The following is a 144,179-nucleotide window of genomic DNA, read 5'->3' on the forward strand; positions in this document are numbered from 1 at the left end:
TGACATCTCCTACCTACCACAGCATCAGGCCAATTAGGCCTTCATAACGCTGCGGGATTAAATTTTGCACTTCTTGTATTTACATTGCACCTTTAAAATGTAGAAAAACATCCCTAGGTTTAATTGGGGGAATTTTGACTGAGTCTACTGAAGTCAGTGGAAACAATAATCTGAGAAATGTATAATGAATAGCTCAATTGATCTTGTGTATTTTACACTATTACCAAAGTCAAAATTGTCACCAATCAGACAAAAATGAATGCCTAGCTTAAAATGAGACAAGATGAACAAAAGTTTGATCAAGATGGTGGGCTTAATGGAGAGTCATGAAGGAAGAGAGGAAGATGGAGAAGCAGAGAATTTCAGAGTATGTGCCCTAGATAACTGAAGAAACAACCCACCAATGAGGCGAGGGAGATGGGATGAACTAGGCAAAAATAGGAACAATAGAGATGACTGGGGGAAGAGTAATGGTTGTAAGGCAAGTGTTATTATTCTTTCAGGGGATGTGGGTGTCGCTGGCTGGGTCAGCATTTATTGTCCATCCCTAATTGCCCTTGAGAAGGTGGTGGTGATGTGCCTTCTTGAACCACTGCAGTCCATGTAGTGTAGGGACACCCACAGTACTGTTAGGGAGGGAGTTCCAGGATTTTGACCCAAGAATAGTGAAGAAACGGATAATTCCAAGTCAGGATGGTGTGTAATTTAGGGGGTAACTTGCAGGTGGTGGTGTTACAGAAATAGCAGGGGGTCCCTGAAGAGGTTTAAGCATAAGGACAAATAAGCCTTTAATTTAAGGCTTCGGGCACAGTGAGACAATTCAGATCAACAAGGACAGGAGTTATAGCTACAAAGTAGGATATGGACAGCAGAATTTTGGAGAGGATGGAGGTTGGGATGCTCACTCGGATTGCATTAGCATAGACAAACTTGAGGAGGTGACAAAGGCAAGCATGAGAGTTTCAGTAGTGTGCAGGCTAAAGTGGGGGTGAATGTGCACAATGCTATAAAAGGTGTAAGTAGGCAGTATTAATGATGGAGAGGATATGGGGGTCAGTAGCTCAGCTCGGTATTTAACAGACTGGTTAAAATTGTGACTGATCCAAGACTGGATGTCAGACATCCAGTGGAGGTGTCAAGAAAATGTTGAAGAGATAAAACTAGGTGCTGATAACACAGCTGTGGAAACTGGCCCCAAGTCTTCAGATGACATTATGGATAAGCAGCAAGTAAATAAGAAAGAGAAGCTTTCCAAAGGCTGCTTAAGGGACTCCAGATGTGACAGTAGAGGGTGGCAAGAGAAGCCATTGTTGTAGATGTTCTGCTCACAATTAGATTGGTAAAAGTAGAACCAAGAATTGCAATCTTACTGAGCTGGACAATGAACATAAGGTGTTAGAAAAGGATTAAGTTTGCCAATACTGGTTGGATGTCTTCCAGTCTCTGGATGGTCATATTCTGGAAGATGCTCTGGGGGACCCCTCAGAAGTCCTAACTCAAGGATTCTGTGGGAATTGCCCGGAAGTTTCAACTTCCAATGGGCAATTCATCTGGAACCCTCTGAAAAAGTCTGCAACTTGGAGCCTTCAAATGTTTCTGACTCACTGCCTTGGATAGTTACCCAGGAAATATTTGGTAAGGAAAAAAAACATGTCTAACTCCTGGGTACCTATACAACAGCCCCTTCTGATCATCCCCTGCCTTCTCCCCAGCCCTCCAAATCCAACCCCTCCCCCAACTTGGCTTGATCCGACCTCACCACCTTACCCTTATTGCCACTTATCACCCTACCCACCCTGGCACCCTACCCAGCTGGCACCTACCACCCTATCATCCTACCCACTTGCCTCACTCATTCACTAACACTGTAAAAAGCAACTTAAATGTCAAAAAGCATTTCACTGCCTTAGTGGATGAAGACTTAACAAAATACGGCAGCTAGTGCCACAGTGGCTTGGTGTTCCCTGATGATCCTGAAGAAGGACTCCGAGAACAGTCACTTTCCGCATTTCTGAAGAGGCCCAGTTCAGAAGCTTGGGCGTGAAATGCAGAGCTCCAGCGCTGTGTAAACAAAATAGGAGCTGAGTAGCAATCGGACAGTGATTGCCACTGCTCGGAAGTTTTGGCCCATTTCAGATTCCCAGTATCTACAGTATTTTGCTTTAGTATTGCCTCTTGTAATTTCCTTGATACACTTGATCAAGACACGGTCACGTACTAAACCTATCAATCCTGACTCTAAACAACTAGTACTAGAAGGCTGGTTTATATAGTCTTCCATTAAATCATTTCCTTGTTCCCATATGCGCTTTCAATGTCATTATAGAGTTATCCTCCTTCTTACACTGATCTGATTGATGATCTATAACATTTCCAGAGTATTCATTTGAATTTTTTGTATTAATAATGTCTTACCAGTGTATTTTCAGCTTTCTACCTCTTATCAAGTCAATTCCATTTACCTGTCAGGTGTCCTTTACATATCAAAAACAGAATTACCTGGAAAAACTCAGCAGGTCTGGCAGCATCGGCGGAGAAGAAGAGTTGACGTTTCGAGTACTCATGAACCTTCGACAGAACTTGAGTTCGAGTCCAAGAAAGATTTGAAATATAAGCTGGTTTAAGGTGTGTGGGGGAGGCGGAGAGAGAGAGAGTGGAGGGGGTTGGTGTGGTTGTAGGGACAAACAAGCAGTGATAGAAGCAGATCATCAAAAGATGTCACCAACAATAGAACAAAAGAACACATAGGTGTTAAAGTTGGTGATATTATCTAAACGAATGTGCTAATTAAGAATGGATGGTAGGGCACTCAAGGTATAGCTCTAGTGGGGGTGGGGAGAACATAAAAGATTTAAAAATATTTAAAAATAATGGAAATAGGTGGGAAAAGAAAAATCTATATAATTTATTGGAAAAAAACAAAAGGAAGGGGGAAACAGAAAGGGGGAGGGGATGGAGGACGGAGCTCAAGACCTAAAGTTGTTGAATTCAATATTCAGTCCGGAAGGCTGTAAAGTGCCTAGTCGGACGATGAGGTGTTGTTCCTCCAGTTTGCGTTGGGCTTCAGTGGAACAATGCAGCAAGCCAAGGACAGACATGTGGGCAAGAGAGCAAGGTGGAGTGTTAAAATGGCAAGCGACAGGGAGGTTTGAGTCATTCTTGCGGACAGACCGCAGGTGTTCTGCAAAGTGGTCGCCCAGTTTACGTTTGGTCTCTCCAATGTAGAGCAGACCACATTGGGAGCAACGAATGCAGTAGACTAAGTTGGGGGAAATGCAAGTGAAATGCTGCTTCACTTGAAAGGAGTGTTTGGGCCCTTGGACGGTGAGGAGAGAGGAAGTGAAGGGGCAGGTGTTGCATCTTTTGCGTGGGCATGGGGTGGTGCCATAGGAGGGGGTTGAGGAGTAGGGGGTGATGGAGGAGTGGACCAGGGTGTCCCGGAGGGTGCGATCCCTACGGAATGCCGATAGGATGGGTGAAGGGAAGATGTGTTTGGTGGTGGCATCATGCTGGAGTTGGCGGAAATGGCGGAGGATGATCCTTTGAATGCGGAGGCTGGTGGGGTGATAAGTGAGGACAAGGGGGACCCTATCATGTTTCTGGGAGGGAGGAGAAGGCGTGAGGGCGGATGCGCGGGAGATGGGCCGGACACGGTTGAGGGCCCTGTCAACGACCGTGGGTGGAAAACCTCGGTTAAGGAAGAATGAGGACATGTCAGAGGAACTGTTTTTGAAGGTAGCATCATTAGAACAGATGCGACGGAGGCGAAGGAACTGAGAGAATGGGATGGAGTCCTTACAGGAAGCGGGGTGTAGTCGAGGTAGCTGTGGGAGTCGGTAGGTTTGTAATGGATATTGGTGGACAGTCTATCAACAGAGATTGAGACAGAGAGGTCAAGGAAGGGAAGGGAAGTGTCAGAGATGGACCACGTGAAAATGATGGAGGGGTGGAGATTGGAAGCAAAATTAATAAATTTTTCCAAGTCCCGACGAGAGCATGAAGCAGCACCGAAGTAATCATCGATGTACCGGAGAAAGAGTTGTGGAAGGGGGCCAGAGTAGGACTGGAACAAGGAATGTTCCACATACCCCATAAAGAGACAGGCATAGCTGGGGCCCATGCGGGTACCCATAGCCACACCTTTTATTTGGAGGAAGTGAGAGGAGTTGAAGGAGAAATTGTTCAGTGTGAGAACAAGTTCAGCCAGACGGAGGAGAGTAGTGGTGGATGGGGATTGTTCGGGCCTCTGTTCGAGGAAGAAGCTAAGGGCCCTCAGACTATCCTGGTGAGGGATGGAGGTGTAGAGGGATTGGACATCCATTGTGAAGAGGAAGCGGTTGGGGCCAGGGAACTGGAAATTGTTGATGTGACGTAAGGTGTCAGAGGAATCACGGATGTAGGTGGGAAGGAACTGGACAAGGGGAGAGAGAAGGGAGTCAAGATAACGAGAAATGAGTTCTGTGGGGCAGGAGCAAGCTGAGATGATCGGTCTACCGGGGCAGTTCTGTTTGTGGATTTTGGGTAGGAGATAGAAGCGGGCCGTCCGCGGTTGGGCGACTATCAGGTTGGAAGCTGTGGGAGGAAGATCCCCAGAGGAGATGAGGTCAGTGACAGTCCTGGAAACAATGGCTTGATGTTCAGTGGTGGAGTCATGGTCCAGGGAGAGGTAGGAGGAAGTGTCTGCGAGTTGACGCTCAGCCTCCGTGAGGTAGAGGTCAGTGCACCAGACAACAACAGCACCACCCTTGTCAGCGGGTTTGATGACAATGTCAGTGTTGGACCTGAGAGAATGGAGTGCAGTAAGTTCAGAGAGAGACAGGTTAGAATGAGTGAGAGGAGCAGAGAAATTGAGACGACTAATGTCGCGCCGACAGTTCTCAATGAAAAGATCAAGAGAAGGTAAGAATCCAGAGGGAGGGGTCCAGGTGGAGGGAGAATATTGGAGGTGGGTGAAAGGAACCGTTGAATAGGGAGAGGACTCCTGCCCAAAGAAGTGAGCCCGTAGACGCAGACGGTGGAAGAAGAGTTCAGCTCAATGAAAAGATCAAGAGAAGGTAAGAATCCAGAGGGAGGGGTCCAGGTGGAGGGAGAATATTGGAGGTGGGTGAAAGGATCTGTTGAATGGGGAGATGACTCCTGCCCCAAAGAAATGAGCCCGGAGACGAAGACAATTTCATCAAACTCGCTGACAAGGGTGGTGCTGTTGTTGTCTGGTGCACTGACCTCTACCTCACGGAGGCTGAGCGTCAACTCGCAGACACTTCCTCCTACCTCTCCCTGGACCATGACTCCACCACTGAACATCAAGCCATTGTTTCCAGGACTGTCACTGACCTCATCTCCTCTGGGGATCTTCCTCCCACAGCTTCCAACCTGATAGTCGCCCAACCGCGGACGGCCCGCTTCTATCTCCTACCCAAAATCCACAAACAGAACTGCCCCAGTAGACCGATCATCTCAGCTTGCTCCTGCCCCACAGAACTCATTTCTCGTTATCTTGACTCCCTTCTCTCTCCCCTTGTCCAGTTCCTTCCCACCTACATCCGTGATTCCTCTGACACCTTACGTCACATCAACAATTTCCAGTTCCCTGGCCCCAACCGCTTCCTCTTCACCACGGACGTCCAATCCCTCTACACCTCCATCCCTCACCAGGATAGTCTGAGGGCCCTTAGCTTCTTTCTCGAACAGAGGCCCGAACAATCCCCATCCACCACTACTCTCCTCTGTCTGGCTGAACTTGTTCTCACACTGAACAATTTCTCCTTCAACTCCTCTCACTTCCTCCAAATAAAAGGTGTGGCTATGGGTACCCGCATGGGCCCCAGCTATGCCTGTCTCTTTATGGGGTATGTGGAACATTCCTTGTTCCAGTCCTACTCAGGCCCCCTTCCACAACTCTTTCTCCGGTACATCGATGATTACTTCGGTGCTGCTTCATGCTCTCGTCGGGACTTGGAAAAATTTATTAATTTTGCTTCCAATCTTCACCCTTCCATCATTTTCACGTGGTCCATCTCTGACACTTCCCTTCCCTTCCTTGATCTCTCTGTCTCAATCTCTGGTGATAGACTGTCCACCAATATCCATTACAAACCTACCGACTCCCACAGCTACCTCGACTACAGCTGCTCACCCCCCGCTTCCTGTAAGGACTCCATCCCATTCTCTCAGTTCCTTCGCCTCCGTTGCATCTGTTCCGATGATGCCACCTTCAAAAACAGTTCCTCTGACATGTCCTCATTCTTCCTTAACCGAGGTTTTCCACCCACGGTCGTTGACAAGGCCCTCAACCGTGTCCGGCCCATCTCCCGCGCATCTGCCCTCACGCCTTCTCCTCCCTCCCAGAAACATGATAGGGTCCCCCTTGTCCTCACTTATCACCCCACCAGCCTCCGTATTCAAAGGATCATCCTCCGCCATTTCCGCCAACTCCAGCATGATGCCACCACCAAACACATCTACCCTTCACCCCTCCTATCGGCATTCCATAGGGATCGCTCCCTCCGGGACACCCTGGTCCACTCCTCCATCACCCCCTACTCCTCAACCCCCTCCTATGGCACCACCCCATGCCCACGCAAAAGATGCAACACCTGCCCCTTCACTTCCTCTCTCCTCACCGTCCAAGGGCCCAAACACTCCTTTCAAGTGAAGCAGCATTTCACTTGCATTTCCCCCAACTTAGTCTACTGCATTCGTTGCTCCCAATGTGGTCTGCTCTACATTGGAGAGACCAAACGTAAACTGGGCGACCACTTTGCAGAACACCTGCGGTCTGTCCGCAAGAATGACTCAAACCTCCCTGTCGCTTGCCATTTTAACACTCCACCTTGCTCTCTTGCCCACATGTCTGTCCTTGGCTTGCTGCATTGTTCCACTGAAGCCCAACGCAAACTGGAGGAACAACACCTCATCGTCCGACTAGGCACTTTACAGCCTTCCGGACTGAATATTGAATTCAACAACTTTAGGTCTTGAGCTCCGTCCTCCATCCCCTCCCCCTTTCTGTTTCCCCCTTCCTTTTGTTTTTTTCCAATAAATTATATAGATTTTTCTTTTCCCACCTATTTCCATTATTTTTAAATATTTTTAAATCTTTTATGTTCTCCCCACCCCCACTAGAGCTATACCTTGAGTGCCCTACCATCCATTCTTAATTAGCACATTCGTTTAGATAATATCACCAACTTTAACACCTATGTGTTCTTTTGTTCTACTGTTGGTGACATCTTTTGATGATCTGCTTCTATCACTGCTTGTTTGTCCCTACAACCACACCAACCCCCTCCACTTCTCTCTCTCTCTCTCTCTCCGCCCCCCCCACACACCTTAAACCAGCTTATATTTCAAATCTTTCTTGGACTCGAACTCAAGTTCTGTCGAAGGTTCATGAGTACTCGAAACGTCAACTCTTTTCTTCTCCGCCGATGCTGCCAGACCTGCTGAGTTTTTCCAGGTAATTCTGTTTTTGTTTTGGATTTCCAGCATCCGCAGTTTTTTTGTTTTTACCCCTTTACATATCCATTGGTGTAATTTTCATTTTAGCCACTTGTGTGCTAAATCATTGAGCTGATACCCTGACCATTATAGAAATGGCCCAATTATCCTTTCTATATAAATCAATGTCGGGTTGTCTTATGGCAGGTAGTCAATCTGCCTGCCAATTTACCATCTTAACAATGAAGACAAAAATGACTTCCACTGTGTGGCATTTTCTTTTAGATGTGCCAGGTTTAGATATGATCTGATTGTACAATAGCTATGTGACTATATTCATATTTTTAATTGATTTATGAAGCAAATCTTACTTATGTGGAGGGAGCATTAATTTTAAATTAATGTACCAATTTATGGATGGCCATTGGAGCTATGTTAAAGTGAGTCATCTGTTTCACAGGTAGCTCATTGCACGTTCCCAATATATTGTAAACACCATCACGCAATGTGAGCCTCGAGCCGATTCTGTGGTAATGTCTGGTCTCATCTATTCTTCATGCTATAGTTTTGCATGATTAATGAAAGCAAAAAATTTTGAATTGTAATATAATGCTTTTCATGACCTCCAAACAATTCAAAGCAGTCTGCAGCCACTTTAAAAAAATAATAATTTAATGGATGTAGGCATTGCTTGCTGGGCCGTCATTTATTGCCCATCATTAATTGCCCTTGAGAAAGTGGTAGTGAGCTGCCTTCTTGAACCGCTGCAGTCTCTGTGATGTAGGTACACCCACAATGCTGTTAGGGAGGGAGTTCCAAGGTTTTGGCCCAGTGGCAGTGAGTGAATGGCAATATATTTCCGGGTCAGTGTGGTAAGTGACTTGGAGGGGAACTTCCAGCTGGTGGTGTTCCCATCTATCTGCTGCCCTTGTCCTTCTAGATGGTATTGGTTGTTTGTTTGGAAGGTGGTACCTAAGGATCCTTGGTGAGTTTCTGCAGTGCATCTTGTAGATGGTACACACTGCTGCCACTGTGTGTCAGTGGTGGGGGAGTGAATGTTTGTGGATGTGGTGCCAATCAAGCAGGCTGCTTTGGCCTGGATTGTGTCAACCTTCTTGCGTGTTGTTGAAGTTGCACTCATCCAGGCAAGTGGAGAGTATTTGATCACACTCCTGATTTACGCCTTCAAGATGGTGGACAGGTTTTGGAGAGTCAGGAGGTGAGTTACTCACTGCAGGTTTCCTAGCCACTGACCTGCTCTTGTAGGCACAGTATTTATATGGCTAGTCCAGTTCAGTTTCTGGTCAATGTTGATGGTGGGGGATTCAGTGGTGGTAATGCCATTGAATGTCATGGGGCAATGGTTAGGTACTCTCTTGTTGGAGATAATCATTGCCTGGAACTTGTATGGCATGAATGTTACTTGCCACTTGTCAGCCCAAATATTGTCCAGGTCTTGCTGCATTTGGACATGGACTGCTTCAGTATCTGAGGAATCGCAAATGGTGCTGAACATTTGTGTAATCATCAGTGAACATTCCCACTTCTGACCTTATGATGGAGGGAAGATCATTGATGAAGCAGCTGAAGATGGTTGGGCCGAGGACACTACCCTGAGGAATTCCTGCAGTGATGCCCTGAGCTGAGATGACTGACCTCCGACAACCACAACCATCTTCCTTTGTGTTAAGGTATGACACCAACCAGAGTAGAGTTTTCCCCCTGATTCCCATTGACTCCAACTTTGCTGGGGCTCCTTGACATCACACTTGGTCAAATGCAGCTTTGATATCAAGGGCAGCTACTCTCACCTTATCTCTGGAGTTCAGCTCTTTTGTTCAAGTTTGAGCCAAGGCTGTAATGAGGTCACAGCTGAGTGGCCCTGGCGGAACCCAAACTGGGCATCAGTGAGCAGGTTATTGCTAAGCAAGTGCTGATTGACAGCACTGTTGATGACCCCTTCCGTTACTTTACTGATGGTGGAGAGTAGACTGATGGGGCAGTAATTGGCTGGGTTAGATTTGCCCTGCTTTTTATATACAGGATGTACCTGAGCAATTTTCCACATAGCCGGGTAGATGCCAGTGTTGTAGCTGTACTGGAACAGCTTGGCTAGGGGCGCAGCAAGTTCTAGAACACAATGTTGGAATATTGTCAGGGCCCATAGCCTTTGCATTGTCCAGTGCCTTCAGCCGTTTCTTGATATCATGTGGAATGAATCAAATTGGCTGAGGACTGGCACCTGTAATGCTGGGGACCTCCAGATGCGGCCGAGATGGATCATCCACTCAGCCTTACCTTTTGCACTGATGTGCTGGGCTCCTCCATCATTGAAGATGGGGATATTTGTGGACCCTCCTCCTCCAGTGGGTTCTTTAATTGTCCATCACCAGTTACGATTGGATGTGGAGGATTGCAGAACTTAGATCTGACCCGTTGGTTGTGGGATCACTTAGCCCTGTCCATCACTTGCTGCTTATGCTGCTTGGCACACAAGTAGTTCTGTTTTATAGCTTCACCAGGTTGACACTTCATTTTTAGGTGTGCCTGGTGCTGGTCCTGGCATGCCTCCCTGCACTATTCATTGAACCAGTGTTGATCCCCTGGCTCGATGGTTATGGTAAAGTGAGGTATATACTAGACCATGAGGTTACAGATTCTGTTTGAGTACAATTCTGCTGCTGCTGATGGCCCACAGCGCCTCATGGATGCCCAGTCTTGAGTTGCTAGATCTGTTTGAAATCTATTGCATTTAGCACAGTGGCAGTGCCACACATCACGTCAATGTGAAGCCGGGACTACATCCCCACAACTGTGTGGTGGTCGGTCCTAGTGATACTGTCATGGACAGATGCATCTGCAACAGGTAGGTTGGTGAGGATGAGGTCAAGTATGTTTTTCCTCTCACCACCTGCTGCAGACCCAGTCTAGTAGCTCTGTCCTTTAGGGCTCAGTCAGTAGTGGTGCTACCAAGCCACTCGGTGGTGGACATTTAAGTCGCCCACCCAGAGTACATTCTGCACCCTTGCCATCCTCAGTGCTTCCTCCTAGTGGTGTTCAACGTGGAGGAGCACTGATTCATCAGCTGAGGGAGGGCAGTACACGGTAAGGAGATTTCCTTGTCCATGTTTGACCTGATGCCATGAGATTTCATGGGCTCCAGAGTCAATGTTGAGGACTCCTTCTCACTGGGCCATCAGCTCTGCTGGGTCTGTCCTGCAGCTGGGACAGGACATAATGCATTGTGATGGTGGCATCTGGGACATTATCTGTCAGGTCTGATTCCATGAGGATGATTCCTTTTTTGTGACTTTGTAACAACTGAGTGGCTTGCTAGACCACTTCAGAGGGCATTTAAGAGTCAACCATATTGCAGTAGGACTGGAGATTTTATTTCATCCCTAAAGGGCAGCACTGAACCAGATGTATTTTTTTACAACAATTGACAATGGTTTCTTGGTCACCATTAGGCTTTTAATTCCATTTTTATTGGACTTAAATTCCACCATCTGCTGTGACGGGATTTGAACCCAGGTCCCGGGAACATTACCCTGGGTCTCTGGATCACTAGTCCAGTGGCAATACCAGTGCACCATTGCCTCCCCTGGCAATGTCTAGACACTGGGGACAATTCCCCTGGTTTTCTTTGAATAACGCCATTGGATCTTTTACATCTACATGAGAGGGCAGGTGGGAGATTGGTTAAATGTCACATCTGAAGAATGGCACCTCTGACAGTGCAGCCTGCCCTCAGCACTCCACTGGCGTGTCAGCTTAGCCTATGGCAGTGGAGCAGAAGCAGCACCAAGGAGATTCCTAGCCCATGTTTTACAGAATGATTTTGGTGTTTGTTCTCCTTGAGGGGACAGGAAATCACATCCTGACATAATAATGACATTTGTGTGTATAATTTCCATTCTATTGTTTATAATGGAACAAAAAAATACATTCAAAAGCTAACAAGTAAAATTGATGGTTCTTCCTCTTTCTCCCACAAAAAGCAATTAATTCACAGAAAAGTTATCTCCTGCTTCTGCTTTAGTTAAGTCAGCATCACAGACTAATATCTGTATTCTGCCATGGGTAGCGCTAGCTAAACCAGACATGACCTGCTGAGATGGTAACCCTGATAATGAAAACTATTAAATGGATAAAAATCTAAAGATGGGTTTTGATGGGTCTGCAAAACATCCAACAGAATCTGTCAAAAAACAATATCTACTTTCCTCATTTTAATGCCTTGGGCACCTCTCAGCTTTCCCAAGAGCTGCCCAAAGTCGCATATCACTAATCCTTTATGAACTACTAAATGAATAACACACTGAGCTGGATCAAGCACTCAGTGGAAGAAGAATCATGGCTTGTTTTCATTTCTTAAAATATTTTTAAATTGTTAAAAAAAAATTAGCTTTCCATTGCACTTGTGGGCCACTGGTCTCTGTTCAAGTGCCACTAGGAAGAAGCTTATATTTGCTCATGTCTCTGATCATGCATCTCAAGATCAGTAAAAGAAGTGGGGTTCCAAAACCATTATCGTTATGGAGCTAGCTTCCTTCTTATCTGATTTTATATTTCACTCTGACCTGTGCCATTGGCTTTGGCTCCTGATTTGTAAGTCTCACAGTCAACACAAGAGTAAACATCTCAAGATTTGCTAAGTACAGCAGCTGAAAAGTCCTGATAAAATGGGTCTTCCAGGCAGCTGGCTCTAGTGATTTCTGACAAGTTTATTTTAAGACTGCTGCCAATGCCACTAGCAAGGGTCTCATGCAGTGTAAAAGCAGCTTAAATTCTTGAGTGCACTCATCAGCTGAAGTATTGTGTACCTATTATCAATGGCAAATGAGCAGCATTGGTACACCTTTAAAAGTAGAAGGGCATTGAAGGATGCAATGTGTAGGATCAGAATCCTCTCCAACTAGGAAATTTATGGAATGTAATTTCAAACCCGCAGACATGTTTTGACCTTGTGGTTGGAACTATAAATTTCAAAAAGATAAGCTGCAGTCAGCAGTACAGGGCTAGGTAGCAGGGGGTTAATTCAGACATTTAGTGGCTCATCAAAAGGGTTTGAACATTGACTAACCCGATCAAAAAGTCTGATTACCCAATACAATGGCACCAAGGGCATATCGTTAATACAATATACTCAAAGAATTATTCAACCACCACAGCAATAGTGCTGGAATAGAGTCATTCAAATCCTCATTAACTTTGGAGCCATGTGCTGTTACTGTGCTGCCTCAAACAGCAGGAGAATTGTCATACAATGAGAACTGATAATATTTGTCTGGATACAGCTTCCATGGAAAACCCTGTATCGTTTCAACCAGCAGGAGCCGATGACGTTTGTCTAGAATTTGTGTGGAATCAACTAAATGGACATTGGAGCAACAGGAAATATGGTTTAACATGTCTGAGTTAAATTATTATAAAAGAAGAGCAGATCTGAGGTTTTGTGCTACAGTAATAAAAAGGGTCGAGTTTGGTCACCTTGACTCAGGCCTAGAGTTATAACCAACAGACCAGTCGTGTTGGGGATTGTAAGTTTCAGACAAATTGTAGTGATATTGGTCTGAGGGTTTTGTGAAGGTTTGGAGTGAAAAATTATTGTTTTTTTTGCTGGCATCTTGTAACGTGTTTCACTCATACCTTGGTGATATTGGTCTGAGGGTTTTTTTTCTTTAAGGTTTCAGGGCAGGACGTGTTTTTTAAGTTTTAACCGAGTTGTGGTGACTTTGTGTTGGGTACTGGGATTAGATTGTTTTAAATTTTGACTTTTGTACTGTGGGTTAGTGGGTGATTCAATAAAGCAATTGTGAATTATTAGAAGAAACTTGTCTTGCTGGTCATTCTGTTCAAGCCATACACTTGTGAATCTGCTTTCACGAACTTGACTGTGGGGAGGGTCTCCAAGGGAAAAGGGGAATCCCTACAAAGGTTAAGTCCATAAAATAAGTGATGGATACAAGCTCATTACTTTTATCTTCCTTTTATTTCTCTTGACCACTATCAGACTTTCACTCTGGTCTCCTCCTATTTCACCTTTCATTTTGGGAAGTTTTGCCCTTTCGTTCCTACTCCAATACCGCCCCCCCACCCCTTCACCTCACATAATTACTTCTCAGTCTTATATTCTCCTGACACCATCCCAAACTACATCGCTCTTAGATAAGCCTACAGCTACCACAATAAAGCGCCTCAGTTGTCTTTCTCCCAAGAGCCCATCAAGATATCTGAAGTTGTGTCTTTACAAGCAGCAAATTAAACTGCCTCATTCCTTTGCCCCCAATGAACCTCCCACCCACTGTGCTCACTGGAGGCTATGCTCACCCACCTTCTTTCCATCTCACTCAACCCACTTGCTACTGTCCATTTGAACACTGCTGGTCGATCAATAATCACTGCCCTTCTCCACATTTCTCTCCAGAATGTCCATTCATTTTCAGACAAGGTCCTTGCCATCCAAGTTCCTATTTTGGATGATTGTATTGGCTGAAACAACTGCATATATTTAACCAGGGTGATCTAAAATGGGACATACCAGTTCCATTGTTAAACAAGCTAACAGCCGTCTGTTCATGTTTTGGAAGCTGAATTACCATTCCCTCTCAAATGATGATAGACAACCATTTTTATATCCTTTATTCGGCCTGCGTTGGAACATGCAGCAACTGTGTAGTTGAGCGTCATCACAAAGCAGCAATGTAAAGCCATTGAATGTTTCAGAAAAGGGTCTGCAAAGTCATTTTTGGCCCTACTTACCATAGTTACTCAGGTGCCTTACACGATCGCAGTCTGGAAACATTTTGAGATCAAATGCAATCAACTCTGCCATTCTTTCACGAGATCGCTGCCGATCTCTAAACTTCACTACTTGTTATCTACAGACAGACTCACACTGGCTACCAGCTACAGAACTCAAAACAACTAATTAAATTAAGGTGTAAAATAAGATTTAAGACAACCCAATACCATATCTCATCTACACAATAAACAATAACTGTTAAACTTTGAACCCTGATAATATAAAGACCCTAGTCTAATGACCAGTACATTATTCTACTCTATTCTTCCTATCATTTTTTGTATTCTTATGTTTTACTTGGAATTTAGACAGCACCTTCCAAACCCATAACCACTAACATCCAGAAGGACAAGGACAGCAGATAGATGGGAACACCACCAACTGCAAGTTCCCCTGCAAGCCACTCACCATCCTGACTTGGAAATATATTGCCATTCCTTCACTGTCGTTGGGTCAAAATCCTGGAACCCCCTTTCTAACAGCACTGTAAGTGTACCTACACCACATGGACTGCAGTGGTTCAAGAAGGCAACTCACCACCACCTTCTCAAGGGCTATTAAGGACAGGCAATAAATGCCACATCCCGTAAATGAAAAAAAAAACTTACCTCAATATGGCCCTTGCTCGTGATGGAAGTTGATTTTTAAATAAATAAACCATTGATAATAAACTCAGGAGTGGAGATGCCTTATCATTCCTGAAAAGTCGCTGTCAAGTCTATACTTTCTATCACTTGCCCTGTCCAAATTTCCATTTGGTCTTTATCACCAAATTATACCTTGGTCTCACCTCTACTCTAAGCACATTCTCCTCCTTCAAATACCTCAACTTGTTTAATCCCTCCTCCCTCTCCTTTAAATGCAGGGGCAGAAGGGATATGTGGAAATTGGAAAAATTCTGAATGCACCCATGAATGGTTTTCTGCCACCTCTGGGAGAAGCACCTTCTGATCGCTCTCTGCCCAAGAGTTTCATCATCTCCAAGAAATCAAAAGTTGCCAGTTCTTGTAATCTCAAACAATAGAAGAAAATGCTGGAAACACTCAAGGCAGCACTATACATGAAACATCATTGGCCTGAAATGTTAACCCTGTTTCTGCATAACCTGCTGAGTATTCCCAGCCCATTCTGTTTTAATTCCACAAGGGGCAATGTTTAGCTGAATCCTGTATTTGTGAAAGGCTCAGGAAATGTACAAGATGAGGTAGTGTCAGTAAGCCGCTTTGTATTTGTTCAGTTGGTGGCAATTTCAGTCGCAGTTTTGTATTGAACATATGATCAAGACTGATTGTATGAGGCATTTTGATAGAGGAGCAGCCATTTCCACCAGTATATAATCAGAAGACACAAATTTAGGATTGGTAAATAGGAAGATGAGGAAAAATGTTTTAGTCTGTCAGTTGTTATGCTCTGGAATGAGGTGATTCAGTGATAACATTCAAAAGGAAATTGGATATATATTCCAAAAGCAAAAGAATAAATGCAGGCCGATGGGAAAAGAGCAGGAGCGGGACAAATTGATAGCTCCTCAGAAAGCTGGCACAGGCAAGATAGGCTGAATGGCCTCCTTCTGTGCTGTATGATTCGATGACTTGTTTATAGATTTACTGGTGAGAGTCAGCATTAAGTGAGCTTTGCTATTGATCTTCATCAATCACAAGTGTTTTACTGTTGATTCACCCGTTTTTTAATCAAATGTACTTGTTCCAAATTTTAGGTCTGTGTTACATATTTTCAGCATCATTGGCCTCTCTGACAAAGAAACACTGTGTCCTTTATAATCAGAGGTTTATTAGTCATATTAATCATACAATAGTGTGATCCAAGAAACATAAAAACAATATCCCTTGTGTACTGGATACTATAATCTCACACCCATTTCTCTTCTCTCTGAAAGGCAGACTGGTTAGCCTTTGGGCAAAATGAGATCGATTGCAAGCCAACAACCTGGTTTATTTTACATACAATATATGAAGAAATTCATACAATTTTCAATGGAATTTGAACTATATCATAAAGCGCCTAGCGACATAGAAAATAGCAATATACGTTGCAAGCACTGTTAGCATAATCCCATAAACGCATGGCATTCATTTTTTAGGCTAGCACCTTCCTGAAACTAGGTAGCTGTACTCTTACAATCTGTCTTTCTATCTAACACTCCATGGGTTGGATTTCATAGGAAGAGGGGGGCGTATTGCTCATCCCCACCCCTTTTGCAAGAGTCGGCTGGCAGCCGACACATCTAAAAATGCAAAAGCCCACCCCACAGCTATAAAGCCCTGCCAGCAGGCTGAACAGACTGAGAATGGAACTTCCATTCCTCAGTGGGAGGAAGCCCTGCCCTTGAGAGCTACCAGCCAATCTGATTGGCAGGCAGAAGTCCCAACAGTGTCAGATTGCAATAGTGGACACTACTGGGACTACAAGTAGGCCTACAGAGATTGGAGATGAAGACTGGACCCAAGTAACACCTGCGCTTTTAGGGTGGGACGGAATGGGCAGCCTAGGGATGGCAGGGTGAGGTTGGGGGGGAGGTGAGCGGCAAAGGAAGAAGGGTGGTGGAGGTGGGGGTTGGATTTTGGAGGCCAGGTAGGGAGAAACAAAGGAAGAGGTGACATCTTAGGGGAAGGTTGTACCCCTTCCCCCCTCCCCCCAAAGAACATTACCCCCCCCCTTTCCTTTCCACCTTTTAACCACTTGTGTTTAAAAAACAGCCTTCCCATTCCCATCCACCTGTCCATGCCAGCCATTGCAGGAATGTGGGACTGGATTTTATGGCCTCCCAGCTGAAAACACGCTTGGCTGGGGTGGGAGGGAAATCCAGTCCTATATTTCCAAATACTCAAGCGAACCAGCCAATCAGAAAGCCGAAGACTGGACTTCTGAGTCTTTCCTTGCTCTCTGTCTCCAATGATCGGACAGTCAAAATGGTACCACTGTACTAGCCAAGACCTCCGTCTCAAAGGGATGTTCTAATAGATGAGGTGTGAATCTCAATAGAATTCCTTTATTAACTCCAGTGTCTCAAGTGACAGGTTATGTAAGAAACACCAGCCTGTACAAATGCTTCATCTAAATTCAAACTGCATTCCTAAAAGCTTCTGTGTTGTGAATTCAAACTCTTGTGAACTGATTTTAACTTAATAGAAATATTTTAATATAAATGATTCTAAACTTGCTCTGAGGCCAAATTTCAAAATGCAGAAGAACTTATCACATTAAACAGCATGTACAGAAAATAGAAGAGTCATATTGGACTCTAAATGTTAACTCTGCTTCTCTCTCCACAGATGCTGCCAGACCTGCTGAGTATTTTCAGCACTTTTGCCTCTATCATAATGCCTCATATATTGCAGCAAATATCTCTGCTAATTAGTCTCCCTTCTAAATATCAGCTAAATTTCTAAATTTCCAGACTTTAACTCAGCGCAGAGCAGGACCTGAAGAAGACTATGCACCAGAAAGTCAAGAGTGTCAGGCTGATTTCTAACTGCTGGGCCTTCTTAATCATGTTGCAGTAGGGACTCCAGCTCGAACCCGAAAAATATGGTAGGGAGGCTGGCGAGCAAAGAGCATGACTTCCTGCAGCAGGAGGCTGTTGCTAGGGAGACAAGGAAACAATCCAAGCATCAGATCAATGTATAGGGTGGAGTGAGGGGAAGGGTGGTGGTTTGGAAATGATCACATTCAAAGAGGATGGAGCAGGGATGGACAATTGATCATGCTCAAAGAGGATGGACCCAGAGCAGGGAATGTCCAAGATTCCTAGTAGCACACTCCTGCTCCTCCTCCTCACCCATTAGAAAACTTTCAAAACATCACATCTGTACCTCACAAATAATCATTTCCAACAAGGAAGAGTTTATAATTACCTCCCCTTGACATTCAATGGCATTACCATCATTAAATTCCTCACCATCAGCATCCCGCACATCACTATTGATCAGAAACATAATTGGATCAGCCAGATAAATACTATGGCTACAAGAATTGGTCAGAGGCTGGATATTCAATGGCAAGTGAGTCATCTTCTGACTCCCCAAAGCCTGTCCATCACCTGCAAGGTACAGGTCAGGAGTATAATGGAATACTCCTCACCTACCTGGATGAGTGCAGTTCCAGCAAAAGTTGAAGGTCCACAGTATCCAAGACAAAGCAGCCCACTTGATTGCCACCCCATTAACCACCTTAAACTTTCACTCCCTCCACCAGTGATGCACACTGGCAGCAGTGTGTAACATCTATAAGATGCAGCGCAGCAACTCACCAAGGCTTATTCAATAGTACCTCCCAAACTTCCATTGCCTAGAAGAATGAAGACAGCAGGCACATGGAAACATTGGTACCTGCAAGTCTTTCTCCTTGTTATGCACCATCTTAACTTGAAAATATGTCGCTGTTCCTTCATCACTCGGGTCAAAACCCTGGAACTCCCTTCCTAACAGTGGGTGTACCTACAGCACATGGACTGCAGCAGTTCAAGAAGGCAGCTCAACACCACCTTCTCAAGGACAATAAATGCTGATCTTGCCAGCGACGCTCACATACAATGAACGAGTAAGGAAAAAAACAATGTAAAAATAATCTTAACTTGTGCATCTTCCGATCATAACACAGCTGCCCACCAGGTTTCCCCAGGCGTCACAATTGACAGTTGTGATCACTTCAGGGATACTGATCCCAACATTTGGATATTGTTGAGGCACCTGCCTGACATGGCTTAAGCCTCAGTCGCCTGAAAGACTGAGGAAAATAAAATGACATTGGGCAGGAACAAAGCAAGACTTTGTCAGTTGGTCCATTTGCTCAATTTTAACCCTTCCTATACACACCAACCCCATGAGGTGTTAAAATCCCCCATCTTATAAAGTCTGGTTATGATTCAGCCAATGATTCAAACAAAGAAGCACCAATTTATCAGCATGTAACTACACCAGAAAAGAATAGTCACTTGGGTGACTCACTGTTTGTGTACAAAATCTACTTTTTTCACAGGAAACTAAGGTTCCTTACAGAAGTAAAGTTATAAAATAAAAGGTAGATAATGGCGTAGTTTGAAGGCAAGTTCAATTTGGAGCTGACTCTATTATTTGGCAGCGAGTGGGATCACAATGGCAGTTTCTACTAAACGAATGAAAAACTATTGATGAATTAACATGTCATTTAATAGTTTAATAAAATTAATTTTGTGCCCTTCTCTAACTGTGGAATATGACTGTTGACAGAAATTCCAAACAAACTATTTATTTTCTGAAGACCATGGGATAACATAATTAACTTCTCAGTGCTGAAGTCAGGAATAAAAAATACTGTGCCCAGTAACCAATAGTTTTGCTTGACCATTTGCGCTACATAAATAAAATTAATAGCCTACCAAAAATTTCTTCTAAGGCCAATATGTGTAGAAGCATAAGAAATAAAAGCCTCTAAGGCAGCAAATAGTTATTTGTCCTTAATATCGGCCATATCTATTATTTTCAGACCAGGAAAGCAAATAATGAGTATAATGTTAATAAGGCAATTTCTTAACTAAAAAATCAGAGTCACCAATAATACACAATGCACAATGCCAAAATGACTGGAAAAATCTGACATACTTTATTGTGTGACCATAAGACCATAAGACATAGGAGCAGAAATTAGGCCATTCGGCCCATCGAGTCTGCTCCGCCATTCAATCATGGCTGATAAGTTTCTCAACCCCATTCTCATGCCTTGTCCCCGTAACCTTTGATCTCTTTACCAATCAAGAACCTATCTATCTCGGTCTTAAATTCACTCAATGACCTGGCCTCCACAGCCTTTTTTGGCAATGAATTCCATAGATTCACCACTCTCTGGCTAAAGAAGTTTCTCCTCATCTCTGTTATAAAAGGTCTTCCCTTTACTCTGAGGCTGTGCCCTCGGATCCTAGTCTCTCCAACTAATAGCAACATCTTCCCCACGTCCACTCTATCCAGGCCTTTCAGTATTCTGTAAGTTTCAATCAGATCCCCCCTCATCCTTCTAAACTCCATTGACTATAGTTCTCAAACGTTCCTCATATGTTAAGCCTTTCATTCCTGGGATCGTTCTTGTGAACCTCCTCTGGACCCTCTCCAGGGCCAGCACATCCTTCTTGAGATACGGGGCCCAAAATTGCTCACAATATTCTAAATGTGGTCTGATTACAGCCTTATAAATCCTCAGCAGCACATCCCTGCTTTTATATTCTAGTCTTCTCGAAATAAATGCCAACATTGCATTTGCCTTCCTAACTACCGACTCAACCTACAAGTTAACCTTAAGAGAATCCTGGACTAGGACCTCCAAGTCCCTTTGCATTCCAGATTTCTGAATTATCTCCCCATTTAGAAAATAGTCTATGCCTCTATTCTTCCTACCAAAGTACATGACCTCACATTTCCCCACATTGTATTCCATCTGCCACTTCTTTGCCCATTCTCCTAACCTGAGGTTAGTTAGACTTGTTTTGATATTGTTTATTCTCAGGATGTATTCAACCCTGGCAAAGATGGGTTTATTGCCTCTTTCCAAATGGTGGTGGCCTTCTCATTGATGCATTGCCATCCTTCTGCTAACAATGCTCCTACTATTGGTAATAAATAGGAAATTCCAGGGTTTTGGTCATGTGGAGATGAAGCAATAACATTAATGTCAGGAAGTTATGGGACTGGCAGCTAATGATGTTTCTGTGACATTGCTGCTCTTGTCCTCATCTGGGAAGGCACTGAGCACATCAAGAGACTTCATTGGGAATGTGTAGAGGTGAAGTTGAGACATTGAAGTATCTACTTGGGCACACAACCTTCAAGTAGAATGGTGATCATTGCTGCCTGATAAACCATGACCTAAGTTTCGCGTTTGGGATCCTGGTTCTCAAATACTATTTTCCTCATTCAGCTGAAGGCTGAGCTGACATATTGGAGGAGATAATGAATTTCATCCTTGATGTCCGCCTTTGTTGCAAGGAGACTCCCAAGATTCAGAAAATTATCCACATCTTCCAGGGTCTCCCCGTTGTTCTTAAACCAGGGAGGGAGGTGTTGTGCAGTGGGAACTATTTGGAAGAGGACCTTAGTTTTCCAAGTGTTTAGTAAAAGGCCCATTTTCTCAAATGCTTCAGAAAAGGAGTCAACAGTGACCTGGAGCTCAGTTTCTGAGCGAACACGCATCAAGAATCATCTGCCTACTGAAACTCTATTACTGAGATAAAAAAGAAAATGCTGGAAAAACTCAGCAGGTCTGGCAGCATCTGTGGAGAGAGAAACAGAGTTAATGTTTTGAGTCCATATGACTCTTCTTCAGAGCTAAAGAGAAGTAGAAATGTGATGGATTTTATACTGTTAAAGAGGGGGTGGAGTGGGTGGAGCAAAATAGAAGGTTGGGGATAGGTGGGAGCTAAGGAGAAATTTGACAAAGATGTCGTGGACACAGGACAAAGGGAGTGTTAATGCTAGCATTAAAAATTAAAGAAGGCGCTGATAGTGGCATAAAGGTAAGATAGCAGAATGTATTAATAGCAAAACAAGGGTTAGAAAGCAAAACATAGAAACTAGTAACAAATGGCCCTCTTTGGGGGTTTAGGGAAAAAGGATAATAAATGAACAAACAAACAAACAACTAAATAAATAGAAATTGAATAAATAAATAAAAAATTTAAAAGTATTAGTTTAAAAAATATGTAAAGGTGGAGGAGAGAGTTTGTGGTCTGAACTTGTTGAACTCATTGTTAAGTCCAGAAGGCTGTAAAGTGTCTAATCGGAAGGTGAGGTGCTGTTCCTCCACTTTGCGTTAAGCTTCACTGGAACATTGCAGCAGGCCAAGGATGGACATGTGGGCATGAGAGCAGGATGGTGTGCTGAAATGGCAAGTGACAGGAAGGTCTGGGTCGTGCTTGCAGACTGAGTGAAGGTGTTCCACAAAGCGGTCATCCAGTCTGCGTTTAGTGTCCTCAATGTAGAGGAGACCGTATTGGGAGCAGCGAATACAGTAGACCAAGTTGAAGGAGGTGCAAGTGAAGTGTTGGTTCACCTGAAAGGAGTGTTTGGGGACTTGGACATTGAGGAGGAAGGAGGTAAAGTGGCAGGTGTTGCACCTTCTGTGATTGTATGGGAAGGTGCCATTGGAAGGGGATGAGGAGTTGGGGGTGATGGTGGAGTGGACCTCTATAACTGAGGTTGGAGTGGTTTTGATTTTGGATTGAAAGCAGTGTAGGTTAAAAAGTTTCCCATCTCTTCTGTAGATTATCCACATGTCTGTGGGTAATTTTCTGGAGGCGGGGTGCAGTATTGCAGCAAAGAAAATGGAGAAGCAGTAATGACACAAACCTTTTGACCCCAACCGTCACTGAAATAGGGTTTATGGTGGTTCCACCAGTGAGGATCATTGCTTGAATGTCATCATGGAGTAGACAGGGCAGTTGCTTCAGGAATCTGGTGTCAGGCATGCCAATGACATGCATGGGGGAGGTGATGGCGTAGTGGTATCGCCGCTGGACTAGGAATCCAGAGGTGCAGACTAATTCTCTGGGGACCTGGGTTCGAATACTGCCTTGGCAAATGTCAGAATTTGAATTAATTAAAAGTCTAATGATGACCATGACACTTGTCGGTTGACATTGTTCACTAATGCCTTTTAGGGGAGGAAATCTGCTGTCCTTACTTGGTGACTCCTGACCTGCAGCAATGCAGTTGACTCTTAAATGCCCACTGAATTAGCCTAGCAAGCTACTTAGTTGTATCAAACCACTACAAAGCATCAAATAAGGGATGAAACCAGATGCACCACCAGGCATTGGCCTAGGGCACTGGGAATGACACTGGCAATTGCAGCCCTGTCAATGGTGCAAAGTCCTCCTTACTAACATCTGGGGCTAGTGACAAAGTTGTCTCACAGTTTAGTCAAGCAACAGCCTGACATTGTCATCCTCACAGAATCAAACCTTACAGATAATTATAGCATCCCTGGGTATGTCATGTCCCACCGACAATGTCCATCAGTAGCACCACTGTTGGCCGAGTCCTAAATGACAGAGCTGCTAGACTGGACTTGTGGCAGGTGGTGAGGGAACCAACAAGAGGGAAAAATATACTTGACCTCATCCTCACCAATCTGCCTGCCACAGATGCATCTGTCCACAACAGTATCAGTAGGAGTGCCCACTGCCCAGTCGCTGTTGACAAGCCCCACCTTCACATTGAGAATACCCTCTATCGTGTTGTGTGGCACTAGTACTGTGCTAAACGGGATCGATTTCAAAAAAATCTAGCAGCTCAAAGCTGAGTATTCATGAGGTGCTGTGGGCCATCAGCAGTAGCAGGATTGTACTCAAACACAGTCTGTAGCTTCATGACCCGGCATATCCTCCACTCAACCACTACCATTGAGCCAGAATCAATTCTGGTTCAATGAATAGTGCAGGAGGGCACGCCAGGAGCAGTACCAGGCATAACTAAAAATGAGATGTCAACTTGATGAAGCTATAACACAGGACTACTTGTGTGCCAAACAGCATAAGCAGCATGTGATAGATAGAGCTAAGCGATGCCACAAACAAATGATCAGATCTAAGTTCTGCAGTCTTGCCACATACATTCATGAATGGTGGTGGACAATTAAACAGCTCACTGCAGGAGGAGGCTCCACAAATATCCCTTTCCTCAATGATGGGCAGCCCAGCACAGCAGTGCAAAAGATAAGGCTGAAGCATTTGCTGCAAACATCAGGCAGAAGTGCCAAGTGGATGATCCATCTCGACCTCTGGAGACTCCCCAGCATCACAGATGCCAGTCTCCAGCCAACTCACCACATGATTTCAAGTAATGGCTAAAGGCACTGGATACTGCAAAGGCTGTGGGCCCTGACAATATTCCGGCAATAGTACTGAAGACTTGTGCTCCAGAACTTGCCACGCCCCTAGCCAAGCTGTTCCAGTACAGCTACAGCACTGCCATCTACCTGGCTATGTGGAAAATTGCCCAGGTATGTCCTGTACACAAAAAGCAGGACAAATCCAACCCAGCCAATTTTTGCCTCATCAGTCTGCTCTCGATCATCAGTAAAGCAATGTACAAGGTCAACAACAGTGCTATCAAGCAGCATTTGTTTAGCAATACTCTGCTCACTGACACCCAGTTTGGGTTCTGCCAGGGCCACTCTGCTCCTGACCTCATTACAGTCTTGGTGCAAACTTGGACAAAAGCGCTGAACTCCTGAAGTGAGGTCAAAGTGACTGCCCTTGACATCAAAGCTGCATTTGACTGAGTGTGGCATCAAGGAGCCCTAGCAAAACTGGGGTCAATAGGAATCAGTGGAAAACTCTCCACTGGTTGGAGTCATACCGAGCACAAAGGAAGGTAGTTGTGGTTGTTGGAAGTCAATCATCTCAGCTCCAGGACATCACTGCAGGAGTTCCTCAGGGCAGTGTCCCTGGCCCAACCATCTTCAGCTGCTTCATCAATGACCTTCCTTCCATCATAAAGTTAGAAATGGGGACATTTGCATGATGTTCACCACCATTTGCGACTCCTCAGATACTGAAACAGCCCATGTCCAAATGCAGCAAGAACTGGACAACATCCAGGCTTGGGCTGACAAGTGGCAAGTAACATTTGTGCCACACAAGTGCCAGGCAATGACCACCTCCAATAAGAGAGAATCTAACCATCGCTCCTTGACGTTCAAAGCCATTACATCACTGAATCCCCCACTATCAACATCCTGGAGGTTACCATTGACCAGAAACTGAGCTGTAGCAGCCATATAAATGCTGTGACTACAAAAGCGGGTCAGAGGCTAGGAATCCTGCGACGAGTAACCCACCTTCTGCCTCCCCAAAACCTGTCCACCATCTACAAGGCACAAGTCAGGAGCGTGATGGAATACTTTCCACATGCCTGGATGAGTGCAGCTCCCACAACACTCAAGTAGCTGGACACCATCAAGGACAAAGCAGCCCATTTGATTGGCATCACATCCACAAACGTTCACTCCCTCCACCATTGACGCACAGTAGCAGCAGTGCGCACCACCTACAAGATGCACTGTAGGAACTCATCAAGGTTCCTTAGACAGCACCTTCCAAACCCACGGCCACTACCATCTAGAAGGACAAGGGCAGCAGGCGCACGGGAACACTACCGCCTGGAAGTTTCCCTCCAAGTCACTCACTATCCTGACATGGAAATATATCCCCACTCCTTCAATGTCACTGCGTCAAAATCCTGGAATTCGCTTCTGATCAGCACTGTGGATGTACCAACACCACATGGACTGCAACGGCTCAAGAAGGCAGCTCACCACCACCTTCTCAAGGGCAGTTAGGGCTGGGCAACAAATGCTGGCACAACCAGCAAAGCCCACATCCCTTAATGAATAAAGAAAAAAAGTTGCAACCAGCGGAGCTAGTTTTGAGTGATTAGCCCCTTCAGTCTGTGCATGTGGCTTGGGAGTGGACACTGCCATTGGGTCGCCTTTGTTGACTTGGAGGATCTTTCAAAGGCACCGCTGGTGGTCCTTCTGCAGAAGCAACTGTTCTCCTCAGAACTTGTTTGCAGCAGGGCACTCCCAGGAAGGTAGTGGAAATGCTTTAGAGGTAACCTCAAAGGATCCCCACTGACTCATGGGAGTCCCTGACTTGGGACTGACCCAAAATGGAGAAGGTTTATTCGGAAGACATTAAACATATGCTGACTTCATCTGGAACATACAGAGGCAGAGGCAAAGCCAAGGCATTGGAGAGAGTGCAGGAACCTCCAAACACCTCATCTGCCAAACTCTTGAAGCACCACCTGCCCCATATGTGGCAGAGTCTGCAGATCATGCACTGCATTTACCAGCCATCTCAGAAGCCACTGAACTTCAGTGGAACTAAGTCATCCTCGATTCCGAGGGACTGCCTAAGATGGAGAAAGTAGGGGGTTGGGAGGTGCTGTCAATGAAAGCTTGGTGAGTTGCTGTAGTGCATCCTATAGACAATACTTAGTGCAGTTAAAGCGTGCAGATGGTGGAATGGGTGAGTAGTGAATTCATTAGAAAGGTCCTGGTCAAGTGGACTGCTTTGTCCTCGTTGTTCTTGAGTTTCTTGCATACCCTTGCAGCTGCATCCATCCAAGCAAATGGAGTGTGCTCCATCATACTCCTGATTTGAGCCTTACAGGCAATGGAGAGGCATTAAGGGGTCAGCATACTCAGCCTCTGATCTACTCTTGTTAACCTGCTGCAAATATGGTTAAAGTTGTGTGGTGCAAAGGTTAAGTGCCACTTTCCAGCCCATGTCTGGATGTTGTAGATTAACACGAGCTGCCTTGTTACTGGGGGAGTCCTGAACAGAGCTCAACATCATGAACTTATCAATAAACAGCCCCACACCTGACCTAATGATTGAAAGAAGCACAATGATGAAGTGGCTGAAGATGGTTGAGTTCAGGAAGCATCTCTGAGGGCGATTTCACATCGGCTGGCCAATTAAGGACAGCCTAGCGTGAAACGTGAGCGGCAGCGCTCAGAGCTGCCTGTGCAGGAGAAAGGGAGGAGGCCAATCGGGGCGAGCGTGAACTTTGCACATGTGTGCAAGTGCACATTTGAGAATCTCCCTGAGGCACAGAGCTGCCTCATGGAGATGAAGAGTTTTTTTTTAATTTTAAAAATGTTATAAAACATGTCCTCTAATGGACTCTGTCACATTAACAGGGACATGTTATAAATGGAATTTGAAACATTTTATTTCATTTTTATTTGATGTTGGAAACCTCATCACGCCCTTGGATAAGGCTTCCAAAAAGTGCAAAGGCCGCTTGGCCTTTTCGCCTGCCCAACAACCGCAAGATTGGGCAGGTAGTGAAAAATTTAAGTTAATTGATCCTTTAATGGCTTTAATAGGTCTTTTAATTGTCGGCAGGCAGGCTTCCTACTCCGGCGTGCAACCGTGAATAGAAATATCACGTGACTGCACATTGACGTCGGGATGCTTGCCCTACGTCAACACGTCATTTTACACTTAAGCGGCTCCCATGATTTCAAAGGACGTTAATCTCACCTCTCCTTTGGCATTCAGACCCTGTGTCTGTGTTTAGATCAAGGATGTGACAAGGTCAGAAGCTGAGTGGTTCTGATGGATGTGAATTGAGCAGCAGTGAGCAGGTAATTGGTGAATAGTGTCACATGTTGCCACTATTGATGAATTCTTCCATCAGATTACTGATGATTGATAAGCAATTACTGTTTGGGTTGGATTGGTATCACTTCTTGTGGACAGTCAATTTTTCACATTGTTGGTTATGTGTCACTACCATAGCTATACTGGAGTAGCTTCGGGCTAGTGTGTGTGGTGGGGTTGCTGGTGGGGTGGGGTGCTGGGGTGCAACTACTTATTGTGCACAGTCTTCAGGACTACAGCCAGGATCTTGTCAAAATCTATAGGGATGGGTTTGAGTCAGGTGGAAGATTAAAAAGTTAAAAATCGTGGTTATTGGAGGTCAGTCATCTCAGATCCAGGACATCACTGCAGAAGTTTCTCAGGGTAACATCCTAGGCCCAACCATCTTCAGCTGCTTCATCAATGACCTTCCTTCCATTATAAGGTTAGAAGTGGGCATGTTCGCTTATGATTGCACAATGTTCAGCACCATTTGCGACTCCTCAGATACTGAAGCAGTCCATGTCCAAATGCAACAAGACCTGGACAATGTTTGGGCTGACAAGTGGCAAGTAACTTTTGTACCACACAGGTGTCAGGCAATGACCATGTCCAACAAGAGAGGATCTAACCATCGCCCCTTGACGTTCAATGGCATTACCATCACTGAATCCCCTACTCGGGGGTTACCATCGACCAAAAACTGAACTGAACTAGCCATATAAATACTATGCCTACAAGAGCAGGTCAGAGGCTAGGAATCTTGCATTGAGTAACTCACTTCCTGCCTCCTCAAATCTTGTCTATCATCTACAAGGCATAAGTCAGGAATGTGGTGGAATAATGCCCACTTGCCTGGATGAGTGCAGCTCCTACAATACTCAAGAAGCTGGACACCAGGACAAAGCAGTCTGCTTGATTGGCACCACATCCATAAACATTCACTCCCTCCACCACCAATGCACAGTAGCAGCAGTGTGTACCATCTACAAGATGCGCTGCAGGAATTCACCAAGGCTCCTTAGACAGCACCTTCCAAACCCATGACCACTACCACCTAGAAGGACAAGGGCAGCAGATAAATGTTCCCCTTCAAGTCACTCACCATCCTGACTTGGAAATATATCACCGTTCCTTCACTGTTGCTGGGTCAAAATCATGGAACTCCCTTCCTAACAACACTGTGGGTGTACCTACACCACATGGACTGCTGAAGTTCAAGAAGGCAACTCACCATCACCTTCTCATGGGTAACTAGGGATGGGCAATAAATGCTGGCTCAGCCAGCAAAGCCCACATCCGGTGAATGAATAAAAAAAGACAGAATGATACCTGAGCTAAAAGGGTAAAATTTTGAGGAATGGTTGCCTAGACTTTGCTTGTATTCCCTTAAATAAAGAGGATTAAGGGGTGATGTTTAAAATGAAAGAAAGGATTGATACTGGAGATAAAAACTACTTGTTCTGGAGATGGAGTCCAGAACAAGGGGACATATCTTAAAATTAGTGCTAGGCCATTCAAAAGTGATGTCAGAAAGCCTACACAATGGGTAGTAGAAATCTGGAACTCTCTCCTCAAAAAGCTCTTGAGGTTAACTCAATTGAAAAGTTCAAAACTGAGACTCTTAAATTTTTGTTAGGCAAGGGGATTAAGGGTTACACAATGAAGACAGGTAAATGGAGTTGAGATACAGATCAACTATAATCTAATGAAATGGCAGAACAAGCTTGAATGTTGAGTTTAACATCTCCTTTGAAAGACAGTACCACCGGCAGTGCACATTCCCTCAGTACTGCATTGAGATATATTAGCATAGATTTTGGGTTGGATTATCATCCTTCGGCCAGATAGCGAGAGTTATGAAATCTCCCAGCTTGGCATGCTCATCTAGGGGGAAAGTGCCTGCAAAGGCAGGATTTTTGTTCCAGGGAGGCGGGTGCATACTGGAGTCAGGTCCGCTCCTCTGGAAAGAGTTTGGAGGCAGTCATGGGCTGCCAGATGTGGAGGCAGCCTTTTTAAAAGGCCCACCTTGGTGCTTTGCAACACTGTTCCAGTTATAATAATAACAGGAAGGCCCTCCAGTCCCTCACACTTGGGGAAGTGGTAGAATAGAGGTATTATCACTGACTAGTATTCCAGCGACCCAGCATAAGGCTCTGGGGACTTGAGTTCAAATCCCGCCATAGCAGATGTTGCAATTTGAATCCAAAAAATTTTTGAGTTAAAAAGTCTAATGATGACCACAAAACCACAAAATCAGTTCTGTTGAAGGGTCATGAGGACTCGAAACGTCAACTCTTCTCTTCTCCGCTGATGCTGCCAGACTTGCTGAGCTTTTCCAGGTAATTCTGTTTTTATTTTTACCACAAAACCATTGCTGATTGTTGTAAAAACCAGTCTGGTTCCTGAATGCCCTTTAGGGAAGGAAATCTGCTGGTCTGGCCTACATGTGACTCCAGACCCACAGTTGACTCTTAAATGCCCTCTGAACAAGAACAATTAAGGATGGACAATAAATGCTGGCCTCGCTAGTGATGCCGACATCCCATAAGCAAATAAAATAAACTCCCAATGCCATCTCATGCCATCTGCCCTTCCATGATCCCTCATACTCTCCATGCCAAGCTCTGCACTTCCATGCCTCTTCACCCAGTATATACTCTGTACAGAAAAAATTAACCATACACTGGCAATAGGGTGTTTAAAAAGTTTTAAAAGGACAGTCATTCATAAAAATTGCTTTCACTGCAGCCCAATAAAAGTTCTAAATATCAGAAATTGCAAGCACTTGAAACCTCTTTAACTTGTGTAAATAAACATTGTGGAACTGATGGAAGAGATCAGGAAGCCAGAGCTGTCAACCAAGTAATGGTTTCCCTGGGGTTCAGCTGTTTCAATAGTGTAATGGATGTCTGGGATCTCAGCCAAGCTTGGTTAACCTCATTTTCCCCAAGTGTCAATTTGTACCTTGTTTTCATGTTTTTGCTTTCAGAGAGCTGGCCTTTATTCAGCTATTAACCCTGACTCTGGGCCAATGCCTTGTTTCTTTACTACCATCATTACCACTTCTTTTTCCTTTAGTTCTATGACATCTTTTGCATTTAATTTCCCTGCCCTGTAACCTATCCATGACCTTCCCTTTTGTTCCATCTGACCCCCACCCACTTTCTCAACAGCATAAAACCCACCACATTTCTACCTCTCTTCAGTTTTGAAGAAGAGTCATATTGGACTCAAAACGTTAACTCTGTTTCTCACTCCACAGATGCTGCCAGACTTGTTGGATTTTTACATCACTTTCTGTTTGTATTTCAGATCTCCAGCATTTGCAGTATTTTACTTTTATTTTGCTGGAGGGGCATGGCTTGTTATGGAGGGCATGAGGGTCCATGGTGGGGTGGGTTGAGGGACATAGCTGGAAACGAAAGGTCTGAGGATCAATGGGGAATGGTGGAGGGACATAACTTGACATGGAGGGTATAGGGGGGCTTGGGGGATGGATGGTGGTGCTTGGCTTGCAAATGGGGCGTATATGAAAGACCTAAGAACTTCCCTTTCAAAAGGCTCCTTCAAGCAGACTATGGTTCACAAGACTCTGAGGTGCCTTTCACCTTGTTCAACTTCATTGCTTGCCGTGAACCATGGCTCTTTGCAAAGCTGACTCGACTCCATGAAAATTGTGAAGGACTAGGGCATGCCCTATCCCTGCAATGGGGCAGACCAGTTTGGCAGAGCGAGATGCCCTTAAACAGCCCTGCTGAAAATCAGAAACCCTGGGAATGGGGTCTGGAATCCTGGAATCTGTCCTCAGCCACTATTTTTCAACCCGTCTATGGAGTCTCCCTGACTCCATGAAATCCAGCCCTTTATGTTTTGCCTATTCACACAGACATGACATAGCTATCCAATATATTTCAGAAGTAAAGAAAATCTCTCAAAAGATCCTCATCAAAATTTGAAAAAACTGCACAATCCAGTAGAACACATTGGTCCAGAATTTCCTAGAGAGCCTCCCCCCCATGGTGCTATTTAGTTGTAGGGCCCATTTTATGGTGCAAAAGCACCAGGGAAATAAGTAATTCATGTAATTACTCACACCATGCCTTATGTTCACACCACTCAGCCATCTCTCTTGCTGAAACAGTTAACTAATTAATTATCATAGTCCCACTCCCATTAAAATCGAAAGCAATCATCTGTCTGCTAAAGTAAAGTTACCTTAATTGCTGCTCCCACTTAGACCATTGTAGAGTGACTCTGGGTGAGGGGTGGTGGCAGTAGTGATGTCAATGTTTGATATGATCAGAGAAATCTTATGAACAGATTTTTTTTAAAAGTGGGATTCTTTTTAACATGATCTTTTCCTAGTAAGGATGTTAAGAGTAAATTATATAATTATCATTTGCAAAAGCTATTAATTCGAATTAATGTCTGAACATTATCAGTCTTAGAAAGCAAAACTTATTTGACGATTGCCGTTCTAAAGATTAAATCCTAAAACCACAGCATAATAATGGGAATGTGAGGAAAAACGTTTTTACCCAGAGGGTGGTGATGGTCTGGAATGCGCTGCCTCGAAGGGTAGTGGAGGCGGGTTGCCTCACATCCTTTAAAAAAGTACCTGGATGAGCACTTGGCATGTCATAACATTCAAGGCTATAGGCCAAGTGCTGGTAAATAGGATTAGGTAGATAGGTCATGTGCAGACTCAAGGGGCCGAAGGGCCTCTTCTGCACTGTGATTCTGTGATCCTGAATCAATGCATGTTGTTATTCCTGGACTAATAACATCTTCCTTGTTAAAACCTTTAAAATAAGGTGTAACATAAGTATTGGTATATCTTTTGTAATGTTTCCTTCACTATTTATTCTGATCATCCAAGACCAATTTGATGAAATGAAATATACATTAACCTCATTAGCTGATTTGTTAAATGTTTTTAGCCCTCAACCATATTATATCAAGAAATGTGAATATATTTGTAAGCATTTAAAGTTATCCATTGTGTTAATTTTATTTAATTTTCAGTTTAGCTCATATTATTTGTAATGGATTTATTTTCTGATTGTTGCTAAAGATTTATTTCAGTCCTAATGAAATACTGCAGCATGTGAAGTATCGAATTGGGTTTGAAGTCATAAAGTGGGATCATCCCAGATTTGCAGTAAAGCGTGGTAATGGTCAGGAAAAAGGACATTTTATCCATGATGGCGGGTTTTCGCACCGTAACGTCTCAAACCCCTCTCATCCAGGAAACACGCAGCTTTGCTGGTGGCAGCCTCCAATTCACCTACCACGCTGTCGCCTCACTGTTTCTTCATGCCGGGCGCCATATTTAAAGTGCAGCCTCACACACACCTCTCAGCGCTTCCAGCCCACCACTGCTGCACAGAAGCCATGGCCCCGAAAGAAGACTGCAGCCCCCTGATTCAGTGATGCGACCCTGGAATGTATTTTGGATACGTGGAGGCCTGCCATGATGTCCTCTACTCCTGCTGTTGCCGCAGGAAGGGTAGCAGCATCACCTATCTGGCTTAGGAAGAGGTAGCAGCAGTGATCAGTGCCAATGCTGCCTACAAGAGATCTGCCATGCAGAAAGAGGATGAACGATCTCATCTGTGCCACTAGGGTAAGTTGACCACAGCACACAATCTGTTCCACAGCAAGTGGAGGCAGGGATACCCAAGGTCTCTCGGAGGACTGCTGGACTGCTGGAGGCGAGGGATCTGCTGAGTCTGAATCAGATGATGAACCTCTGGACTCGGTCCTCAATCAGCTGTTGGCCAGATAAGGCAAGTGTAGCTGCAGCAACAATCACGGGAACAGATTGCAAGGCACGATGAAGGAGTCCATTTGCCTTCAGTCTGAGGTGATTGCGCCGGCATGCCAATGCACCGAGGTCAACATTGTTAGGATGGCGGCCGTCATGGAGACCTTGGTTCGAAACATAGCTCCTGCACTGCTGTTTGGGCTGAACTCCATCACTGATGCTATAGGTGGACTCCAACAGTGTCAATGTGAGAGGGGTGCAAGGCAGCTCGATCTCACTCCAGATTCCCCTTCTCCTCAAAGAGTCACCAGGGCCCTTGGGGGCACCCATATGGAGAAGGATCAGCAGGTGCACACCCTAGGGCCATCCACCCAGGTGATTATGGGAGTGTCTGGCCCATCTGAATCCCCTCTTCCTGTGCACCAAACAACTTCAGCTCAACAGGCCGGGGAGGGTGCCACTGCCACACAGCAGGACCCTGAAAGCAGGCTGGGACCTACCAGAGGATGCCCGCCAAGGTCATCACAGACAGGGTGTCACAGTCCGCAGGCTGCCTTCCCCTCTGCTGTGGATGTCGGGGAGCAACAAGACGTAGCAGCAGGATTAGGATGGTTAAGGCAATGTAACTCTTTCAAGTTAAAACAATTAAACTAAATTAACAAAATTAGGATAAATCAAGCACAGCCCCTAATTCAGGTCAGCTGTAAAACTAAGAACAAAGTTTAAAGGAAACTTACAAACTTTAAACCAAAATGTGATTAAAGGGATCAATAAAACACCCCAGTCCCCGCGGTGCCAACCAAGCACGGAAGGCCTCAAGAATGCCGGCAGACACCGCGTGCTCCCTTTCCAAGGACACCCGGCTGCGAACGTAGCCGCGGAAGAGGGACAAACAATCTGGTGGGAGTTAAGGCAATGTAGTCGCACAGCCTGGGCATGGGTGTTAATCTCTTGTATATATTGTTCACTCTTGTCAATAAACTCCCAAGAATGTCTCCCTATCTATGGCTCCCCGTTCTGTTGAGCAATGTTCATGTCATTCAGGTTCATCTTGGTTCCTGCACAAGATAAAGGCAGGTGTGTCAGTCCAGGGCCTCTTCCCTGTGCTTTGTGCAGCCTTCTCTGTGCACACTGATGATGAGCCTTCACTGTCACTGGGCACACCAATCATGTGTGAACTTCGATGGTGCTTATAATTGCTCCCAGAATATCCTGAGCCGGTGGCACAGAGTTCTAGCATTCTCTCTGTGAGCTCTCAGCACCTTTGAGGTGTGGCTGGCTCCACATCTCATCAGTATCTGTGTCTGGTGACAGTGTGATCCTGAAGGGTTCAGCTCACAAAGGATGCCATAGGATCAGGAGAAGTGAAAGTTTCCTCGCTGCGTCTCGATGATATGATCCCTTTTACAGAGCACAAGTGAGGTGCCATCAACCAGGCAGGAGTCAGACATTCACATAAGCTATGTGAGAATCTATGGCGTGTCCCCAATGCATGTCGTCATCATCCACCTGGAATATAGGGATTTTGTCTCCATGATAGGAGCCTTATCACAGAGGATATGTGCGCTGCCGTCAGCCAGACAGGAGTCAAACATTCATAGATCCAATGCGAGGCTATATGGTGTCTCCTTACTGCAGGTCGTCATCATCCTCCATGAATCTAGCAGCTATGAGGACTTCCCCAGCACACTTGCCTTATCTGGCCAGTGCAATGGCCTCATTGCCATCATCTTCACCTTAGGGGACTTCCTCACCCTCATCTCCGTTGACATCTTCCTCATCGGAGGAGACGTGCAGCTCCTCCATCTCCTCCTCAGCCAGCTCCTCTCCCCGTTGCAGTGCTAGGTTGTGAAAGGCAAAGTGGACAACGACGATGTGTGTCACTCTCTGTGGACTGTATTGCAGGGCTCCACCAGACTGGTTCAGGTACCGGAACCTCATTTTCAACATTCCGTTGGTTTGCCCCACCAAAGTGTGAGTTGCCGCATGAGCCTCGTTATATCTTCACTCTGCTGCAGTCTGAGGCTGCCACACAGGCGTCATCAGCCACCTCCTCTGCAGGTTGCCCTTGCAGCTTCTCTGGACCTTTGAAGATGTCAAGAATCTGAGACCTACTGAGAAAGTATGAGTCGTGGACACTCTTTGAGAACCATGCACAGACCTGTAGGATGTGTTTTTGGTGGTCGCACACCAGGTGAACATTCAGCGAGTGGAAACCCTTGTGGTAGACGTAGTTCACTGCTTGTTGCCACGGAGATCTGAGCACCATGTGAGTGCAATCAATGGCACCCTGCACCTCTGGGAAACCTGAGACCTGGGCAAATCCCAGTGCTCTTGCTTCCTTGCTTTCCTGATACCGGGCGAAATACACAAAGTTGTGTGCCTTTGCAAAGGTGGTGGCTGTGACCTCATGGATGCATTTGTGGATGGAGGCTTGTGATATCCACAGAGGTCAACTGTGGAGCCCCAAAAGGAGCCACTGGTGTAAAATTTGAGTATCACTGTCACTTTCATGGCCACTGGCAGTGGATGCCCTCCATGTCCCCATGGCGCAAGGTCCTGTAGCTGGTGGCAGATGTGACCGACCAGTTCCCCAGACACATGTTGTCCATGTACCCTGGATCTAGTTAGATGCCTCGTTGCCACGGTGATGGCTCAATGTGGCTCTTCAGTGAAAAGAGCAGGAGCCCCAGCTGCACCTTCTTCCTGAGAGTTCTGCTTCTCCCTCTGCCCAGCCAGGCACCTCTGTCACTTTCTTACCCTTCATCTCAGCTCCCTGTGAGCCATGAGGCATACAGCTAGGTCACCAGGCTCCGTGCTTCTGATGTATTCCTCCTGCAGGATGAAAGAGAGACGCCTGGCTTAGCATGGGTGTACTAAGAAACTTTCTTGGTTAAGTTTGAAGTCCCCTTAATGAATCCCAGAGAGTGCTGGCCACCACTTGGATAGCCAGAGTTTAGTGCACTGCATGGCTGCCTGAAACCCCACCCACATGCATCCCACTCGACCCGACCGATTGGCGCAACTTCACCCACTGGACTGCATGCTGTGCTCTCAGCTCAGGTGTTCTCCTAAGCAGCATTACAAGGCAGCACTATTAACTTGAACCATGGGGGAGACTAGTCGAAACCGGGATGCTGACATTGCAAGAGGCTGTGAGCCCCTCCACCAGTGACTGATCCATGGGCAGCTTTAGTGAGGAAGTTGTATAACTTGCCCAGTTGCCCAATTGTACTGCAGTCCACTAAAATGCTCATTAGTTGGCAGTCTGTGCCCAAGGGGTGAAAAGCTCTGGAGTACTTGGTGGCACTTTCATACCTCTGTGTTTAAGTGGACAGATAAGCTAGCAGCCCCCCTGACTCCAAGCATGTCAATGTGGCTGCGCCTGAACTGTCTCAGCTGAAGAGGAATGGTCACTTCTACAAGGTGGCTATTGCATGGCTGCTTCCCTCCCCTCACCCCCAGCATGTGCTTGTGCACTACAATCAGACTGGGCTGCCTTACCCCCCCGACAACCTGTCTCAGTTGCAGTGCAACACATGACACCCTCCCAACTCACCTCACAGCATGCTGGCTTGCATCCCCTCCCCCAACAACTCGCCCCAACTGGAGTGCTGCCTTGCCCCAGCACCACACTGTCAGCCAGCTGGGAAAAAGTATCTTGCCTTTGCCCTCACCTGAATGCGCGGTGCCTCAACCTTGAAGTTGAACGGGTGACCCTCATGAGCGCTGTGCAACTTTAACAAGCACTCACCTCCGAGTTCCCCTCAAAGTGCAGCTTGCCAGGTGCACCCCCTATAAATGCTGTTGTGAAACATGGCACGCTGACGTGCCCGGGAGATCCAGCGTGTGAGGGGGAATGATTCCAGTGACCAGAGCTTATAATGATGCGCAGATGTATTAAAATGAAGAAACTGATGTCTGGCAGCGGGAAAGGCAGAGCAGACAATTGCAAACTGGTTTCACAACAGTGTGAAACTGATTTTTAGCCTTCTTGCCATAATTGTCCGCTCATTCCCACAATGATCCCAGACACCAACGGGGATGGAATATATATATTATACCTACATGGAGTATAAGTGCAATAAGTTCAATGAAATATCACTTTCATATCATTTGTATTGTTAATGCTGAAAAACAAATGTGTAATACGGCATTGAGTTCAGATAGTGCCCCACTGTGTACTATCCTGCAGATTTACTGTTGATCTTGTTCTACTCCCCCAGAATGCTGTGGATTCTGAAATGCAGCAATTGAAACTTGCAATGTTGAGGTTGATTGATTTTTGTTAAGTGGAAATATCAATGAATTTGGAATTAAGGTGGGTAAGTGGAGTTGAGTTACAGATTAGCAAGGACCTAATTGGATGGCAGAGCGGGCTTGAGTGCTGAATGGCCTCTCATATCAGCTCCATCATCAATACCATCTACTTTCACCTCCTTAACATCTCCTGATTCCAACTCTGTGTCATCTGCTGCTGTGTCATCACCTTTATCCATACTTTTGTTAATTGTAGACTTAACTATTCCAATGCTCTCCTGGTTGGCTCTCCACCTTGTATCCTCTGTAAACTTGAGCTCATCCAAAACTCCGTTGCCCGTATCCTACCTCGCATAAAATCCCTTTCACTCATCATCTCCATGCTTACTGACCAATATTGGCTCCTGGTCAAGCAACACCTCGATTTTAAAATTCTCATCCTTGTTTTCAAATCTTAACATGACCTTACCCCTACCTATCTCTGCAAACTCCTCCAGCTCCACAACACTCTGAGATAACTGCACTCATCTAATTCTAGCTTGATGCACAGCCCAATTTTAATCACATCACTATTAGCCACTGCACTTTCAGTTGCCTCCCCCCTAAGATCTGGAATTCTCTCCCTAAACCTTTCTGCCTCATCGCCTCCTTTAGCATCTGCCTTAAAATCTCTTTCACCAAACTTTTGATTACCTATGCTAATATTTTCTTGGGAAGTTATACTGAACTGGAGGTGCAATTTAAATTCAAGTTGCCTTTGTTGTTCCTATGAACTTTTATAAGTCAAATCCAACTCAAACAACTACATTTTTTGGTTCCCACAGTGTCAGCTCCATTTATTCATAACTTGGAGACCATCAGTTCTTTGAAATAGGTCCAAATCCCTGACACCAATGTACATGTGTGAGGAGTGCTATTTCCAACTCTTTGTAGATACAATGTGCTGGATGTGCCACTTCTATTTTGCTGCCAAGTTCACTGCAGTGTACCTTAGGCTACTTTCCTGCTTATTTGGCATAAATTAAGCACTGAAGGATTGTGCACACATATGAGTTGCTGATATTGCCTTTGTATCAATGAAGAGCTAATGACGATCAAGTTGGTCTTTGGCAGTAGCTCAAAATGCGCGATAGAAAATTGGCAGCCTGTTTTACGCAATAGAAAATTGGCAGCCTGTTTTATGCAACTCGTGATTTTTTTTATAAAAAGTAAAGCAGGTGTGATATCTGTCACCTTCTCTGTTTTGCACCCCTGTCATAGACCAATTTGACCCCCCATATTGGGATGTTATTTTGGAAGAGAAAATTACATCCGAGTTACACCGTTAGCATTAACAGTACAAATGATATGAAAGTGATACCTTGGGTGGAACTTTCTCTTCCAAAATAACATTCTAATAAGGGGGGGTCAAATTGGCCTATGACAGGAGTGCAAAACAGGGAAGGTGTCAGATATCATGCCCGATTTACTTTTTATAAAGAAAATCAGAAGTTGCGTAAAACAGGATGCCAATTTTTTATCATCCATTTTGAGCTACTGCCAAAGACCAGCTTGATCATCATTAGATCTTCATTGATGCAAAGGCAATATCAACAACTCATATGGATTTTTGACACATCAGAGAACACTGACCGCCCAATTACTGCAATTGAGGAGCTTCAGCATGCACTCCTGAACAAGTTTGTAACTCTTTCAAGTACAAACTCATCTGTTTCAGATGAAGTTACATAGTTTCATAGTTTGCCATTGTGAGATTTGAACTCTTGATCTTGGGGTTATAAACCCAGTACCATAACCACTTGGCTATTTAGGCCAAGCTGAACAAGTTTGTAGGTGGTTTAGAAAATAAGGAGCAAAGCTATGATCGATAATTTGGCTTGAATTTTGTGGTCAGTGGTGAATGAATGGTGCTTGCTGTTCATTAAGCTTACAGCCAATAAAATTGCAGCTGCAGAGTCTAAACCAGGAAATGTACATTGAAATATTTAGTTCAATGTTAAATCAGGAACAAATAATGAAATAAAGATATGGAAAGAAAAATTGGATTAAGAGATAAAAGAGATAAAATAGAAAAAAAATCTCTGGTAATAATTAAAATCTGAAGGAATGATATTTCACACTTATAAAAATAAATTTGCCTGATCAAAGATGTTGTTTGATGGTAATTAAGACTAATCACGCCATTAAAAAAATCACGTACTTGAATGCACAAGCTCCAATTTCATATAGCCAGTTTTGTAGGTATTTAGGGAAATTATGCATGTTTAACTGCTGAGTCTTTAAGCAAGATACCAATGTAGTACAGCTTGTCTAGAAGCAGAACAAATTGCACAGCAAATTTCTGATTTCAATGTTTAATTGTGTATGTTTGGTGCTGGAAGTTGCTGGCTGATTTACTTCTCAATAATAGCAAGCACTGCAAAATCTGAGTCACAACTGCTTTTATTTTTGAGTTGTGTGGCAGATATAGTAACAGCAAAATTGTGCTCAGCAGGGTAAAGGAACATTTAAGCTTGAATTGGCAGTTTTTTTTCATTTTGTAAGTAGCAATGTTATAAATTTATTCAAAAAGATTGAGGAGTTTAAATTGGAGGACATGAATTTGAATTGATTGTGGTCATGGGTGAGGATCACAGGCAAGCAAAATTATTTTACTCTCAAATTAATATTTTTACCGATACTATTATTGTTGTTCTTACAATAAGACACTTTTCAATGGTCTCTGCATTTACTTTATATTCAAAGCTCATGAGGGACTTTGTTATTTGTTAATCTATCAACCTCAAGGGTATAAGAGCTGTTTTTCAGCTGCCCTTATTCCCATCTCAGTCTCTAATTCAGACTGTAACTCACTATTGATGTCAGTAACCATTACCCTATTTATCAATCTTCCCTGTTTTATTTCTGTGTCTCTGTATCCTTTGCCTCTACACCTTTTTTCTTTTATTTATGTTTCTTGCTGTCCATTTGTCTTTGTCTCTACCCCTCAATCCCTCTTAGCTTTCTTCTTCAAAGATCCAATTTGTAAGAAAATTTATTAAGGAGACTGGAGGTCAACTGCACCCCTCTTACAACACCCATTCTATCTCTAATGCAGCCTGCACCTTTCCTTCTGTCATGTTGTGAGATTGAACCAAATACAAAACAAAAGGAAAAGATAATATGTAAGAGGGAAAATATACCATGAATAAAAATAAAATAAAACAAGGAAAGAAAAGGCATGGAAGGTAAAGAAATTATGCATCTTTAGTACTTATAAAATATAGAAAAGTAAAAAGGATGATTTCTCCTTCAACCAACATAATCAGTGAATTACTTTTGAAATCCAGCAACTATTGTTATGTAGACAAGCATGGGGTGCAACAGTATTTTACAAATAGAGTTGAGATAAATGATCAGGGAATTTGTTGTTTGTAGTGAGGAGTAGTTTCCTTGTGCTTCCCTTAAGTGCTTTAGGATACACAGAAGTTGCAAAAGGCACTAGATAAATGCAAGCTCTTTCTTTTTGAATAATGCTTTGAGATCTTTCCCATTCACCTGCATCAACAAATTGGGAAGATATGACCTCAGTTTAATATTGCCTCCGAACAAGTTATCTTTGAAAATGCAGCACTTGCTCAGCACAGCAATGAAGCATCAGTCTAGCCTATGCACCAAGACTGAGTGTCATATTTTGTTTTGTTTGTGACCAATTTGGTAAGAGATCAATTATATTAGATAGTATTGTCATGATGTTGTGTCATGAGGTCTATCTCAGTAGACACATGTTACTGCCAGAACAGGAGCCATAAGAACATAAGAAATAATCATTCCCTGATCCCCCACCAGAACCTCTGGAGAAGTAGTGCAAAAAGGCTGTTTTTGACTGTTTGCACTGTTTCTCTGAGGGTATTTTGTGATCTCACATCAAAGTTACAGTGGATTCAGGACAACTCTCATGGAAATTCAAAGCCTGTATGCTTACTTAACCCTGGAAAATCTATTAACGGTGCAATTTTCTCTGATCCAACCTTACTGTTGGCGGATGGGAGAATCAGCCAGGCGGCCTTTACATTTTTTAGCAAACCTCATTCAAGGGTGGGATGAAATTTCCATTATGAAATAAAATAAAAATAAATATCTGTGGACAGCATTTTTATCATCTATATTTTCAGGTGCCTGATTATGATGCATGGAGATTTTTTGCAGCTTTTTAAACCTTTATTTGGTGATTTTTAGGTCTGCAGCTCCCTGAGGCAGCTGTCTGCCCTCATGGAGCTTTCTCATAGTGCTCACCCACGCCCACTGAAACATCATCGCCTGCCCTCTTCCTGCCCCCATTCCAGCCAGTGTGAAATCGCAGTCGGGGGTCAATCACGGTTGGGGGCCTGTTTCTCGACCGCTCCTGAGCCCACCGATTGCGCACTCCCGTCTAAAGTAAAATTCAGGCCTATGGCAGTCAAGGAGATCCAGTTAGCAGATGGATCTTTGGCCCACTGGTCTTAAGAGTCCAGCTCCCTTACCTTTTATGTGATGCTGGCTCCATGAAACCAACCCTTTCAGGAATTAAAGCTCCAAGCCCAATATAAAAGCAGGATTCCTTCCTTTGGTTTTGATTTTGTTTCGCTTTATATCTGTAATCCACTCTTTCTCTCTCTCTCTCTCTTTGGCACTCACTGTTCATAACATTTTTCTGTTGTGTTGTCTGCATTGCTCTGTTACTATCTGACTTTTCTTCTCATTCATTCATCTTTCCTTTGTTTTTGTCTCGTCTCCAGGTTATTTTACATGGCTCCCTTACAATTTTTAGGTTGCATCCAACTACTGTTTAGTTCAGCTTCACCAATCTGTCCCATAAGCTGTCTCCTTGTCCTGCAGGGATCACAACAATGAAACTCCTTGTTATGTGATCCATGCACTGCAATCTTGCACATGCCGTCATGCATTTCCCCTTTCTTCTGGGAAGGAAGTCAAACTGTTAAACAAAACTGTCATCTGAATCATGAAAGGCTTATTAGAATAAGGACCACATTTAAGAAAACACACTCCCATCAAGGAATCACAGCAACCAAGAAAGTGTGCTGGGAGCTGGGCACACAATCCAGATGAGCAAGCCAACTGCCAGGGCTGTACTCTTATGAAATAAGCCCATGGGCCAGTATTAATTTCAGAAGTTTAAATTCACAGATCCCCTGTGGGCCCAGCAAGAATTATCCAGTTTACAAATATGACAGTTTCTTAGGATATCTACAGTTTGCCCTGCATCAATTTCACTCACTCACTTTCCCAGAAACACTTCACCCAATTCAGCGTCATAGGAAGTCAGAGTCTACTTCGACAGGCAATGGCCACTAGGCAGGGTACACCCAAGACAGGACACCAGTACATCACAGGGCACAGACTCACGCACACACAGACACATACTGGGGGACAATTTACTGTAGCCAATCCACCTAACCAGTACATCTTTGGACGGTGAGGAGGAAACTGGATCACCCAGCTGAAACCCACATAGACACGGGGAGAACGTGCAATCTCCACTCAGACAAATACCCAGGGTCAGGATTGAACCCAGGTCCTTGGAGCTGTGAGGCAGCAGCACTAACCGCTGTACCACCATGTATCAGTTTCAATCTCTCAGAATTTCAATTTTTCAACTTTTCAAGCAAAGGGAAGCAGCTTAATTTGATACATTATACCATATTTCAAGGCAGGTTCCAAAACTTGTCAAGTTTTTTTCCCATATTTTATTCAATTTTATTAGGTTAACCAGTTTCTCTTCTATTTTAGATTTAAACCCCGGTAAGAAATCAAGGCTTGGTCTTAGATCTTAGATGTAGTCTGACTATAGGGGAGGCAGTGGCATAGTGGTATTGTCACTGGACTGGTAATCCAGTAATCTAGGGTAATGCTCTATGGCAGATGATGAAATTTGAATTCAAAAGCTGGAACTAAAAATCTAAAGATCACCATGAAATGATTGTTGTAAAGCCCATCTGGTTCATTGAATTGTGCCCAGCTCCCAATACATGTGATTCCAAACCCACAGCCAATGTGATTGACTCTTAAATGCTCTCTGAACAAGGGCAATTAAGATTGGGCAATAAATGCTGGCCTAGCCATTGATGCCCACATTGCTGCCCATGAACGAATTTTAAAAAAACTTCAACCTGGTTTGTATGTATGCTGCCTTTAACATAGTAAGATATCCCCAAATTCTTCAAAATTTGACACTGTGCCACTAAGGAGAAAAAATGGGACAGATGACCAAAGGAATGGTTGAACAGGTATATTACGGAGGGTTTGAGAGGGAGTAAGGTAAATGGAGGCACTTCTGAACATCCAGCTTTGGCAGATACAGGCTAGGCCACCAATAATGGAAAAGAAGCCTGAATTGAAGGAACCTAAAGACCTCAAAGGACTGCAGGGTTTGACGAAGCAACAGATAGGGATGGGAGCGGCCATGGAGTGATTTGAAACAAGAATGAGAATTTTATAATCAATACTATTAGATACTTCTATCTTGATAGTTCTGTTAAAACTGTTTCAGCACTTATTAACATATTTACTTTAAATGATTAATAGGCACACTAAAATAGCAAGGAGTGCCTTTGTGAACTCATTAACTATTGCACGACCAAAGCAAATTAAATCCTGGTGATTACCTATTGGTAAAAAGAGAATCAGGCCTAATCCTGAAAAGCATGGGAGAAGTTTACCGCTTCAAATCAGTGAAGTATCCTGCATATCAAGGAACAGTTCTGCATCTGACAAACTCTACAGTTAAGTTTCATGTACAAAACAGCTTGGTAACTCCACAATCAAATACCCTCTCACCACATCCCCCCATCTGACCTGGCCCAACTACCCACCTTGAATACCACACATCCCCAACCTGGCCTGACTACCTCCCCGACGCCACCGTCTACTTCCTTGACCACCCGACTGTGACTCGATCTGACTACCTCCCTTGATCAGCTGACTACCCCATGACTACCTGACTACCCCCCCACCCAACTGACCCAACTACACACTCACCCATCTACCCACCTCACCTAACTATCCACCCCATCCACTTACCACCTCAGCCACCTACCCACTTTACCCACCTTACCCACCTTACTTACCTACACACCTAGCCGCCTCACCCACTTGCCCATTGACTCAATCATCCATTCACTAACCCACACTCATTCATTAAAAGACTTGGACCTATTAAAACTCCATAAAACTGCAGCTAGTACCCTGAAAAGGGGGCATGTCCTCCCTTCCCCGACTCTACTGTGCTAACTGGATTTACCCTGGAAGTACTGAGCTTCCTATTTCTCCTTCAGCTGGGATCAGAAGATCCCAGAAGAAATGGGCAATAGCATCAGGTCAGTAAAAACTTTGTGGGTTGCAGCCAAGTCTGGAAGATCCTGGTCGATATTAATTTCCTGGTCTCCATGGGCAATTCATCAGAAGTGTTTCCTCCACTCTAATAACCTCAGTTGTCCATGTGATTAAAACACAAAAGATCACCAATTCCTGCATCTGATTTGGGCCTGTCAGGAGATTACATGGCTGCATAAGGAGGGTCAGGTGAGGCAGGGTGGATTGATGGATCTTCCTTTGTCCATTTTAGATGTATGTTTGTATGTATTTGGGAACTTTACAACTCACTGGAGGAAAAGGCTCCACAAATATTCCTCAATGATGGAGGAGCCCAGCACATCTGTGCGAAAGATAAGGCTGAAGCATTTGCAACCATCTTCAGCCAGGAGTGCCTAGTGGATGATCCATCTCAGCCTCCTCCAGAGGCCCTCATCAGATGCCAGTCTTCAGCCAATTCGATTCACTCCACATGATATCAAGAAATGGCTGAAGGCACTGGACACTGCAAAGAATATGGGCTCTGACAATATTCCGGCAATAGTACTGAAGACCCATGCTCCAGAACTTGCTGCACCCCTAGCCAAGCTATTCCAGTACAAATACAACACTGGCATCTACCTGGCTATGTGGAAACTTGCTCAGGGATGTCCTGTACACAAAAAGTAGGACAGATCCAACCTGGCCAATGAAGTGATGGAAGGGGTCATCAACAGTGCTATCAAGCAGCACTTGCTCAGCAATAACCTGCTCACTGACGCCCAGTTTGGGTTCCGCCAGGGCCACTCAGCTCCTGACCTCATTACAAATATGGACAAAAGAGCTGAACTTCTGAGGTGAGGTGAGTGTGACTGCCCTTGACATCAAGGCAGCATTTGACCGAGTGTGGCATCAAGGAGCCCGAGAAAAACTGGAGTCAGTGGGAATCAGGGAGAAAACTCTCAACTGGTTGGAGTCATACCTAGCACAAAGGAAAAAGGTTGTGGTTGTTGGAGGTCAATCATCTCATTTCCAGGACATCACTGCGGGAGTTTCTCAGGGTAGTGTCCTCGGCACAACCATCTTCAGCTGTTTCATCAATGACCTTCCTTCCATCATAAGGTCAGAAGTGGGGATGTTTGCTGATGGCTGCACAATGTTCAACACCATTCATGACTTCTCAGATACTGAAAAAGTCCATGTCCAAATGCAGCAAGACATAGACAATATCCAGTCTTGGGCTGGCAAATGGCAAATAACATACGTGTCACTCAAGTGCCAGGCAATGACCATTTCCAACCAGCGAGGATCTAACCATCTCCCCTTGACATTCAAGGGCATTACCATCACAGAATCCCCCACTATCAATATCCTGGGGCATACCATTGACCAGAAACTGAACTGGGCTAGCCATATAAATACTGTGGCTACAAGGACAGGTCAGAGATTAGGAACCCTGCAGTGAGTAACTCACTTCTTGACTCCTCAAAGCCTGTCAACCATCCACATGTCACAAGTCAGGAGTATGATGGAATACACTCCATTTGCCTGGATGAGTGCAGCTCCAACAATACTCAAGAAGCTTAACATCATCCAGGCCAATGCAGCCTGCTTGGTTGATACCCCATCCTCAAACATTCATTCCCTCCATCAATGATGCACAGTGGTAGCTGTGTGTACCATCTTCAAGATACATTGCAGGAACTCACCAAGGCTCCTCAGACAGCACCTTCCAAACCCACAACTGCTACCATCTAGAAGGACACATGAGAACACCACTACCTGGAAGCTATCCCCCAAGCCACTCACAATCCTGACTTGAAACTATAGCACCATCTTTTCACTGTTGCTGGGTCAAAAACCTGGAACTCCCAACCTAACAGCACTGTGGGTGCACCTATGCCATATGGACTGCAGCAGTTCAATAAGGCAACTCAACACCACCTTCTCCAGGGCAATTGGGGCTGGACCATAAATGCTGATATAGCCAGTGATGCCCACATCCCATTAACGAATTAAAAAAAACTTACAGGAGTTTATTACCAAATGGGAAAAATCAAATATTAATGTTTTAGTAGCCAAATCATTCCTACCATAAAACTCTAAGGAAATGTCATCCAAGTAACATATGAGGTGAACTAAATTTTGGGAGTTAATTTGAGAACACTGCATCTTTAATAGAGAATTACTCTTCATTAGAGACTTTAGGCAGGTTAAGCTGTGAAAGGAAGTGGAGATCATTATCAAATGATTGCCATTATTATATGTATGGTTGGCTACAAAATGCCACATGCACCTCAGCAGATAAATATTATATCAATTTATAAATTCAATTACTGCCTTGACCTAATTTTCCTGAACATAAATGCTAGAAGTTTTTTGGCTGTGCCCTATTTCTCCTGGAAGGAGGCACTGGACCTGAAAAGAGCAAATGATATTTCAGCAGATAATAGAGTTCTAATCATATTTAAGTGCAGAGAACCAATTTAATAATAAAAACCATTCAGTAAGAACATTCTGCACTTTGCTGCTTTAATATGAATTACAAAAATTCAATTTGTTTATTGCTGTTCTTTGTCATCTGTTGTGAGGTGAAGAAGATTGAAATAATGTTCCTAATCCCCATCCTCAATGATGACAGAGCACAGCACATCAGTACAAAAGCATTTGTAACCATTTTCAGTCAGAAGTGCTAAGTGGATGATCTATCTCAGCTTCCTCCTGAATTCCCCACTATCACAGATGCCTGTTTTCAGACAATTCAATTCACTCCATTTGATATCAAGAAATGAAAACATAGATAAAAACAAAAAACTGCGGAAGCTGGAAATCCAAAACAAAAACAGAATTACCTGGAAAAACTCAGCAGGTCTGGCAGCATCGGTGGAGAAGAAGAGTTGACTTTTTGAGTCTTCATGACCCTTCAACAGAACTGATTGAATATTAGAAGAGGGGTGAAATATAAGCTGGTTTAAGGTGGGGGGGGGGGGGGAAAGAGAGGTTGGGGGGTTTGGGGGGGGAGCTGGTGTGGTTGTAGGGACAAGCAAGCAGTGATCGGAGCAGATAATCAAAAGATGTCACAGACAAAGGAACAAAGAAGTGTTGAAGGTGGTGATATTATCTAAACAAATGTGCTAATTAAGAATGGATGGCAGGGCACTCAAGGTACAGCTCTAGTGGGTGGGGTTGAAAGACTAGCAGGGCATACAAGATTTAAAAATAATGGAAATAGGTGGGAAAAGAAAAATCTATATAAATTATTGGAAAAAACAAAAGGAAGGGGGAAGAAATGGAAAGTGGGTGGGAATGGAGGAGGGAGTTCAAGATCTAAAGTTGTTGAGTTCAATATTCAGTCCGGAAGGCTGTAACGTGCCTAGTCGGAAGATGAGGTGCTGTTCCTCCAGTTTGCGTTGGGCTTCACTGGAACAATGCAGCAAGCCAAGGACAGACATGTGGGCAAGAGAGCAGGGTAGAGGCCCCATGTCCGGCCCATCTCCCGCGCATCCGCCCTCATGACTTCTCCTCCCTCCCAAAAACATGATAGGGTCCCCCTTGTCCTCACTTATCACCCCACCAGCCTCCGCATTCAAAGGATCATCCTCCGCCATTTTCGCCAACTCCGGCATGATGCCATCACCAAACACATCTTCCCTTCACCCCCCCTGGTGGCATTCCATAGGGATCGTTCCCTCCGGGACACCCTGGTCCACTCCTCCATCACCCCCTACTCCTCAACCCCGACCTATGGCACCTCCTCATGCCCACGCAAAAGATGGAACACCTGCCCCTTCACTTCTTCTCTCCTCACCATCCAAGGGCCCAAACACTCCTTTCAAGTGAAGCAGCATTTCACTTGCATTTCCCCCAACTTAGTCTACTACATTCGTTGCTCCCAATGCGGTCTCCTTTAGATCTTGAACTCCCTCCTCCATCCCCACCCACTTTCCGTTTTTTTCCCCTTCCTTTTGTTTTTTCCAATAATTTATATAGATTTTTCTTTTCCCACCTATTTCCATTATTTTTAAATCTTGTATGCCCTGCTAGTCTTTCCACCCCACCCCCACTAGAGCTGTACCTTGAGTGCCCTGCCATCCATTCTTAATTAGCACATTCGTTTAGATAATATCACCACCTTCAACACTTCTTTGTTCCTTTGTCTGTGACATCTTTTGATTATCTGCTCCTATCACTGCTTGCTTGTCCCTACAACCACACCACCCCCCCCACTTCTCTCCCCCCCACCCCCCCCCCCCCCACCCCCACCTTAAACCAGCTTATATTTCACCCCTCTTCTAATATTCAATCAGTTCTGTTGAAGGGTCATGAGGACACGAAACGTCAACTCTTTTCTTCTCCACCAATGCTGCCAGACCTGCTGAGTTTTTCCAGGTAATTCTGTTTTTGTTTTTGATATCAAGAAATGTTTGAGCTTGCTGGATACAAAAAAAAGGCTAGGCATCCTGACAACATTCCATTGTGGTACTGATGACTTGTGGTTCTAGAGTTAGACATCCCCTGAGCCAAGCTGTTCCAGTACAACTAAAACTTTGGCACAATATGGATAAGTGCCCAACAATGCCCATCCACCAAAAGTGGGACAAATTCAATCCGGCCAATTACCGCCCCATCAGCCTACTCTCACTCATCAGCAAAGTGATGGAAGGCTTTGCAGACAGTGCTATCAAGCAGCATTTATTCAGCAACAACCTGATGACCAATGTTCAGCTTGGGTTCCGCAAGGCCACTCTGCTCCAGACCTCATTATATCCTTGGGCAAAACATGGAGAAAAGAGATGAATTTTAGAAGTGGTTGAGTAACTGCCCTTGACATCAGGGTAGTACTTGACTGAGTACGGCATCAAGGTGCATTGCAAAATTGAAGTCAATGGCATTTGGGGGTAAAATCTATATTGGTTCATACCTAACAAAAAGGAAGATGTTTGTGGTTGTTGGAGGCCAACCATCTCAGCCACAGAATATTAGTGCAGGAGTTCCTCAGGGCTGCGTCCTGGGCCCAACCATCTTCACTTGCTTCATCAATGACCTTCCCTCCAACACTAAGTCAGATGTGGGGATTTTGCTGAAGATTGCACAGGGGTCAGTACCATTCGCGACTCCTCAGATAGTGAAGTAGTCTATGTTCATATGCTGCAAGACCTAGAAAACATTCACACTTGGGTTGATAAGTGGCAAATAGCATTCATGCCACACAAGTGCAAAACAATGACCATGTCCAACAATAGAGAATCTAATCATCCCCCCTAGAAGTCTAACAGCATTACTGTCACAGAAGCTCCCACCTCAAACATTTTGGGTTTACCATTGACCAGAAATTTAATTAGCCTAGCCATATAAATACCTTGACTATAATAACAGGCCAGAGACTGGGATTTCAGCAATGAATAAGTCACCTCCTGACTCCCAAAAAACCTGTCCACTCCTGCAGCAATGACTTGCAGCTAAAATGATAGGTCTCCAACAAGCACAACCATTTCCCTCTGTGCTATGTATGGGGCTGGATTGCACAGGAGAACTTATTGTTCAATTCACCCCTGCCCGATTGGAAGAGTCGGCTGGCAGCCAACACACCTGAAAGGAGCCATAACGTGCTGCGGGTGGGCTAAACAAGCTGAGAGTGGAACTTCTGCCCCTCAGTGGGAGGGGGTCCTGCCATGAGATCTGCCAGACAACCTGATTGTTGGCTGGCAGCTCAGGCAGTCCTAACAGCACCAGAACTCAGTGGTGGCACTGCTGGGACTGCAAGGAGGCCTATGGATGAAGACGGTATGGATCCCAGAGAGAGGTAATTTGGGGGTTTTGGATGGGGAGGGATCGGGAAGCCGGGTGTGGGGGTGGGCGCACGGGGTGTGACGGGGGCGGGTGTTGGGTTTTGGAAGCCAGTTGGGGAGGAACAAAGTGGGTGTAGCATCATGGAGGGGGGTGCCCCTAATGCGCACAGGGCATCCCTCAAAGGACGTAGCCCACCTTTCCTTCCCCTTTTTTAATTAGTTTCCTTAAAAAAAAGCCTGCCCATTCCCGCTTGCCTGCCCACACCAGCCATTTTATGACGTGGGCAATATATTATTCCAATCAACTGGCTTGATAGCAAGCTCAATTGATAATCAATAATTTATTTAAATAGACCTGTCGGTTGCCGATTTTAGCACTGACCCAACTACTGTGCTATGGGGACAGCTCAAGGATGGGTGGGAATGTGGTAGGCTTGCCAACCCTTGTATTTTGCATGCCCCCCACTGAAAATATGCCCAGTGGGCAGCCATAAAATCCAGCCAATGATTTCAACCAGTGGAGAGTTTTACCCCTGATTCTCTTTGACATCGATTTAGCCCCTGTCCTTCTAGGTAGTAGAGGTTGCGGGTTTGAAAGGTGCTGTCAAAGGAGCCTTGATGAGTTGCTCAGTGCATCTTGTAGATGGTACACACTGCGTCACCTGATAGGTGATAGGTCACCTGATCGCCTTAAAGGCAAGATGGCTCTTAAAGAAGCACTGGACAAAAGGATTTCTGCATTGTAAATTCTTGCAAAATGAACAACACAGCAGACTGAGGGATCCAGCGTGATAGGTGTGCTGCACCCTGCAGATGCATAGGAAAAGAGACAGCAATGTCCCACGGAAGGCAGCTGGCCCTCAGGAAGGGAGTGGGCGAAGGTGGCCAGGAATTCCCGGAACCTGGGCCAGCAGACTTGGCAGCAGTGCTGTACGAGATCTAATGACTCACATGGGTGTTCAAGGAGTGAGGGAATATGTTTTTCAATTTAATTTATAGTTTTTGATGCAGATTCTAACAATAATAGAAAATGCACTGGAAAAGAAACAGAACAGGTAAACATATAAAGGAAACTGACCCTCCCAGTTTCTAAGGAAACAAAAACAAACTGATGCTTTGAAACCAACAATTCTGGCAATCTGAACTTGTTTAAAAGATACAAAAAGACACAGAGCAGTCCAAGAAGCAGTAGCAGTTGATGAGTCCACTTGTGCAGTACAAGGAAACTGAAGGAGATTGAGGAGGACAGAGGCTAGACTCAGAAGCTGAGAATAGGCAAAGATATAGTTGCTGCAGTTGTTTCGGTTACTTGAAGATAACAGTGGTGGATCTATGCCATCCAGACAGCGTTGAGCAGGTTCTTTTTTTAAATTCATTCACGGGATGTGGGCTTCACTGGCTAGGCCAGTATTTATTGCCCATCCCTCGTTGCCCTTGAGAAGGTGGTGGTAAGCTGCCTTCTTGAACTGCTGCAGTCCATGCGGTGTAGGTACACCCACAGTGCTGTTAGGGAGGGAGTTCCAGGATTTTGACCCAATTTAGGATGGTGAGTGACTTGGGGGGGAACTTCCAGGTGGTGGTGTTCCCATCTATCTATCTGCTACCCTTGTCCTTCTAGATGGAAGTGGTCGTGGGTTTGGAAGGTGCTGTCTAAGGTACCTTGGTGAGTTCCTGCAGTGCATCTTGTCGATGGTACACACTGCTGCTGCCGTGCATCAGTGGTGGAGGGAGTGAATATTTGTGGACGTGGGGCCAATCAAGTGGGCTGCTTTGTCCTGGACAGTGTCAAGCTTCTTGAGTGTTGTGGGAGCTGCACTCATCCAGGCAAGTGGGGAGTATTCTATCACACTCCTGACTTGTGCCTTGTAGATGGTGGACAGGCTTTGGGGAGTCAGGAGGTGAGCCACTCGTTGCACGATCCCTAGCGTTTGACATGCTCTTGTAGCCACAGTATTTATAGGGCTAGTTCAGTACAGTTTCTGGTCAATGGTAACCCCCAGGATGTTGATAATGGGAGATTCAGTGATGGTAATGCCATTGAATGTCAAGGGGCGATGGTTAGGTTCTCCCTTGTTGGAGATGATCATTGCCTGGCACTTGTGTGGCATGAATGTTACTTGCCACTTGTCAGCCCAAGCCTGGATATTGTCCAGGTCTTGCTGCATTTGGACATGGACAGCCTCAGTATCTGAGGAGTCGCGAATGGTGCTGAACATTGTGCAATCATCAGCGAACTTCCCCACTTCTGACCTTAGGATGGAAGGAAGGTCATTGATGAAGCAGCTGAAGATGGTTGGGCTGAGGGCTCTACCCTGAGGAGCTATGCAGTGATGTCCTGGATTTGAGATGATTGACCTCCAAGAACCACAACCATCTTCCTTTGTGCTAGGTATGACTCCAACCAGTGGAGAATTTTTCCCATGATTCACACTGACTCCAACTTAGTTAGGGCTGCTTCATGCCACTCAGTCAAATGGGACCTTGATGTCAAGGGCAGTCACTCTCGCCTCACTTCAGGAGTTCAGCTCTTTTGTCCATGTTTGAACCAAGGCTGTAATGAGGTCAGGAGCTGAGTGGCCCTGGCGGAACCCAAACTGGGCATCAGTGAGCAGGTTATTGCTAAGCAAATGCTTGAAAGCACTGTTGATGACCCCTTCCACTACTTTACTGATAATGGAGAGTAGACTGATGGGGCGGTAATTGGCCAGGATGATCTGTCCTGCTTTTTGTGTACAGGACATCCCCAGGCAATTTTCCACATAGCCTGGTAGATGCCAGAGTTGTAGCTGTACTCAAACTGCTTGGCTAGGGGTGCGGCAAGTTCTGGAGAACAAGTCTTCAATACTATTGCGGGAATATGGTCAGGGCCCATAGTCTTTGCAGTATCCAATGCCTTCAACCATTTCTTGATATCACATGGGGTGAATTGAATTGGCTGAACACTGGCATCTGTGATGCTGGGGGCCTCCAGAGGAGGCCGAGATGGATCATCTGTTTGGCACTTCTGGCTGAAGATTGCAGTGAATGCTTCAGCCTTATCTTTTGCACTGATGTGCTGGGCTCCCCCATCATTGAGGATGGGATAATTGTGGAGCCCCCTCCTCCAGTTGGTTGTTTAATCATCATTCAGGTCTGGATGCGGCAGGACTGCAGATCTGATCCATTGATTGTGGGATTGCTTAGCTCTGTCTATCACTTGCTGCTTATGCTATTTGGCATGCAAGTTATCCTGTGTTATACCTTCACCAGGTTGACACTTCATTTTTAGCTATACCTGGTGCTGCCCCTGACATACCCTCCTGCACTCTTCATTGAACCAGGGTTGACCCCTTGGTGGTATTAGTGGTACTAATTAGTGGGGGATATGGTGGGCAATGAGGGTACAGATTGTGTTCGATTGTGTACAATTCTGCTGCTGCTGATGGCCCACAGCACCTCATGAGTGCCCAGTCTTGAGTTGCTAGATCTGTTCGAAATCTATCCCATTTATCACTGTGGTAGTGCCACACAACACGATGGAGGGTATCCTCAATGTGAAGGCGGAACTTTGTCTCCACGACTGTGTGGTGGTCACTCCTATCAATACTGTCATAGACAGATGCACCTGCGACAGGCAGGTTGGTGAGGATGAGGTCAAGAATGTTTTTCCCTCTTATTAGTTCTCTCACCACCTGCTGCAGACCCTTTCTAGCAGCTATGTCCTTTAGGAGTTGGCCAGCTCGGCCAGTAGTGGTGCTACTGAGCCACTCTTGGTGATGGACGTTGAAGTCCCTAACCCAGAGTACATTCTGTGCCTTTGCCACCCTTAGTGCCTCCTCCAAGTGATGTTTAACATAGAGGAGCACTGATTCATCAGCTGAGGGAGAGCGGTAGGTGGTAATCAGCAGGAGGTTTCCTTACCCATGTTTGACCTTATGCCACGAAACTTCATGGGGTCTGGAGTCAATGTTGAGGTTGTGCTATTTGTGGTGAAGACTATGCCCATGGACTGCGGCTTGGTTGTACGCTGCTGTCAGCTGGTGATCATACTAGCTCCCAGAAGGAGAGGAACTGAAATTCCTCATGAATCATGAGAAGACAGAGTTGAAGGACTTTGTAACTGAACGTGATCACCAATATCTGAGTGAACTGCTAAGCCAATTAATGAGATCTGTCTCAGTTGTGACTGCCAGGTAAAGTACAATTTATGGTTTATGTTCAACCACAATTTGCCTGTTAATTTATGTTTAACTCATTACTTCTGAATGTCAGAGTTTAGGGTAGATAGTATTTAGTGTTTATTTTGTTGAGGCTTGTGTAGTAAAAATTCAGCTGTTTTACACCATGGAATCCTGTGGCTTTATTCTTTTTGTAAATAATTGGGATTTCATATTCCTACTATTTATAAAAATAAATTGCTGGTCTCCACTGAGATCATAACAAAGGTCAGTGAATGCACCTTTGCATGACATTCCCTACGCACTGCACCAATAAACTGTCACACGCTCAATGCACCGCACCCCCGTCACTCACCCAGCAGAACTTCAAATTCAAATCTCAGGCAAAACATCCAGATTCTCTGGCTGAAAATTTACGGCCCTGTTGGCATTGGCTGGGTGTCATGGACAATGTGCCGAGAAGACCAAAAATTGGTTTTATGCTGTCGTGAAACTAGTTTGTGATCGTTCACTCCACCCATCGATGGTGGGCTGTATTTCCTGCTGCCGGACATCAGGAACCTAATTTCAATACTTTATCATCTTATTATAAGTCCTATTTGCTGGAATCATCCCTTCACACTGGATCACCTGGGCATCACGCCGATGTGTTTCACAACTGTACAGAATCAATTTGCACCTGGCGTGCTGCATTTCACTCAGGACTTCGAGGTTTGTTTGCCTACATTGCTTTGGGCAGCAATCTCAGTTATCAGTGCCAGGCTTCACTGACAGCAGCACTGCAGCATTTTAGGGGTACTTGCGGGCAGGGCACCTATCCAACCAGCCATAAGGCTTTTCAATGGTTGCAGGGCTATGGCCTGCTTGGGGAACAGGGAGAAGTGGCCTCATGCAAGGGAAGAGGCTGCAGGGCGAGGGCTGTACTGGGGAAGGTGTGTGTCCTAGGGTATGTATGGGGGCACATGTCGATCTTTGCAAGTGGTCTCAAGATGGTGAGGGCTGAGGAGGTAGTCTGCAGATGAGATAAGGCCAGATGGACATGCAAGGGTATGTGCAAAGAGAGTGAGTGGTGATGTTCCTTGAACTGGCAGTGTGCAAGATGCCAGTGAATGTGTGATTTGCTTGTGAGTGTGTGAGTTTAGGGTGATGAGATGGTTGCCTTACCCTGGTGGCACAGATGAGATCATTCATCCTCTTTTTGCACTGGATGGCCAATATTTCCTGTGCAGCATTGGCACTGATCACCACTGCCACCAGCTCCCAATCCGGAGTGGTGAGAGTGCTGGACTTCCTGCGAACAGATCGGAGGGTGGAGGACATCACAGCGGACCTCCAAAAGACATTCCAGTGATCAGTCACTGAACTCTTCTTGGCTTCAGGGCCATGTCTTCACTGGAGCATTGAGAACAGCGTGCATAGCTGTAGATTAAATATGGCATCCGGAGTGTGGAAACAGTGTGGTAGTGGTGTGGCTGGTGATTCAGAGGCTGTCCACAAGCTAGATGGCATGTTTCCTTTTTTTATTTGCTCATGGGGTGTGGACATCGCTGGCTAGCCAGCATTTATTGCCCATTGTTCAGAGGGCATTTAGAGTCAACCACATTGCTGTGGGTTTGGAGTCACATTAGGCCAGACCAGGTAAGGACAGCAGATTTCCTTCCCTAAAGGACAATAGTGAACCAGATGGGTTTTTACGACAATTGGTAATGATTTCATGAGCCAGAATTATAAGTTGATTGGGCGGGCGGGTACCCACCCCAAACGCACGTGAAATTGCGTGAAATAATGTCGGGTACATTATTGCGCGTGCGAGCAATCTTGAGGTCAGCAGGCACATCGAAGCTGTGCATGCCAACAATTAAAGGGCCAATTAAGGCCATTCAAAACCCTATTGACCACAGTTTTACACAGCCCATGCGATTTTGTGTTCGTTACATGGGCAAACCGGGCAGGCGGGCAGCCCGTTTTTAACGAAACGTCACCCAAGGGAGGGATGAAATGTCTGGGGTGAAATATAATAAAAAAAGATATCTGGGGACTGATGTTTTTGAGTGTTGCTGTCAGGTGCTTGAATGCGCTGCGTAGAAACAGTTTGGTGCATTTTTTTCTTGTCATTTAATCTGCCCAGGTCTGCAGCTCCCTGAAGCAGCTCCGCAGCAGCTGTCTGCCTTCAGGGAGCTCAATAGGAGCGCACACCTGCACCCTCACTTTTGTTGGCACCCACCCTCTTCCCACCTCCCTCAGCAACACTGAGGCTTTCTCAGCACGCGTTTCATGTTGGCTGGCCATTAATTGGCCAGCCAGCCAGCGTGTTGTATTCGGGGGCCAATCACAGGTGGAAGTGCATTTCGCATCTGCTTCCAAGCCCGCTGACTTGGCATGCATGCCAAGCATGAAATTCATGGTTATGGTCATCATCAGACTTTTAATTCCAGATTTTTATTGACTTCAAATTTCACCATCTGCCATGGTGGAATTCAAACCCGGGTCCCCACAGCCTGGGTCTCTGGAATACTAGTCCGGTGACAATGCCTTCCCAGTGGCTGCACAATTAATAAGGCAGAAAGCAGATGATATGGTGCAAAAAGCCGCCATTGCAGCCAGCGGGTAAAATGTCTTTTTTCACACCTGCCACCACAGTTAGTGCAATTCTAGGATGATTCCACCCTCTATCTCACATGTGTTTCCTTTCACATTCCCCTTTGGAGCAAACTGTCAAGACATGGTGGGTAAGGGGTTACATCCTCCATAATTTGCCTTCCAGCAATTTACCTATTGAAGGAACAAGCGTGGCAACTTTTCCAATTCTGATGAAAGTCATTGACCTGAGCCATTAAATCTGCTTCTTTCTCACAGTTGTTGCCTGACCTGCTGAGGGTCCAGAATTGTTTGGTTTTATTTCTGATTTCCAGCATATTTTATTTTTTGTTTTCAGATAATATCATGAGTTGAGTCTACTTATGATAAAGGCAGCCTTCCTCACCACTTTGTCCTCTTTGTTTTCATTACAGTATCATGGAAAAGCATACTCCATCATTTTTTCCTACCCAGATTTGTATCATTTTGAACAAATTTCCGGAGTAGATTATCATTAGTTTTGTTCTGGTGACAGATGTCATGGCCAACATTATTGGCAAGGACACTCCATTCAGTTGACGCACAATGGCACTGTCACTGAATGATTTAATTCATGATAAAATCACTTCAGGATACCAAAACTTAATTTGTAGGGTATTAACAGGAAATAATATTGCTCTGTATATGAGATGTTGAATAGTAGACAGCAAAACAGAATTAATGAGATTTGGTCCTTTGGATTTGGACTTATGTACGCACTCATGTCCATTTGTAACCATGATGTCTCAAAAACAACAGGAGTCTACAGAGCCATTTCTAATTTGTCAGCCAATGTAGGAACTGATAACATTTTCAAAACTTCTCTGAACTGCAGAAGAGTTTTGAAATAGGATATCAGACAGTTTGCTGACAGAGTTATTAGTCTTGACTGTACTTTTCAGTACATTTCAAGTTGAGAAACAAACCAAATTAAGTCCTACTTTCAAGATTAAGTCAGTGATACAGAAGAAACTCGTGCCTCCTGTTTCCCAACAGTTTAAAGGTGGTGTGTACTGGGCAAGGTTGTTTAATCTTGGATCTGAGATGAGGTCTTGTCTTTGTCTAACACAGTGGCACAATGGAGGGGAGCAGGAAAAGCTGGACCGTCTGCTGGTGGCAAAGTGTGGGGGTGGGGGCAAGGACGGTGGTTGGATGAAGGAATGGGCAGGATTACAAGGAACACATCATCAAGACCAAAGACCAAGACAAAACCTAAAGATTGAACCTGGAATAGCCCCTACAAAATCTGGCTACTTCCGGCTAAGTGACGCATGGCTCCAAACTTATCTCGACCATTGTTCTGATACTCTGTTTTTCAGTTCTGTGCCTGAAAAGCTCAGTTCTTAATGTTTTCTACTATTTTGTTAGTGGCTGCCTTAAAACTACCAAGATCTTTACCTACTGGCAGATATTGCACCTCCAGACATTCAAAAAGTTGCCTTAACCAGAGCTGAAGGAAACAGAAAATCTAATGCTCCTCACCATCCATTGTTCCAGCATCATTTTGCTCAGGTAAACTGAAGCTGAGATGCAGCTTCCTTCATTTTATCAACCCTCTCAAGTGCAGTGTGAAGTATTTGAGAATGAAGGCTTGAAGAACACACCCTCAGAATAAGCCACATCATCTGAATATCAAATGTCATGAATATCATCCAGCTGGAGCTTATGAACTGTGGCCAGTCTGGCCATGCCTCAATACACACCAATACTGATCGGTGATATGGAGAATGGGATTGCTATAATAGTAAGTCAGTGATATACGACTGTGGTGATGAGCTGCAGACGATGGACCATCTGCTTCTCTGCCAACTTCTGTCTGAGTTTTGTAATGCTACTGACCTTGCCATACACATTGCTAATGCTAAGGCATGTGTAGGTTTGTGGCAGGGAGCTTAAATCACTGAAAATTTAAGGTAATCCTTGATAATAAATAAGAGGGCTTAGCTTGGTGAAAGAGTGAAAACAGGCACTAGATGAGTGCTGTGCGATTAAGTCATAACTGTCTGAAAGTCTGATTTTAGCACACAGTTTGAAGCCAAATTGCTGATTACTACAATTTGAATTTGGCTGGAGGCTCTAAATCAGACTCCTGCAGGTTTCACACTCAAGTGCTGATTAGATGCGATTTTCGTAGAGTGGTGTGTGTTGGCTCCATCAACATATTCCCACTGAAGGTGTGGAGTGAGCTGATTGATGCATGGAGATCGCAGGGAAGGTGAGCAGCACTGGGTTCCTCCCAAGATCCAGAGTCCAGTGCAGCAAATGGATGAACAACCTTCTCAGATCAGCCAGGGTAAGTGGCAACGTGAGGTTGCATCAAAGGGCCTCTCATGAGGGTATCAAGCCAAAGGACTTTTCAAGTGGGGAAAGAGGTCAAGCTGGGAAATACATGCTCATTATCAGTACTACATGGCAAAACAGGCCAGGCCATGTTACAGTTGTGCATGATAAGGTGATGGTACCAGTTAGATTGTGTGGCCAGTATGTGGCATTGGGATGCATGGAGTCAAAGGAGTTAGGTATCTCTGACATGCCTATAACTCTCCAATTTCTCATGCAGGATAAGAAGATATTCAATGTGAGGGAAAAGGCCAAGGCAAGAGGAGGAGTGGCCAAGCGGAGTGTGATCAAGGCTTTGGAGCAGGAGGCCTTGGAGATTGCTGGAGAATGGAGAGGAAGCTCTGTTGCAGATGGTAAGGCTGGACTAGTGAACCAGTAGACTGAGACATCAGACTAGATACATGCATGAAACTGTGGTTTGCTGATAGACTGACCTGCTCCTTAATGTCTCTTTTGTTTTTCTACAGCTCATTGACACAGACTGAGAAGGCCAGAGCTGATAGTGCTAACAGATTACTTCAGTTCTGATGAAGATGGAGAACAAAAGATGGAGAACACTCCGAGAATGTGCTGTCATCTACATTACCCTCAACGTCCACCAGCACTGTAACACTCTCGCAGCTATCCCAGGTTTGTGTGCAGAATTGAGGGCACATGCTGGTAATCACTTCACAGACACATCAAAGCAACTGAGGGAGGCTGCGTGAGCTGAGGTCCCTGACAATGGGAGGATTGTTGGGGATCAGGCTTATGCTGAGACCTCAGCTGATGATGGGCCTCTGGTCTTGGCCACAATAAGCCTGTCAGAGATGTAGAGATAAGCAGGGAAACATCTGGCAGAGGTACCAGTGTCCATGATGAACCTTGTGTGGACAGCGGACGAGTCCATCCAGGCCTTGACTCTGGCATGTGTCGCGTTGGCTTCCTCCATGGAGAGGATGGCAACTGCCATGGAGAGCCAGATCTATTATATGCAGAAGACCTGCATTCCATCGCTCTGGCCATGGTCTCAGTACAGCAGTGGCTAGGCGACATGAGAATGAGGCATCTGGACCTCCCTCCAGGTGTCCATTCTCCTCAGGGATACAGGGAGGTGCCATTGCACCAGGGGAGAGGAGCAGCATCAGCCAGCCCACCTGGAGATGTCCTCTCAGGGCACTCCCAGGGTAAGCAGCTGCTCCTGATCCCCTCTGCCATTGACTCCAGAGCCTCCAGTAGGTGAAGCCTAGGAGGGTGCCCCTGCACTCATACAGGAGCTCCTAGTAGGCTGGAGCCCTCAAGGTTTTGAACTACCAGAGTGTGTGCGCTAAAGTCCATTGCAAGCAGCAGGGCATCACTCTCAACTGCCTTGTCCCTCATCAATTGTTGATGCCGGGGTTGCAACAAGACATAGAGGTCGTAAAAGAAAAATTAATAAGCATTGAAGGATTGAGAGATCAATGGTGGCACAGTTGTTGAGACACTTATGTTATGTACATGTATATATTATATTGGATGCTGATCGGACTGAGGGACTTCTGTAGGCAACAATGTGACGGTGCATTGGGTGTAAGTCTTTATTGGATGATAATGTGTTTGACATGGTTTGTATTCTCAAAGCAATGTGACATGGCTGAACATGCAGCATCTACTCGCTTTCCCATAAATGACGTGCCAAGGAGATTGGCCAAGGTCACTGACGACGGTGAGAGGTCATGTGCTGCTCGTGCAATTATGGCCTTGACAATGTGGACAAGCAGCAGAGAGATGGTTCATGATAGCTTCATTGACTTGAGTGCCAGTGCAAAGCTGGTATCCTCGGGGGTGCCGTCTCTGTTCATCCAGTGTGAGAACGGATGTGTGTAGTGAGGTAGTTCTGGGTGGAGGATGGCAGAGGTGAGTGCATATTCGAAGCCAGCAAAGGTTTGCAGATGAGGAAATGATGGTCAGGGAGGTGCATCACTCTTGGTCAAAATGATTGAAGATGAGGTTGCCCCTGACAACTCTGGCATATCTCTGCATGTCTTTGGCATCTAGGAGAGCTGCTGCAAGATCTCTGTCCTCTTCCTCACATTCCTCCATGTCATCCTCATCTGAAGAGGTTAGCAACTTCTCCATGTTCTCAATTGGTGCTATCTCTGCCCTTTGTAATGTTACGTTGTTACATAATATTATATAGCAGACAATGACAATCCTGGACACCCTCTGTGGCACATATTGGAAGCTCATTTTGAACAATCCTATAGTCTGTGCTATGATTGTCCTTGTTGAGCCATGTGTAGCATTGTAACCATCCTCTGCAGGCTGTGGTGATGACACACTGGTGCCATGAGCCACGTTCTTGTCATCCAGGATCCAATCGTGCGCATGGGCAGAGGCCTCAAATTGCTGTGGCAGCTGGGAATTCCTTAAAATAGTGAGTCATGAGAGTTCCCTGGGAAATGAGCACACACCTGCATAATTCTTTTCTGGTGGTCACAGACAACTTGAAAGTTATGGAGTTAAACCCCTTCTGATTTACAAATGGAACCGACTGTTCCCAGGGAGTTCTAATAGACACGTGTGCAGTCGATTACACACTGTCCCTGTGAGACCTTTACAATGGCCCTGAGGCCAACTGCTGTAGCAGCCTGGGATCAGCATCTGTTAAGAATCTGATGAATTTGTTGGCTCTTCTGGACAGGACATTGTTCACCTCCCCAGGTGTTGCAGCCTGGGAATTGACACATGTCCCCTGTAGAGCCCTGGAATGCGCTGCTGGTGTAGAAATTTACGGCTGCAGTTACCTTGAGAGCAACTGGTGTGAATTTCCCTAAAAAGCTAAGGGGTTCCAGGTCTGTTGTAGGGCTGCCTCTGGAGAAAGCCTTACCCACCTCTGACATTGCCTCTCACATGTCTGGAGGTAGTTGCTGTGCATTCTGAACATGCGCTGACATGCCAATGCTCTTTGATGATGAAGGCAGCCCTGGTTGGATTCCTCCTGACCTCCCTCCCCCTTGGCTGGTGCCAGCTGAGGCCTTGTGACCTATATTGTTATGCGACCAAGGTCGTTCTCTGGCGAATCTCCTCCTTAACTGTCCAAGGTTGTAAAAAGAGAGGGCGTCTGAGGCTTATTGTGAATCCGTAAAGTGAACTGTTTGAAAAAGGCAGGCATAGATATAAGCACCTCTGTTGACATGCCCTTCATTCCTAGGGCAGCTGCCATTGACCACTGGGAATGCATGACCCTTCCATGGGCCCACACGCAAAACTCCTCCCATCCCAAATCTCTTCTCACAACAACCTGATCTTCTTAGCAGCCACATCAATGATCACGATCCATGTAACCCTGCAACTAGAGCCCATCCACCTCCACCCTCCCTCTGTCAACCTTGAGTTTCCTCCCATCTCTCTTGACCCGTCAAACATTTCTCTGCTCCTTAAACCAATCACCCTTGAACCAGAGCTAGTATCCCTCAACTTACCATCTCTCACACTTGAACCTCCCACCCTCACCCCCGAACTTCCTTTGGTCATCCTGGAGCCTCCCTCCTTCACCTGCTTTCACTTTCCCTCAACCCTCCTTCAGTGACCATTGACTTACCCTTCCTGCAGCTGGACCTGCCCTGCTTCAAACTTAACGTTCCTTCCCTGACTGTTGACCTGCCATGTGTGGTATAGCTATGTACTCCATTAATTTTGTTGCAACAGTAATTTTAAAAGAAATTCTTTTCAGTCTTATTCGCCTCAATAACCTAGGCTCTCCTTCAGTAAGAGGGACAAAGCTCTGGAAAATTCCTCTCCTTCTCCCTCTGACAATCAGTCCAGAAGAAAATTCCTCTCCAACTCCCTCTGACAACCATTCTAGATGTCCCTTGAACACACAGGACAAGACTGCTGCAACAACAGACCCCACCCTATAGGCCTGGCTCCCTTCAGGCACCTCCTCCCTGCACACTCCACCCTATTGTTAATTCATTCTGAATCTAGATGGAATAGTAAGAAACCAGACACTAATTTTTAACTTAATATTAGATTTTTTTACAGAATGCAACATTACAAATGTCTGCCTCCTCCCTACTCACCTTTATCAGCCCATTCGCTGCACCATTTGAAGACCTGACCATCATCTTTTCTCTCCAATCCCCTCCCTCATCTTTGCTGCTACCGGACTGTCCAGCTTTACTTGCTTCCCTATTTTGCTGAGTTAGACAAAGACAAAACCTCACCCCAGATCTTAAGATTGAACAATTTCACCTGTGCACACCACCTTTAAGCTGTCTGGAAACAGGAGGCTTGAGTTTCCCCTGCACTGCTGACTTAATCTTGAAGATAGGGCTTAATTTGGTGCACTTCCCAACTAATGTGTATTCATGATATGCAAATGAATGGTAAATACATTCAAGCCACCTGATGGTGTGTTGGCTGCTCTGCTGCTGACATGCTGCCCAATTTATCTTATAAACTCAACCCCAAGTCAGGAAACCGAGATTCTGGCTAATTAAGTCCACCCCCCACCCCCCCCCCCAATGCACAAACCACTACATTTCCCTTTCTTAAAGGCCCCATTAAATATCGCCTATGTACTCCATGAGTTATGTTAAAAAAGTTCTTTGAATCTTATTCACCTTAAAAACCTAGGTTCTCCTTCAATAAGAGAAACAAAGCTTTGGAATATTCTTCTCCAATTCCTTCTGACAATCATTCCATAAGATCACATGGGCCATGAGTTACCTGTGTAACCTCGGATCTCCTACATGATGCAATCTTTTTCCCAGTCGAGAACCATTCCAGTGCTCACTGGAAGGCAACGGCTGAACACCCACCAGACCAGCAGGCAAAATATTCCAGAGGTTCACTACCCTCTGGGAAAACAAAAACCTCCTAAAGTCCAATCTATCCCTACTCTTGCATAATTGAAAAGCTTGTGCCCTAGTCCTCTTCAAGTCATAAACTAGAAAAGGCACATTAATCAACTCATTATTTTATAACTTCTACCAAGTCACCTCTAAATCTCTGCTGCTCTGAAGTAAATAGACCCTTTTCATTAAACCTATCAAAACAACTCTCATTCTTTTGGTTGACATTCTAAGGTCGGAATCATTCTTGAAGCTCCCTTATGGACAATTTCCATCACTCCCTGTGAGGGAAGATAAAACCGGACACAATGCGGTCTAACCAGCAATCTGTATAATGACAGAATTATACTGAATAGTTTTACTAATACATCCCAATTCACTGTTGGTCTTAGCTATCATTTCTCTACACTAGTCACGTACCTTCAGTGAACTGCGGATAATAATAGGCTGGATTTTACATCCAGTGTGAGGGGTCCTTGGGCAGAAGCTGAAGCAGGTGTAACATCCCCAGTCCCGCTGTGATTTGACATCCATTGGTATGTTAATTACCTTGAGGTGATACCTCTAGCCCATCTGCAGAGGAAGTTCCACTTCCAAGAGCTGCCAGACAATCAGATGGCTGGCAGTTCTTTGGCCCCAACAGTACCACTGGGAGAAATGGACACTCCTAGGATTGTATCCCAGCAATGCTTGTTGCTGCAGCCGGATGCAATGTTAGTTGTGGGCTGGCACAACTGGGATCAGGTTGGCCGGGGTGGAGAGGACAATGGAGTAGGGGAAAAGTGGTGATGTGTACATCTTTGGGTGGCCCCTATTGAAACAGGGGGCCTTTAAAGAAGGGCACCCCACTTTTCTGCCCAAGGACTGACCAGTGTTAAATGCTGTATTTCCCACCCATCACTGGCCTCAGTCCACTGCCTATGAAACAGCAGCAGAGGTGGGAAATAGCCCCTAAGTAGCCATTAATTGCCTAAAAGGCCTCAATTGTCACAAGGATGGGTGGGCCATCTGATACCTCCCCCACTGCTTATAAAGGTGCAGCTGGGCCAGGGGCAGGTGGGTAGAAGTCAGGAAAGGCAACCATGGCATTTATAGCTGCTTCAACACTCACCCCCCCACCCACCCACCTGGTTGGGGGCATAAAATTCTGCCCAACATCTAAATATTTCCCATTCTCAACCTTCCTTATGGGGGAGATGGTAGATGTAGAAGTATTGTCACTGGACTAGTAATCCTGAGGCCTAGGCTAATGCTCTGGGGACATGGGTTCAAATCCCACCACAGCAGCTGATGGAATTTAATTCAATTAATAAAACTGCAATTATAAAGCTGATGAACATGAAATTGTTGTGCAAACTGGAGGAACAGCACCTCATCTTCCGACTAGGCACTTTACAGCCTTCCAGACTGAATATTGAATTCAACAACCTTAGGTCTTGAACTCCCTCCTCCATCCCCACCCCCTTTCTGTTTCTTCCCCCTTCCTTTTGTTTTTTTTTCCAATAATTTATATAGATTTTTCTTTTCCCATCTATTTCCATTATTTTTAAATCTTTTATGACCCCCCACCCCCACTAGAACTATACGTTCAGTGCCCTACCATCCATTCTTAATTAGCACATTCGTTTAGATAATATCACCAACTTCAACACCTCTGTGTTCTTTTGTTCTTTTGTCTGTGACATCTTTTGATGATCTGCTCCTATCACTGCTTGCTTGTCCCTACAACAACAGCCCCCCCTCCACTTCTCTCCACCCCCCCCACCTCACCACCACCCCCCCCAACCCCCCCCCCCCCCCCCCCCCCCACCCACCCACCTTAAACCAGCTTATATTGCACCCCTCTCCTTGTAAAGAAAAATCAGTTCTGTTGAAGGGTCATGAGGACTCGAAACGTCAAGTCTTTTCTTCTCCGCCAAAGCTGCCAGACCTGCTGAGTTTCTCCAGGTTTTTGTTTTGGATTTCCAGCATCCGCAGTTTTTTTGTTTTTATCTCTGTGTTTAATTGACTGCCATTGCTCTTCAAGAAATGCCTACCTTGAAGAAGTTCTGTTCGTCTCTGCGACAAGATTTCCGTATCTCTCTTTTGCCTTGTTCACCTTCATTGCTTTCCATTTCTCTCCTGGTGTTTGACAAGTTGTTTACTAAAACCCACTTTCACAGCCATATCTCCTTTCTCAGTGACTGTCTCCGTCTCTGACTTACCCCACGTGGATTTCAACTGAAATTCCACCCCCCATATTTCGAACTCACCCAGGATTATAGGTATCTCCGGGACATAAAACGTTTCTCGGACCGCTGTTCCCGTCACATTCTCAGTGCCATGCGCCGCCAAATGAACACATCGTCCTCTCCCTCCAGCAGCACCGCCGTACCCTTTTTCAAAGCTGCGCATGCCCCCAGTTTCATTTTATTCTTCGTCTCATCCGACGCCTCAACAAGAAACTTTTTCTCTTTCTTTCGAGTGCTAAGGAACGCAATCTCCAACAACTCATCGACACCAACACACATCAAGGACCCTCCACCCCTGCCTGTCCCTCCGTTCCCACCCCATCTTCCAATCCCAACCCCAGCCGTGTATTCACTATACCCCCTGACCTTCCCCTCTCCGACGCTGAACATTCAGTCTTAGCAAAGGACTTAGTTTCATACCCTTACACCCTCATCTCAATGAATTTCGGGCTCGGCACTATGCTGAACCCTTCTTCCACTGTCTTCGTCTCCGGGCTCACTTCTTTGGAGTCCTCTCCCCATTCAACGGATCCATTTACCCACCTCCAATATTCTCCCTCCACCTGGACCCCTCCCTCTGGATTCTTACCTTCTCTTGATCTTTTCATTGAGAACTGTCGGCACGACATTAGTCATCTCAATTTCTCTGCTCCTCTCACCCATTCTAATCTCTCTCTCTCTGAACTTACTGCACTCTGTTCTCTCAGGTCCGACGCTGACATTGTCATCAAACCCACTGACAAGGGTGGTGCTGTTGTTGTCTGGCGCACTGACCTCTACCTCGCAGAAACTGAGTGTCAACTCACAGACACTTCCTCTTACCTCTCCCTGGACCATGACCCCACCATTGAACATCAAGCCATTGTTTCCAGGACTGTCACTGACCTCATCTCCTCTGGGGATCTTCCTCCCACAGCTTCCAACCTGATAGTCGCCCAACCTCGGACGGCCCGCTTCTACCTCCTACCCAAAATCCACAAACAGAACTGTCCCGGTAGACCGATCGTGTCAGCTTGCTCCTGCCCCACGGAACTCATTTCTCGTTATCTTGACTCCCTTCTCTCTCCCCTTCTCCAGTCCCTTCCCACCTACATCCATGATTCCTCTGACACCTTACGTCACATCAACAATTTCCAGTTCCCTGGCCCCAACCGCTTCCTCTTCACCATGGACATCCAATCCGTCTGCACCTCCATCCCCCACCAGGATGGTCTGAGGGCCTTTAGCTTCTTCCTTGAACAGAGGCCCGAACAATCCCCATCCAACACTACTCTCCTCCGTCTGGCTGAACTTGTTCTCACACTGAACAATTTCTCCTTCAACTCCTCTCACTTCCTCCAAATAAAAGGTGTGGCTATGGGTACCCGCATGGGCCCCAGCTATGCCTGTCTCTTTATGGGGTATGTGGAACGTTCCTTGTTCCAGTCACCCTTCCACAACTCTTTCTCCGGTACATCAATGATTACTTCGGTCCTGCTTCATGCTCTCATCGGGACTTGGAAAAATTTATTAATTTTGCTTCCAATCTCCACCCCTCCATCATTTTCACATGGTCCATCTCTGACACTTCCCTTCCCTTCCTTGACCTCTCTGTCTCAATCTCTGGTGATAGACTGTCCACCAATATCCATTACAAGCCTACCGACTCCCACAGCTACCTCGACTACAGCTCCTCACACCCCGCTTCCTGTAAGGACTCCATCCCATTCTCTCAGTTCCTTCGCCTCCGTCGCATCTGTTCCGATGATTCTACCTTCAAAAACAGTTCCTCTGACATGTCTTCCTTCTTCCTTAACCGAGGTTTTCCACCCACGGTCGTTGACAGGGCCCTCAACCGTGTCCGGCCCATCTCCCGCGCATCCATCCTCACGCCTTCTCCTCCCTCCCAGATTGATGATAGGGTCCCCCTTGTCCTCACTTATGACCCCATCAGCCTCCGCATTCAAAGGATCATCCTCCGCCATTTCCGCCAACTCCAGCATGATGCCACCACCAAACACATCTTTCCTTCACCCCGCCTGTCAGCATTCCATAGGGGTTGTTCCCTCCATCACCCCCTACTCCTCAACCCCCACCTATGGCACCTCCCCATGCTTACGCAAAAGATGTAACACCTGCCCCTTCACTTCCTCTCCTCACCGTCCAAGGGCCCAAACATTCCTTTCAAGTGAAGCAGCATTTCACTTGCATTTCCCCCAACTTAGTCTACTGTATTCGTTGCTCCCAATGCGATCTCCGCTACATTGGAGAGACCAAACGTAAACTGGACGATCGCTTTGCAGAACACCTGTGGTCTGTCTGCAAGAATGACCCAAACCTCCCTGTTGCTTGCCATTTTCACACTCCACCCTGGTCTCTTGCCCACATGTCTGTCCTTGGTCTGCTGCATTGTTCCAGTGAAGCCCAACGCAAACTGGAGGAACAGCACCTCATCTTCCGACTAGGCACTTTACAGCCTTCCGGACTGAATATTGAATTCCACAACTTTAGGTTTTGAGCTCCCTCCTCCATCCCCACCCCCTTTCTGTTTCTTCCCCCTTCCTTTTGTTTTTTTTTCCAATAATTTATATAGATTTTTCTTTTCCCATCTATTTCCATTATTTTTAAATCTTTTATGACCCCCCACCCCCACTAGAGCTATATGTTGAGTGCCCTACCATCCATTCTTAATTAGCACATTCGTTTAGATAATATCACCAACTTCAACACCTCTGTGTTCTTTTGTTCTTTTGTCTGTGACATCTTTTGATGATCTGCTCCTATCACTGCTTGCTTGTCCCTACAACAACACCCCCCCTCCACTTCTCTACCCCCCACCCACCTTAAACCAGCTTATATTGCACCCCTCTCCTTGTAAAGAAAAATCAGTTCTGTTGAAGGGTCATGAGGACTCGAAACGTCAACTCTTTTCTTCTCCACCGATGCTGCCAAACCTGCTGAGTTTTTCCAGGTAATTCTGTTTTTGTTATGAAATCATTGTTGTTTGTCATTTCAACCTGTCTGGTTCACTGACCCCCCGTTAGGGAAGGAAATCTGCTGTCCTTACCTGATCTGGCCTGCATGTGACTCCATGTCAATATGGTTGCCTATTATCTCTATTAAATGCCCTCTGAAATGGCCTAGCAAGCCACTCAGTTGTATCAAACCCATATGAAGCCAAAAAGGAATGAAAACAGACAGATCACCTGGCACCAACCCAGCTATCGGAAAAGACAGCGGCGGAACCCAGCCCTGTTAACCCTGCAAAGTCCGCCTTACTAACAGCTGCCTTGTGGCAAAATTGGGAGAGTTGTACAACAGATTAGTCAAGCAACAGCCTGGCAAAGACATACTTATGGAATCATACTTTATACACAATGTCCCAGACACCACCATTATCATTCCTGGGTATATGCTGTACCAACGACAGGTCAGACCCACCGACAGGTCAGATGATATACAGTCAGGAGGGAGTTGCCCTGGGAATCCTCAACATTGGCTTTGGACCCCATGAAGCCTCAGGTCAGACATGGGCAAGGAAACCTCATGCTGGTATCCATCTTCAGCTCCCCCATCAGCTGATGAATCAGTGCTCCTCCATTTTGAACATCACTTGGAGGAAGCACTGAGGGTGACAAGGGCACAGAATGTACCCTGGGTGGGGGACTTCAATGTCTAACACCAAGAGTGGCTCAGTAGCATCAGTACTCACTGAATTGGCCAAATCCTAAAGGACATAACCATTAGACTGGGTCTGTGGCAGGTGGTGATGGACCCAAGAGGGAAGAACATACTTGACCTCATCCTCACCAGTCTCCCTGTTGCAGGTGAATCTGTCCATGACATTATCGGTAGGTGTGACCACCACAAAGTCCTTGTGAGGATGAAGCCCGTCTTCACACTGAGGATACCCTCCATTATGTTCTGTGGCTCGACCACCATGCTAAATGGGATAGATTTCGAACCGACCTAGCAATTCAAAACTGGGCATCCATGAGACACTGTGAGCCATCAGCAGCAGCAGAACTGTACTCAAACATAATCTGTAACTTCATGACCCAGCATATTCCCCACTCTAGTATTACCACGAAGCCAGAGGACAATCCTGGTTCAATAAAGAGTGCAAGAGAACATGCCAAAAGCAGCACCAGTCATACAAAAATATGAGGTGCCAACCTGGTGAAGTTACAACACAGGACTACTTGTGTGCCAATCAGTGGAAGCAGGTTGCAATAGATAGAACTAAATGACCTACAACCAACAGATCAGTCCTGACACATCCAGTCATGAATGGTGGTGGACAATTAAACAACTCACTGGAGGAGGAGGCTCCACAAATGTCCCCATTCTCAATGGCGGGAGAGCCCAGCACATCGATGCAAAAGATGAAGCATTAGCAGCCATCTTCAGCCAGAAGTCCCAAGTGGATGATCCAACCTCCTCCTCAAGTCCCAGCATCACAGGTGCCAGTCTTCAGCCAATTCAATTCAGTCCACATGATATCAAAAAATGGCTGAGGGAACTGATACTGCAAAGACTATGAGCCCTGACAGTATTCCGGCAATAGTATTTAAGCCCCAGAACTTTCTGCGCCCCTAGCCAAGCTGTTCCAGTACTGCTGCAACATTGGTATCTACCTGGCCATGTGGAAAATTGCCTATGTATGTCCTGTCCAGAAAAAGCAGGACAAATCCAATCTGGTAATTACTTCCCCATCAATCTGCTATTGATTGTGAGCAAAGTGAACAACACTTACCCAGCAATAACCTGCCAATGCTCAGTTTGGGTTCTGCCAGGGCCATTCAGCTCCTGTCCTTATTTCAGTCTTGGTCCAAACATGGACGAAAGAGCTGAACTCCCGAGTTGAGGTGAGGGTGACTACCCTTGATATTAAAGCAGCATTTGACAGACTGAGTCATCAAGGAGCCCTAGCAAAACTGGAGTCAATGGAAGTCGGAGGGAATCTCTCCACTGGTTGGAGTCCTACCTAGCACAAAGGAAGATGGTTGTGGTTGTTGGAGATCAATCATCTCAGTCACAGGATACCACTGCAGGAGTTCCTCAGGGTAGTGTCCTAGGCCCAACCATTTTCAGCTGCTTCATCAATGACCCTCCCTCCATCTAAAGATCAGAAGTGGGGATGTTCGCTGAGGATTGCATAATGTTCAGCACCATTTGTGATTCCTGAGATACTGAAGCAGCCGATAGAATGCAGCAAGACCTGGACAATTCTCAGGCTTGGGCTGATAAGTGGAAAGTAATTTTCACACCACACAAGTGCCAGGTAATGACCATCTCCAACAAGAGTGAATCTATCCATCTCCCCTTGACATTCAATGGTATTACCTTTGCTGAATCCCCCACTATCAACATTCTGGGAGTTACCTGTGACCAGAAAATGAACGACACCAGCCATTTAAATACTGTGGCTACAAGGGCAGGTCAGGGGCAGGGAATTCTGTGGAGACTAACTCACCCCTCACTCCCCAAAGCCTGTCCACCATCTACAAGGCACAAGTCAGGAGCAATACTCCCCACTTGCCTGGTTGAGTGCAGCTCCACAACACTCAAGAACACCATCCAGGGCAAAGCAGCCCATTTGATTGGCACCTCATCCACCGCCTTAAACATTATATCACTCCAACAATGACACACAGTGGTAGCAGTATGTACCACCAATATCTACCAAAGGGTCCTTCGACAGCACCTTCCAAACCCGCAACATCTATCACCTAGAAAGACAATGGCAGCAGATAGCTGGGAACACCACCATCTGGAAATTCCCCTCCAAGCCACACACCATCCTGACTTGGAAATATATCTCTATTCCTTCCCTGAAGCTGGATTAAAATCCTGGAACTCTATCCCTAACAGCACTGTGGGTGTACCTACACCACATGGACTGCAGCAGTTCAAGAAGGCAGCTCACCACCACCTTCTCAAGGGCAACTAGAGACAGGCAATAAATTCCAGCTTAGCCAGTGATGCCTACATCTCAATAGCAAATAAAAGAAAGGTAAATGGATACTCTGTTGGCCCATCGAATATTTATTACACAACATTTATCTAAGTTAAATGTAATTTACCATTGAGTTCCTTATTCCCTTAGCATATCTAAATCTCTTTACATTAGATTGCGCTCCTCTACTACAACAAACCTTGCACAGATTTTGGTGTGATCTGCAAACTTAATGACCACAGTCCAAACACCGCTGTCCTGATTATTAATGAAGGTTGCTAACAGTAGCAGGCCCAGGACTGTCTCTGGGAGTCCCCACCTTTAATGTGCCTCCAGGCCAATCCATATCCATTAACTACAACCTTTTGGCTGTGGGATGGAAGCAATAAGATTTTCCCTTTACATTGAATGTTATTACCATTGCAGTCAGCAAGTTATTACCAGTCAACGTCCTGGTAGCCTCAATTAACCAGAAACTAAAAGAGACAAAACACATAAATGTTGTGGCTACTAGAACACATCAGAGGTTGGGTAATCTATGTTGCATTGTTCACCTCCTTACTCTCTGAAGCCTCTCTACCACCCACAAGGCCAGTCAGGAATGCAATAGAGTACTCTTCATTTGCCTGGATGAGTGCAGCTACAATAACACTGAGGACATTCAAAGTCATCCGAGGCAAAGCAGCCTGCTTGATCAGCACTCCATCCCCTGGCCTAAAGATACACTTCCTCCACCATCGGCACACTGTAACTGCAGTGCATGCTACCTACACAATTCATAGGAATAAGGGTATGGGAGTTAGCGATTTAGCCTCTCAAGCCTGTTCCTCCTTTCAGTCCATCTAAACCTAATTCGGGCAGAATTTTTCCGTCGGTGAATTGGAGGTGGCGCCTGCTCACCGACGTGAAAATGACACAGGATGACATCAGGGGTGGCGGGGGGGGGGGGGGCGGAGGGGGGGACCCCTGACGTCATCCCGCCCCATTTAAATATTCAGGAAGGCGGGGGGGACAACGCGATCAGCTGTCTGCCCACCAACCTGTTAATGGTCAATTGAGGCCATTGACAGGGTAGTTAAAACAATTAAAGGCCCTGCCCGTCCAACCTTAAGGTTGGTGGGCAGGCCAGGAGCCCCAGCGGGCTTCTGAAAAACCATGAAACCTCCTCCACCGGCGGGATGATGTTTCATGTCGGTTTTAAAAACTTTAGTAAAGTTTTAGTCATATTTATTAACATGTCCCATCTCGTGTGACATTGTCACATGAGGGGGACATGTTAATAATTTTTTTATTTTTCAACTTTCAAGAACTGTCAGAGATCTCCCTGAGGCAGCGCCTAGTCTCAGGGAGATGTGCACTCTTTCGTGCACATGCGCAAAAGAGCACACTCTGGCAGTTGGGGAATCCCACCCCTCCTTCCCCCGCACAGGAAGTGCATAGCAATCGGCTGCCCGCCCACCGCCTAGGCAGTGGGGCCCGCCCGCCCATCAAGGGCAAAATTCTGCCCCATATATCTGCTGTTGCCCCATATCACTTCATACCTTTGTTTAACAGCAATCTATCAATCTCAGATTTAAAATTAACATTTGTCATAACACTGCCATTTGAGGAAGAGAGTTCCAAACGTTTACCACCTGTAGAAGAAGTGCTTCTTAACTTCACTTTGAAAAGACTTGGCTCTAATTTTTAGGTGAAGTCTCCTGATCCAAGATTCCTCAATGGGGGAAATAGTTTTTCTCTCTCCACCCCGTCAGTTTCCCTTAATACCTTGAAAATCTCAATCAAATCACCCCTTAATTTTCTAATATCCAGGGAATGCTACCCTTTTTTATGTAATCCCTCCTCATAATTTTACCCCTCTTTGGCCATACCTCCTAAACCTCTACCACCAAGAAGGTAACAGTAGTCATATCACGGTAACGTTATTAGCATCCTCACTTAGACATATATCACTGTTCCTTCATTGTTGTCACAAAGTCAAAATCCTGGAACACTCTATTTAACAACCTCAAACAGACTACAGTGGTTCATGGAGAAGGCCCATGGCCATTTTATCAAAGGACAAAGAGAAATGGGCAATAAATGCCGGCATTTCCAACTATGTCCACATTTCAAGAATGAAGATAAAGGTGTTCAAATCTCTGGATTGGGACTTGAACCCAATAAGCTTCTATTTCAGCAGCAAGAATGCTGCCACTAAACCAAGGCTGACATTGAACCCACCAGCACATTTAAAAGCACCATAGTGAACTGGGACTTCAATTTACTGCATAATAGCACTGTAGGACATTGGGGCAGAATTTTCTGCTCGAACTTATCCCAGTATAATTCCAGTGAAGTGCAGTGGGAAATTCATTATGGGCTGCTCCATTGGCTCCCTGCTGTTTCTGGAAGTGACTGAGGACATATGATACATACCCAAATGTTGCAAGTTTACATTTTAATGGGTGAACATTATGCCATCTGGCATATTTCCTGCAAAAGCTGGGAATTAGGAACACTTTTTAAAAGGAATATAGTACGTTCTTAGTTTTGGGGCCAACCACAGTTAAGCAAATAGCAGAGTTAAATTACAGCAGGCATTTGGGATCTGCTGTGGATCTTCTCAGTGTGTTCCCAAGTCAGGAATTCTCCTAAAATAAGCCAAATAGCCTGATTTTAAAAATCAGCTGGTGACTGGGTAGATCTTCTACAGGGCCAAGGTGCATCAGAATTCAACCAAAGCAACTAACCTGGGGCTTGTACTATGGATTTCCATATAAGGTTTCCGATATAATCCAAGGAACTGGAGAAGTTACTAAGTAAAGACCAGCCAACGTCCCATAGGGAAAGGAATATGGAAAAACAGATAACAAGTCATGGGTGGCTGATCTGATGAGTCTCTTAGCAGATGGCTGAAAGCAGCATCAGCAGATGCTCAGGACTCGTTAATTGCATATCATCTTATCCATGGAAAGCACTGTGCAGGGGATAGCAGGAGGAAGAGAAATGCAATAAACAAAATATTGTTGCTATGCTCGGATACCTGGAAAAAATGTCTTCAATAGTAATACAAAGATTTTATTTTTCTACAATAAATGGGAACATTATAAATGGTGACTAGTATCAGAGTAATATGGGCACAGGCCACCACCCAGATCAAGGATAATGTGAGGGGCCCAATGGAACAAAAAAAACTATTGAAGACGTTTTTTCCAGGTATTCGAGCATAGCAACGATACTTAATTTATTGCATTTCTGGAATTTCCACCAGTGTCCCCTGGTCATCCACCGTAACTTTGACGGAAGATCCACAGAAACCCCAGAGAAATGGCACAAGCTCAGGAGAATCCCCATAGAAATTCAACTCCAAATGCTTATAGTGGAGGTGCTATCCTTGCAATAAAAACATAGCTAACATCCTTTTGCTTTTATTCTGTCTAACTTTTTAAGAATAATTGTTTTACCTATACATGACATTTTGAACAGACAGCTACTGTAACTGATTTTTTAAAAGGTAAGATTTTAAAAACTGATATTTTGATGCCATTCTGAATTCAATAATCAGAAGAGGATAGATTTCTCATGCACTGGGAACACTTCAAGACATCCTGGGTTGAAAATCCAGCAGGATATGCTGACCATGGGAACCAAATTCCCAATGATGCTGCCACTGCATGAAGCTCCACACTGGAAGCATAAATTCATAAAATCTAACCAAAGAGTTAGCTGGCATTAAAGGACTAATCCAGTGATCAGATTCTTCATGCAACAACAACAACAACAACTTGCACTTGTGTAGTTCCTTTCATGCAGTAAAATGTCAAAAGGGTCTTATGTATGAAACACAGTTCAGGAAAGCAGGGCCCCCAACCGATTTTGAAGAAGGAAGAGGTGCATCAGAAGTATACTAGATTGCTGCATTTACACCTTAGACCAATGCTTCCATGCATGTGTTCAGGACCAACCATATCTTGACATGTCAGAAGCTGCATGCATGCAGAAAGTATAATTCCCAAAAGGAGCTTTAATTGAGCTACAAGAAGTCCTGCATCTAGAACCTGAAGCCACTTTCAGGATAGGACCAGCCAATGGCTATGAATCATTCAGGTTAATTCTAGCTTTTATTTTTAAAATAGTGCAGTAGCTAGTCTGTGTATTAGAAAAAGAACTGGACCAAACACTGCGATGTTACTGCTATGGATATGTTTCTGGAAGGTGTGCGGCTGCAGGAGCAGACGGTCGGTTGTTTTGTGTAGATGACAGCCTGTACTTCAATGACACAGGAGACAAAAAGAAAGGTCTGTTCCACAAAAAATGGAAAATTGAAGCTTCTGTGAGTCGACTTAATTCTATATTCCACATTTGAATGCTGTGCCATTGGGCTCTGTCACAGGTGCCTTGTTGGGTCAGGCCACTCAGCTTATTTACTTCCCATACAAAGAATTCAACAACACAGGACAGCCCTGCACTTTTACTGCTTGGCTGGGTTCCCGAAAGTGTGTCCATGAACTCAAACACGGCAGCATTAATGTTGGAATATGGGAGAAGCTGTATGTAATCCTAGGCCAGGATTTTAAGGCTCCGCCACGGTCTCTCTCCCACCCCCCCCACACCCCCCCCCCCCCCCCCCCCCCCCCCCCCCCCCCCCCCCCCCACCGCCCCACGTCAATCTCCATTCAGTTTGGTGGGACTGTAACGCCCCGCCAGGCAGGAGAGCCCATAAAATCATGGCCCTAGGTCTCAGCCAGCAACCATGTTAGATGAATGCATGGGCATATGGTATGCAAGCACCTTGTGTGGGTCGTGCAATTGGTGCCTGTTGTTTGCCACATTTTATTGGCCACAAGACAACTGCACTGTGACAGCAGCAATGCAGGGTGCCTTGGTAAGCCATGGGAACATCAAAAGTAAATGACCAGTTATGTGGGTACATGTCATTGAGATACATTGTAAAACAACATTGTTAAATTATGCACAATGCCAGAAAGATCCACTTTTTTGTAGCAGTTCCTCCAGAAGCACCTCCAAAGTAGCATTGTGGAATAGTCTTGGACTTCAGCTTTCCTCTACCCTTTTCAAATTCAGCTATAGTTCCCTCTTTAAGAGTGACAAGCAGAGAGATATCCTGACCCTTCAGTGTTCCCTATACATTATGCACTGGACAGGAGCAGCCATAATTTATTTATATAAGTGATCAGATGTTCAAGGCTATGCAATAGCAAACTATCACTATACTTCTTCCTCCCATGCAGGAAGTATTTAGTTACATAGTAGGACAAACACACCTTAAAAAGTTATCAAGGTAATGTACAGGTTGAGCACATTTTTCAGGTTTTGAGGGCTTGTTGAACAAGGCTATAGGAAGATAATGAGTGCTGCAAGGGAGCTAAAACAACTCAGTCCAAATTCAATGGAGTAAATGAGGAGCATGTGCTTCAAGAGAACAACAAATGTGCTTGCAGAGGAACAATAAAGCTGACTAATGGCTGTTTGTGCCTATTACTGGACATGATTTCCTCTCACAGACTGCTGCAATAATATCCAAGCATGTACACCAGCTCCCTCCATATTTCACTCTGCTGCATCCTCTTGCTGTAGGCTAGGAGTCCATTGTTCATTCTCATCATCCTGCTGCACGTTCACTTCTGTCTGGATGACAAAACTACACCATGTAGCAGATGGCGATGATGTGGACACAGTTTGGATTATAGATCAGTACTCTGTACTGAATTATCAAGAAGCAGAATTATTGCTTACGGATCCATGTAGAGAAACCAACTCCATCCTCCTCTCTGATCAGGATTTGAGGCTGAGCCAGATTGCTGATCAGTATTAACTAATGCCTTGAATCTAAAATTCTAGCAAGTCATTCAGTTGTATCAAATCGCTACTCACAGCTCAAGAAAAAGACCCCCCCCCACCCACTCACCACTTCTCAGGGCAACTAGGAATAAGCAATAAATGCCAGCCTTGCCAGCTGTTATGATCCCAGCTGAGGTTACCCCATGGACAAACCTGATCCCAGGGTGAAATCGAACTTGATCGATGCTAACTTTTGTTTGTTTGTTTAGATATCTGGAGAGTAGCTATTGAACAGAGTCACAGGTGTCAGCTGATGAACTTTTAACAAAAGAATAAAACATTTGTTTAACAAGAAAAGATGAAATATATTACAATATTCCTTCACCCATAACTATACCTTTACAGATATATACAGATTTGTAAGGATAACACAAGTTACAAAAGCTATTTTATACTTTAATGTTCACAGTAAGTACACAGTCCACTCTGTGGTCAGATAAACCACACTTTGAAACCAAGTGACAAATGCCACCTCAAACAGATGCTATGGATCTCTCCTCAACTCCCCCAGACACTTGTCACACTGTGAGCCAACCAGTTTCACTGAATTCCATCCTTCACATGAGGGTTTCCAATTTCCACTTTCCAGGAACTTGCATTGGAATCCCCTCTCAAATTGATACTTTCTCACAGAAGCCTTCCGAAAGGGTTCACCTCCAGGGTTTCGAACTCTCCTTCCAAAGTTCCTCTTCCCTGGGTCACCACATGCATTCAAGCAGTCTTCCACATGTTCTCTTTCTCACTGCCTCAGCCATCAACACTACACCACTGCTTCACATGTTCATAGCAAAGAGTTACAGACCTTCAACCATCTCTTCGGACCTTCTTGCCTCTTGCAATCTGTTCCCGTTTTAAATCTGCTTTCTGCAGCTTTTGTCTCTTTAAAAGTGAAGCTTGGAGTCTTTCTTGTTGCCCCCCCACTCCTAACTTCACTTAACAGGACCTTTTCCAGGCTCCTATCCTTCCTTTGACTAGAAGGTCTTCTATGGACTTCCCCCTCTGCCAGTCCCCTGGAATTTGGGGGTTTTCTTTAGCTTGGGACTGGTTATCTGTTTACTTATAAGCTTCTGCTGCCTGGCAGCTATCTTCAAACCCTGCTGAACTCCAACAGCTTCTAAATCAAAACTGCTGTTTCTAGCTTTTCAGTGTGTGTCTGTGGGCTAGACCTGCCTCTCTAGCCCCTGTTGCTAGGCAACAGTCCAATTTTTCTATCCTTTTTGTTTACCTTTGCTTAAGTTGTAAAACTCTCATTAGAAATGCAAGCACCCTTTTAAAGTCAAACTAAAACTCTATTTGACCTTTCTTAACACACAGGTACAGAAATACAAATAAAACTTAAAGTTTAAAGCTAAAACTCATTCCTAACACCTGCAAACACCAATATAACTTACTTAAACTACCTCTATTTCCTAACACAGCAAACACACATTCCAAGAATGAATTTTTAAAATGTTATAGTAAATATACACAACAGCTACCTTCAATTCCAGAGGCAGTAATCAGCAGGGAGATAGCAGAATGGCTCCACTCAATTCTCCATTCCTGCCCATGCCACTACTATGGCTAAAGGGGTGGATTTGCTGCAGAAAATAACATGCCAAGACTATTGCTTTATTGCATATTGGTACATATGGGGTTAAGTTCCAACCTCTCATTTTCAACAGTTCCACATATTGATTTTCTATGCACTATTTTACAATCCAGTAGGACAAGGTGTCAGTCATGGATGACAAAATGGAAGATGTAATGAGTTGCAGCAAGGCACCTTCCAAAAACCAAGGAGAGAAGTCACATCCCTGTATACAGTACTTCACAGAAGCCAGTTCCAGAGGTGCATTAGTGGAAGCCTAGGAGTATTTCATTGCCTTCTTTCTAAAAGTCGGAAGGCAGAGGGAAGCCCAAGAAAGAGGACGAGAAAGAAAATACCTTAAAACTCAACTTCAACAAAAAAGAAAAGAAAAACAGAGTGCTCAATTTTAAGTTGCATATCCTCCCAATGCATTGTTATACTTGGTGCACATCATTAATCCCAATCACTGATATATCTCATCCTTCCCTATAGAAGATGCCTAAACTACCAGTCAGCTGATTTTTGAATTAAGCCTAGAGTAATCTTCCAATCTTCTTGTATTCTCTTGCACTTTCTCTAGTTTCTCTCCAATTTCCCTTCAAACCATGTCCAAGTTCACCTTTTTTATGAAACCCAACTCCTGCTACTTTGACTCTATACCCACTAAACTGCAGACCACCCATCTTCTCTTCCTAGTCTCCATATTAGCTGATATTGTTAATAGTTCTCTTTATTCAGGTACTGTCCCTCTCTCCTTCAAAACTGCCCTCATTACCTTCTACATAAAGAAACCAACTCTTGACCCCCATCATCCTTGCAAACTACCACTCCATCTCCAATTTCCTTTCCTCTCCAAAGTCCTTGGAAGTGTTGTCACCTCCCAAATCCATGTCCCTCTTTTATCAGAACTCCATGTTTAGATCACACCAATCAAGTTTCTGCCCTGCCATGGTACCTGAACAGTTCTTTTCAAATTCACAATTGGCATCCCATGGGACTATGACAAAGGTAAACCATCCCTCCTCATTCTTCTGAACCTGTCTGCAGCCTTGTCCCTCCCCCGACTATTGCTTACCTACGTGCTCTCCATCAGCGACATCATCCAAAACACAGTGTTAATTTTCACATGTACACTGACAATACAAATCTCTACCTCACCACTACCTCTCTCAACTCCTCCACTATCACTAAATTATCAGGCTGGCCAACATCCAGTACCGGATGAGCAGGTATTTCCTCCAATTAAATATTGGAAAGAAAAAAGCTGTTGCATGTGTTATGATGATATAAAAGGCACAAATCACTCATAAGGGATTTTGCAAACATGCTGTGGGTTCGTTTATTAAGAACAGGACATCAGAGCTACAGAATTATGTGTGCTGTGTCCTGCTTCAGGCTGAAGTAAAACTGAGACTGGATCACATGTCGCACGTCGCTTAAAGTGATGTCATGTTGCTATCCCTTACATGTGTATTAAAACAAAATCCATTGCATGGAATTGTCCTAGATTTGCATTAAGTGCGGTAGCAGGCATGAAAAATATCATTTTACCCATCAGGTGCAATGGTGGGTTCTTGCGCCATATCATCCCATTCCCACCACACCCCGCCTCATTAACAATGCATTCCCGGGAAACACGCTGGGTTGCTGGCTGGGCAGCCTCTGATTTTCCCACCCCACTGTCACCTCAGGCCTTCAGTAATCTGGGCGCTATATTTAAAGGGTGCCCCTGCACAGAGTTAGCACTCCCTAGGGCATCAGAAGCTGCTGGAAAGTCATGGCTGCCAAACGGAGGAAACGTGCTGCCCCATATTAAGCGACGCCTCCCTCGGGCACCTACTGGACAAAGTGGAGACCTACCATGAAGTCCTCTATCCCCGGTCTGGGTGAAGACCAGCAAGCAAGGTCACCAATCCAGCATGGGAAGCGGTGACAGCAGTGGTCAGTGCCAATGTCCTGCAAAAGAGGACAGCTACCCAATGCTGAAGGAGGATGAATGATCTTCTCCATTCTGCCAGGGTAGGTCACTCTCCTCAGCACTCTCAACTCGCACATTCACAAACCCATCAATCACTGCCACTTCAAGGGACATCACCATTCATTCTCTCACACATACCTTCATCTGCCCTGAGGATCATGTCCTCATCCTACCCATGACACCACTCACCATTCACACATGCCAGGCATCCTTCTCATCTGGCCTGACAGGTGTCCTGCTTACACTCTATCCATCTGTCTTCATACAGGACAAGTTGGCACACAACAAAAGGGACAGGTCGCTGACTGGTGGAGGAATGCTCGACATCAAAGTCCTGACCGATTTTCAGAATAGAGTCATTCAACTGGCCCACTATGATCTGAACTGTTCCTGTGCCGACAGTGAGGTCAGCGGTGCTCAACCAAGTGAGGACCCGGCAGTGCAACATCCATCATAAAACAATGCTGTGAGTGAGTTCCAATGTTCCGCAGTCTCCTGCCATGCACTAATTATCTCTCCTTGCTTTCGCAGGCACATCTGGGAAGCAGCCGAGAGGGTCCATGAGCTACGTCCTCAACTCAAGTCCTGAAGGCAACTTTGAAGAAGAATCCGATGACACCAACATTGAAGACCCATCACAGCACTCACCCACAACCTCCGGGAGCACAGAGACACATACCTCGGTGGGACTTAATTCTAGAGTAGTCTCAGGCTCACAATCTGATGAGCACATCATTCTGTCTGATCCACAGCAGGTGGAGGCAGGGACTTCCCAGTTTTCTGGCACTCAGAGGACTGCTGGTGGCCAGAAATCTGCTGAGTCTGAGTCAGATGAGGAGCCTCTGCACTCAGTCATACCTCAGTTACTGGAGCTGCGAAGGCAAGCTCAGGAACACCAGGAAGGGATGTCCACTGCACTCCTCAGATTGCAAGGTACAGTGGAGGAGTCCATCCGCCTTCTGTCTGAGGTGATAGCACTGACATTCCAACACACAGAGGTCAACACTGGTAGGATGGCGGCTGCCATGGAGATCTTGGTCCAGGATATGGACAGGGTGGATAGGCACAGCTGTTCCCCTTAATTGAAGGGTCAGTCACGAGGGAACTTAAGTTCAAGGTGAGGGGCAGGGGTTTTAGGGGGAATGTGAGGAAAAACTTGTGCTGCCTGGGAGGGTGGTGGAGGCGGGTTGCCTTACATCCTTTAAAAAATACCTGGATGAGCACTTGGCACATCATAACATTCAAGGCTATGGGCCAAGTGCTGGTAACTGGGATTAGGTTGGTAGGTCAGGTGTTTCTCACATGTTGGTGCAGACTCGATGGGCCAAAGGGCCTCTTCTGCACTGTGTGATTCTGTGATACCACTCCTGCCCTGCCGCGCAGGCTGAACTCCATCACTGTCACCATAGTTGGCCTCCAACAGTGTCAACATGAAAGGGGTGAGGGGCAGTTTGATCTCACTCCAGCCAGGGGCCCACAGGCACCAACAGGGAGGAGGATCAGCAGATGCACATCCCAGAGCCATCCACCCATGTGACTCCAGGAGTGTCTGGCCCTTCCGAATCCCCTCTTCCTGTGACTCCATCAGCTCCAGCTGTACAGGCCGAGAAAGGTCCCAGCAGGATCCCAAGAGCAGGCCGGGGCCCTCCAGGTCTCAGCCCTCCAGAGGATGCCTGTCAAGGTCATCACAGACCGGGGGTAGCAGTCAGCAGGCTGCCTTCACTTCTGATGTGGGGAGCATCAAGATGTAGCGGCAGAGTTCAGAAGGTTAAGAAGATGTAACTCTTTCGAGTTAAAACAATTAAACTAAATTAACAAAATTGGGATAAATCAGGCACAGCCCCTAAGTCAGGTCAGCTGTAAAACCAAGAACAAAGTTTAAAGGAAACTTACTACTTTAAAGCAAAATGTAATTACAGTTAAGAAGATGTAGTTGTACAGCCTGGGTATGGGTGTTAATCACTTGTACATAATGTTCATGAATATCTCCTTGCCTAAGGCTGCTTGCTCTGATGAGCAGTGTTCATGTCAATCAGATGTGAAACCTTGGGTTCCCGCATGAGATAAACGCAGGTGTCTCAGTTCAGGGCCTCTCCCTTGTGCAGTGTGTAACCTTCAGACCAAAGTGATCGTCCAGCTTCACACTCACTGGACACATTACTGTTGCCTGAACCTTGATGGTGCTGGTCATTGCTGCCAGAATGTTGTGGGCAGGCATCATAGAGTTCTCTATTCTCTCTGTGTGCTCTCAGCACCTTTAAGGTGGGGATGGCCCTCCCATCTCTTTAGCATCTGTGACCAGTGACGCTGTGCTCCTGAAGGGGTCAGGTGCTGAAGGCTGACAAAAGATCAGGTGCATTTAAAGTTTCATGGCTGCATCTCTATGATATGACCCTGATCATGGAGCGCAGGCAAGCTGCCCTCAGCCAGGCAGGAGTCAGTCATTCACAGAGGCTGTGTGAAGATCTTTGGAGTGTCCTTATTGCATGTTATTACCTTCCTCCTGGAACCTAGCGACTTCTAAGGCCTCCACTGCATCTCCATGACATGAGCCTGAGCATTGAGGGTATGTGCGCTGCCATTAGCCACACAGAAGTCAAGTGATTTAAGGTGAGGATGCCAGGACTGTTCTCACTACATCTCGTCCTCATCCTCCACGAATCTTGCAGCTATGAGGGCCTCCCGAACCCACTGACGGCCTCATTGCTGGCATCCTCCCGTTCAAGGACCTCATCATCATCATCCTCTGTGACATCGAAATGTGCAGCTCCTCCATCTCCTTCTCAGCCAGGACCTCCCCCCATTGCAGCGCCAGGTTGTGCAGCATGCAGCAAGCACCAGTGATGTGTGACACACCCTGGGGGACTGTGTTGCAGTGCTCCACTGGACCTGTCAAGGCACTGGAACCTCATTATCAGAATGCCTATCATTTGTTCCAACAAAGTCCCGGCTGCAGCATGAGCCTTGTTATACCATTGCTGTGCTGCAGTCTGAGGCGGCTGCATGGACATTATCAGCCACATCCTCTGTGGGTAACCCTCGTCCCTGCACAGCCAACCCTGCAGCCGCTCTCTGGACCCTGGAAGATATCAGGGACTTCAAACCTGTTAAGGAGGTAGGAGTCGTGGATACTCACTGGGAATCGTGCATAGACCCTGTAGGATGTGTTTGTGGTGATTGCATACGAGCTGAACATTCAGCGAGTGGAAGGCTATGTGATTGATATAGTTGACTGCTTGTTGCCACGGAGATCTAAGCACCATGTGAGTGCAGTCGACAGCACCCTGTACCTGTGGGAAACCTAAGATCTGCACAAATCCCAGCTCTCTTGCTTCCTGGCTTTCCTGATCTCAGGCAAAATGTCCAAAGTGTTGTGCCTTTGCAAAGATAGCATCTGTGACCACCTGGATACACTTGCGCGTGGAGGCTTGCAAGATCCCACAGAAGTCATCTGTGGAGCCCTGGAAGGTGCCACTGGTGTAAAAATTGAGGCTGCAGCCACTGGCAGTGGATGCCTGCCATGTCCCCATGGCGCCAACTCCTGTAGCAGGTGGCAAATGTGACCGACCAGTTCCCGAAACATGCGCAGTCTTTGGCGACACTGGTTCTCAGTCATCTGCAGGAATGATACGTTCCGTCTATAGACTTTGGGCACAGTGAGACACTTACGAGTGACAGCTAACTGTGGACCTTCAGCTGCATGCGTAGCAGACCCTGCCACCCCTCATCTTGAGCAGCTGCTCCTTTTGCCAAGCCAGGTGCCTCCGCTGCTGTCTTCTTCTTCTTCTCTGCTCCCTGTAAGCCCTGAGGCATACCGCTAAATGACCGGGCTCCATGAACCTGATGTTCTCCTCCTGCAGAATGAAAGAGGGAGACACGTGGGTTAATGTATATGTCCTAAGAACCTCTCTCGGATACGTCTGAAGATCCCTTCACGCATGCGGGGGAGTGCTGGTCATCACTGGGATGGCCAGTGTGTAGTGCAGTCATTGGCTGTCCGAATCCCCACCCACCTCTGCCCCACTCCGCTTGACCGATTGGTGACAGCTTTGCCCACTGGACTGCATGCTGTGCTTTCAGCTCAAACACAGGCATTCTCCTAACCCACAATGCATGGCTGTGCTGTTAGCTTGAACTATGAGAAATACTGGTTCAAACCTTAATGAGGACATTGCAAAGGGGCTGTGAGCGTCTCAACCAGTGACTGCTCCATGGCCACCTTTCGCAAGGGGATTCTACAACTTGCCCAGTCTGCCAATTGCTCTGCTGACCCCCAAAATGCACATTAATTTGAAGTCTGCACCTGAGGGGATGAAAATTTCTGGGGCATTTGGTGGCACTTTCATGCTTTTGTGTTGCTTGAGTGGGCAGGAAAGTTTCAGAAGCCCGACTCCAACCATGTCAATGGAGCTGCTGCTGAACGGTCTCAGCTGTGGAAGAATGCTCACTTTTGACAAACTTTTCCAAGTGTGTGGCCATTTCCCTCAACCCCCTTCCCCCACCTCCTCACCCCTGGCATGCGCTTGTGTAATTCCTTCAATCTGTGCTGCCTTGACCCCCACCACCACCACCCCACCCTGGTCTGACCCACAAAGGAGCCCTTTCCCTGACACTGCACTGAAAGCCAGCTAGGGAAAAATGACTTCCCTTTGCCCACCATAAATGCACAGTGCCTCTTCCTTGATGTCCTATGGACAATGCTCACAAGCACTGCGCAAGGTTGTGTACACTCATCTCCGAGTTCTCCACGAAGTTCAGGTCACCAGGTGTACGCGTTTTAAAGGCATTTGTGAAGCACACCATTCTGAAGTCATGCTGACGTGGGCAGTAAATTTGATATGGGTGGATGATTCCGGTGAGTAGGGCTGACAGTGAGGTACGAAAGTATTGAAACTAGGTTCCCAACCTGTAGTGGTGGGAAATGTGGCCCACCGTTGGCAGGTGGACAGAACAATCGCAAACTGGTTTCACGATGGCGTGAGACCGATTTTTGGCATTTTCGCCATATTGTCCCCCATCTACCATGACACCCAATGCCAACGGGGCCAGAAAATCCCAGCCATTGACTTCGAAATTCCATTTCCTTGCCATAGACACCATCCTTCTCCATGGCAACTATGAGGTGGACCCAAACTGTTTGTAACCTTGGTGTCAAATCTGACCCAGAGATCTCTTCTGCCCACATATCCATGCCATCACTAAGGCCACCTATTTCCATCGCTCATCTCAATCTCTGCCTCAGCTCATCTGCTGTTGAAATCTTCATTTGTGCCTAAGTTACCTCTAGGCTTGACTATTCCAATGCATACATGACTGGCTTTCCATATTCTACTCTCCACAAACTTGATAAAGACAAAATACTGCTGGAAATCTGAAACAAAAACAAAAATTGCTGGAAAAGCTAGCAGGTCTGACAGCATCTGCGGACTTGAAACATTAACTCTGTCTTTCTCTCCGCAGTTGCTGTCAGACCTGCTGAGTTTTTCCAGCATTTTTTGTTTTTGCTCCATAAACTTGAGGTCATCCAAAACCCTGCTGCCATGTCTTAACTTACACCAAGTCCACACATCTCACTTTTGTTGACTGATTCACATTGGCTCCTGGTTAAGAATGCCTCAATTATAAATTTCTCATCCTTGTTTATAAACCCTTCCATGGCTTTGCCATCTCTGTCATCTCCCCCAGTCCCTCAACCATTAAATATGTGCGTTCTTCTAATTCTGGCCTCTTCAGCATACCTTTAGCTGCCTAGACCCTAAGCTCTAACCTCCCTAAAACTCTCAAATGCATTGCCTTTCTTTTCTCCTTTAAGATGCTCCTTAAAACCTACCTCAGGTTTTTGGCCATCTGCCCGAATACCTCCTTTGTGGCTTAGTATCAAATTTTGCTTTATAACTCGTCTGTGGTGCACCTTGGGATGTTTAATTAAATTTAAGTCACTATATAAATCAAAGTTGTTGTTTTCAGCTCAAGGGCAAAAAGTTGCTATCATCCTCTTTCACCTTAAAATTTCTGCTTGCTCAGTTTCTTGTTGACACTTCTGACAGAAGCCAAAATTTTGATATGTTGTGCTTTCGTTAAACAGAAAAACTGATCAATTTATTTATTCAAAATAATAGTTCAATATTAGCTCCAGCAAGCACATTGTACTCTGAATGTCACTCAAATTTTATTTTAATAAGCTAAGAAAACTTAACTGGGCATCACATTTTGTAGTACTCAATCTCACCTCATCAAAAATTCAACAATTCCAATATTCACCTGCTAATATACTTGGATTATTAACCTTCAAACACAGATTTTGGTGCCCTTTATTCAATCCTTTACTCTGCAATGGCCATTTGTCAGATTAAGTTCCTAATAACAGGCAACTATGTAATAAGCTTTACAAAGTGCTCCCTCCACATAAGACTTATAGACTCTGAATAATAAAGCAGTGTTAATCTTTCAGTCATCGTGGTGTAATTTTCTTTCATGTGATGAATTCCTTCTTTCTATATGGGTCCCTCTGCTTAAATATAGAATTCTCTATTTAGATACTTGGGTGACATTTCTGTTTATTTTACACAGCTGCTGCCTCCTGCAATAGCTGTTAAGAGTTTCTGCAGTTTATGGCTGACCCACTCTTGGGTAATTTCAAGCACAGGAACACCTGCTCAGCATGCTTCTAAGATTTACAAGCTGTGTCACGCTCTTATAAATTGTAACTGATCTTATTGAGCTTTCAATGGTTTAGTCAAATACTCCAGGAACTGTTACAATTGACAATGGGGTTAAGCGCAAATTGGACAGGTTTATGAGCAGAGTAATCGCACTGCCACCCGAAAGCATTAGGGAGAGTGTGAACCACTCCCATGGTCGATCTTATTTGAAGTGGATTGATAATCCGTCAGTGAGCTCTGACTGCAGTTCGCTGATTAGGGAGGGGAGGGAGTGGAATCCAGCTGTTTCTTGACAGAGCCAGAGTTAAACGTTAAGGCGGGGTTAGGAAAGAGCCACTGAACAGCAGACCTCAAGTGGGAAAATCAGCGACAATGCGGCTTCTGTCAGGCCTGTCTTTCGATGCTATTTCAGTGACAGGTATAAAAGAACAAAAAACTGTCCCTTTACTGCCCTATTCAAATGGAAAAATTGGTCAAAAGTATATTTCACAATTAAACCTAATTCTGTAAGATTTGAATGTGGTTAGAGTCTTTTTTTGGATTACATCAAACAAATTAACTCTTTTGAGGTCTGACATTTTTCAAAGATATTCTTCTCCATATGTGAAACCAAATCTATAAAAACAAGAACCTAACTTCCCCTTTAGCAGTCATTTTAAAGTCAAATTACTCAAATTCATGTGGCAACTGGCATTCCAGGAATTAAATATTATTTGGGCAGTACATACGCCAATTTATTACTTCTAAAATAGGTTTAATATGGGAAAAACTTATTTGTGACAGAGACCTGTAGTAATTGTAAGTTAAACCGTTTCTTACTGTTATGGGGATCATACACTGTACACGAATCAGCCCCAAGCACGGGGAATCTTTGGGCAGAGGTTTTGTAACCTTGGTCTTAGAACAAGCATGTAGCCTCACCAGGAACTCTGTAAATAACCTTTACTGTTTCTTACAAGAAAACAGCCCTGCATTCCAAGTTTATTGAAAGACCAAATAAGTTAAGTAATAATTATGAATGGCATTCTCTGTATCTGTGACCATGCTGCAATTTTGTCATTGACCTGCTGCCTTTGACCACACCATCTTCCTCCAAACTCCTCCTCCATTGGCCAGCTGCATAACATTGACCTCACTTGGTTCCTCTCTTATCTTTCCAATTGTAGGTGGAGCAACTCAACTAGGGACTTCTCTTCGTCAGTTACATTGGGCCTAACTTCCAAGTTCCCCAGGGTCAGATTTGGGGGCTACTCCAAAGATGCGCTGGGGAATCCACTTCAGAAGTTCACAGGTAAGGATTGCATGGCAATTTGCCGAAAATGCAAACTTCCTCTGGGCAAATTCCTGTGCTGGGAAGCATCCAAAAATGTGATTTAGGTTGCAAACTTCAGATAGTTCCAGCTGTGTTACACAAATTGTTACCCAGGAAAAGTTAGAAGAATTAAAATCTCTTTTAATTTCTGGGTAGCTATTGCAAAGACCCAGATTGACTCCCACACAGGACTCCCCCCAGACATCGCAAACCCTCCCCATGGTATCCAACTGCCCCCCGCCCCTCCGACTGGACCCCCAACCCCTTGCAGGCTTGACCCTCCGTCCCGACCCAACAGGACCCACCCTGCAGGCATGACCCCACTCCCAACCTGGATGGACACCTCTCCCCGCAGGCCTGACACTGGCCCGCCAACCCAAGTGGACCCTCCTACACTTCCAGTCCGCCCCCTCGCCCCTGCCTACCCAACCTCCAACCCCCCTGTCCGCCTCCCGACCTGAACACTCATACCCCCATCCACCAAAGGTCCGATTGCCCCCTCCAACCTCTGTCCTTAACCCCCTCCACCCCCAAAGGTCTGACTGCACACTGCCCAACCCCTGAGGCCTGACCCTCCTCCCTTCCCCCACTCCTGGCCCAACCACCCACACCCCACCAACCTGAGGTTCAACCCCCACCCCCACCCACCTGGGGTCTGACCATGAACCCTCCTGATCTCTGTCAAACCATTCACGTACCGTCCCTCTTCTCCGAGGTCCCAACCCCTGACGCCCCCCAGGTCCCTACACCTCACCTCCTGGAGGTCAACCCCCCCACCCCCCAACTCCCAACATTCGCCCCAAGGTTCAACCACTCCTGATGTCTGAGCCCCCCTGAGCTCCGAACGCCCACCACCCCGAGCTCGGACTCCTCAGAGTTCTGAACCCCCACCTACCTGACTCCCCCACCCCCAGAGCTCCACACACCCCCAATCCAATCCACATCTTATACCTTCTCCCAGATCTGTCAATTTCAATGGGACCTTTAAACTTAACTGGTTTACAGGAGCTAGTGCCGTAAAAAAGGGGGCACGTCTCTCTTTGACTCTACTCTGCTGGACTGCGCTGCCTGGATTTTGTCCAGCTTGAGTCAGCAGGTCAGACGAGGCAGGCAAGGAAGAAAATCCACGCAGGTAATTGAACACAGAGTGGCAATCCGACACTGATTGCCGCTCCAAGGAAGTTACAGCTCAGAATTACCTTAATATACCTCCAAAATGTTTTTGTTTTTCATCTCCACATCTCACTCCATTACAATCACTCATAATTTTAAAGACCATGATTAAATCTCCTCTTAAGCTCTCTGCATCATCAGAAATTGTCCCAGCATTTTCCCTCATAATTATGGGTTTCCATTCCTGGCATTCACTTGCATAATCTGTGCTGTGCACCCTCTAAGGTTTTAACATCCTTTCCATAATAGAACTGTGAATCATACTCAAACTGTAACTTTTACTTTAAAACTCAAAATGCTGTTGGCGCTCCTTAAGCCGTGATTTCCCAACCCCATCACGATGGGACCCGCCGCGGGAGATTCGGTGGCCCAGCCAAAAGTCCATTGACTTTCAGCAAGACTGGATGATCCTGGCAGTATGTGGGGTTGGAAAGTTCCGCCCTTTGTCAGAATGGCAGGGAATTATGTATTTGAACCACTAGATCTCACAATAATGGTTACCACTTAAGTAAATAAAAAATAATAATGGAAAGCCGGAACAGCAGGAAAAATATCCATTTGCTTCTTCCTTAGATCAATGAAAGTGAATGGCAGTAATTTCAACTTCACCAACTGGACAGTAACCAGTTAGACTTGATTTTCATCACATTGAAAACACTGCGATGAGAAGCAGGGCGTGCTCCAATGAACTGGCAATCCACCCAGATGGTGAAGTTGAAAATTTATTTTTAATTCATTCGTGGGATGTGAACGGCACTGGCAATGCTAGCATTTGCTGCCCATCCCTAGTTCCCCTTGTTGAACCATTGCAGTCTAGGTGCTGGTACACCCACAGTGGTGTTAGGGAGGGAGTTCTAGGTGCTGGACCCAGTGACAGTAAAGGAACAGTGATATATTTCCAAGTCAAGTTGGCGTATGGCTTGAAGGGTAACTTGCAGATCATAGTGTTCCCATGCATCTGCTGCCCTTGTCCTTCTAGCTGGTAGAGGCTACAGGTTTGAATGGTGCTTTTGAAGGGGTTTGGCGAGTTGCTGCAGTGTATCTTGTATATTGTACATACTGCCGCCGCTGTGTGCCAGTGATAGAGGTAGTGAATATTTGTGGGGGTGGATGGGGTACCAATCTGCTTTGTCCTTGAGCTTCTTGAGTGTTATTGGAGCTGCACTCATCCAGGCAAATGCAGGGTATTCCATCACACTCCTGACTTGTGCCCTGTAGATGGTTATTATGACCCCTGCAGAGACTGATAACTTTTGAAAATAAATTTTAATTCCAGTGGTTGACTGAAAGGATCACCCAAGATTTCTGACTTTTAAAATTATTACTTAATAAACTAAAAGCAATAATGACCAGCACTATTTTTTTTTAGGTAACTTATACTTTAAACGACTGAAAATATCCCTCATGTGATTTTTAAAATGGATAACAATCCCATGCTACAGTTATACTGTACTCTGTCCCTTAAGTGAACACTTAATTCTCCCAGACCAAAAGCTATTTCCATTCCCGATGGCCTGCTTCCTTTTTCCTTTTCCAACCAAGTAACTTCCAATTCCCAAACTGACTTTCATGGTGAGGGTTACCCTGGAAATTCCTCCCTCTAGCCAAAGCTAGGAGAATCTTCCAGCCTTATTTAAGTCCTCATGAGCTTGGACTATTCAACCTGAGTACGAGCTTCCACCCACCTTCAGCGTGGTGAATAATAAATACAGCGTTTTCTCTGTTTAAGGTGCAAGACTGGCTGTCTCTAGCTCTCTGCTCTCTCTCTCGCTCTCTTTCTCTCTCTCATTCAGATTCTTGTTGATTGTTTTGTTTCTGTCTGGTTCAGTGATATCTTATAAAATCCTATAAGCTGATACTACAATGGCTTGCTATGGACTCTTATCCTTTCAAATGGCAATGTGAATCACATGGGTCTTTTATCTAGGTAGAATTGCTAACTAGCTATTCTCAAGACACCCAACTCTATTCTATCTTGGAATTAAATAGATAGTTTAAAGTATAGCCATTTATAAAAGCTGACATTCCTAACACCTCCCTGTGATACTCAGAAACTAACAATCTACCCACAGTCAACATAGATGCTCTTGCCATTTTTAACAAGTGTGAACATCTTTCACCTTCCTCCCAGTAAGACAATCTGGGTCCCTGTTTAACCTTTAACAACCAAGCCGTCCAGACATGGGCAGGATTTTCCAGTCATCGGGCAGGCGCGGCCCAGGAGCAACTGGGAAAAAGTCTGCTGCCTATGATCAGCCCCCTACTGTGAATTCACACTGTCTAGCCATTGCATGGAAGAGTGAAAGGCACGCTGAAATGCTCAGCGCTGCCGGGGTGGGGGTGGGAGGAGGACGAGTATGGAAACCTGCGCATGCATGGGGGTGCCCGTGCTGAAAGCTGCCTCAGGGCAAAGAACTGCCTCAGGGAGCTGAAGAATTATACAAAGGAAAATAAAGATTTTAGAAATGATATGATCAGGTCCCCACACGTGACTCAGTCTCATTAACAGGGACATGTTTAAAACGAAGTTGAAAATTTTTTTCTGCTTTTTTTTTTATTTACCTTTGGAAACCTCATCCCACCCATGGATGAGGTTTCACAAAAAATGCAAAGGCTGCCTGGCCTATTCGCCCACCTATCAACTGAATGGTTGAAAGGGCAGCGAAAAATACAAATTAATTACTTGCTTAAGGGTCTTAATAGGCCTCTTAATTGTCAGAGGGTGCGCTGCCAACTCTTGTGTGCGCCTGCCAACCAAAAGGTCACAAGGGTGCGCGAAGATCCAGGACACTTGCCTGACGTCATCGCGCGTGATTTTACGCCCAATTGGGTCAGGCATGCACCTGCCTGCGGGATGTAAAATCCTGCCCATGTTGTTGGACAGAATTTCGAGCAAGTCACATGACCCATTTCACTCCTGATTTTTACCTTAAATTAAACACAATCCCAAAACATAACAATCTCATAAACTTCGTATTTGTAACCTTGTAGATAAGCTTTGGGAAGTCAGGAGATGAGTAACTCACAGCAGAATTCCCAGTCTCTGGCCCGCATTTCATAGTCATAGTGGTTATATGAATTGTTCAATTAAGTCTCTGGTCAATTATGACCCCAGGATGTTGATGGTGGGGCCTTCAGTGATGGTAATGCCATTGAATGTTGAGGGGAGATGATTAGATTCTCTCTTGTTGGAAATGTTAATTGTTTGGCATTTTTGAGGCACCACTGTTACTTGCCACTTATCAGTCCATACCTGAATGTTGTCCAGGTCTTGATTCATGCAGACTCAGACTGCTTCAGCATCTGAGGATTTGCCTGCAAAGAACGAGTCTGAGTAGCTGTCATGTGTCCATGTGATTGTATGGCACGTCTATTGCATATTCATGGTTTGCTTTTCTGTAGCAATAGATAAAGACCGCCAGCAATTACTCCTTTTGTCATTTCTCAAATCCAGCATTTTGTGAAATTACACAACTAACACAACTGTGTTACATACTTGTTGCTTTTCAATGGGAAATGAGGTGTAAGTGCTGGCAGTGTAGACTGATATCTAAGCCACATTCTTTATAAGCGCCCTGAACATGCACCGTTCTCTAGTTTCTCTCCTATTTTCCCTCAAGCCTAGCCAAGCTCATCTTATCCATGAGATCATCTCCTGCTCTCCCAACCCTATTCCCACTAAACTGATGACTGCGCAACTTCCCTTCCTAGTTCCTACATTAGCCAATAATGCAAACGGTTCCCTTTCTTCAGGTACTTCTCCTCTCTCCTTCAGATCTGCCACTGTCATCCTTCTCCTCCAGAAAACTGCCCTTGACCTCACCTCCTTGCAAAGTACTGTCCCATTTCTAGCTATTTGTCACCTCCCAAATTCATTCTCGTCTTTCCCGGAACTCTATCACCTGAATTTGTCGGATGCGGGGGCTTAGCCCTCACCATCCAGAGTCAACAGGGAACACATGCCTGCCAACTCTGACAACCCTGCTGCCATTTTACGCTCTAATGAGCGTTGATTAGCATCTGGCGGGACTTCTGCCCCTCACTTCAGAGGAAGTCTCGCCTTGGAGATGCCAGCCAATCAGATTGGCTGGCAGCTCTCCAGTTGCTCCAGCCACTGCGCTTGGTGGCTGGAAGAGGCACTACATGGAGCTCCCTGAAACGAAGGCAGAATTTTATGCCTCGCAGATGGGTGCGCAACCAACCTGATCAGGCGTAAAATAGCATGAGAAGACATCAGGCGAACGTCCCGATATCATCCCCCATGCGCGCAATCTTCAGAGCCTTCAAACCTTCAAATTCGGAGCCACGCCCATCATCAATTAAGTGGCCACTTAAGGCCATTTAAAACACAATTGAACCCGATTTTATGTTGCCTCTGGGATTTTGTGTTAGTCGCGTGGGCAATATGGGCAGGCGGGCAGCTCACATTTTGCAAAACCTCATCCAAGGCGGGATAAAAAGGTTCAGCAGCATTGACATTGTGAGTAGTGAGGAGTTTAGGAGATAGTTTGCTGCTGGTTGCTTATTTGAACTTGACAGCTTCATCTCTGCTCTGAGCTTCATTCTTACCATTTCTAGGCTTTATTCCAGGAATCATTGGCATCTCCAAGACCCCCAGAGGATTTCGGCAGTGTGGTCCCTTCCAGGTATCAGACAGCCTTCCCTTACCCTGGAAATGGGGACTGTGGTCTTCACTGGATGCACCTCCTCTGTGGAAGAGAGGGGCAGAAGGGAGAGAAGGCCAGGTGTCCCAGTGCAGCTTCCAGGAGGGCGACCTGTGGCAGGAGAGGCGCAGGCACAAGGGGCACAGGGCCAGCAAGTAATCCAAGGCTGAAGAGACTGTAGAAGATGCCACTATCCTGCTGCCAGAGTTTACAGGCGGCGATGCAGCTACCTCAATATGTCTGAGGTGTAATGCCGAAGGAGGCTCTGCCTCTTCAGGGAGACCATGACCTCCATTTGTCAGATGATTGGGCCTGAGATTGTCTCCAACTGTGTGGGTGGACAACCCATGCCAGTGGCTCTGAAAGTCACAGTGGCCCGCAACTTCTATGCCTCTGGCCCTTTCCAGGGGTCAGTGGGGGATCTGTACGGAGTGTCCCAATCAGCTGTCCACAGTTGCGTCAAGCTGGTGACTGATGCCCTGTTCAGGTGGGTAATGACATTTATTCATTTCTGCACGGACATGGCCAGCCAGGCTGAGCGAGCCAGAGGCTTTGCCATGATTGCTGGGTTCTCCCATGTCCAGGGTGCAATCAACTGCATGCACGTGTGCATCAAAGCATCAGAGGGACAGCCTGGTACCTTTGTCAACAGGAAGGGATTCTACTCGATGAATGGCCAGATAGTATATGACCACAGGACGCAGATTCTGAAAGTCTTGGAATGGTACCCTGGCAGCTCTCAAGACACTTATATCTTCAGACACTCACAGGTGCCACGGCTGTTCAGTGCTCCAGCCTGACTGGATGGATGGCTGCAGGGTGACAAGGACTATCCGTTGAAAAGGTGGTTTATGACACCTCTCTGCCACTCAAGAACTGAGGCAGAGCAGTGTTATAATAGGAGTCAAGCCCCCACAAGGGCAGTGGTAGAGAGGACCATTGGTCTTCTGAAGATGCACTTCTAATGCCTGGACCATTCAAGGGAAGCACTACAATACCCCCCAGAGTCGGTGTCACTGATAGCGCTTGCATGCTGCACTCTCCACAACCTGGAACTGGCGGGGGGGTGGGGGGGGGGACGCACTGGAGGAAGGGGTCTTGAGGCAGCTGCATAGGCCAAAGAGGATGAATCCAGTAGTGATTCAGAAGAGGACTAAGGTGAGGAGAATGCTGAGGGCGTGGAGGCAGACCTCTGTAGCCTTCAGGGAGGCAGGGATACCAGTGATGCCTTGATCCAACGATCCTTCAGCTGCGCTGCCAAAGATCTGCTTCCACCTCATGCCAGGGCTGCCACGACCCAGATGTCTGAAATGAACCTTTTATTTGAACCCAAAGTCCACTCAGTGCCTGTGCCACAAAGTTTAGAGCCACTCTCATCCAGTATTACATACTGATGTACTCTACACTAAAAAAAAAGGTGAAGCATACTCATGGAGCAGCCGGTGCAATGGCTGCAACCTCCCCAGTCATCGCAGCCTCTTCAGATGCCACAGTCACTGGCAGAAGGGCGAAGGAGCTGCTGCCATCATCCAGAGCGCCCTGAAAGGAGCTGGCAGAGACAACAAGCAGCTCGTGTGCCAACGTGAGGTCACTCTGGACCTCCTTGCTTGCCATTGATGGACAGGCACCTAGCTGGGATACTGGGTGCCTCAGCCATCTCCCACACTGGCACTGACCACCTGAGCTCATTGCCTGTGTGAGTGTTGCAGGTCTGAGCGCAACCCCAGGAACCTCTGATTCTGAACCCGGAGCTGCCACTCTCTCAATGGAGGAGGCAGTGCGCTCGGCCATGAGAGTCAACACAGTGTTTATGCTCCACAGGGTCTCCTTCACAACAAAGACCATGGCATGCATACCCTCATGGACTCCGCAGGATCCTCCCACACATCCTGCTGGACATCCAGCATCTGCTGCCTAATGAAAAATACAATGTCAAATGTCTGTTTGATGGACCACCTGTTAAGGTTTAGGCATCTGAGTTGACAGCCCCCTTTGTAAGAAGGCCATTCTTAGAAATAATAAGGCACCATCTGCAAGGTCTTCCAATAATTTATGGAGAGCCAAAAGTTATATTCACGACTGTCTTCAAACTGCTGAAGTGGAGATTCCAGTTGAGGTACTTTCATAGCATTAGTTAAGTGGAAAGAGCTCGGCATCATTAACACCATAGTTGTACATATATCTTGAAGTGTTATGAACCATAATGACCCAGACTGGAATCACTCCTAAAATGTGAAGAAGAGAGGATAAGTATAGGTGAGGGGTGGAGGGCAAATTAAACAGCAGAGCAAACTAAATTGGCTTTTAGACTGAATTACTGATAGCAGCAGTTTGCTTGGCTCCTTTCAAGGCATCAAAAGATGGAGTTGTGACGGAAACTTCCAACTATTGAGCTTGCACATGATGGTTTAGATGATCTGCCAGAGGTGCCGAGTGGATTATCCATCTCGGCCTTATCCTGAGATCCCCAACATCCAATTCAATTTATTCCACAAGATATCGAGGAATGAATGAAGGCACTAGATACAGCAAAGGCTATGGGCTTTGACAAAATTCTGGCAGCAGTACTGAAAACTTGTGCTCTGGAATTAGCTGTCCCCCTAGCCAAACTGTTCCAGACAGTTACAACATTGGCACCTACCTGAAATGTGGAAAATTGCCCAAATATGTTTTGTCCACAAAAAGTGAGGCAAATCAAATCTGGCCAAGTACTGGCCCATTAGTCTTTGTTTTATTCTTTCCCTAGTATGTGGGCATTGCTGGCTAGGCCAGCATTCATTGCCCATCCTTAATTGCCCTTGAGAAGGTGGTGGTAAGCTGCTGTCTTGAACCACTGCAGCCCCTATGGTGTAGAAACATGCACAGTGCTGGTAAGGAGGGAGATTACTCTCAATTGTCAGCAAGGTGATGGAAGATGCTGTTGGCAGTGCTATCAAGTGGTACATACGCAGCTATAACCTGCTCATGATGCTCTGTTTGTATTCTGCAGGGCCACTTGGCTCTTGACCTCATTACAGCCTTGGTCCAAACATGGACAACAAAGCTGAACTCAAGAGATGAGGTGGGAGTGACTGTCCTTGACATTAAGGAAACACTTGGCCAAGTGTGGCATCAAGGAGCCCTAGCAAAACTGGAGTCAATGAGAAGCATGGGGAAAATTCGCCATTGGTTGGACACATACCTACACAAAGGAAGATGGTTGTGGTTGTTGGAGGTCAATCATCTTAGTCCCAGTACATCACTGCAGGAGTTCCTCAGGGCAGTGTCCTAGGCCCAACCATCTTCAACTGCTTCATTAATGACCTACCACCCCATCATAAGATCAGAAGTGGGGATGTTCGCTGATGATTACACAATATTCAGAACCATTTGCAACTCCTCAGATATTGAAGTAGCCCACGCATGTGTGCAGCAAGAGATGGACAACATTCACGTGCTACACAACTGCCATGCAATGATATCTCCAGCAAGAGAGAGTCTAACCATCGCTCCTTGACATTCAATGGCATTAATAGTTTAATTTGTGCTGTCAGATTACGTATGTATATACATACATACGTCAATTTCTGAAAATTCAAATCCTAGGCCTGAATTTTACCCTTGGCGAGCGGGCACGATTGGAGGGCAGGAGTGATCAGCCGGCCCACGCAAGGTCGAGAAACGGGCTGCCTCTGGCAATCGGCCCCTGACTAGCCAATTAAAGCCCAGCCAGCATGAAATGTGTCCTGCCAATGGTCAGGAAGGGGCGGGCAGCGGTGGGGGCCTGTCAGCTGCCAGGTCCAGTGGTAACTCAGTGGCCAGTTTAAAAATGGCACAGGCAGCTCCTTGAAGGCTGCCAGGGAAGAACATTTCTTATGTGTTGTGAACACTGAATTTATGGCATCAAGTTCGGCTGGAGATGCTAGGCGGAAGGGCAGGTCGAGTGGGCACTCAGCCGCCCCCTAGTTTTCAGACAAGTGCCTCGCGATCCTCATGGAGGAGGCGGCAGCTAGGAGGGACACCCTCGTCCCCAGAGATGGAAGGAGGAGGCCGTTGCAACTAACAAAAAGAGCTGGGGAGGATGTGGCGGCCCAGGTCAGCAGTCACAACATTGTGCAGCTTAACGACCTGCAAGGCTCGGCAAGGATGAGGACCGGCTGTGATGGTGCTGCAGCTAGAGAGTGGACTAATCCACGCTCCTCTGTCCATTCAGGAGAAGACGACCCATAACAACATTGAAAGATCGCGGGCAGACGGAGGCCCCCCAAGCCACCCAACCCTAACCAGATTTGAGCAGATGCCTTAGAGCTGGAGAGGCACCACACATCTCAGTCAACCGGCCGCAGAGAGGCTGGGGTGACAAGCAAAAGTAAGACTGCAGTGCACAGGCGTGAAAGCTTCGGATGGTGCAAACATTCTTGTGTCGTCTCAATGTTGATGGAAGCCTCAAAAATGGAATCCCCATTGATCATGGAAAGATGATGGCACCATGATGCAGATCTCCATGGTCTCACCAGGGCATCTAGTATGCACAGTGACAGTGTGATGACTTAAGCTAATGTCAGCACGCACCCCGAAGAGCCACCCTTGACACCAGAGGACTGCCAGGCTTCAGATGCACCTGCATCACGCACGCTATCTGAACCAGGCACCAGCGCAGATGCCAGCACATCGGTGGGCATTAGATCCTCAGTTAGAATGTCGGTGCACAGCAGTGAGGGCACTTCATACTCGCTTGAGGAGCAGGCGGAGGCAGAGAGTGCTCAAGGCGCTGGCAGTCAGAGGACTGCCGGAGACCAGGATGATGCTGAGTCAAAGGCAGATGATGAGCCTCTGAAATCATAGGCGGCAGATGCTGGATGTCCAGCGGGATGTAAAGGAGGATCTGGTGGAGATTCTTTTGGGTATGCATGCCATGCCTCTGTCATGGAGAAGTCCATACGGAGCATGAGCACTGCGATGACCCTCATGGCCGAGCGCACTGCCACCTTCATTGAGTGAGTGGTGATTCTCTTGGAGAGGCAGCTCCAAGGACAGAATCAAGGGTTCTTGGGGTTGCACTCGGACCTGCAATTACCTCAGGTGGTCAGTGTCAATGTGGGAGATGGACGAGGCACCCAGTATCCCAGGTATGTGCCCGTCCATCAATGGCGAGCAGGGACTGCCAGAGCAATCTCACATTGGTACACGACCTGCTTGTTGTCTCTGCGGTCTCCTCTTAGGCGCTCTGGATGATGGCAGCAGCTCCTCCACCCTTCTGCCAGTGACTGAGGCATCTGATGAGGCTGTGATGACTGGGGAGATGCCAACTGTGGCACTAGCTACCCTCTCCCAGGCTGGGCCAGCACAGGCTCCACTGGCCAGAGGATGATCGCCAAGGTCATCAAGGCCAACAAGACAGCAGAGTCAGCAGGCTGTCTCCAATGCCGCTGCCAACGAGCAGGCAGTACCTAGATGTAGCACTCACAAACGTAAGTTTAAGGCACCATGAGCATGCTTCACCTTTTTTTTGATTCACGGTACACCAGTATATAACACTGGGCGTGAGTAGATCTAACATTTATTGCACAGGCACTGACTGGACTTTGGGATCAAATGAAAGATTCATTTCAGACATCCAGAATGGAGGCGGCAGCCCTGGCATGAGATGGAAGCAGATCTTTGGCAGCTTAGCTGAAGGAGCTTTGGATCAAGGCATCACTGGTACACCTGACTCCCTGAAGGATACAGAGGTCTGCCTCCATGCCCTCAGCATTCTCCTCACTGTGCTCTTCTCCTGACTCACTAATGGATTCATCCTCTGTGGCTGTGGATCTGTGTCAAAATCCTTTTCCTCCAGCGGGTTCCCCCTTGCCAGTGCCAGATTGTGGAGAGTGCAGCATGCAACCACTATCAGTGACACCTGCTCTGGGGGGTAATGTACTGCTCCTCCTGAACGGTCCTGGCATCGGGAGCGCATCTTCAGAAGACCTATGGTTCTCACTACCACAGCCCTTGTAGAGGCATGACTCCTGTTTTACCTGTTGTACCGCTGTTCGGCCTCTGTTATGGGGTAGCGGAGAGGCATCATAAGCCACCTTCTGAGGGGATAGCCCTTGTCACTCAGCAGCCATCCATCCAGTCAGGCTGAAGCACTGAGTAGCCTCAGAACCTGGGAGTGTCTCAGGATATAATCATCATGGGAGCTGCCTGGGTACCTTGCACAGACTTGCAGAAATTGCGTCTTGTGGTCACAAACTATCTGGATGTTCATCGAGTGGAATCCCTTCCTGGTGATGAAAGCTGACCCGTTGGCACCTTGATGGCTACATGTGTGCAGTCGATTGCACCCTGGACGCTGGGGAAGCCAGCAATCATTGCAAACCTTCTGGCTCGCTCAGCCTGGCTGGCCTCATCCATACGGAAATGAATGAATGTCATTACTGCCTGAACAGAGCTTCTGTCACCAGCTTGACGCTACTGTGGATAGCTGATTCGGACACTCCACAAAGATCCCCCACTGACCCCTGGAAAGAGCCAGAGGCATAGAAGTTGAGGGCCACTGTGACCTTAAGAGCCACTGGCATGGGGTTTCCACCCACACAGCTGGAACTGATCTCAGGCCCAATCATCTGACAAATGGAGGTCATGGTCTCCCTGGAGAGGTGAAGCCTCCTTCGGTATTGTACCTCAGACATATTGAGGTAGCTGCAACACCACCTGTAAACACTGGCCGCAGGATAGTGGTACTTTCTGCAGCCCCTTCCACCTTGGACTACCAGCTGGCCCAGCGCCCTTTGTGCCTGCGCCTCTCCTCTCACAGGTCGCTCCCCTGGAAGCTGCACTGGGACACCTGGCCCCCTCTCCCTTCCTCCTCTGAGAGGGTGCCTCCAGCGGAGGCCACAATCCGCATTACCAGGGTAACAGAAGGCTGTCCGATACCTGGAAGAGTCCATGCAGTCAAAATCCTCTAGGGGCCTTGAGTGCTAAAATGAAGCTTAGAAATGCTAAGACTGAAGCTTGGAACTGAGATGAAGCTGTCAAGTTCAAATAAGCAACTAGAGGCAAACTATCTCCTAAACTCCTCACTACTCACACTGGCAATGCTGCTGCCCCTTTTTATCCTGCCTTTGGATGAGGTTTTACAAAATGTGGGCTATCCCCTGCCCGTTTTGCCCATGAAACGAGCGTGTAATCACACAGCACAGGCAATGTAAAATTAAGTTCAATTGTGTTTTTAATGGCTTTCAGTGACCTCTTAATTGATGGTCCTGAAGATTGTGCGCATGTCGGATGACATCGGGACCCTTGCCCGATGTCTTCTCACGCTATTTTACACCGATTGGGTCGGACGCGCCCCCACCCGCGAGGCATAAAATTCTGCCCGTAGTTTTTGAATTGAAAATACAAAAAGGTCACAAGATGCTGTTGTTTTTAATGAATTTTATGAGGTGTCGTAAAATGCAGTTGCCTTGGAGATGGCTCTGGCTGAGCTTCACCTGTAGCCCTTGATTTGAAAATGCAGGAAGATAGATGTTGATTGTATTTCCTAATTTTATAAGATGTTGTAAAATGCAGTTGCCTTGGAGATGGTTCTAAATTTGTTATGAGTGTTAGCATTAAACAGAAAGTTCCTCAGGGAACAGGCCTTTAGCTGTCTCCAGAAGTTGTAAAATGTGCCCAAGACAGGACAGCAAGATTTTTTGAAATTGTCGTTTCTTCCTTTTGAAAAAACTGGCCCATAATGCTGGGCAGCACTCATTGGCTTGGCCAATCGAGGAATTGACAGAACAGAAGAAGTTTGCAAGGTGGCTACTTGGTCTCTCCAACTCCATGATAACCAGTGGTGTATTAGATGTGGGGATGAGCGAAGGTGATGTTAAAAACAGAGTGCTCACAGCATCAGGAGGGTTAATTTGTGACAAAAAGTAATTGTGAATTTTTTTCCTTTGGCAAATGCCGCGGACACATCAGATGGTAATGAAGGTGAGTTTGCTCCAGCGCCTCAGATACCTAAAAGAGGTCAGAACGGGACGAAGGCCAATACGTCGCACGAAAGCTGCAGTGGAGGAGGGGGAGAAGTGTCAGGAGGTTGAGGTGTCTTTACAGGTGGAGCTGATGACAATTCAGTGCTAACGCTAAATGGAATGGTGCTTGAGGAGGGGCGAGGCCTGTGATGATATGGTTCTGTGGTGGAAGCAAGGTGCTCAGAGCTTTGGAGGTGAGGAGCCTGTGGCTTTGGGAGCAGAAACTCCACCATCTCCATGACCACACATGCACCACGAAGCCCCTGCTGATGGTGAAGATGATGCGATGCTCCTTGAGTGCTTATATCAGGATCAGTTACAAAGACTGGAACCTTTCATCCTGGAGCCTAAGTTTGGTGGTAAGCACAATTTCCACTGGGGATGGGGGCAGGATGGCTGACTACACATGATCTTACGCTGTTCAGCTCATTAAGTATGCACCACGAGGAGCTCACTGATTCTTGTGCCGGGACAGACAGGAAGTCACTGTCCCTGTTAACCCATGGGGTCAAGTGTCCAGGAGCCATACTTAAAGGGTACCTGGACAACCTGTACTATCCCTTCCACCTTTGCCCGGCCACTGCTCCACCCTTTCCCGCTAACCCTTTCTCCCTTCCTTGGTCATCCTCCATGCAGCTTTCACTGTCACCACTCAGTCTCAAGTATAGGCTGGCATTTACAGACGCTCCACGAAGAGGACAATGCAGCAACAACTTCCTGTTAATCATGGAAGAAATCTAGCTCACCAGGTGCATGCCACTGTTCAGTCATAAAAGCGAATGTACTAATTTGTTGCTGGTGGGGAATTTAGTTCTGGTGAGGTGGCCTTTTAATGAGCATGCATCACACGCTAATGCATGCAAATGACTTCCTGACATTTTTCGTCAGGAAGGTTGATTCACCTTAAACCCCCCTTTAAAGTCCTGAGAATATAATTGCTAAAGTTCATCCCACTGTCCAGAAACTGATCTTTGGCCTCACACCAAACTAAGACAACCCACCCACCAAGATTCCCGCTGCTGGCAGGACCAGAAGATTCCACCCTGAGTTATGAGTTATGAAAGTTATGAAAGTTATGATGTCAATTCTAACTTGCTTCAGCAAGCTTTCATCGAATTAAAGACAGGTGTCTGCCATGATCTGCAAAGAAACAATGAGAGTGTAAACCAGCAAAATGATGTTCATATCCAGCATCTTTAGATTATTCAGCAGCAGAATGAGGCTCTAAGACAGCATCTGCAAAGAAACAATGAGATTCTTCAACAGCTTAATGAGGTTCTTTATCAAATTCTGATTCAAATTGTAATGCCTGCACATTCTGGCCAGCAGCAGAGGCATTTGCCACTGGGCATACATCTGGCACACAAGAGGTCATGTCATGGGGATGGGGGTTGGGGGAATTAGGGTCCCTTCCTCCAACATTACCTCATCTACCTCATTATCCACCCCATGCAGGCCCCCTCCCCCCTGCCTTTTTATCATGAAGAATTTTTTGGTCTATATTTCCATTGCTATGTGTTATGTTCCTTATTTATTGTTACATTGACCATTAAGTTAACTGCACATTGCGTTCTGTTACATATGACTCTGTATTAATTTTTTGGTTTGTGTTATTTATGCATTTGTTTAAATGTACACTGATCTACGTCAGATTTGTTGTTTGTTTGAATTATATGTTTTTCATTAAGTGCTCTTATATTATTATATTTAAGTATTCAGTGTGATGCTCAAATAATACATTTGCAGTAGTCTTCACGAAGTTTTATGAAAAATTTTATTCACAAAAATGATGGAAAAGTGAAACAAAATATTAAATGTGTGAACACAATAACCTTTTACTTAAACTGTTGAACTTTGAATTATTCAGTAGTATCTACCTCGAAAGTTTTTCACATGTTAAATAAAGTAATTTGTTTACATTTAAAATAACAGTTTTCTGTGTTATTCTGGAAGGGAGGAACATACAGGAAATGTGCAGAACTCAACACCCAAAAGCAGTAGTGACCAGGTGATCTCCAGTGCCCTGGTGCTGGCAGGAGCCTGGGCCTCCTCATGTGCTCCATGAGGCATGTCTGCATCTGGCTCCATGTTGTTCTCCTCCAGCTCCTCCACTTCTGGCACTAAATCATCTTCAGGGTGAAGGGTCAGCCCTTGCTAGAGGGCAAAATGATGCAATGCACAACATGTTACAACAATCTTGGAAATTCTCACCGGTGATTACTGTAAAGTTGCCTGGCCTGTCCAAGCAATGGAAACATGACTTCTATTAGTATGTAAAAATAATAAGATTGCTGAAGACAAATGTAGGCCCCTACAATCCAAAACAGGAGAATTTATAATGGAGGACAAGGAAATGGCAGAGCAATTAAACAATTACTTTAGTTCTAGTCTTCACGGAGGAAGACACACATAATTTCCCAGAAATGCTAGGGAACCAAGGTTCTAGTGAGAAGGAGAAATTGAAAGAAATTAGTATTACTGAAAACATAGTGCTGGAGAAATTAATGGGATTGAAAGCTGATAAATCCCCAAGGCCTGATAATCTACATCCCAGGATCCTAAAGGAGGTGGCCATGGAAATAGTGGATTCGTTGGTTGTCATCTTCCAAAATTCTGTAGTTCCTGGAACAGTCCCAGCAGACTGGAGGGTGGCAAATGTAACCCCACTATTTAAAAGAGAGAGGAAGAAAACAGCTAATTACAGACCCATTAAACTAACATCAATAGTGGGGAAAATGCTAGAGTCTATTATAAAGAATGTGATAACAGGACACTTAGAAAATATCAACGGGGATTAGACAAAGTCAACATGGATTTATGAAAGGGAAATCATGTTTGACAAACCACTGGAGTTTTTTTGATGTTGTAACTAGCAGAATAGATAAGCGAGAACCAGTGGGTGTGGTGTATTTGGATTTTCAGAAAGCTTTTGATAAAGTCCCAAATAAGAGGTTAGTGTATAAAATTAAAGTATATGGGATTGGGGGTGATATATTGCCATGGATTGAGAATTGATTAGCAGACAGGAAGCACAGAGTAGGAATAAATGGGTCTTTTTCGGAATGGCAGGTGGTGACTAGTAGGGTACCGCAGGGATCAGTGCTTGGGCTCCAGATATTCACAATATATATTAATGAATTGGATGAGGGAACCAAATGTAAAATTTCAAGTTTGCTGATGACACAAAACTAGGTGGGAAGGTGTTAAGGTGTCCTGCTCTGGATTGTTCCTTGTCCTGTTACACGGCTAACCTCAATGTATGATACAATGATCACTGCCCCCTATTTGGTCTCCCACTGATATTTGATCCACTTGGGTTAACTCATTTCCCAGAACCTGGTCCAACAGTGCCTGCCCTATCATTGGACAGGAAACATACTGCTGCAAAAAATTATCTTGAACACATTCCAGGAACTCTCTCCACTCAACATGGTTTTGTGAAAGGGAACTCATGTTTGACAAATTTCTAGAGTTCTCTGAGGATCTAACAAGCAGAATTGATAAATGGGAACTGTTAGATGTAGTGTATTTGGATTTCCAGAAGGCATTCAATAAGGTGCCACACAAAAGGTGCACAAGGTAGGAGCTCACTAGATATTGGGGGTAATGTATTAGCATAGATTGAGGATTGGTTAACACACAGAAGACAGAGAGTTGGGATTAATGGGTCTTATTCAAGTTGGAATGACTTAACTCGTGGAGTGCCACAAGAATCAGTCCTAGGGCCTCAATTATATTAATGACTTGGAGGAGAGGGCAGGGAGTAATGTAGCCAAATTTGCTGATGACACAAACATGGGTGGGAAAGCATGTTGTGATGAGGACATAAGGAATCTGCAAAGGGATATAGGTAAATTGAGTGAGTGGGCAAAAACTTGGCAAGTGGAGCTTAATGGAGAAAAGTGTGAGGTCATGCACTTGGTAGGAAGAATCAAAAGGCAGACTATTATTGAAATGGAGAGAGACTCCAAAAAAGTGCAGCACAGGGATCTGGGTGTTCTTGTGCATGAAACACAAAAAGTTATCATGCAGGTGCAGCAAGTAATTAAGGCGGCAAATGGAATTTTGGCCTGTATTGCTAAGGGTTTGGAGTTTAAAAATAGGGAAGTCTTATTAAAACTGTACAGGGTGTTGGTGAGGCCGCATCTGGAGTACTGTGTATAGTTTTGGTATCCATATTTAAGAAAGGATATACTGGCATTGGAGGCAATTCAAAAGATCTTCACTAGGCTGATTTCTAGGATGAAGGGGTTGACTTATCAGGAACGGCTAAACAGGTTAGGCCTTTATTCATTAGAGTTTAAACGAATGAGGGGTGATCTTATCAAAACGTACAAGATTCTGAGGGGGCTTGTCAGGGTAGATGTTGAGAAGATGTTTCCATTAGTGGAGGAATCTCAAACAAGGGGACACAGTTACAGAATAAGAAAAAACTCATTTAAAACTGAGATGCGAAGGGATTTCTTCTCTCAGAGGGTAGTGAATGTCTCGAATTCTCAATCTCAGAGTTGTGGAGGCTAGATCACTGAAAGTATTAAAGAGGAGGTAGATAGATTTTTGAAATATTGGGGAGTTGAGGACTATGTGGAGCTGGCACGAAAGAAGAGTTGAGGCCTGGGGCAGATCAGCCATGATCTTATTGAATGGCGGGGCAGGCTTGAGGGGCCAAATGGCCTACCTCTGCTCCTATTTCTTATGTCCTTGTGTTCTTATGTTCTTGTTCCTTTGCTCTATTTCTATCCCAGTCTATATTTGGATAACTGAATTCCCCCAATATGATTATTCTATAATTCTTGCACCTTTCTGTAATTTCTTTGCAAATTTGTTTCTCTACACCCATTCCACTATTGGTGGTCTATATACTACACCAATCAATGTTATTGCACCTTTTTCATTCCTTACCTCTTGCCAGAGAGATTCCATCCTTGATTCCTCTGGAACATCCCTGTTCTTCAGCACTGTAATACCATCCTTAATCAATACTGTTACTCCCCACCAACCCCCCACTCCCTTTTCTTCCTTTAGTTCCTCCTAAACACGTTGTACCAGGAATATTCAACACCCAGTCCTTCCATTCTTTGAGCCAGGTCTCTGTTATAGCAATAATTTCATAATTCCATTTATCAACCTGTGCCTGCAGTTCACCAATATTATTAACCACAATCCGTGCATTCACACACATGCACATTGACCCTGATTTAGGCTTTACTTTCCCCCTTACTCTGGCCCCATCTAATGACTTACTATTGCCTACTCTAATTCTATCAAACTCGCCAAGCATTCTATTTACCTTGATATCACTCTCTGACATATCCACCTTATCAGTTAATACTTCTCTGCTTCCAACTGCCAGTTTTTCTCCTCTCTTCTCCAGATTTACACTCAGATTTATATCTAGTTTAAACCCTCCCCAACAGCACTAGCAAACCCCTCCATGAGGACATTAGTCCCAGTCCTGTTAAAGTGTAACCTGTCCTTCTTGTACAGGTCCCGCCTGCCCCAGAATCGGTCCCAATGTGGCAGAAATCTAAAGACTACCCTCCTACTCCATTTCTCCAGCCACTTGTTGAACCGCTTAATCTTTCTATTCTTATGCTCACTAGCATGTGGCACTGGGAGTAATCCTGAGATTACTGTTCTTGAGGTCCTGCTTTTTAGTTCCCTTTCTAACTCCCTAAAATCTGCTTTCAGGACCTCATCCCTTTTCCTACCTATGTCATTGGTCCCAATGTGGACCATGACCTCTGGCTGCCACCCTCTCCTAAAAAGAGTGTCCTGCAGCCACTCTGTGACATCCTTGACCCTAGCACCAGGCAAGCAACATACCATCCTGGAGTCATGTCTATGGCTACAGAAATGCCTGTCTGCTCCCTTAACAATGGAATCCCCTATAGCTCTTCCTCCTCTCCTCCTGTGCAGCTGAGCCATCCGTGATGCCACAAACTTGGGTCTTATTACAGTCCTCTGAAGAACCATCTCACTCACCAGTATCCAAAATGGAAATGCAGTTAGAGAGCGAGATAGCCTCAGGGAATTCCTGCATTACCTGCCTGTCTCTCTTAGATACTCCAGCGGCCACCCATTCCCTCTCTGCCTATGTACTTCTAAGCTTTGGTGCGACCACCTCTCTAAATGTGCTATCCACATAATCCTCAACCTTGCGGATGTACCACAGAGACTCCAACTACTACTTGAGTTCTGCAACCTAGGAGCTCAAGTTTCTACAGCGGGTGACACTTCCCGCAGATGTGGTCACCAAGGGCACTTTGTGCCTTCATGACTTCCCACATCATGCAAGACGCACATTCCACATGGTCGGGCTGCACTGACATACTTTAAACCTTATATAAAGTGTTTACTACAATACAGTATAATATAATAATTCACCTGTCACTCACCAATTGTCTCCTCTGTGCTGAGTCCGGAAAGGCCTGTACTCACCAACCAATCAACCTATGGGACTCCTGTGAAGTCACTTTTAGATCTTATTTGTAAACTCCTGGCTCTCTCTCTCTGCTGCTTTAAGCTCTTGGACCGTTCCAGTTGATTACCAGTTACTGATTAACCTACTCCTTCTGCTGTACCAAAGTGGAAATCAAATGCTCAATGCTGAAAAAAACTACAAGAAAGAAGCACCTCCTCCCCCACTTCACCAAACTCGCAGCTCAGCAAGCTCTACTTCTTGCAATAAGCCTTACCTAAAGCACCCCCTTCCCCGTATGCCACCAAATTCCCACATTGAATCAAATTCCCATGTACTCACTCTGTCTCCATCTCACTCGGGCATAGTCTCCCTTACTGGCTGTGGAATGCTTTCTGGAATCTGCGTTTTATTGTATCTGACGCCATGAGTTGTCACTTCAAACTCTCTACTTTCTTCTTAAAGTGCAAAAGGATCACAACCAAAGATGAGGAAATGCCATCTCAGTCCTCTTTGGGGAACCCTTTGATGTGCTGTTCATTTGATAAAGTTCCACACGAAAGGCTATTAACACAAACAGTGGGGAATCAGGGTAAATCTTGAGAAGGCATGAATTGAACATGATTTGTAATTGAGTAGGACATTGGCAGATTAAATTTAATGCAGCCAAGTATGAAGTACTACACATGGTGAGGAAGATTAGACAAATGTATACTTCAAGAATGATACTGAAGTAATTTAGGAAAAAGCTGAAGAACACAAACATGGTCAAACAATTCAGAGCAGCAATCAAGTATGCCAATAAAAAGTTGGTTTACAGAACTAAAACAACAGAATACAAGTCAAAAGAGGTAATGATCAAGCTGTATGGTGCTCTGGTCAGATCACACTCTGAATACTGTATCCATTTCTGGTTAGCAAGAAATAATTCATTCAAACATTCAAATGTGCAGAGAAGAGCTACAAAGCTGAAACTTAGTGTCAGAAGCTTGAGTAATGAGGAAAGATCAAATAATCTAGGGTGTTTCCTCTTGTGAAAGAATCTAGAACTAGGGGTCACTGTTTAAAAGTAAGGGGTCATCCTTTTAAGACAGAGATGAAGTGAAATTTTTTCACTCAGAGGGTCGTGAGTCTTTGGAACTCTTGCTGAAAATATGGTGGAAGCAGAATCTTTGAATATTTTTAAGGCAGAGGTGGATAAATTCATGGTAAGCAAGAGGGTGATAGATTATCAGCGGTAGGTGGGATGCAGAATTCAGGTTACTATCAGAACAGCCATGATCTTATTAAATGGCAGAGCAGGCTTGAAGGGCTGAATGGCCTACTCCTGTTCCGTGTTTGTAAGTATGTGTGTTCATCTGTCCCCTGTGTGTGGTGAGCCCACCCCAGAGGGGCCAGAGGCTGGAGTGTGAGCAACATGATAGATGGGATGGTGGTGATGTGAAAGTTTCGGTGAGAGAATGAGTGTTGATATGTGTTCCCTGCTACCAGTTGTGTGAGATCCCTGAAGAGAGTAGCTTTTTGAGTGTATGATGCCATGATGAGAGTTTGATATTGGAGGGAGTTGAAGGATGACTTACCCTGGCAGGGCGATTGAGATCATTCATCCTCTTCCTACACTGGATGCCATTTTGCGCACATTTGCCAGCTGCACAGACCTGCTCTGAGACAGCCTCCCAGTCCGCAGAGGTGAGGCTGCTGCACTTCCTGCAGCCATCCCTGGGATACAGGACTTGCCTGTGTGCCTGCACTCCTCTGATCAAGACCTGGTGGGTGAAGCTGGGTGCTGTCTGCTTCTTGAGGCTCTAGGCCTTCTTCTTCTGGCTGCAAGGCATCTCTGTTGGGCTGGAGAGAGTGAGATTATGTGTTGGACTGGCCTTTAAGTATGGTGCCCAGACATTCGACCCCGCCAGCTAACAGTGGGCAGGTGGATCAGCTCCCGACCCGATACTCAACTGTGCATAATCAATGCTGGGGCCCGGTCACAGGTGGCAGTCGGTTTCGCGGTCATCCCAGACCTGCCTGCTACGCCTGCCCAACGAGGGCAAATTTCAGCCCTAGGGAGCTTCGTAAAATTAAAACCAATGCACCAACTATCTCACCAGACACCTCTTTTAAGACCCTAGGATGAAGTCAATTAGGTCCCGGGCTCTTGTCAGACCACAGCTGCAACAATTTACTCACACGCACCCTCCACCAGCTCATAGACACACATGTTGTTGGCGCACAGCTGTAGATTAGGTTTGGGCTCACTTTCTGGGGATCACCTCACTGACACATCCCTGCTGCAGTCAGAGACAGGGACAGCCCATGTCTCTGACACTCAGAGAGCTGCTGCAGACCAGCTACCCGCTCCGTCTGAGTCAGATGATGAGACTTTGGAAGCGGCCACCAACTCAATGCTGGAGATGCAATGACAGGTGGCGGAACATCAGGCAGAGATTCAACAGTCACTTAGCAGACTAGAGTGAATGATGGAAGAGTCTGTCCACATTCTGTTCATGTGGCTCCGACATGTGAGACCCTCAAGGTCACCATAGGGAGGTTGGCGATCACCATGGAGACCTTGGTCCACAAGACTTGCTAAATTTGCTCTCGGCCCTGCACTCCATGGCCGCACATCCTGGTGAGCACCACCAAGATGTGGGCAACATGGGGACCTGTCACCTTGACCTCCCTCCGGGTGCACCATTTCTTGCAGGAGTCAGGGCAGGGCCCTTGGGCATCCTCAGGGAGGATGAGCATCAGCCGGACACCCTGGGGGCCTCCTCTCAGGACACTGCAAGGGTGTGCAGCCGCTCACAGCCCCCTCTGCCTGTGACCCCATCCACTTCAGCTTCTCAGGCCGCTGAGAGTGCTTCTGCCCCTGAGCAGGTGACTCTTATCAGGCCGGGACCCTCCAGGCCTCAGGCACCAGAGAACATCTGCCAAGGTTTTTGCAGACACCAGGACGTAGCAGTCAACAGACTGCCTCCACCTCTGCGGCAGATGTTGGGGCTGCACCCAGGCTTGGCTGTAGAGTTAGGAAAGTTAATAAAAATTGATGCCACTTTTGGATCACGGGTGTGCTACACATGTAAAGGAATTGTACATTTGTGAATACATTTGATGGTTATGTGAATGTTTGGGCAACTGAAGGAGCCGTGATTTTTTTCTTTGGAATCCTCTTATTTCGATGTTTAGCCATCGTCCCACGTTGTGATTGTGTCCCACTGTGAGATTTACATTCTTCTGATGTCAGCCTCAGTTGAACTAGTCTCCACACCCTTGAGTGATATCAAGAAGATGCATTTAAATCTTTATTTGAAGTGTGTGATGTAAGCATTTCTAACTCTTCTTCTTCAAGGAACATCATTGAGTGAGGGCAGCTCATCAGCATTAATATCCTAGCAGCATTTGTGTCTCCTCAGTGGTAGTGGCAGAAGAGAAGGCATGCAGATCTAATTAAATGAGGATCATGTTGCAATTTCTAATCACTTTAAGTGCTTGCATGCAAGTCAGTTGTATAATCAGCTCAGACCTACCACAATTTTTTTTTATTATTCATTGGATGTCGGCATCATTGGCTAGGCCAGCATTTATTGCCCATGCCTAATTGCCCTTGCAAAATTTGACTCTTCAATGCCCACTGATATGGCCTAGAAAGCCACTTTCAGAGGGCATTTAAGAGTCAACCATATTGCTGTGGGTCTGGGGTCACAGATAACCTAAACCAGGTAAGGATGGCAGATTTCCTTCCCTAAAGGACATTAGTGAACCAGATGAGTGTTTACAGCAATGGTTTCATGGTCATCATTACACTTTTAATTCCAGATTTTTTTTTTCATTAAATTCAAATTCCACAGCATTTGAACCTGTGTTACTGGTAATCCAGAGATTAGATTACCAGTGCAGCAACAATACCACTATGCCATCACCTCCCCAATGAAGTAGTCATTGTCAAACTTAACAAGAAAATAACGACAGACCTTTTGCTCTCAATGTGGCTGCCATATTCTTCCAGATGAGAAACTAACTGACATACTCAATAACAGGCTATGTCTGAAAAGAGGGCCTATAGTATGCCTGGGATAAATCATTGTCGAAGAAGGCCTTTTCTGTCCAGTAAAGCAATTATGAGACTGATTTTCAGGTGGTGACAGATATTATGAGGGCCTCCACAGTGATTAAAATGGTTCTGCTCAAGGCAATGAAAGTCACAAAGGCTCTAAATTTTTTATGCCAAACTGATTTGTTAAAATTTGTTTTCAAGATGTGAGTAATAATGGGAAAGCTGCATTTTTGCCCATTCTTAGTATTCCATTACACTGCTGACTTCATATAGGTGGTGAGAGGCTGAGAGAGATCAGAAAATGACCCAGTCACCAAGAGCCCATGCTCTTCCATGTTCTTGAAGCCACTCTCTTGGGATGGCTGGTCTAGTTAAAATTCATCACTGGTGACGCCAGGATGGGGTGCTAGAGGAAAGTGCAGGAAAAGGACCCTGGGACAGGCAGTCAGCAGCACCTATAGGATCTAGTCTATCTGGAGGATCTAGAATCTAGTCTATACTCAAGTACAAGTAAGGATAAAATAAAGAAAGGGTCCATGTCCTGTTTAGTTAAGATAAGTCTGGGGAGCTCAGTCCTGTGATTTGCACATCCTGCGCTATGTGGGAAGAACTGGACACTCCTGGCAGTCTGAATGACCACGTGTGCAGGAGGTGCGTCCAAGTGGAGCAACTCAAACTTCGGGTTTTGGAGCTCGAGCAGCAGCTGGGGGAACTACGATGCATTCACAAGGCTGAGAGGTTTGTGGATAGCATGTTTCAGGATGTGACCACCCCGCAGCTTAAGGAAGTGCAAGCGGAGAGGGAATGGGCGACCACCAGACAGAAGATGGGGACCAAACCAGTAGTGAGGGAATTCCCCGAGAGCACCTTGCTCGCAAACCATTTTTCGGACTTGGAAAATAGAAAGAGTGACGGTTCCTCTGTGGAGGCCAACCAGGGCCAAGGCCATGGCACTGCGGGTGGTCCAGCTATTCATGGGGGGGAGAAGGATGTGTGAAAGGGCAATACTGCTAGGGTATTCATTAGTGAGGGGAGTCGATAGGTGCTTCTGAAGGTAGAGGGGGAACAGCCAGAAGTCGTGGCCCATGTTGGGACCAATGACATAGGAAGAAAGAGAAATAAGGTCCCACAAGCAGACTTTAGGGAGTTAGGTACGAAATTGAAAAGCAGGACTTCAAGGGTAGTAATCTCCGTATTACTCCCAGTGCCATACAGTAGTGAGTATAGGAACAGAAGGATAGAGCAGATTAATGTGTGGCTGGAGAGATGGTGCAGGGGAGAGGGCTTTAGATTCCTGGAGCATTGGGACTGTTTCTGGGGGAGGTGGGACCTATACAAGTTGGACAGGTCACATCTGAACAGGAACGGGACCATCATCCTTGCGGGAAGATTTGCCAATGCTGTTGGTGCAGATTTAAACTAAATTGGCAGAGGGATGGGATCCTGAAAAATAATTCAGAGGGGAGAGAAGCTGAAATGGAATTAGAAGTTAAAATACTAGTAAGTGAGTCTGGAAGGCAAAGGAAACATAGGCTAGAAAAGAAAGAAGTGAGTTTAGCAAGGCTAAATGGAATATATTTTAATGCAAGGAGCTGAGGAATAAGACAGATGAGCTGAGGGCACAGATAGGCACGTGGGAGTATGATATCATAGGTATAACCGAGACTTGGCTAAAAGAAGGTTGGGATTGGCAGCTTAACATTCCTGGTTATAGGGTATTCAGATGACATAGAGAGGTGGATAGAAGAGGAGGGGAGTGTTGCAATATCGATCAAGGAATCAATTATAACAGGGAGGAGGGATGATATCTTGGAAGGATCATTAAATGAGGCCATATGGGTAGAAGTAAAAAACACAAAAGGGGCAAACATACTGTTGGGTCCCCAAACTATCAGGGAGAGATGGGGATCAGATATGTAATCCAATTTCAGAGAAGTGTAAAAATAATAAAGTAGAAGTAGTAGGGGATTTTAACTACGCAAATATTGATTGGGATAGTTTTAGTGTGCAAAGTAGGGAGGGAGCAAAATTCTTAAGTTTTATCCAGGAGAACTTTTTTAGCCAATACATAGAAAGCCCAATAAGGGAGAGGGCAGTTCTGGACCTAATATTTGGAAATGAGCCTGGGCAGGTGGAAGGCGTATCAGTAGGGGAGCATTTTGGAGATAGTGACCATACCTCAGTTAGATTTAGAGTAGTTTTGGAAAAGGAATAAAAGTTCTAAACTGGGGAAAGGCTAATTTTACTAAGATGAGATACGATTTGGCCCAAGTGGACTGGGTGCAGCTAGTTGCAGATAAAACTGTGTCAGAGCAGTGGGAGGCATTCCAGGAGGAAATAGTGAGAGGACAGGCCAATTTTTTCCTGTAAGACAAAGGGGGGGAAACCAAGTTTGGAGAACCCTGGATGTCAAGGGACATAAAGGTTAGGATTAAGAAAAAAAGAGAAGCTTGTGGCAGGTACTGAGGGCTCAATATTGCAGAGTCTCTAGAGGAGAATAAAAAGTGCAGGGGGGGAACTCAAAAAGGAAATTAGAAAAGCTAAGAGAGCGCATGAGAAAGCATTGGTGGATAGATTAAAGGAAAACCCAAAGGGGTTTATGAAATATATAAAGAGCAAGAGAATTACTAGGGAAAGAGTAGGGCCAATTATGGACCATAGGGGTAATCTGTATGTGGACCCGGAAGACATGAGTGCAGTCATAGAGTCATATAGCTATACAGCACATGAACAGGCCCTTCCGCCCATTGTGTCCATGCTGGCCATCAAGCACCCATCTATTCTAATCCCATTTTCCAGCACTTGTATCCCTGTATGCTATTTCATTTCAAGTGCTCATCTAAATACTTCTTAAACGTTGTGAGGGTTCCTGTCTCTACCGCCCCCTCAGGCAGTGTGTTCTAGATTCCAACCACCCTCTGGGCAAAAATATTTTTCCTCAAATCTGCTCTAAACCTCCTGCCCCTTCCCTTGCCATGTTAGTCCTCCCAAAATGCATCACCACACATTTCTCAGGATTAAAACCCATTTGCCACGTTCTACCCATCTTACCAGCCCATCTATATCATCCTGTAATCTAAGGCTTTCCTCCTCGTTATTTAAAACACCACCAATTTTTGTGTCATCTGAGAACTTACTGATCAATGAATACTTTGTGCCCACCTTCACAATGGAAAAGGGTGACGCAGGTATAGACATCAGGGTGGAGGATTGTAAAATATTAGAGGAAATTAACATAGAGAGAGAAGAGGTACTAGCCGGTTTAGTGGTCTTAAAAGTGGATAAATCCGCAGGCCCGGATGAGATGTATCCCAGGCTGTTGAAGGAGACAAGGGAAGGGATATCAGGGGCCCTGGCAGTAATTTTCAAATCCCCTCTGGCCACAGATAAGGCACCAGAGGGCTGGAGGACTGCTAACATTGTCCCATGATTAAAAAAGAGAGGAAGGGATAGACCAGGAAATTACAGGCCAGTCAGTATAACATCGCTGGTGGGAAAGGGATACCTATGAGTCTAAAAACAAAAAAACTGCGGATGCTGGAAATCCAAAACAAAAACAGAATTACCTGGAAAAACTCAGCAGGTCTGGCAGCATCGGCGGAGAAGAAAAGAGTTGACGTTTCGAGTCCTCATGACCCTTCGACAGAACTTGCGTTCGAGTCCAAGAAAGAGTTGAAATATCTTTCTTGGACTCGAACGCAAGTTCTGTCGAAGGGTCATGAGGACTCGAAACGTCAACTCTTTTCTTCTCCGCCGATGCTGCCAGACCTGCTGAGTTTTTCCAGGTAATTCTGTTTTTGTTTTACCTATGAGTCTATGTTGTCAGTTATGGTGCTGCTGTTGAAGGTAAGGAAGTTGGACCTTTTCTGGTTAGAAAAAGTTATTACTTTGCACTTAATATTGTATAATTGCCTCTTGTCAGCCCAAGCATGGATTGTTATCCATGTGTAGATGCATTGATTATAATTTTCCAAAACTCCTTAGATTCTGGAAGGGTCTCGGTGGATTGGAATATAGTTAATGTAAAACTTTCATTCAAGAAAGGAGGGAGACAGAAAGCAGGAAATTATAGGCCAGTTAGTCCAACATCTGTTGCTGGAATCTATTATAAAGAAAATTATAGCAGGTTACTTAGAAAATCATAAAGGGTGGAATTTTCTGTGCTCGATGGCGTCGGGCATCATGGCGGGCGTGAGCGGACAATATGGCAGGAAGGTCAAAAATTGGTTTCACGACATCGTGAAACCAGTTTGTAATCGTCCGCTCTGCCTGTCAATGACCGGCCGCCTTTTCCACCTCTGGACTTCGGGAACTTCATTTTAATACATCTGCATATCATTATAAGCCCTGCTCGCTGGAATCATCACCCCATGCTGGATCACCTGGGCACGTTGGCGTGATTGCATGCCAATGTGTTTCACAACCGAACATGAGCAATGTGCACCTGGGGAGCTGCATTTCACTCGGGACTTTGAGGTTTGTTTGCCTACCTTGCTTTGGGCAGCACTCGCAGTCATCAGCTCCAGGCTTCATAGACAGCATCACATCACTTTTGGGGGAGTTCACAGGCAGGTCTCTACTTACGAGACCAGCTGTAAGGCGGAGGTGGCCTTTCAATGGCTGCAAGTTTGGGCTTGCTTGGGTAAGGGGGAGAAGTGGCCTCAGGCAAGGGAAGAGGCTGCGGGACAAGGGCTGTACTCGGGAAGGGGGTATCCCAGGATATGTGTGGGAACATATGTTTATCTGTGCAAGTGGCCTCAAGAAGTTGAGGGCTGAGGAGGCAGTCTCCAGAGGAGATGACACCAGATGGATATGTAAGGGCAAGTGTGACAGAATGAGTGGTGATGTCCCTTGAGTTGGCAGTGAGTGAAATTTCAGTGAGTGTGTGATGGGTGTGTGAGTTTAGAGTGATCAGATGGTTGCCATACCCTGGTGGCAGAGATGAGATCACTCATCCTCTTTCTGTACTGGATGGTGAACCTCTTCTGTGCAGTGTTACCACTGACCACCACTGCCACTGCTGCCCAAGCCGGAGTGGTGACACTTATGGGCCTGCTACGGCTAGAGCAGGGGTAGAGGACATTGTGGTGGGTTCCAACGGTGTCCAGAAGGCATCCCCAGGGTGTGTCACTCACAATATTCTAAATGGGGTCTGACCAGAGCCTTATAAAGCCTCAGCAGCACATCCCTGCTTTTATATTCTAGTCTTCTCAAAATAAATGCCAATATTGCATTTGCCTTCCTAACTACTGACTCAACCTGCAAGTTAACCTTAAGAGAATCCTGGACTAGGACTCCCAAGTCTCCTTGCACTCCAGATTTCTGAATTCTCTCCCCATTTAGAAAATAGTCTATGCCTCTATTCTTCCTACCAAAGTGCAAGACCTCACACTTCCCCACGTTGTATTCCATCTGCCGCTTCTTTGCCCATTCTCCTAACCTGTCCAAATCCTTCTGCAGCCTCCCCGCCACCTCATTACTACCTGTCCCCCCACCTATCTTTGTATCATCTGCAAACTTAGCCAGGATGCTTTCAGTTCCTTCATCTAGATCATTAATGTATAAAGTGAAAAGTTGTGGTCCTAACACTGACCCCTGCGAAACTCCACTAGTCACTGGCCACCATCCTGAGAAGGACCCCCTTATCCCCACTCTCTGCCTCCTGCCAGACAGCCAATCTTCTATCCATGCTAGTACCTTGCCTCTAACACCATGGGCTCTTATCTTACTGAGCAGCCTCCTGTACAGCACCTTGTCAAAGGCCTTCTGGAAGTCCAAGTAGATAACATCCATTGGCTCTCCTTTGTCTAACCTACTTGTTACCTCCTCAAAGAATTCTAACAGATTTGTCAGGCATGACCTCCCCTTGATGAAACCATGCTGACTTTGCCTGATTTTACCATGCACTTCCAAATATTCTGAAATCTCATCCTTAATAATGGACTCTAAAATCTTACCAACGACCGAGGGCAGGCTAATCGGCCTGTAATTTCCTGTCTTTTGCTGCACTCCCTTCTTAAACAGTGAGGTTACATTAATGATTTTCCAGTCCTCTGGGACCCTCCCCGACTCCAGTGATTCCTGAAAAATCACCACTAACGCCTCCACTATCTCTTCGGCTATCTCCTTCAGAACTCTGGGGTGTAATCCATCTGGTCCAGGTGATTTATCCACCTTCAGACCTTTCAGTTTTCCTAGCACCTTCTCCTTGGTAATGGCCACCATACTCACCTCTGCCCCCCGACTCTCTTGAACTTTGGGGATGTCACTCGTGTCTTCCACTGTGAAGACTGACGCAAAGTACCTATTCAGTTCCTCCGCCATTTCTTTGTTCCCCACTACTACTTCTCCAGCGGCATTTTCCAGTGGCCCAATGCGCACTTTTGCCTCTCTCTTACCCTTACATATCTAAAAAAACTCTTGCAATCTTCTTTTATATTACTGGCTAGTTTACCCTCATATTTAATCTTCTCCCTCCTTATTTCTTTTTTAGTTGTCCTCTGTTGGTCTTTGTAGGCTTCTCAATCCCCCGGTATCCCACTGCTCTTCACCGCATTGCATGCTTTCTCTTTAGCTTTTATGCTGTCCCTGACTTCCCTTGTCAGCCACGGTTGCCTCGTCTTCCCTTTAATATGCTTCTTCTTCCTAGGGATGAATTTTTGCTGGATCTCCCAAATTACTCCCAGAAACTCTTGCCATTGCTGTTCCACTGTCTTTCCTGCTAGGCTCATCTCCCAGTCAATTCTGGCCAGCTCCTCCTTCATGCCCCTGCAGTTGCCTTTATTCAACTGTAATACTGTTACATCTGATTCCAGCTTTTCCTCTCAAATTGTAGGGTAAATTCTATCATATTATGGTCACTTCCTCCTAAGAGTTCCTTCATCTTAAGCTCCCTTATCAAATCTAACTCATTACACATCAATAAATCTACAAGTGCCTGTTCCCTAGTGGGCTTCACCACAAGTTGCTCCAAAAAGCAATCTCGTAGACATTCCACAAATACCTTTTCTTGGGATCCACTACCAACCTGATTTTCCCCGTTTACCTGCATATTGAAATCCCCCAATTTCACTGTAACCTTGCTTCTCTTACACACCTTTTCTATCTCCTGGTGTATCTTGTGCCCCACATCCTGACTACTGTTCAGGATGGGATGTTGCATTTATTGCAAGAGTAATTCAATATAAAAGTGGCAAAGTTTTGCTGCATCTGTACAGGGCATTGGTGAGACCTCATCCTGAATACTGTGTATGGTTTTGGTTTACTTATTTGGAAAAGGATATAAATGCAATAGAAGCATTTGTCAGAGAAAGTTCGATTGACTCATTCCTGGGGTGAAGGGCTTATCTTATGAAGGAAGGTTGGACAGGTGGGGACTATACCCATTGGAGTTTAGAAGAATGAGAGGTGATCTTATTGAAACATATGAGATCCTGAGGGGACCTGATAGGATGAATTCCAGGAGGATGTTTCCTCTTGTAAGGAAGACTAGAACTCAGAGACATAGTTTAAAAAAAGAGGTCTTCCTTTTAAGACGGAGATGAGAAGATTTTTTTTTCTGTCAAGGGGTTATTATCTGTGGAATTCTCTTCCCCAGAAAGCAGTGGTTACAGGGTCATTGAATTTATTCAAGGTTAAGTTAGATTTTTGATTGATAAGGAAGTCAAGGGTTATGGGGGGGCAGACAGGAAAGGGGAGTTGAGACCACAATCAGATCAGCCATGATCTTATCGAATGACAGAGCAGGTTCAAATCGTTGAATGGCCTACTGCTGCTCCCAAGTCCTATGTTGCTATGTCCTCCTTAATTTTGCCATAGGCTGCTTCTTTATTGGACATGTTGTGAATGTAGGTGAACACTGTAGAATCATCATTAAGTAACCTCTCATCTAATAATGGATGTAAGTTAATTTATAAAACAAATGAAAATTGCTGAGCCAAAGATGTTACCATTAGTAAGCCCTGCAACAATATTCTGGGACTGATGACTGATCGCCACAATCATCTTTGTATTACTTAGATTTATAATGAAGGCCTTTCGGCCCAACTACCCTGCTGGTGTTTATACTCCATTTGAGTCTCCTCCCATTGCATCTACCTCACCTTTAGCATCTCTTTCTATTCCCTTTTATCTATCATACTCATCTAGTTCCCTTCTGAAAACATCTGAACTATTTACCTCAACCACTTTCAGTGGCAGCAAGTTTAACATTCTAAGCAGTCTCCAAGTAAAGAAATTTCTCCATTAAATTTGTAGGAGCTATCTTGTATTGCCACTAATTTTGGATTTTCTCACAAGTGGAAGCATTCTCTCCATGCCTGCCCTATTCAACCCATTCATAATTTTAAAGACCTCTCACCTCTGAGACTTCTCCTTTCTAAAGTAAAAAGCCCTAACCAGTTCAATCATGCCCAATAGCTGAAAATTAGTTAGGTATGACTCCAGCCACTGGAGGCTTTTCGATTTGATTCCCCATTAACTGCAGTTTTGCTGGGACTCCTTGGTGCCATATTCAGTCAAATGCTAGTGCAGTTACTGTCACACATTCAGCACTGACACCCATGTCCAGATCGAGGTGTGATGAGGTCATTCTAATGGAGTTCAGGCTGAGCATCAATGAATGTCACAATTACAATATTTCCAACACTTTATTGATGAATGGGAGGAGCCTTGTTGGATTTATTTTGGCTTTTATGGATAGAACTTGCCTGGGGCAGGACTTTCCCCCCGCCGGGGGCAAAGTTGAAGTGCAGGCGTGCGGAGGCGCACCTCCAAGGGCACGCTGCCATTTTACGTGGGCGGGCCAATTAAGGCCCGCCAAGCATGACGTCCACATGGAAGTGCAATGCACTCCCTGTGTGGGCAGGGGGAAATGCCTAAACTCGACAATGTGCTCTTTTGCACATGCGCATGAAAGAGCGCACTCATCTCCCTGAAGTTAAGTGCTGCCTCAGGGAGATCGCCTCTACTGCCAAAAATATTAAAAATAGAGAAAAAAAATTCCCTGACATGTCCCGTCATGTGACACTGTCACATGAGTTGGGACATGTCCCTAATTTTTTTTAAAAACTTTAATTAAATTTTTAAAAACCTACATGAAACCTCATCCCGCCCATAGATGAGGTTTCATGCTTTTTTCTAATTCCTGCCAGGACTCCTGACCTGCTCACCAATCTTCAGGTTGGACAGGCAGGTCCATTGATTAGTTTATTGACTCTGTCAATGGCCTCAATTGGCCATTGACAGGTCGGCGGGCACACAGCTGATTTTGCTGCACTCCCACCTACCTGAAAATTTAAATGGGGCGTGGTGATGTCGGGAGCTCTGCCTAATGTCACCGCACATCATTTTACGTGTCGGCGAATGGGGGCCTGCTCACCAACAGGACAATCCTGCCCCTGGAAACTTTTTACATTGGCTGGCATTTTTTGGTCCCGCCCATGGCAGGAATCGGCGCAGGTGCGACGGAAAATCTTAATGGACCAGCCAAAGATCCATTGACTTTGGTCAGAGTTTTGGACCGGAAAATCCTGGCTGGTGTCACTGCCTCTGTCTACAATTTAGCTAAGAAGGGGTTTACTTTTGGTGTGCAGACCTTCGGCACTTCAGCTGGGATATTGCCGGAGCTTGTGCTCTGTGCACTAAGCCATTTCTTGATATGCAGTGGAGTGAATCAAATTGCCTCAAAACTGGCATCTGTTATTCTAAGGACCTCAGGAAGAGTGAAGTAGGATCATACAATCTGCAGTTTTGGCTGAAGGATTTACAAACATTTCATGTTTGTCTCTTTCATTCACATTCTGGGTGCTCCTCCTCTTCTTATTTGCCTAATTGTGCATCATAATTCTCGACTGGATACAGAACTATAGAGAATTCTTCTGACCCATTGGCTGTGAATCTGTTTAGCTCTTTTTGTGGTAAATTGCTTTTGGCATTTAGCATATAGATAACCACAACTGATACATGCCATTCTGCACATTCCATTGAAACAGGAATGCACCGTAAGTTTGAAGGTGACTGAAGAGGGAGGGCTGTACCTAAGGCATATGGTTAGACTGTAGTAATTTAAATTCTGCTGCTGCTCATGGCCCACAACATTCATGAAAGCCTAGACTTCAGCTACTCAATCTGCCCTTAATAAATTCAATTTCATTTTATTGTCCATACGGAAATTCATTTTGGGTACATTGCTCATTCATTAAAAAAAATACATAAGTAAATAATAACAATAAAAAGAAAATTACCCTATCATAGAGGTCTAAGTTTAATTAAAGTATGTATTAAAATCTATTCCAATGCAATAAAATAACCTGTAAATGATAAGGCCACACATAGGCCAGGATTTCCTGGTCAGCAAGCGGAGAGCGGGGCCCGCTCGCCGATGCGTAAATTGACGCGCGGTGACATCGGGTGAAACTCTCAACGTCACCCTGCCTCATTTCAATTTTCAGGTCGGCAGGGGCTCAGCCGAATCAGCTGTGCACCCGCCAACCTGTCAATGGCCAATTGAGGCCATTGACAAAGTAATTAAAGTAATTATTGGACCTAACGCCCAATGTTAAGGGTGGCAGGCAGGCCAGGAGCCCTGGCGGGCATTGGAAAAAGCATGAAACCTCATCCATGGGTGGGATGAGGTTTCATGTAGGTTTTTAAAAATTTAATAAAAGTGCATTTAAAAGTGATGGACATGTCCCAACTCATGTGACAGTGTCACTTGAAGGGACATGTCAGGGAATTTTTTTTTCCCTGTTTTTAAGATTTTTTAGTGTGGAGCTGATCTCCCTGAGGCAGCACTTAGCCTCAGGAAGACGAGTGCATTTTTGCTTGTGCATGCTTGCTGATGTCACACTGGGCGGGCCTTAAATGGCCTGCCCATGTAAAGTGGGGGCACCGATCGGAGGTGTGCCCACTCCTGAACTTCCCCCTGACGGGGTGGGGGGCAGAATTCTGCCCATAATGGTGGATGCCCTCAGATGCTCATTCATAAAAGTATCAAGAACAAGAGGGCACAGGTTTAAAGCGATTTGCAAAAGAAGCAAGTGTGACGTGAGAAAAAACTTTTTCACACAACGAGTGGTTCGGGTCTGGAATGCACTGCCTGGAAGTGTGGTGGAGGCAAGTTCAATCGAGACCATTCAAGAGGACATTAGATGATTATCTGAATAGAAATAATGTGCAGGGGCATGGGGAAAAGGCATGGCAATGGCATTAGGTCATAATGCTCATTTGGAGAGCTGGCGCAGACATGATGGGCCGAATGGCCTCCTTCTGTGCTGTTAAGATTCTGTGATTCTGGGATCCGTTAACTAAAAGAACAAGATTTACTCAACAACCCCCAAATGAAGGAGTTACTGAACACAATTTCACTTTTTGTAACTTATACATTAAGACAAATCAGAATTAATATATATTAAATATAAATTAACTGAAAAATAATGGTCAGTATGGAATAGCAGATCCAACAAAGATAAATGTAATGGAGTTACTAGGCAGTCCACCATGAACATATAAACATGCAAATTAAGAGCAGGGGTAGGCAATTTGGCCCCTCGAGCCTGCTCCACCATTTAATAAGATCATGGCTGATCTGATAGTAACCTCAACTCCACATTCCCACCTACTCCCTATAGCCTTTCACTCCCCCTTACTTATCAAAAATCTATTTATCTCTGCCTTAATCTATCCACCTCTGTGGCTTCCACTGTCTTTTGAGGAAGAGAGTTCCAAAGATTCACAACCCTCAGATAAAAGAAATTCTCCACACCTCTGTATTAAATGGGCAACGGCTTATTTTTAAACATTGACTAGCACTCCACCTGTATGGCCCCAATTTTAGCCACATAGTTCTGCAAATCTCAGATCTTCATGAGGCCAAATTCCAATCCCTTTAGTTCAAAGACTTAGCTGATTCCCTGATTATGCAGGCAGCAGCTTCTGCATAAGCATGATTCCACCTGTGTAATCTTCTACACACTAGCACATTTCTTTCCAGAACCTTCTCAACTCTTAGTTCCCATCGGTCATGGTAGTATGAATTTACCAGAACAGTTTCTACCTTTGCGCTGTAGGCCTATTTTAGGCATTAAATCATTCGGATGTGGTAGAAATAGACACAGTAGTCCTAAATGTACTTCTCAGCCACTCAAGAATCCAGCTCTTTTCCCTTTTCCTGCCTGCCATACAGCCTCTGTGTTTTAACTTCCTTCCAGCTGGTATTGCTTCCAGGTGAAGGGTTGCCATGTTACATGGGCAAGCATTTCTTATTATCCAAAAATTATAATTGATCCCTTTACAACTCTTAAAAGTTCTTTTCAAACATTTTTAAAATCAAGTACAGATTCCCCAAACATGTTAAGGTAATTGCAAATCTTCCTTACTTTTACTGCTTCAAGGTCAAAGGCTGTCACATTGGTCAGTGGCGATACCACCAAGCCATTCTTGGTAGCAGACATTGAATTATCCCATCCATTTAAACCTATGCTCTCATTCCCCTCACCACCTCTTCCTGTGTCCAGTGCAGTTATTCACATTTTAGGAGATGAAATTTGCCTTGGACAAATGATACATCATCCATGCTCCCATCCCAATTTGTGCGTTTAAGGAGGACCAAAAAATTGTGGCCAGTGAAAAGAAGAAGAAAAGCCCAGGCTCTCTTAACTTACACAAAAGACCAAGTAAATTTCAGGACCTATTTCTCAATTACTGCACGTTCCATTGGTCTACTGCAGCTCAAGCAAGCTATCTTAATTTAAATGTGAAAAGTGACAGACTGATTGGTGGGAGGCTGAGAATACAATGTGAAGACAAGGCTCATTTCAGCAAAATGTAACTCCTCTCAGGATGCCAAGCTGCATGATGTCTTCAGCAATCCTGCAGACAGAGCACAGCATAGATACACATGGCCACGGCCAGACGGGTCCAGCCGTTCCAGGATAGACTTCCTGTTTGTGTCTCGTGCGTTCACAGTCAGATCCACTGATGTCAAGCCAATGTTCTTTTCTGACCATGCCTTCTACTGGCTGATCGAAGGGTTGGCAGGGGGACATGGAAGCTGAACGTGCAACTTCTGACCCCAGAGAACATTGATGAACTCAAGGGGGATTACAAAGGTTGGAGAAATGTGAAAACCCACTTTGAGTCCCTGACACACTGGTGGGAAGCAATCAAGGAGCACATCAACAAATTTTTCATTCTCAAGGTTGTCCAGAAGGCTAGAAAGGAACAGAGGGAAATGTCCCAACTCCAGAAAAACATGCAAAACCTGCTCCGGCTGCAGTCGATGGGGGTCAATATCAAGGAGGAACTCCAAGAGATGAGTAGCCAGCCAGCCCCAGTCTTTGCCTCAGAGGCCTCCAAGGTCATCTTCTGGTCCACAGTCCACTTGGTGGAGCAGGATGAGACATGCTCACATTACTTCTTCTGAAAGGTACACAGAGAAAGCTCTGTGATCAGCAGCCTGAAGGAAGAAGACAGCTCAGTAAAGTCATCGCAGTCCAACATTTTGACGATCAGCAAATCCTTTTATGCCAGATTGTATGACATGAAGGCCAAAGATAGCACAGCCTCCCAGTTCTTCCTGTCCTCTATCACGGGAGTCTTAGACAACAGTACACTGGAGAGTCTGGACAAACTGCTAATTCCTGACTAAGGCCATTGAGTCCTTCGAAAAGAGTAAAACTCCTGGAAGCGACGGCTTACCGGTTGAATTGTATTCGGCTCTGTGGGACTGGATGGGCCCAGGCCTGCTAGAAGTATACGAGGGTATGCTTCTGGCCGACAACATGTCAGAATCCATGAGGAAAGGCATCATCACCCTCATCTACAAGCGGAAGGGGGAAAGGGAGGGAATTAGAAATTGGCGACCCATCTCACTGTTGAATGTGGACGATAAGATCCTGTCTAAGGTCATCGCCAATCAGGTCAGGTCGGCTTTGGAGCTGGTGATCCACCCTGACCAGACCTGCGCTGTGCCTGGCAGGAAGATCTCTGACAGCTTCGCGCTACCCAGGGATATAATTGCCTATGTATGGGACAGGATTGTGGACACCTGCCTCATCAACCTGGACCAGGAGAAGGCCTTTGGCATAGTATCGCACACCTACATGGTGGATGTGCTCTCCAAAATGGGGTTTGGGGACGGAAGCCGCAACTGGATCCAACTGCTCTACACAAACATCAGTAGTGCAGTCTCAATCAATGGGTGGAAATCAGATAGCTTTCCGATTAAATCTGGAGTCAGGCAGGGCTGACCTTTTTCCCCTGTCCTGTTTGTGTGTTGCATAGAACCCTTTGCTGAGTCCACCAGGAAGGATCCAGGCATAAGATGAGTGACAATCCGAAGCCGTGGAGGCACTCAGGTTAAAGCCTCCCCGTACATGGATGGTGATCTTCTGCTTGGATCCACTGTCAGTGCACAGACTGATCAACATCTGCGACCAGTTTGAACTGGCCTTAGGAGCCAAGATAAATCGTGACAAGAGTGTGACCATGTTCTTTGGGAACTGGGCTGATCGATCCTTTGTCCCATTCACTGTCAGGTCAGACGGCCTGAAGGTGCTGGGGATATGGTTCAGAGGGACCAGGGCATGTGGTAGAAACTGGAAAGAGCGAGTGGCTATGGTGAAAAGTAACTGGGCATGTGGGAACAACATTCCCTCTCCAATTCGGGTAAGAACCTGGTCATCAGGTGTGAGGCACACTCGGTGTTGCTGGTCTGGTGTCGTAGGTCTGGCCTATTCCTCACTCCTGCGCTGTGGCGATCACCCAAGCCAACTTTCACTTTATCTGGATGTCGAAAACGGATCGCGTTCGCAGGGACACAATGTACAAGCCTCTAGATAAAGGGGGAGAAACGTGCCCAACATTACCCTCATCCTGATGGCCACCTTTGTGTGTGATGGCATCAAGCTGTGCCTAGACCCTCGGTACACAAACACCAAGTGTCACTAGATGCTGAGGTTCTACCTGTCCCCGGTGTTGTGAAGGATGGGTCTGGCCAAGCTGCCGTGGAATGCTCCAAGCAGTTAGACCGTGCCATACCACCTGTTCCTCATCGAAAAATTTATGCAGAGGAACATCTTTGACAACAAGTCTATCAGGCAGTGGTTGAACGTAAGGTCTTAGTGGCCCTGCGGGAAAAGAAGATGGTAAATCCTGTCAGATGGTTCCCTGAGCAGACTGTCAAAGTCATTTGGCAGAATGCCTCATTGAAAGAACTTTCCAACAAACACCAACATGAAGCTTGGCTGGTGGTGAGAAAGGCCCTCCCTGTCAGATCCTTCCTCCATGCCAGGAGTCTCACCCCCTCTGCACATTGCTGTGGTGGGGAAGAGACCTTTGTTCACCTCCCTGTGGAATGTGCCTTTGCAAAGAAGATCTGGAGAGAGGTGCAGTGGTTTTTGTCGAGGTTCATCCTGAGAAGCTCTGTGACACAGGACTCTGCTCTACAGGCTGTTCCCAGGGACGCACACTAAGACAAACATTAACTGCACTTGGTGGATCATCAACTCGGTGACAGACGTTCTTTGGTTTGCCCTAAACTTGTTGGTCTTCCTGTGCAAAGAGTTGTCCCCGACCGAGTGTTGCAGACTGGCACATTCCAACGTCCAGGACTATGTGCAGAGGGACTGCCTCCGTACTAAAGCTTGGGGCAGCCTCCGCAAAAGCACAATAGGGAAAGGTTGCTGTCTAAGATCTTTCTGCCATAGTGCACCGAGGGGCTGGGAATTGTATAGACCCCTTTGGCTCTATGATTCACACTGAATGTATGCTACGAATACTACATGTACCATAATTGTATTGAAGTACCTCAGAGTGCAACATGACCTATGTTGATAACTTGAATACCATTGCACTGTCTATAATGACCATGTTGAGATGTCTGTAATGTTCATTGATTGTATTGAAGCACCTCATGATCTATGTGGAAAAGTTGAATATGATTGCAATTTTTGTGATGGCTATTTTGAAATGTTTTGTAATGTTCTTTCAGATATTTTATGAATAAAGAATATTTGTCCAAAATAAAACGTAACTCCTCCCAGAAACAGGATCAAACAAACCATTGTGGAGAAAGCTATCAAGTCATGATTTCAATGTCAAAACCACTTATGGGAATTAGAATGTAATGATGATTATTGTCTATTCCTTGCTATGGAAGCTTGCTATCCGAAAAAGGTTCATCTGTAATCGATGAAGAATTTCAATTGACCTGGTATTATCAGGAAAAATCTCCAACTTGAAGAACTCCATAAATCAAACATATATTCGAACCCTGGCATCCATAGAAACTATTGCAGAGACCTGCATTTGGCAATTGTTGCTCACAATAAATTGCCAGCCAGCTAAATTTGCCTTTCTACTAAAGAACACAAACAGACAAAAGAGAATTACAAGAATGGGTCCAGAGATGAGGGAGCTTAAGCAAGATTGGAGAAGCTACAGTTGTTATCGTGGAACAAAGGAAATTGAAGAAAGATTTGATAGAGATTATGACAGTTTAGGTAAGGTAGACAAAGAAAAGCTGTTCCCATGAGCTGGTGGCACAAGGACTGAGGGGCACAGGTTTAAGGCTTGGGGCAAGAAAAGAGTTGGGGGATGTGCAGGAAGTCCTTTTTTACACAGTGAGTAATAAGGGCTGGAACTCGCTCCTACTAGGGTGGTGGTGGCAAAGACGATCAATGATTATAAAAGGAAATTAGATAGGCACTTGAGGGAGGTCAACTTACAGGGCTACGGGGAATCAACAGGGGAATGTAACTGATTAGATTGCTCTGCAGAGAGCCAGCATGTACACGATGGACCAAGTGGCATCTTTCTGTGCCCTAGTCGCTCTATGATTATCCTTGGCCCTATGGCTACCTAGAAACACAAGTAACAATGGGGGAGAAAGGAAAAACATGTATTTATATAGTGCCTTTCACATCCCAAATTGCTTTATTACCAATAATTTACACTTGAAGTGTAGAAACTGTTTTGTAGGCAAACAATGCACAGCAAGGTCACACAAATGTTGACTAGCACACTAGGAGAAATCCCTTCTTCCGAATTTAATAGTTCCATTCAATCTTTTAATCAGAGACCCTCCCCACACTCAAATTTGTGACACCAGATTCACAAGTGTATGGTTTGAACAGAATTTCCAGCAAGACAAGCTTCTTCTGATAATTCACAATTGCTTTATTGAATCACCCACAGCCCCACAGTACAAACTCAAAATTTAAAACAATCTATTCCCAGTACACGACACAAAATTATCACAATTCAGTTAAAACTTACAAAAACACAGGCCAAAACACCATGCCCTGTCCTGAAGCATCAAGAAAAAAACCTTCAGACCAATATCACCAAGATATGGCTGAAACAAGTTAAAAGGTACAAGCAAAAAAACACCAAGTTTTTGACCTAAACCTTCACAAAGCCCTCAGATCAATATCACTACGATTTGGTTGAAACTTACAACCCCCAACACGGCTGGTCTGTCCTGTGTTAACTGTAGGCCTGAGTCAAGGTGGTCAAACTCGGGCCCTTCTTCCGACTGCAGCCCAAAACCTTCCGGCCAGTATCACCACAATATGGCTGAAAACATTTACAATCCCCAACACAGCTGGTTTTTCTGGTGAGAACTGTAGGTCCACAAGCCAGGTTGACCCTTCCTGACCCTCCTTCTTGACTTCAGCACAGATGATCAGCTCTGCTCTGCTTTTATAATAATTTAACTCAGACATGTCAAAACGTATTTCCTGTTGTTCCAATGTCCATTAGTTGATTCCACACAAAGTCCAGACAAATGTCATCAGCTCCTGCTGGTTGAAACAATACAGGGTTTTCCATGGAAGATGTGTCCAGACAAATATTATCAGTTCTCATTGTATGAACAATTCTCCTGCTGTTTGAGGCAGCACAGTAACAAAAGTTAATGAGGGTTTGAATGAACCCTGTTCCAGTACTATTGTCTGTGGTAGCTGAATAATTCCTTGAGTGTATTGTATTGATGATATGTCCTTTGTGCCATTGTATTGACTAATCAGGCTTCTTGATTGCATTAGTTGATGGCAGGTAATGGTATTTACCTGGTATCATTGTTCCCTGATAGCAGTCAGTCAATGTCCAAACCCTTTTGATGAGTCACTGTGTTTTCACTAAATGTCCGAATTATCCCCCCTGCTGTCCAGCCCTGTACTGCTGACTGCAACTTATCTTTTTTTAAAATTTATAGTTCCATAAATTTCCCAGCTGGAGGGGATTTTGACCCTACATACATTAACTAATTAGACAGAGAAAGTATACGACCTGTGACAGTTGTGGTTTACTGGTTCCAGGTGGCAGGCAAGTAGCTGGCACAAAATGTGTTGATCTCACTGTCCTCTTCCCCCTTGTCCATCTTAAGAAGGTGGCTACCGACAAGTACTGCAACCTCCCCAACACTTCAGCAGTATACGATCCCTTAGCAGCACCTGGGCCTGACCTCAGCCCCAGCACCTTAGCAGCCCACCACCGCTAGTATGACACCAATCTACATAGCCTTTTTTGGAGGGCTGAAAGCTTACCCAGTGTCAATCATCTATCTAACTATTCTGACCAATGGATACAAGATAGGTACTCAAAACATCAGCATGGTTACTACCCCCTTTCTGCATCACCCCATTCGAGGTCAGCTTTTTAGTTTACATCTTGCAGAGGATCATATCCTGGTCCTTTTTAAACAATTGCATAGATAAGGGGGTACAGAAGATGCCATCTTAACTTAGGAATGATAATATTAACGAAGTGACCTTGCCTTTTTCCACAGATTGTTTAAAAATAGTTGCCTTATTGGAAAGCTTTTTAGGGGGTGTTATATTGTGCAGAAAATATCTGTTTGTTCAAGATCACAATTTCTTACAGCTGGAGAAATGTGTTCTCCTTAGAGCAGAGAAGGCTCAGAGGAGAATGATAGAGGTCATCATGATTTACATAGAGGAAATAAAGAAAAACAGTTGCAATTGCTGAATGGTTGCTAACTAGGGAAAACAGATTCAAGGTTATTGGCAAAAGAATCAGGAACAGCATGAGGAAAAACATTTTTACACATTGAATGGTTAGAATTTGGAATGCATTTCCTGGTAGGGTGGAGATTCAACAGAGCCTTCAAAACAGAATTGGGTAAATGCTTAAAAGAGAAAAAAAGCAGGGATATGGGGTAAAATGGAAAGTGGGACCAACTGAAGTACACTTTGAAACAGCTGGTGCAGGCACAGGGGCACACACCTTTGTGGGTGCTAGATGTAGTTCAGGCACAGTCTCACATTCTGGTGGTCACCGCACTGTCTGCAGCAGGAGGAGGCAGGACCAGCCAAGCTCACCGGTACTCAGGGGGCTGCTGGAGAAGAGGCATCTGTGACATCCAAGCTAGATGACAAGCTTCTGTGATGGATCCTGTAGAGATGCTGGGGAAGCTGCAAGAGGCAGGGAAACATCAGGCAGAGGCGGCCGAGGCCCTCAACAAAATGGCAGCGGAGTACGTCTACCTGCTGGCTGCTGAAGTGGTGCCGCCATTTGCGTGCATCGAGGTCTGCATGGGGAGGGTAGCGGATGCCATAGAGAACCTGCTTCAGCAGAATATCTGGTTTCTGCTGGAGATGTGTGCAGACCTGCACTCCATCGCTGTAGTCATGGGTGAGCTTTTGCAGAGTCTAGGCAAGTGTGGGGAAAGGGCCACCACGGCCTCCCTCCAGCTGCCCCAAACCCTCAAGGAGTCAGTCAAAAGCTTCCGGGCACCCAAAGGAAGGAGAAGTGGCTGTTGGCCATCCCTTGGACTTCCACTCAGGACTCTCTGAGGGCGTGCAGCCCTTCAGAAACCCCTCTTGTCTGTGACCCCTTCAGCTTCATCCTCTGTAACTGCAGAGGGAGCAGCTGCCCCTCAGCAAGACAGCCAAAGTGAGCCGGAGCCCTCCAGGTCTTGGGTCTCCAGATAACAACCACCAAAGTCATCCAAGATACCAGGACAAACAGGTCAGCAGGCTGCCTCATCCCTACTATGGATGTCAGGGAAACACCTAGAAGAAGTGGTGGGGAAAACAAGATTGAGAAGTTTTGATTTTACATATGTTTGCATGGGTGCACTCTGACTGTTAATCATATAACACTTCTGTGAATATAGTATACTTGCACCTCAATGAGGTCTGATGTGCTTTATTTGTGGTGTAGTCCTTAAGCCTTTTTCTTTCCCCCCTCCCACACCCCTCCACCTTCAAAGGGACACCCCAGGCTGGATTTATGTTGCCCAGAATCATGCAAGTGAAGGGAGACGAACCTTTGCAAGCCACGTTCAAGGACTCTCCTGGGCACGCTGAGCCTTTGCGCTCTTCTATCCTAACATTGTAAATACTACATGCTGGAGTTCCCATTCAACTGACCAGTTGAGATGACCTGCATCTCCGCCCACCCCTGCTGATCCAACTCCCATGCAGCATCTCGGGATCTCCAACATGAGGCTGTGCATTGTTGTGAGCAGCCATGGTTGTTGCAACCTTCGAAGTGCAGTCAAATACATTTACCCCACCTCCCATGATCCACCCCCTTGCCCCATAACTACTTACCCCACCAGGTGTAACATTTGACCTCCCCACGGTTACCCTTCAACCTGCCCCCATCACCCTCCATCCCGTGCAGGTGAATGTTGATGTCCCCTAACTTCCTGAGGAGCCCCCTGTGACAGTGGACCTGCACCACCCCACCCCCATCATGCCTACCCCCAGAACCCACTTCTCCTTCTGTATCCCCTCCAACAACACTTAGTGACTCTTCACATATCATTGCTAAGCCCTCAACCTCCCAACCACCAGCGCCCACAGCCCCCTTAAACCCTCACCATCCTTTGCTATCACCAATTCCCTCAATATACCCCCCAGGATTCATCAATTGATGCCACAGACCCCTCACCCGAGTCCCTTTCCACTCTTCTCCCAATACCTGTTCACACCTGCACAAAAACCCCTTCCCACCGCCTGCACTCCAGTACAGCCCTTCCCACCCTGACGTTCCATATCAGTTCAGCCATTCCACAACCCCAGCAGGGTCTCTCTCTTTCCCCTACCAAAACCAATCTCCCACACCTGCAACACCTCTTAATTCCCCTCCTCTCTGTCTAATCCTCCTCCACGTCCAAGCACAGACCACTGCCGCCCACCAGTCCACCCATCCACCTGCAGCAGCTGTCCAACAGCAGCTTGAGGATCCACCCCCTGGAAGCTGCAGCTTGAGGATCCACATGATTGATGCTCCACACACCCACTGCTACCAGGGTCCACAGTCGCTAGAGGCCTCCATCCTGATCTACGCAAGTGGCCCCAGGCCTTCATCTAGGTGATTTCCAACAGGTACATCCCACATTGGTCCAGACGTGTTCTGGACCAGTGTGATTTCTTTCTGGCGGCACAGACGATTGGATGTGAAGGTAGTGATTCCTGTTGGTTTCACACCAGTCTCTGGCAGGAATGGTGACCCGCCATGACGGGCGGGAGCGCACGTTCCCGCTGTCACTTTATGCCGGCAGGAAACTGATTTTTTGGCTCCCACTGCATTGCTCTCCCCACCCCACCTCGCCTGCCATTAAAGCCAGCGCAGCAGTGACTAGAAAGTTCTGCCCTGTGATCTTGTAATGAGACCATGAGAAAATTAAGATCAATCATGTAACTTTTGTTCCCACAGAACATGATGAGAACAACTTACCATGAGCAACTAGTGTGATCAGTAATTCTGTGCTGCACTGTATCACTTCATGGGACGTTGGCGAAGGAGTCAAGGGTTCAGCAGCTTTGCCCTATATGGTCTGGACCACAACGTTCTAACACACTGCTAGGCTGCTAAATAGATTCCATTGCAGTCAATCAGCAAAATCACATCATTGCCACAGCAGGAATTTTTTTAATACATTCATATAATATGGGCATCACTGGCTGGGTTAACATTTATTGCCCAGCCCTAGTTACCCTTGAGAAGGTGGTGGTGAGCTGCCTTCTTGAGCTGCTGCAATCCATGTGGTGCAGGTACACCCACAGTGCTGTTAGGGAGAGAGTTCCAGGATTTTGACCCAGCCACCGTGAAGGAACGGCGATATATTTCCAAGTCAGTATGGTGAGAGGCTTGGAGGGGAACTTCCAGTTGGTGGTGCTCCCATGTTTCTGCTGCTCTTGTCCTTCTAGATGGTAGTGGTCATGGGTTTGGAAGGTGATGTCTAAGGAGCCTTGGTGAATTCCTACAGTGCATCTGGTAGATGGTACACATGTCGGTGTGTGTCAGTGGTGGAGGGAGTAAATGTTTGTGGATGTGGTGCCAATCAAGTTGGCTGCTTTGCCCTGGATAGTGTCGAGCTGCTTCAGCGTTTTGGAGCTGCACTCATTTAGGCAAGTGGAAAGTTTACTATCTTACTCCTGACCTATGCCTTGTGGACAGGCTTTGGGGAGTCAGGAAGTGAGTTACTCGCCATAGGGTTCCTAGTCCTTGACCTGCTCTTGTAGCCACAATACTTATATGGCTAGTCCAGTTCAGTTTCTGGTTAATGGTAACTCCCAGGATAGTAATGCCATTGAATATCAAGGGGCAACGGTTAGATTTCCTCTTGTTGGAAATGGTCATTGCCTGATACTTGTATGGCATGAATGTTACTTGCCACTTGTCAGCCCAAGCCTGGATATTGTCGAGTTCCTGTTGCATTTGGACATGGACTGCTTCAGAATCTGAGGAGTTGTGAATGGTGCTGAACATTGTGCAACCATCAGCGAACATCCCCACCTCTGAGCTTATGATGGAAATAAGGTCATTGATGTAGCAGCTGAAGATGGTTAGGCCTAGGACCCTACCTTGAGGAACTACTGCAATGATGTCCTGGAACTGAAATGATTGACCTCCAACTAACGCAACCATCTCCCTTTGTGCTAAGTATGGCTCCAACGAGTGGAGAGTTCCCATTAACTCCTGGTTTGCTAGGGCTGCTTGATCAAATGCTGCCTTAATGTCAAGGGCAGTCACTCTAACCTCACCTCTGGAGTTCAGCTAGAGACATAGAGTTATATAGCACAGAAACAGGCCCTTTGGCCCATCGTGCTTGTGCCGTCCAACAAGCACTTATGTATCTTAATCCTATTTTCCAGTACTTGACCCGTAGCCCTGTATGCTACGGCATTTCAAGTGCTCATCTAAATATTTCTTAAATGTTGTGAGGGTTCCTGCCTCTACCACCCCCTCAGGCATTGTGTTCCAGACTCCAACCACCCCTCTGGGTGAAAAAGATTTTCCTCAAATCCCCTCTAAACCTCCTAGCCCTTGCATTAAATCTATGCCCCCTGATTATTGACACCTCCACTAAGGGAAAAGTTTCTTCCTATCTACCCTATCTATGCCCCTCATAATTTTGTGTACCTCTATCAGGTACTCCCGAGCCTTCTCTGCTCTAAGGAAAGCAACCCCGGCCTATCCAGTCTCCCCTCAAAGCTGAAACGCTCCAGCCTGGGCAACATGCTTCTGAATCGCCTCTGCACCTCTCCAGTGCACTCACATCCTCCCTATAGTGTGGCGGCCAGAAGTGCACACAGTACTCCAGCTGTGGCCTAACTAGCATTTTATACAGCGCCAATATTACCTCTCCACTTTTATATTCCATGTCTCAGCTAATAAAGGCACGTGTCCCATATACCTTCTTTTGTCAATGTTTGAACCAAGGCTGTAATGAGGTCAGGAGCTGAGTGACCTTGGTCGAATTGCAAACTGAGTGTCAGTGAGCAGGTTATTGCTAAACAAGTACCGCTTGAAAGCACTTTTAATGACCCCTTCCATCACTTTACTGAAAATCAAGAGTAGACTGATGGGGTGCTAATTGGCTGGGTTGGATTTACATAGTGGTGTTGTCACTAGACTAGCAATACAGAGACCCAGGGTAATACTCTGGGAACCCAGGTTTGAATCCCACCATGGCAAATGGTGAAATTTGAATTCAATAAAAATCTGGAATTAAAAGTCTGATGATAACCATGAAACCATTGCCGATTGTTGTAAAAACCTATCTGGTTCACTAATGTCTTTCAGGGAAGGAAATCTGCTGTCCTTACCTGGTCTGGCCTACATGTGACTCCAGACCTACAGCAATGTGGTTGACTCTTAAATGCCCTCTGAACAGGGCAATTAGGGATGGGCAATAAATGCTGGTCTAGCGATGCCCACATGCCATGAACGAATAAAAGAAAAACAGGACAAATACTGAGCAATTTCCCACATTGGTGGGTGGATGCCAGTGTTGTAGCTGTACTGGAACAGCTTGGATAAGGGCACGGCAAGTTCTAGAGCACTGCAACATCAAAAGACACATCTGGGTACTCAACAACAGAAAAGAGAAGGCCAAACATAAGTTTTAGGTCTCAGTTGATACTTCTTCCACACCATCTGTTTCCTTTAGGAAACATTAGGGCTTTTATCACAACTACACCCAACCTACCATCCCCTTCTACATGGAGTTCCAGGGAGCAGAAGTAAGAAGGATATGGGGGCGAAAAATGGACTAGGATGCCTCGATGAGGGCAGGAAAGGGCATCCAATGGTGGTGAGAGGTCGGCATTGGGAGAGGGCTGTATGTCTCATTCTGCCAAATCGGAGTGCAAAAGCCAAGGAAGTTTCCGTCATTATGAGGAGAATTTTCCCCATGTCAGGTGGGTCGAGCGGCAGCAGATGTGGGCTGGCACGGACCCGTTCACCCTCCGCGATCAGGTCTGCACCGCCATTTTACGCGGGTGGACCAATTAAGGTCACCCAGCGTACTTCTCGACTCCCGAGGATAGCGGGAGTGGGTGGGCGGTGGCAGGAGTGCATTGACTGCCAGGTCCAATGGCCACCCGGCGACCTGTTTAAATGAAACGCCGGCAGCTTTTGCAAGGCTGCTCACAATGGCAGGCAAAAGGGCTCAGCAGAGGGCTACTAGCGAGCAGGCGAGTCCAGAGGGTAGGCCAGGGGGGCAGGCCAGGCCGGAGGGTAGGCCAGCGGGGCAGGCCAGGCCAGAGGGTAGGCCAGGGGGGCAGGTCAGGCTGGAGGGTAGGCCAGCAGGGCAGGCCAGGCCGGAGGGTAGGCTATCGGGGCAGGCCAGGCCGGAGAGTAGGCCAGCGGGGCAGGCCAGGCTGGAGGGTAGGGCAGTGGGGCAGTGTGCCTCTCGTTTTTTGGATGAGTGCCTAGCTGCCCTCCTGGAGGATGTGGCAGCACAGCGGGACATCCCACTTCCGAGGGACAGGAGGCAGAGGCCTCCCCACCTGACCAAATGTGCATGCGAGGAGGTGAGCGAGAGTGTGCGCTCCCATGATGTCGTGCAACACATATGGGTCCAGTGCCACAAAAGATTCAATGACCTCCTGCACTCGGGAAGGATGAATACCATGTTGGCTGAGGTCACTTAATGCAGACGTCAATCCTTTCCCACAATGCGCCCCTCCCCCCACACCACCCCAACAACTCTGAGTGTAGTTACAGCATTGAATTCTTCAAGGCATGTTTCCCTCGCTGGGTGGGACTGCAGATATTGCCCATGCCTAGTTCACCCGCAGTATGTGTGACACTGACGCCCAGAGTATAGAATCGGGGGGAAACTCAAGAATCTACACCTAGGCAGAGTGCTGGAACGGTGAAGCATGTCAAAGTCAGGGTGCTAACATGCTGGGAGGGGAGCTTCCAGGTGGCGGGGCACCAATCCGTCCATTGGTCTTCGCGAGCCACGTGTTTGTGCCTCTTTGCTTTCCAAGGTTACACCTTGTGGTGCCATATGTGATGGAGGCAGCATTTGGGCAAGGGGGAGGGAGTCAGCCTTGGACTTCTTTGTATGAGTGTACGGCAGCTGCGGGGTAATGAAGAACTAGAGCCCTGCAATGCCCCAGTTGGCCATCTTGACTCCTTTTGAACAGCAGGCCATGAATCTGGAGAGGCACCATGCACCCAGAACTACCAGTGGTGGTGAGGCTGGGGTGCCACGGGGAGGTATGTTTGCCGAGCACTGAGGTCACCATGTGTGTCCCAGCAGCCGTGGCACTGCTGAACGCCCAGTGATTGAAGTTTGCAACGTCGGTTGGCCATTGATTATGGAAGGATAAGCGCATAATGATCCGGGGGACAGGCATGCCCATTGACATTGTCTCCACTTTAACTAATCAAATGTTCTTGTCCTTCCTTTCAGCATCATCTGAGCAGGGCTGGGAGGAGGAGGCAGAGGGGCCACCTCTCACATCTGAGGGCCCTGAATATATCGACTCATCAGCATCACACCATCTCTGCCAGGCAGGCACCAGCGCAAATACTAGCACCTTGGTGGGAATTAGATCTTCGGCAAGGGTCCCGTCATGGCGGTGATGGCACTTATTAGTGGTACCGTTATTCAAGAAGGGAGGAAGGGATAAACCAGGGAACCACAGGCCAGTCAGACTAATCTCAGTGGTGGGAAAACTATTGGAAGCAATTCTGAGGGACAGAGTTAATCTACACTTGAGAGGCAGGGATTAATCAAGGACAGTCAGCATGGCTTTGTTAAGGGGAGGTCACGTCTGACCAATTTGATTGAATTTTTTAAGAGGTGATCGGGTGTGTAGATGAGGGCAATGCATTTGACGTAGTCTACTTGGACTTCAGCAAGGCTTTTGATAAGGTCCCACATGGGAGACTGATAACGAAGGTAAGAACCCATGGGATCCAAGGCAAATTGACAAGTTGGATCCAGAATTGACTGAATGGCAGGAAGCAGAGCGAGATGGTCGAGGGGTGTTTTTGTGACAGGATGCCTGTGTCCAGTGGGGTTCCACAGGGATCGTTGTGGGGTCCCTTGCTGTTTGTGGTATATATAAGCAATTTAGGCTTGAATGTAGGAGGGTTGATCAGTACATTCGTGTTATGAGGGGCATAGATAGGGTGGACAGGAAGGAACTTTTCCCCTTGGTGGAGGCATCAATAACCAGGGGGCATGGATTTAAGGTAAAGGACAGGAGGTTTAGAGGGGATGTGAGGAAGAAATTTTTCACCCAGAGGGTGGTGGGTATCTGGAACTCACTGCCTGAAAGGGTGGTAGAGGCAGAAACCCTCAGAACATTTAAGAAATATTTGGATGTACACTTTCAATGCCATGGCATACAAGGCTATGGGCCTAGTGCTGAAAAATGGGGTTAGAATAGTTAAGTACTTGTTTGACCGGAGCAGACTCGATTGGCCCTTTTCTGTGCTGTAGACCTCTATGACTCTATGATTGTGACATTTTACACTCGCTTGAGGTGTGCAGGCGGGCACAGAGTGTCCAGGGTGCTGGCAGTCGGAGGGCTGCTGGGGACCAGGCACATGCTCAGTCGGTGGATGAATGATGTGCCTTTGGAGTCATCCGTGAGGCAGCGAACACTGTAAGTGCAGCAGGGTATGCGGGAGAATCTGGCGGAGATACATGAGGCAATGCGTGTTGCCCATGGTGAAGGAGTCCACACGGAGCATCACTGCATCACTGATTCAATGAGCCTCATGGCTGAGCGCCATGCTTCCTCCATGGAGAGAGTGGCGACTCTTGTGGAGAGGCTCCTCCAGGAGACCAATCAGGGCCTCCTGGGGTTTTGGATCTGCAAGCCCTCACAGCGGCATTGACCTCAGCTGGTCAGTGCCAGTGTGGGACATGGTTTGGGCACCAAGCATCCCAGCTCGGTGCCAATCCATCTATGGTGAGCAGGGAGGTCCAAAGTGACCTCACGTCAGTGCAGCAACCACCTGTCATCTCTGCGGGCTCCTCTCAGCTTGCTCCAGGTGAGTAGCTCCTCTGCCCCTCTGCCAGTGACCATGGCATCCAATGAGGCTGCGGCGACTGGGGAGATGCCAGTTATGGAACTGGCCAATCCCTCCCAGGTGGGACCATCAAAGGCTCCATGGGCCAGATGACGGCCGCCAAGGTCATCGAGGCCAACAGGACAACACAGAGAGAGCAGGCTGTCTCAGATGCTAGTGCCAGCAAGGGGACAGCACCTAGACGTAGCACCTGAAAGCAAAAATTAAAGGCACACCACAGGTTTCTCACTGGTGCTTTTATGTTGCCCCAGTATTAGTTCATTAAGAATTGGTGTGATGTGCAACACCTTTTTTTTGGTTTCTGAACTTCATTTTGTAATACCATTACATTTTGACATGCTGCCATGCCTCAGGGTGATTCCTTACTTCTGCAGATGGACGGGAACCCTTGATGTTATGGGTGAGTTGTTTGACATTGAGTTTTATTAACAAGGGCCTTAGTTAATGTTCCTATCCCAGGAGATTTAGCACTCTGGTATTGAGTATGGAGCCTGCAGCCCTGGCGTGTGTTGAAGGTCCATCTATGGTGTGCTAGCTGAATGCTCTTTGGATTAAAGCCTCCCAGGTGTCCCTGCCTCCCTGGAGTATGCCTGGGTCAGCGTCTACCCCCTCAGTGTTCTCCTGTTCGTGCTTATCCTCGGACTCACTGCTGGACTCATCGTGTGCATCTTCCTCGTCCACTGCGTCGTCCCTTTCCAGCACCAGGTTGTGGAGAGTGCAGCCTGCAACCACTATCAGCGACACACGATCTGGAGGGTACTGGAGTGCACCCTCTGAACAGACCAGGAATCGGAAGTGCATCTTGAGAAGACCGATGGCTCTCTCCACCACAGCCCTTGTGGAGGCGTGGCTCCTATTGTACCGCTGCTCAGCTTCTGTTCTTGGATGGTGGAGTGGAGTCATGAGCCACCTTCTGAGGGGGTAGCCCTTGTCACCCAGTAGCCATCCATCAAGCCAGGCTGGAGCACTGAAGAGCCCCAGCACCTGAGAGTGTCTGAGGATGTAAGAATCATGGGAGCTGCCTGGGTACCTTGCACAGACTTGTAAAATCAGTATCCTGTGGTCACACACTATCTGCACGTTCATGGAGTGGAAGCCCTTCCTGTTGACGATGGTACCGGGCTCACCTGCTGGCACCTTGATGGCCACATGTGTGCAGTCTATAGCACCCTGGACGCGGGGGAAGCCAACAATGGCCACGAGGCCCCTGGCTCACTGTGCCTGGCTGGCCTCATCCCAGCAGTAGTGGATGAAAGTCAATGCACTCCTGAATAGAGCATCTGTCACTTACTTGACACAAGTGTGGACAGCTGACTGGGTTACTCTGCAAAGATCACCCACCGACTTCTGGAAAGAGCCAAAGGCATAGACGTTGAGGGCAGCTGTGACGTTCAGCGCCACTGGCATGGGGTGTCCACCCACACAGTTGGAGCTGATCACAGGGCTGATCATCTGATAGATGGAGGTAACTGTCTCCCTTGAGAGACAGAGCCTCCTTCGGCACTGCACCTCAGACATAATGAGGTAGCTGCTTGGCCGTCTGTATACCCTGACAGCAGGATAGTGGCGTTTCCTGTGGCCCCTTCCGCCTTGGACTTCTGGTTTGCCCTGCACCCCTTGTGCCTGCGCCTCTCCTCCCAAAGGTGGCTCCCCTGGAAGTTGAATATGGACTCTTGGCCTCCTTCCGTTTCTGAACCTCCCTTCCTCCTCAGAGGAGGTGCCCCCAGTGGAGAGCACAACTCCCATTCCCAGGCTAATGCGAAGGCTTCCTGAAAGCTGCAGGCCCTAAAAATGATCTTTATTGTCGAGTGCTGACCTGAAGGCTGTTACTCCTGTCCAACCTTAGAGTTGGCAGGCAGGCCGGGAGCCCTGGCAGGCTTCGAAAAAAGCACAAAACTTCATCCATGGGCGGGATGAGGTTTCATGAGAGTTTTAAAGTTTTTATCCAATCTTTCAGTAAAAGTGATGGACATATCCCAACTCATGTGACAGTGTCACATGAGGGGACATGTCAGGGAAATTTTTTTATCATTTGTATTAAAAATTTTAATCCTGAGCTGATCT

Source organism: Carcharodon carcharias, chromosome 1, assembly GCF_017639515.1.
Source record: "Carcharodon carcharias isolate sCarCar2 chromosome 1, sCarCar2.pri, whole genome shotgun sequence".
Lineage (NCBI taxonomy): Eukaryota > Metazoa > Chordata > Chondrichthyes > Lamniformes > Lamnidae > Carcharodon > Carcharodon carcharias.